Here is a 121,896-nt window from a genome sequence, read left to right on the forward strand (position 1 = left end):
GTGTATTCCTCTCTCTCCTCCTGCAGTGCTGTTAGCTGGGCTGTGTGTTCCTCTCCTCCTGCAGTCCTGTTAACTGGGCTGTGTGTCCCTCTCTTTCCTCCTTCAGGTCTCTCACCTCAGACCGGAGTGCGGCCAGCTCTACCAGTAAGCCTTCTATCTCCACCTTCAGCCCTTCAGGTCCTGTTGGAGGGTGTTGTTGTGGTGGTCTCTACTGACTAGAGTATGTGGACTAACTTTCCGAGCTCCACCATCTCTCTCTCCAGCTCTGTGAATGTAGCTCTTTCAATGATGGAGGAGCAGTGCAGTTGTTGGACCTGGTTCTGTTCAGACTGTCCTCGTCTGCAGGGTAGTTTGAAGAGGTGTGATCAGATTCGCTCACGGTGAGGGAGTCATCACCAAGAGAAAGCTACTTCTGCTGTGCTCTCTCTGTGATAGTCCTGTTGGAAGTGTTTGAATTGACCTTTTTTCTAGTTGTTGGTTTGTCTGAAAGTTTTTGCTGGATAGTCCTCTGTAGTTAGAATCCTTCCGGAATCCTTCTCGGTCATTTTGTCCAAAATCAGGTTGTAGGTTTGGAGCACTGATTTGGAGTGAAGGTTGTGTTGTGGAGGGTAGTATCCTGTATATGTCCTTTATATATATATATAATATATATATATATATATATATATATATATATATATATATATATATATATATATTTATCCAACTCTAAATCTATCTTTTTGTAGAAAAATATTGAAAGATTCAGGAGCTCATCTGCTCATGACCTCTCTCTCTCTCTCTCTCCTTCTCCTCGGCTCAACTCAGTTGGAATGTGCTGGTTGCCATCTACACATGCTCACTCGAGCGACTCGAATACATTAGAATCCAATTAAGTGAAGTGAAGAGAGCTGCTCAGGCTTGTTGTGCTCAGCCACGGACTTGACAAGGGTGTGTGTGTGTGTGTGTGTGTGTGTGTGTGTGTGTTTGTGTGTTCTAGGCCTAGCCAGGCTTTTGAGGACTAATTCATTACACTACAGTAGGCTCATTGCCCATCATACAATGCAGAACACTGGTTGACTGACACCAAGCAAATATAAATCAATAAGCCGTTGGGGCAATGACTATGGCCTCCTGCAGACATTGTTCAACTTGGAGGTGGGAGAAACATGCAATCAACAAATCACCAGCTGAACAGAAACATGTGAAGTCTAGAGGCTGAAGGATGGTAGTTAACAAAAGCTGAAATCATGTCTCTTCCTCATTTTGTTGTACTGTAATGAAGGAGTGTTTTAACACAGACAGATGCTGGTGTAATGAAGGAGTGTTTTAACACAGACAGATGCTGGTGTAATGAATGAGTGTTTTAACACAGACAGATGCTGGTGTAATGAATGAGTGTTTTAACACAGACAGATGCTGGTGTAATGAAGGAGTGTTTTAACACAGACAGATGCTGGTTGTGTCTTAGTGGTTAATTAAAACAACACAGGCTTCCAGAATTATGAGTGGCCATGTCGAACCAAATACGACATGTCAACATGACCGGTCAGCCGTCATTTACAAACCGACACAAACTGCCTCAATACTAGTGGCGTCATTCATAATTATTACCCATACATTGCACCTAGTGTATGGGTAATTGCCATGTCAATGTCTCTTCTTGCCATTATGTAATTTCACTAGTACAGATATACGTTGTCACGACTCCGACCGAAGGTGGCTCCCCTTCCTGTTCGGGTGGCGCTCGGCGGTCGTCGTCGCCGGCCTACTAGCTGCCACTAATTCTTTTCTCCTTATGTGTTTATTGAGAACACCTGTTTTGAGTTGGTTATAATTAGTGAGGCTTTATTAGTCAGCCGGCCCACCTGGTTCTTTGTGCGTGATTGATTATTGTAAACCTGGTGTTTGCATTAGATGTACATGTTCGTGCATTTAGTGCTAGACTGTTTTTGTTTCCCTGTGTCTGGGGCATTTGGTTTGAGCACCCGTAAGTGGGGTGACCGTAGTTCACCGTGTGTGTATTAAAAAAAGCACTTTACTGAACTCTGCTTTCGTGCGCCTGATTTCACCCTCACGACACCCAGGACCTTACATACGTGGCTACTAATCCACTATGCTAGAGTTTGGGCTGGATTCAGAACAGGGTCATGTCACCTAGGCTATACCTACTAGAGGAGAGGCTATCATGGGATAGTTAAACACCTGATCCACAGATTCTGCTCTCCTTTAACCTCTAAAAGTCTAAAACAGTTCCATAAACTGACATATGGAATTGTTTTAACATGGTTAGACCATGGATCATTTAGCTGTTTGAGTTAGAATTGTATGTATAAAAATAAAAGATTTGATGAAAATATTGAATTTGGCCTGTTTTAACACAAAGAGATGCTGTCCTCATTCAGGTCGTTCTTCAAGTAATAAGTGTGGTATTTCCCTAGGCTGGAAACTCCGACCTGCTTCAGTGTGATGATGCCCCTGAGATCAGAGTAGTATTTCCCTGGGCTGGAAACTCCGACCTGCTTCAGTGTAATGATGCCCCTGAGATCAGAGTAGTATTTCCCTGGGCTGGAAACTCCGACCTGCTTCAGTGTAATGATGCCCCTGAGATCAGAGTAGTATTTCCCTGGGCTGGAAACTCCGACCTGCTTCAGTGTAATGATGCCCCTGAGATCAGAGTAGTATTTCCCTGGGCTGGAAACTCCGACCTGCTTCAGTGTAATGATGCCCCTGAGATCAGAGTAGTAAACTCCGACCTGCTTCAGTGTAATGATGCCCCTGAGATCAGAGTAGTATTTCCCTGGGCTGGAAACTCCGACCTGCTTCAGTGTAATGATGCCCCTGAGATCAGTTAATGAGAAGAGCCTTTTGATTGAAAAGACCCTCCTCAACAGATGCAATTTACCACTGCGCATAAATCAATGCGGACAAGTGGGGCTAATTTAAACCATTTCATGTCAATTTGGCCTTGACCCCAGCTGCACCTAATGACTAAATCTGTTAGGAGTATATTACATGGAACAGAATAGCAGCGCCGGCACCCATAACTCGTGGCGCTTCCGATACGGTGGCAAGATTTCCATATTGTACCTGTCCGAGGTGGTTTGTTTACTAGGCCCTTCAAATGAAATAATGGCTCCGTGCACTATCAATTACAGAGGGAACGGGGGGAGGAAGAATTCCAGTCCATTAGACCCTTAAACGCAGCACCAGATTTGGGTGCAGGCTCGCCACACCCCAAACAAAGGCTTTTCACTTCCTACAGATAAGACAAGTGTGTGTGTGTGTGTGTGTGTGTGTGTGTGTGTGTGTGTGTGTGTGTGTGTGTGTGTGTGTGTGTGTGTGTGTGTGTGTGTGTGTGTGTGTGTGTGTGTGTGTGTGTGTGTGTGTGTGTGTGTGTGTGTGTGTGTGTGTGTGTGTGTGTGTGTGTGTGTCAGGAAGAGAGGCCCCAGACAAGTTTAAATACATCTCTATATATCGTGTATGTGGTGTCTCTGTCTCTCCTATGAGACACTATCTCACGTAAATTACGTTCGCCACCTGCAACCCTGGGCTCTTTAAACGTCTCATGTCATTGCATACTATTTATGCTGTTGTGGTGGTTTTCTTGCTATTATTGTCTTTTTACTGTTTGGCTACCACAGTCAATATATGATTTTGTAGAAGATCTGAATGTCAACCACAATGTTTGGCAAACAATTTCACTGTAACGGGATTCTTCTGTTGAAGGAGAGGTGGACCAAAATGCAGCGTGGTTATTGTGATACATCTTTAATAAAGATGAAAATGGAACAATATACAAAAAACAAGAAACCGTGAAAAAAATATTTAAAAAAAAAACAGCCCTATCTGGTGTAACAAACACAAAGACAGGAACAATCACCCACACACAAAACAGGCTACCTAAATATGGTTCCGAATCAGAGACAATGACTAACACCTGCCTCTGATTGAGAACCATATCAGGCCCAAACACAGAAACAGACAAACTAGACACACAACATAGAATGCCCACCCAGCTCACGTCCTGACCAACACTAAAACAAGGAAAACACACAAGAACTAAGGTCAGAACGTGACCTTCACTGTGTTTTCATTCAGCATTTTCTTTCACCGTCTGACATGTCGCCCATTGTAAAACTTCATCCTCAGCACTACGTGTCTCAGCAACATGGACAGCAGCCATTTAAAAAGCTAATATGGTTGATGGTTAATGTCAAGAGAGGAAACCTGTGCGTGGTGTGGGGTTTCATTCCCTCCAATGCTATACAGACAGACTTCAGACATCTGCCAATGATGTAGACATCAATCAAGTTTGTCTATCTTCCTAAATGGCATGCTTTTTCCTTTTTAGTGCACTACTTTTGAGAGCTCTGGTCAAACAATGCACGATATAGGGAATAAGGTGCCATTTGGGATGTAACCATAGCCTAATGGAGATATTTGTAGACCTAGTGTTGACAATTTATGGATTGGCTGCCTATGGTTGATTAAGCCTGTGCTATAGTTGCGTTAGCAACTAACTACAGCACAGGCTTAATCAACTAGCTACAGCACAGGCTTAATCAACTAGCTACAGCACCGGCTTAGTCAACTAGCTACAGCACAGGCTTAATCAACTAACTAAAGCACAGGCTTAATCAACTAACTAAAGCACAGGCTTAATCAACTAACGACAGCACAGGCTTAATCAACTAACTACAGCACAGGCTTAATCAACTATAGCACAGGCTGAAGCAACTATAGCACAGGCTTAAGCAACTATAGCACAGGCTGAAGCAACTATAGCACAGGCTTAAGCAACAATAGCCCAGGCTTAAGTAACTATAGCCCAGGCTTAAGCAACTATAGCACAGGCTTAAGCAACTATAGCCCAGGCTTAAGCAACTATAGCCCAGGCTTAAGCAACTATAGCACAGGCTTAAGCAACTATAGCACAGGCTTAAGCAACTATAGCCCAGGCTTAAGCAACTATAGCCCAGGCTTAAGCAACTATAGCCCAGGCTTAAGTAACTATAGCACAGGTTTAAGCAACTATAGCCCAGGCTTAAGCCTGTAGTTCAGTACTAAAGTGAGTTAGTATGGGATCAGTGATATTGGAAATAATTTTATTCTATTTTCCTTCTGTATAATTTCCCTTTATGACACCTGTCATAGTGTCCACTAAATAATGAACTGTTTCTGTGCTGAAACACTCAGGTAGCTTTCTAAATAGCACCCTATTCCCTATGGGCCCTGGTCAATAGTAGTGCACCCTATTCCCTATGGGGCCCTGGTCAATAGTAGTGCACCCTATTCCCTATGAGGCCCTGGTTTCAATAGTAGTGCACACCTATTCCCTATGGGGCCCTGGTCAATAGTAGTGCACTCTATTCCCTATGGGGTCCCTAAATAATGAACTGGTCTGAAACACTAGTAGTGCACCCTATTCCCTATGAGGCCCTGGTCAATAGTAGTGCACCCTATTCCCTATGGGGCCCTGGTCAATAGTAGTGCACTCTATTCCCTATGGGGCCCTGGTCAATAGTAGTGCACCCTATTCCCTATGGGGCCCTGGTCAAAAGCAATGCACTATGAAGAGAATAGGATGCTGTTTGGGAGCTGGGACGCAGCCACACTCACTCCAAGACAGTTCCTGATTCCTGGGGTTTGACCCTCAGGGAACACTGTGCCAATCTTATGGATGAGAAATGCTGAGCAGATGTCATACCTTATCCATTAAAGGGATAGTTGACTCAAAACTATATTTAGTGTTGTGTATCCAAAACGCAACATCCTCCATTTTTCTCTGTACTGCAAGCGCGCAATCTTGAAAACTTGACCGCTGACATGCAAACATGTTGGGATTAACAAAATTGACCAAAATATAAAAATATTGTTTTTGAGTGAACTATCCCTTTAATAATGCTAATAGCTTCCATCTGCAGTGCAGACCACAATAAGACAGTTAGACCAGGTGAGATGTGCTCCCCAAAACCAATTCTCAAATTATAGTTTTTTTTCAAAGTGATTCTGAGTAACATCAAATCTAAACCCCAAATAGTTTTCCAATAATCTGTCGAGTCTTTTCAAAAGTCAGAATTAAAGTTATTTCCGAATTTGGACGGCGAGAGTGCAATGTTTGCCATATAGCTATGAAGGGGTCAAAGTATTCCTGTTGCTCTTCCCCGAGGACCGGCCTATTAATCTGGGAGGAGGAACACAGCTCGCTCCCCCAAAACTGATCAAACAAACATCATAAAATAGAAATAATAACCATCAACAAGGATAATTATGATAATGATAGCTTTCCTCTATTTTGCATGTAGCGGCTGCGGCGGCTACAGTGGCTAAGTGATTCAAACAAACATCCAATTTGTTGGCAAATTACCCAGGGGGCCATTGGTGGCTGTCCCACCTGCGAGGAGAAGGAGGAAATTCATTAGGCCGTTGGTAAATATTAATTGTGATGGGCTCCCACTGTGTGTGAGGGGACTTAATTACACTCACTTCCATGTGATTGTCTCCTTGGGGACCAACCCTCTGACGCAGATCGAGATGCACCGCCGCCTCCACCACCGCCACCACCACCTCCACCACCTCCACCACCACCACCACCTCCACCGCTTCCACCTCCACCTCCACCACCCTCCACCACCACCACCACCTCCACCGCTTCCACAGCTTCCACCACCACCACCACCACCTCCACCACCTCCACCGCTTCCACCACCACCACCTCCACCGCTTCCACCTCCATCACCTCCACCACCACCTCCACCGCTTCCACCTCCACCACCTCCACCAATTCCACCTCCATCACCTCCACCATCTCCACAGCTTCCACCTCCACCACCACCACCACCTCCACCACCTCCACCTCCACCACTGCCACCACCGCCACCTCCACCGCTTCCACCTCCACCACCACCACCGTCACCGCTTCCACCTCCACCACTGCCACCACCGCCACCTCCACTGCTTCTACCTCCGCCACCTCCACCGCTTCCACCTCCACCACCACCACCGTCACCGCTTCCACCTCCACCACCGCCACCTCCACAGCTTCCACCTCCACCACCTCCACCTCCACAGCTTCCACCTCCACCTCCACCGCTTCCACCTCCACCACTCCACCTCCACCTCCACCACCTCCACCTCCACCACCACTTCCACCTCCACCACCTCCACCGCTTCCACCTCCACCTCCACAGCTTCCACCTCCACCACCGCCACCTCCACCGCTTCCACCTCCACCGCTTCCACCTCCACCACCTCCACCACTTCCACCTCCACCACCGCCACCTCCACAGCTTCCACCTCCACCACCTCCACCTCCACAAATGTGGTTTCTACTGACAATTGAGATGTACAAACTACGGCATAAGGGGACAGCGTGCAGATAAGAGGCAATCCGTAATTTGGTTTTAAGATATGGAAGTAGTCAATATAACTTTGTTCAGCGACAGAATTCCAAACATGGGCCATTCTTACAGTATTCTCCCTGTAGACCAAGTCAGAACTGTAGGATAAATTAAGAGGGCAAAAGGGACCAAATTATTAGGGTGAGGCACATGGGCTACTATCAGTTTACTACACAACATACACTTAGTATTATTGTCTTAGCTACAGCATAGCTATTATTGTCTTAGCTACAGTCTCCCTGGCATATTACATTATTTATGCAGCAGCATACAAGACATTTTTGGACTCACCTTGTTGTGCTCACTTGAAAATGAGGTGGCGCTACAGTCCTTCGTGGGCAAATTTTGTCATCAAAGTCTGGCATTCTCTGGGAACTGGAAGCTCTAGAAAGAGGCATGAGTTCCCGACTTGCAATTCCGATGACCGTTCAAAACATATTTTCCCAGGCGGAGCTAGTTTTTTCCCAGTTGTCTTGAACTCACTGAAGTCTGAGATTTCCCAGATGTTTTGAGCGTGGCAGAAGTCATGCAGGATTGACAGCATGATCAATATTGAATGAATGTTTATCCTTTTAAACTTGGAAAAGAGACCCTTTAAAACAGACTTGGACCACACACCGACTCCACTGAATAGCAGTCTAGTAATTGCAGTGCTTGCAGTGAGCCACTGAATAGCAGTCTAGTGATTACAGTGCTTGCAGTGAGCCACTGATTCCTTTCAGACCATTCATTGATGAATTTGCGATTTCAAACTTGTTGTGTAATGTTTATGTCCAATGGCCGATGAGCACTGATACATTTTATCTATGATTTCTCTTCATTATTTCATTTCATATGACAAGGATTGAAAAGGATTTGCCAGTAGATTTTCAACTTGATTCATGTTGATGCTAGCTTGCTAGCTAACATTTTGAAGGTATGATGTTGACATGATCAGTCCAATCAAAGCTGCTGTAGATGTAACGTGATTTGATGTAATTTTATCTGTGGCCAATGACAGAGACTTCTTGGATGGGTACTTCTAATGTAACTATGGCAGCACCCCAGGGATCTTGAATTTTCTAACTCTACCCTTAGACTTGGCGGTGACATAGTGTCCCCATGAGTGACAGAACACTGAGCCAATCACGGTGCAACTAGAGAACATTACCAACCCCTACGCTCGGTATATTCCGCTGGCTGCCCCACCACCACAGAAAGCACTGAGCTAGGCTGAAACACCTGCAACGAGACCATGTTTGTATGCGGCTTTATTAATAATGATTTTTATTTATTTTTTTACATTGTTTGCAAACTGATATGTGACACATATTAATGCAGGTTTTCATCAAGGACCTCTCTGTACTTTGCTCCGTTCATCTTTCCCTCGATCCTGACTAGTCTCCCAGTCCCTCCCACTGAAAAACATCCCCACAGCATGATGCTGCCACCACCATGCTTCACCGTAGGGATGGGGCCAGGTTTTCTCCAGATATGATGCTTGGCATTCAGGCTAAAGAGTTCAATCTTGGTTTCATCAGACCAGAAAATCTTGTTTCTCATGGTCTGAGAGCCTTTAGGTGCCTTTTGGCAATCTCCAAATAGGCTACCATGTGCCTTTTACTGAGGAGTGGCTACCGTCTGGCATCTCTCCCATAAAGGCCTGATTGGTGGAGTGCTGCAGATGTGGTTGTCCTTTAGAAGGTTCTCTCATCTTCACAGAGGAACTCTGGAGCTCTGTCAGAGTAACCATCGGGTTCTTGGTCACCTCCCTAACCAAGGCCCTTCTGCCCCAATTGCTCAGTTTGGCCGGGCGGACAGCTCTAGGAAAAGTCTTGGTGGTTCCAAACTTCTTCCGTTTAAGAATGATGGAGGCCACTGTGTTCTTGGGGACCTTCAATGCTGCAGACATTTTTTGTTACCCTTCCCCAGATCTGTGGCTTGACACAATCCTGTCTCGGAGCTACGAATAATTCCTTCAACCTCAAGACTTGGTTTTCGTGGGACCTTATATAGACAGTTGTCTACCTTTCCAAATCATGTCCAATCAATTGAATTTACCACAGGTGGATTCCAGTCAAGTTGTAGAAACATCTCAAGGATGATCAATGATCAACAGGATGCACCTGAGCTCAATTTCGAGTCTCATAGCAAAGGGTCTTAATACTTAAAATAGTTTTTTTATACTTTTGCATAAATGTCTAAAAACCTGTTTTCGCTTTGTCATTGCGAGGTATTGTGTGTATATTCATGAGTAATTGTTTAATTGAATCCATTTTAAAATAAGGCTGTAATGTAACAACATATGAACAAGTCAAGGTGTCTGAATACTTTCCTGAATGCGCTATACACATGTAGTCATGGTCTCTGGTGTCGATTACCCAGTAGGTACAGTAGGTGAGATTTCCATTGCTAAACTGTTATGCGCCGGCTACAGTAGCATAGGACTAATGTACTTTCAATTTGATGCATTTTAAGTCATCATTGCTGTGGATTGAAAGCCTGTATTGTGTGGCTTTAATATTTCATTTCGTGAAGCTGTTTATGCATTTGAACCTATCCAAAGACCATTTAGTTGAGCTGAGACACTTTTCTTTGTGTAAATGATCAGACTATTTGTTTTACTTGATAAAAACATTGAAATAAATGCAATTAATTTGTGGGCCCAATGTAGACTATAGGCCTATATATCTTAATTAATTGAAAAATTAACAATCAGATGGTGGAACTACTCAAATAAAATAAAATCACATCAAATCTTCACATTCAGTGAATCAAAGTGAAAGGGCAAACTTGAGGTTTAAAAATCCACTGAACTCGACCGCAATCCTCTCCGAACTGGACCGCAATCCTCTCCGAACTGGACCGCAATCCTCTCCGAACTGGACCGCAATCCTCTCCGAACTCGACCGCAATCCTGTCCGAACTCGACCGCAATCCTCTCCGAACTGGACCACAATCCTCTCCGAACTGGACCGCAATCCTCTCCGAACTGGACCGCAATCCTCTCCGAACTGGACCGCAATCCTCTCCGAACTCGACCGCAATCCTCTCCGAACTCGACCGCAATCCTCTCCGAACTGGACCGCAATCCTCTCCGAACTGGACCGCAATCCTCTCCGAACTGGACCGCAATCCTGTCCGAACTGGACCGCAATCCTGTCCGAACTGGACCGCAATCCTCTCCGAACTCGACCGCAATCCTCTACTAACTCTACCGCAATCCTCTCTGATCCTCTCAACACATGCCCTACAGTATACTGTTGTTTATGTATGGCTGTGCCTCAAATGATTTCCTTTATTGTGCACTATGCAAGGAATAGGGTGTAATTTGGGTCACAGGTATACTGGAGGTGAAACAGAATGGCTGCTGGGCTAAACTGTGGCCAACGGTTACAATCCGCACCTCCCCCAGCTTCTACAGGGGAGGTCTATAGAAGAGAGAGACACAATTATACCCTTCTCTGAAAAGTCTTGTTTTCATGTCTTATTTTCACCACCTTCCACTGACGTAAACACAGTTCTGTTGGGCATGCTGAGAATACCAATGTGATATCCTGAGTTAACTCTTAGACACATGTCCCCGGGAGAATTATAGACACACACACACACACACACACACACACACACACACACACACACACACACACACACACAAACAAAAACAAAGCACAAAGGCGGACACACACACACACACACAGGAGTAAGAGATAGGCTGGGGGAGGGTTTGGGGAAAATGAGATGACAACATTTAATGTAGAATTGTGCCCTCTCTCCTCCTCAGTCCTTTCTTTCAGAGCCTTAGACCCATCCCTCAGTTTTCTCTTGATCAGGAAAGCCCCACTTAGGAAGCATCTTGCCAATGAGGTGAAGGCTCTATCTTACAAATCCCTCCTTTCCTTGTTCACTTTCCTTAATCTGCACTGATTGATAGATGGGTAAACACTATGATGGAATCTCGTAAATTAGTCTGTCTTTCACATGGGATTTATTCACACGAAGAAGAAAAACACCTGGGGTGTATTCACACGAAGAAGAAAAACACCTGGGGTGTATTCACACGAAGAAGAAAAACACCTGGGGTGTATTCACACGAAGAAGAAAAACACCTGGGGTGTATTCACACGAAGAAGAAAAACACCTGGGGTGTATTCACACGAAGAAGAAAACACCTGGGGTGTATTCACACGAAGAAGAAAAACACCTGGGGTGTATTCACACGAAGAAGAAAAACACCTGGGGTGTATTCACACGAAGAAGAAAAACACCTGGGGTGTATTCACACGAAGAAGAAAGACACCTGGGGTGTATTCACACGAAGAAGAAAAACTCCTGGGGTGTATTCACACGAAGAAGAAAGACACCTGGGGTGTATTCACACGAAGAAGAAAAACTCCTGGGGTGTATTCACACGAAGAAGAAAAACTCCTGGGGTGTATTCACACGAAGAAGAAAGACATGTGTTTCTTATTGTACAAATAAATGTTGGTGGGTCCCTCTCTGGTCTGGCCTGTCTGTTTCCGTTTGGTTCCTAATGAATACACCCCAGGTCTGGTCTGGCCTGTCTGCTTCCGTTTGGTTCCTAATGAATACACCCCAGGTCTGTTCTGGCCTGTCTGTTTCCGTTTGGTTCCTAGTGAATACACCCCAGGTCTGGTCTGGCCTGTCTGTTTCCGTTTGGTTCCTAGTGAATACACCCCAGGTCAGTTCTGGCCTGTCTGTTTCCGTTTGGTTCCTAGTGAATACACCCCAGGTCTGTTCTGGCCTGTCTGCTTCCGTTTGGTCCCTAATGAATACACCCCAGGTCTGTTCTGGTCTGTATGTTTCCGTTTGGTTCCTAATGAATACACCCCAGGTCTGGTCTGGCCTGTCTGTTTCCGTTTGGTTCCTAGTGAATACACCCCAGGTCAGTTCTGGCCTGTCTGCTTCCGTTTGGTTCCTAGTGAATACACCCCAGGTCAGTTCTGGCCTGTCTGCTTCCGTTTGGTTCCTAGTGAATACACCCCAGGTCTGTTCTGGCCTGTCTGTTTCCGTTTGGTTCCTAGTGAATACACCCCAGGTCAGTTCTGGCCTGTCTGTTTCCGTTTGGTTCCTAGTGAATACACCCCAGGTCTGTTCTGGCCTGTCTGTTTCCGTTTGGTTCCTAGTGAATACACCCCAGGTCTGGTCTGGCCTGTCTGCTTCCGTTTGGTTCCTAATGAATACACCCCAGGTCAGTTCTGGCCTGTCTGTTTCCGTTTGGTTCCTAGTGAATACACCATCAGTGCAGTAAAAGATTGGAGATAAGAGTAAGACAGACTATTTAGACAAAGAGCCCAAGCCTTGGTTCTACTTGGAATGACATGGCCTGTCTCTAATTAGTGAATAAAAGTTCTGGCTCTGTCCACGTTCCTCAGTGACAGTCTGTTCAGCCAGGCCCATTCACACCACTGCTGATATGACTGTCTCAGACCCCAGGTCAGTTCTGGCCAGGCCCATGAATACAACATCAGTGCAGTAAAAGATTGACTGTCTAAGACAGACTATTTAGACAAAGAGCCCAAGCCTTGGTTCTACTTGGAATGACATACCTCTAATTAGAAGAAAAGGGCTCTGTCCACGTCTCAGACAGAGTCAGACAGGCCCATTCACACCACTGCTGATATGACTGTCTCAGACCGAGTGAGACAGGCCCATTCACACCACTGCTGATATGACTGTCTCAGACTGAGTGAGACAGGCCCATTCACAACACTGCTGATATGACTGTCTCAGACCGAGTCGGACAGGCCCATTCACAACACTGCTGATATGACTGTCTCAGACCGAGTCGGACAGGCCCATTCACACCACTGCTGATATGACTGTCTCAGACCGAGTCGGACAGGCCCATTCACAACACTGCTGATATGACTGTCTCAGACCGAGTCAGACAGGCCCATTCACAACACTGCTGATATGACTGTCTCAGACCGAGTCGGACAGGCCCATTCACACCACTGCTGATATGACTGTCTCAGACCGAGTCGAGACAGGCCCATTCACAACACTGCTGATATGACTGTCTCAGACCGAGTGAGACAGGCCCATTCACACCACTGCTGATATGACTGTCTCAGACTGAGTCGGACAGGCCCATTCACAACACTGCTGATATGACTGTCTCAGACTGAGTCAGACAGGCCCATTCACAACACTGCTGATATGACTGTCTCAGACCGAGTCGGACAGGCCCATTCACACCACTGCTGATATGACTGTCTCAGACCGAGTCGGACAGGCCCGTTCACACCACTGTTGATGAGACTAATTATTACTGTGCCTTTCCTGATAGTGACTGGATCTTACATCTGGCTACATTTCAAATAACTGATATCGTTTTCATAAAGCGTCTCAGAGTATAGAAGTGCTGGTCTAAGATCAGTTTAGCCTTTTAGATCATAATGATTAAGTTTAGATGAACAGGGGGGACCTGATCCTAGATCAGCACTGCTACTTTGAGAAGTTTGATACATTTGGCCCCTGATTCACATTGACGTGTTATTTTTTATATTTTTTACAAAGGCCAAGTTAGGGCATAAAGAATTCTATCTCTCAAAAGCAATTTTGTTGAAATGACGAAAGATTGGTTGGCATTGCAGTATGAACGACTGGAGTGGAAATGGTTAGATGTTCTGAACTGCATATTTCAGCAGCACGGATAGCAACCATTCACATAGCCAATCAAAGCAGATGGGACAGTCAGGGGAGCATACGTGAGGCTTGTAAATGTAACAGCGACTGACTCAGGTATGATGAAAACACTGGTGAAAGAGCCAGTTGGGGACCTATCTGAACTGGAGTGCTTTGACAGTAAGCCAAGTGTTTTTCTTGGTATTGGATGGCCAACAAGAGGTAGATAATCAAAATGGAGAGGAGAAATTATTGTGGAAATGAGCTCAAACGAGTGTTTCAGAAAATGTCCAAATGTTTAGACAGATTGCTCTGCTGTGTGCTAATTATTGGCTGAATAGATGACACTGTGTGCACAATAATGGAAAAAACAGCCCTGTTTGCACAGCTACGCCCAGCTACACCCACCCACACACACACACACACACACACACACACACACACACACACACACACACACACACACACACACACACACACACACACACACACACACACACACACACAGCTGCATAAACACAGCCACACACACACCTACATAAACACAGCCACACACACACCTACATAAACACAGCCACACACACAGCTGCATAAACACAGCCACACATACATACACACTCTCTCTCTCTCTCTCTCTGACACTCTTCCACCTTCTGTTTGTGAAAGGTGGGTATCAGGATGCTGGAGATACCTTGTAGTCTCCTTCAATCTGATATTCATAAGGTGGCTCATGCATATACGCACCCTCATTACCTCCTTTATGCGAGAAATAACAGCTGAAAGGTGCTTCGTGTTTGGCAAACCTACAGGGAAAACAAGTGTCACTCTCCTTTCTTAGGCTATTCTCTGAAGAGAGTCTTTGTGTGTGTGTGTGTGTGTGTGTGTCTGTGTGTGTGTGTGTGTGTGTGTGTGCGTGTGTGCGTGTATTAAGGAACACAACCACCTCAATTTGTCTCCCTGAAAACCTGAGAATTAAAAAAAAATGTCTCTCCGTTCTGTCAGCTAAAGAAAATAGTTTCACTCTGTTGAGGACTTTTGGCCAAGGAAGGTTTTGACATGCATTACACACAGACTTAAACACAAAGCCCACAGACCCCAATACCCTGCTACGTGCAGATAGTGTGCATCCCCTTCCCCTCAGGAATGGTCTAGCATATAGCCAGTTATGCAGGGTTAAACCAATCTGTGGCCACCAGTCAGATTTTGACAGCAATGCTAAGAAAATTACAGATTAATTCAAAATGAGTGGCAACAAGGACAAAACTCTTAATGTTGCAATGATGAAAATATCTCAAAAACCAGGAGAGGAATTGTTAAAAACAAAACCAATAAAGAAAAGAAAAGTGTTTTGCACTAATTACACCAAGTGTTCAGAGAAAATGAAAGCAATCCTGAAAAAGCACTGGTATATTCTGCAATCAGACAACAACAAAATAATCACACACCTCTTCAAGGAGCCCCCACTGGTGGTCTATAAGCGTGGTCACAATATTAGAGATATTTTGGTGAGATCTGACCTGCCCCTTGAGCCCACTTGAGACACTCTTGACACCCAATCCAAATGGGAACTACAAATGTGGCTAATGCGCACAGTGTAATAGCTCTATAAAAACATCCTTCTTCAGACACCCACATACAGGTAGATAAATCCCTGTTAGGGGTATCATCTCATGCAAGACCAAGGGAGTAATCCATCTCATCACCTGTTCATGTGGAAAAGCCTACGTAGGACAAACAAAAAGACAATTAAAACAACGCATGGCTGAACACCGCAGCTCAATCAGGTGTAAGAACAATGACTATGCAGTAGCAGCTCACTTTGTTGAATCAAATCAAATCAAATTTATTTATATAGCCCTTCGTACATCAGCTGATATCTCAAAGTGCTGTACAGAAACCCAGCCTAAAACCCCAAACAGCAAGCAATGCAGGTGTAGAAGCACGGTGGCTAGGAAAAACTCCCTAGAAAGGCCAAAACCTAGGAAGAAACCTAGAGAGGAACCAGGCTATGTGGGGTGGCCAGTCCTCTTCTGGCTGTGCCGGGTGGAGATTATAACAGAACATGGCCAAGATGTTCAAATGTTCATAAATGACCAGCATGGTCGAATAATAATAAGGCAGAACAGTTGAAACTGGAGCAGCAGCACAGTCAGGTGGAAGTTGAAACTGGAGCAGCAGCATGGCCAGGTGGACTGGGGACAGCATGGAGTCATCATGTCAGGTAGTCCTGGGGCATGGTCCTAGGGCTCAGGTCAGTTGAAACTGGAACAGCAGCATGGCCAGGTGGACTGGGGACAGCAAGGAGTCATCATGTCAGGTAGTCCTGGAGCTCAGGTCCTAGGGCTCGGGTCCTCCGAGAGAGAGAAAGAAAGAGAGAAGGAGAGAATTAGAGAACGCACACTTAGATTCACACAGGACACCGAATAGGACAGGAGAAGTACTCCAGATATAACAAACTGACCCCAGCCCCCGACACATAAACTACTGCAGCATAAATACTGGAGGCTGAGACAGGAGGGGTCAGGAGACACTGTGGCCCCATCCGAGGTCACCCCGGACAGGGCCAAACAGGAAGGATATAACCCCACCCACTTTGCCAAAGCACAGCCCCCACACCACTAGAGGGATATCTTCAACCACCAACTTACCATCCTGAGACAAGGCTGAGTATAGCCCACAAAGATCTCCGCCACGGCACAACCCAAGGGGGGCGCCAACCCAGACAGGATGACCACAACAGTGAATCAACCCACTCAGGTGACGCACCCCCTCCAGGGACGGCATGAGAGAGCCCCAGTAAGCCAGTGACCCAGCCCCTGTAATAGGGTTAGAGGCAGAGAATCCCAGTGGAAAGAGGGGAACCGGCCAGGCAGAGACAGCAAGGGCGGTTCGTTGCTCCAGAGCCTTTCCGTTCACCTTCCCACTCCTGGGCCAGACTACACTCAATCATATGACCCACTGAAGAGATGAGTCTTCAGTAAAGACTTAAAGGTTGAGACCGAGTTTGCGTCTCTGACATGGGTAGGCAGACCGTTCCATAAAAATGGAGCTCTATAAGAGAAAGCCCTGCCTCCAGCTGTTTGCTTAGAAATTCTAGGGACAATTAGGAGGCCTGCGTCTTGTGACCGTAGCGTACGTGTAGGTATGTACGGCAGGACCAAATCAGAGAGATAGGTAGGAGCAAGCCCATGTAATGCTTTGTAGGTTAGCAGTAAAACCTTGAAATCAGCCCTTGCTTTGACAGGAAGCCAGTGTAGAGAGGCTAGCACTGGAGTAATATGATCACATTTTTTGGTTCTAGTCAGGATTCTAGCAGCCGTATTTAGCACTAACTGAAGTTTATTTAGTGCTTTATCCGGGTAGCCGGAAAATAGAGCATTGCAGTAGTCTAACCTAGAAGTGACAAAAGCATGGATTAATTTTTCTGCATCATTTTTGGACAGAAAGTTTCTGATTTTTGCAATGTTACGTAGATGGAAAAAAGATGTCCTTGAAATGGTCTTGATATGTTCTTCAAAAGAGAGATCAGGGTCCAGAGTAACGCCGAGGTCCTTCACAGTTTTATTTGAGACGACTGTACAACCATTAAGATTAATTGTCAGATTCAACAGAATATCTCTTTGTTTCTTGGGACCTAGAACAAGCATCTCTGTTTTGTCCGAGTTTAATAGTAGAAAGTTTGCAGCCATCCACTTCCTTATGTCTGAAACACATGCTTCTAGCGAGGGCAATTTTGGGGCTTCACCATGTTTCATTGAAATGTACAGCTGTGTGTCATCCGCATAGCAGTGAAAGTTTACATTATGTTTTCGAATAACATCCCCAAGAGGTAAAATATATAGTGAGAACAATAGTGGTCCTAAAACGGAACCTTGAGGAACACCGAAATTTACAGTTGATTTGTCAGAGGACAAACCATTCACAGAGACAAACTGATATCTTTCCGACAGATAAGATCTAAACCAGGCCAGAACTTGTCCGTGTAGACCAATTTGGGTTTCCAATCTCTCCAAAAGAATGTGGTGATCGATGGTATCAAAAGCGGCACTAAGGTCTAGGAGCACGAGGACAGATGCAGAGCCTCGGTCCGATGCCATTAAAATGTCATTTACCACCTTCACAAGTGCCGTCTCAGTGCTATGATGGGGTCTAAAACCAGACTGAAGCATTTCGTATACATTGTTTGTCTTCAGGAAGGCAGTGAGTTGCTGAGCAACAGCCTTCTCTAAAATTTTTGAGAGGAATGGAAGATTCGATATAGGCCGATAGTCTTTTTTTTTTTTTTTTTGAAGCTAACCATCCCATCTCCTCCCTCACATACACAGGTATTGAGCATGTTGCTCTACCAAGGAGAGGAGGAAACACTGAGATCCTGGGCATACTGGCTATCTTATTTAAAAACATTGACCCCTAGTGGTCTGAATATTGACTTTGATCTCAGGCCCTTCTTATGAACAATTATATTTTCTGTGAACAAGTCTTATAAATTAATATATTATTTCTACAGCTTATCAGTGTACACCCAATATGTTCCCCCAGTTGATGATGGTTATTATGGTTGAACCAAAAGATTACATGTAGCAAAAAATTGTAATGAAATTGGAAATATTTAAATGTATAGGTGAATTGAAAGAATAATGTTTGTTGATGCTAATGTTATGCTAATGCTAATGACAACAATGGCACCTTTTAAACATCGCTAATGACCTGAAACGAGAACAGAGAACTGTATGTCACTCATCGAGGCGTCAGGCATCGGCAGAACTTTTTAGGGGCGTCGCCTCGTGTCCCGGCTAGTCAAAGAGGAGAGCTAACGAGACGCCATGCTCCAGATGTTCGGCTGACAGAGGCGGGTTGTTAGAGGAGGAGGGGGAAGAGAGGGAAAGGAAACGTGTGTTTATCAAACACACGGCGGTGCCTAGTGCCACGTGGCCACCTCACCATCTGGTCCCCCCCCACTTGAGCAGTAATTTTAAGGTGTGGGGTGCCAAGGCAAGGGGGGGAGGGGGAGCCAGCATTAGCCGAGCTCTGAGCCCACAGCTGCCTGCTACTATGAGGGTGGACCAGCTCTGGGCCCACAGCTGCCTGCTACTATGAGGGTGGACAATGTCTGAGCCCACAGCTGCCTGCTACTATGAGGGTGGACAATGTCTGAGCCCACAGCTGCCTGCTACTATGAGGGTGGACCAGCTCTGAGCCCACAGCTGCCTGCTACTATGAGGGTGGACCAGCTCTGATCCCACAGCTTCCTGCTACTATGAGGGTGGACCAGCTCTGAGCCCACAGCTGCCTGCTACTATGAGGGTGGACCAGCTCTGAGCCCACAGCTGCCTGCTACTATGAGGGTGGACCAGCTCTGAGCCCACAGCTGCCTGCTACTATGAGGGTGGACCAGCTCTGAGCCCACAGCTGCCTGCTACTATGAGGGTGGACCAGCTCTGAGCCCACAGCTGCCTGCTACTATGAGGGTGGACCAGCTCTGATCCCACAGCTGCCTGCTACTATGAGGGTGGACCAGCTCTGATCCCACAGCTGCCTGCTACTATGAGGGTGGACCAGCTCTGAGCCCACAGCTGCCTGCTACTATGAGGGTGGACAATGTCTGAGCCCACAGCTGCCTGCTACCATGAGGGTGGACCAGCTCTGAGCCCACAGCTGCCTGCTACTATGTGGGTGGACAATGTCTGAGCCCACAGCTGCCTGCTACTATGAGGGTGGACCAGCTCTGAGCCCACAGCTGCCTGCTACTATGAGGGTGGACCAGCTCTGATCCCACAGCTGCCTGCTACTATGAGGGTGGACCAGCTCTGAGCCCACAGCTGCCTGTGAGTGAAAGGGTGGGGTGGGTTATGTATTGTCTGCCAAGCCCACTCTCTCAGGCTGCTTGAGGTGAGCTTGACGTACTGTAGGACTGTGAACTGTTCATTGTATAAAGGCCAAGGCCCCTAAACAGCAGTGCCGATGTGTTAGTTTTTTGTACATATCAGAATATAGACAGTATTGAACATGTCTGTCTCTAGGTCCTGTCTGGTTAGATACCTCCAGTGAATAACCAATAAAGATGAACATTTTAGGCAACAATACTTACAAACCATACATGGGTCTATTATGCCAGTAGTTCCCACCCTCTGGGGGGGATCGACAGGGGTGGCCAACATTTTTTTAAACATTTTTTATAATTAATTAACATTTTTAATGGAACTCAGTCCGGTGTTCAACTTAGTCTTGAAATGTGTAATAGTAGAATGCACAAGGTGCAATTTCAAAATGGGTAATTGCCTTAGAAAGTTATTTATAACATTTCTGAAATGTTTGGGAGCCCCTGTCTTAGGTGATCTCTGAGGTTCCTGTCTTAGGTGACCACCGAGGTTCCTGTCTTAGGTGACCACCGAGGTTCCTGTCTTAGGTGACCACCGAGGTTCCTGTCTTAGGTGACCACCGAGGTTCCTGTCTTAGGTGACCACCGAGGTTCCTGTCTTAGGTGACCACCGAGGTTCCTGTCTTAGGTGACCACCGAGGTTCCTGTCTTAGGTGATCTCTGAGGTTCCTGTCTTAGGTGATCTCTGAGGTTCCTGTCTTAGGTGACCACCGAGGTTCCTGTCTTAGGTGACCACTGAGGTTCCTGTCTTAGGTGACCACCGAGGTTCCTGTCCTAGGTGACCACCGAGGTTCCTGTCTTAGGTGACCACCGAGGTTCCTGTCTTAGGTGACCACCGAGGTTCCTGTCTTAGGTGACCACCGAGGTTCTGACTACACAGAAAGCAGTCACAACCGCAGAGTCCTTGACTGCATCCCGAATCCTTTATACTGTAGTACACTACAGTATAAATAGGGATCTAATAGGGATCTGGTCAATAGGAGTGCACTGTATAGGGAATAGCATGCCATTTGGGACACAAGCCCATGTCATGTAATCATACGTCATCATGAGCAGTAAGACTGTTTGGCAAGTGAACTTTCAAAGTTTTTTGAGGAGCTCATGTTTGTGGGCGGCCGGCACACGTCCACGGTAGAATGGTATTCTTGTCACAGATTGTGGCACTAATCCATCTAATAGCCATTAAACCAGCGCGTCTGTGGGACATTAACCACCGCACAGCACCAAATGTGCCCACCACACTTGGAACGCACGTTTTGCAGCGAACACCCCAATCCCCTCCCCATTCTTATCTTTATCCAATCCCCACTTCGCCCCACCACCGCCTCCATTCTCACCACCCCTACCTACCCCCTACAGCACACTTAGGCAGGTTGTTTGTGTGCGAGTGGATAATGTGTTTATTTATTTATCTTGCATACGGTGGCTGATTCTTGGACGCGGACCAGAGATTCAACAGCTTCTCATGAATATTCAGTGCCAGTGTCAGCTTTGTTTGCGGTGATGGACACCGGATTGGATAATCCGGGTCTACAGAGGCACCCTGAGGGGAAGCCATTTTGGACGGTTAGTCTGTGCGGCTGTATGAAAGCACAGTGTCACCAGTTGAGCCAGGTACTTTAGCCGGCTGTCTGGAGAAAAGGCCGATTTAAACTAATGGGAAGCGATGCCGTCAGTCTCTGCTTTAAATGCGACCCGCTGACTAAAACAGCGATTAAACATGGAATACATACCAGTCCTGTTTGTACATTTCAGAGACCATGAGCACTAATAGTTGTAATTCATGACAAAGTGGTTTCTGCTAGTGTAACATCATGCTCTAATTGGATGCGTATAGATAATAAAGTCGTTTTGTAATTAGCTGATGCAACTCACAATGACTAAAGGGATTAGACAGTACTTTGGCCCAATCAGCATTTCTGCCACGTTCAGAGAATATGTCCCTTTCACATGGATAGCATCCTTATCAGGCAGCGCATCATGAACCTTTGGGGTAATAACTACTGTTATGCCTCGATCACACAGACTGCGTCATTGTGTTATGGAACACCAGAAGCACATTCATTTCCAAATGGAACGCTGTGTTTGCCATGGTACAAGGCATTTGCAGAGGCAGCTGCAGTGCATTCTGTGTGGTGAATACATTGGATTTATCAAACGTAGGCAACAAATGGAATGTGTAGCTTTGCGTAATGAGGCTGTAGGTGTGATCGAGGCATTAGTATAACCGATTGGGCTGTAAGAAATGTATGCAGTCAGTTTTTTTTGTATTGACCATTTCCAGTTTGTTTGTGCGGCTCTGGGAGAATGCGAACTAGGAACCTTCAACAAACATCTCAACACATCCTCTTATTAATCCCATCAGTGAGTGGAGGGAGGGAAGGAGGGAGGGAAGGAGGGAGGCTAGGCCTTGGATTTCTCTTCTCTGCTGCTATTTTCAGGCCAATTAAATGTTTCTTGCACGTTTTGGACAGACGGAAGGCTTTCAAAATAATCCTGGTAGAGGAGGCCTGATTGATACACCTTAGGTTGTGGCGGTGGGAACAGAAATCAGCATTAAAGGTGAGAGGAATTGTAAATATACTTATTAGTGAAGATGAGGTACTGGAATGTTCCCTGAGGTCTTTATGTGGAAAATGATCCCTGCTCCATAGTCTTCCTTTATTATTTTAGATGCTGACTATCGATCTCTAGCTAACTGAGAGGTGAGGAATTCACACCCTTCCCACAGTCTTACAGATGACTCATAGGAGGTACGTTCTCATTCAAAAACATGCTAATTTAGGGGATATCGGCTTTTGGAAAAATACGCAAAAAATGTGCATTGACAGCAACAGTAGCCAGGTAAACCCCAAAAAGCATGGATTTCTGTCCATCTTTATCTAAATATGGTTTATGAATAAGGAAGACCAATATGGAATATTGTAATTTGGGTGAACTAGGCCTTAAAGTGAGAAGAGACTCTCGCACATACCTTTTCATATTCTTTCATACGTCAGCTACTGTCCTGTGTTCTTGCTTTTTGTCCCTGTCTGTTTTAGTAGCCAAATCTGCATTTATTTTTCATTTTTCCTTCAGTAAGGAATCAAGATTTAGGAGTTGGAATGTGAGGCCTCCTGAATGTCATTGCGTCTCCTGTTTCATCCTAGGCTTCTTCAGAAATCGGTGCCTCTGAAAATGCAGGCTATATTTGTTTTGTATTTCCCCATGTTAGACAGCGCTTTTTGTATCATCCTGAGAGGGAATAAAATCATTGTCAAACGGTCAGCGTATTCACTTGCAAAGAACATTTTATCATTGTAATCCAGGCAGGATTAAAGGAACGCTTGATCCACAGCAGGTTTTTGGATTTGCCAGAGAACAAAGGCCCTTTAATACTCTGGTATACATTGAAATCTAGGCGCCAAATTTAACCCGTGTGCAATTGAGGCGGTTCCAGGCCCTTTCGGCTCTATCATCCTGTAAACTGGTACCGGGTATGAGTGATCAGGGGACACACACACACACACACACACACACACACCATTTTGTTCTGTTCACAATTATGGGGAGTTTTTGTCAGTGTGGCACCATGCCCAGTTTCAAACTATAAATCAAAACAAAAAAGTTTGGAGATTTGCGTTATAGATTTTAATAGGTTTATTTTCAAATTAAACAACACAAGCACTAAACACTTTTTGGACAATAATTGTTAAATTATAATGCCATTTAAATTATATTAGAAGTTTTAAGGTACAGGAAAAATCTTAAGCTCCGAGCTCCAACAACGCAGGTGAAAGTGAATTAAAAACAATAACTGTAATAACAAACAAAATAAAATATAAATATGTTATTTATATTTATTTAACACTAACAATGGTAAATGTCCGTTGGGGTGGGGGGGGCAGGGCAAATGTCCATTGGGGTGGGGGGGGCAGGGTTAATATCCGTTGAGGGGGGGGCAGGGTAATGTCAGTTGAGGAGAGGGGGCAGGGTAAATGTCCATTGAGGAGGGGGGCAGGGTTTATGTCCATTGAGGAGGGGGGCAGGGTAAATGTCCGTTGGGGTGGGGGGCAGGGTAAATGTCCATTGAGGAGGGGGGAGCAGGGTTTATGTCCATTGAGGAGGAGGGGGCAGGGTAAATGTCCGTTGGGGTGGGGGGCAGGGTAAATGTCCATTGAGGAGGGGGGCAGGGTAAATGTCCGTTGAGGAGGGGGGGCAGGGTAAATGTCCGTTGAGGAGGGGGGGGCAGGGTAAATGTCCGTTGAGGAGGGGGGAGCAGGGTTTATGTCCATTGAGGAGGGGGGGCAGGGTAAATGTCCGTTGGGGTGGGGGGCAGGGTAAATGTCCATTGAGGAGGGGGGCAGGGTTTATGTCCATTGAGGAGGGGGCAGGGTAAATGTCCGTTGGGGTGGGGGGCAGGGTAAATGTCCATTGAGGAGGGGGGCAGGGTAAATGTCCATTGAGGAGGGGGGCAGGGTTAATGTCCATTGAGGAGGGGGCAGGGTTAATGTTTAATGTCCATTGGGGGGGGGCAGGGTTAATGTCCATTGAGGAGGGGGCAGGGTTAATGTCCATTGGGGAGGGGGCAGGGTTAATGTTTAATGTCCATTGAGGAGGGGGGCAGGGTTAATGTCCATTGGGGTGGGGGCAGGGTAAATGTCCATTGGGGTGGGGGGCAGGGTAAATGTCCATTGAGGAGGGGGGCAGGGTTATCTTAGAACACTGTGGGTTACTGCTAGGAGCCAATAGCACACTGTGGGTTACTGCTAGGAGCCAATAGAACACTGGGTTACTGCTAGGAGCCAATAGAACACTGTGGGTTACTGCTAGGAGCCAATAGCACACTGTGGGTTACTGCTAGGAGCCAATAGAACACTGTGGGTTACTGCTAGGAGCCAATAGAACACTGTGGGTTACTGCTAGGAGCCAATAGAACACTGTGGGTTACTGCTAGGAGCCAATAAGAACACTGTGGGTTACTGCTAGGAGCCAATAAGACACTGGGTTACTGCTAGGAGCCAATAGAACACTGTGGGTTACTGCTAGGAGCCAATAGAACACTGTGGGTTACTGCTGGGAGCCAATAGAACACTGTGGGTTACTGCTAGGGGCCAATAGGACACTGTGGGGTACTGCTAGGAGACAATAGAACACTGTGGGTTACTGCTAGGAGCCAATAGGACACTGTGGTTTACTGCTAGGAGCCAATAGGACACTGTGGGTTACTGCTAGGAGCAAATATATTAGGTAGATGAGAGGAGGGGTAACAGCCCAGGGATAGAGGGGAGGAGAGGGGTAACAGCCCAGGGATAGAGGGGAGGAGAGGGAGGAGAGGGGTCAGCCCCTTTTTGCCTTGATAACTCTGATCTCAGGGCTCTGTTATTGGTCAAAAGAGCAAGGCCTGGCCAGTGGCTATGTCACGAATACACTTTAATTACTGATGTGAGAGAGTGAGAGAGACTGTCTTCATGTGGCTGGAGGGCAGGAGAGAGAGAGCCAGAGCAGGTACATTGAGTCAATATGAGTTATGAGAGTTATCCCTATAATCCCAGAGCCGTGACAGAGGGAGATTGTGTGTCTGCGGTCAAGGATACACTCCCGCTCCCAGTCAATACCAAGATCTGTTAATGAAGCAAAGTCCTGGGAAAATAAATCTGATGCTCAACTGCTCAGTTTGATTACACTGAAGAGTTATGAATGATTTATACTTTTACCGAGTATAATGTTTTACTCCTGGTTTTGACGCTTGTTTAGCAATGGGTATGTACTCCAAGGTGTAAGATGGGTTGTGACTTACTTCCTATAAGGAGTTTCGGACATTGATAAATGTCCTACTCGGTTCGGGGCATGTTTTATCCAGGTCACAGTCACACCAGTAAGTTTCTGTTGAAGAAATGGACAGAAGAAAATACAGTATTTCCTGGTCTGCCCAGTCCTCAAAAGTAGGTATGGCAGATGGCAAATCTATTATTTTAGAGGTCCAAAGTGAATATGTTTCCAAACAGTCTAACTAAGCACTGGTTCAAAAGAACCCAGGGGCCTGTGAAGCAAACACCGCTCCTCCATTTCACGTTAGACTCACACATTCCATTGTTCCAATTAGCGGTAGCCACTGTATTTATTTAACTAGGCAAGACAGTAAAGAACAGATTCGTATTTACAATGGTGGCCTACCCGGGCCAAACCCTATCCCGGGCGACACTGGGCCAATTGTGCGCCGCCCTATGGGACTCCCAATCTCGGCTGGTTGTGGTCCAGCCTGGAAGCTAAATGCTGGTTATAATGCCATGGGCTATTGATTTGTTTGGCGATGATTAAAACATTGTTGCATTGAAATACGCAGAGCCCGGAGCCTTATCAACTCTTACTGTCCAGTCAGGCATGTGCACAGTTAGGGCTCTTCCAGTCTCCAAAAGTTCCCTTTTGGGTGGTGGTATAATTTCCCACAAAATAATTTTTGTATACATTTTTGGTCATTGTTGTTTGGAACCCACTTTCCAAGAGTCATCATGATGTCAAGTTCGCCGCCCCTACCTCATCTGTTGGTTGCGCCTGTATAGCACAAAAACATTACCTCATGTTATCTGGAATGCTCTTTAGGCTTTAATACCCAAAGACATGGTAAATCTCCTCTGTCAGTGTTATCTCATAGAGGCCCATCCTCAGTAGAACACACACACAATAGTTAACAGAATACTCTATTCTGTCGAATAAAACAACCATTATAATGCAATACAAGCATTATAACAATCTTGCAATTTTCCACGACAGCACACAGTGTGAAATAGAATTTGAATTGACGTCTGTGCCCAGTGGGTGGACAAATACATAGGCCTATGCAACAAAAATATATATACATTTCACTACAGAGGCATTTGGTATGTTTAGGAATTTTGAGATTTAAAATTTTCCAACCACCTGCTTGAGCACCTGCCCCCTGAAAGATCTGTGCATGGCCCTGCGTGTGGCATTGTTCATAGTTTTTTTTTGTTTTGTTTGTTCGGTCACAGCCAGTGCTTAATTTGTAAATCGGGAAGTGCCGTAACAAAAAGTGAGTGCTAGAGGGGTGTGACCTGGGGAGATCTGACCTACCGGAACGTATGAGAAAAAAATCCCCTTTCCAATTCGTGGCGACCCGTCATAGACTTCCTAAAGGGCCGCCCCCAGGTGGTAAGGGTAGGTAACAATCAAATTTCAATCAAATTTATTTATAAAGCCAAAGTGCTGTACAGAAACCCACACTAAAACCCCAAACAGCAAGCAATGCAGGTGTAGAAGCACGGTGGCTAGGAAAAACTCGCTAGAAAGGCCAGAACCTAGGAAGAAACCTAGAGAGGAACCAGGCTATGAGGGGTGTCCAGTTCTTTTCTGGCTGTGCAGGATGGGGATTATAACAGTACATGGCCAAGATGTTCAAATGTTCATAGATGACCAGCATGGTCAAGTAATAATAATCACAGTGGTTGTAGAGGGTGCAACAGGTCAGCACCTCAGAAGTAAATGTCAGCTTTTCATAGCTGATCATTCAGAGTATCTCTACCGCTCCCTCTGTCTCTAGAGAGTTGAAAACAGCAGGTCTGGGACAGGTAGCACGTCTGGTGAACAGGTCAGGTGTTTCCATAGCCACAGGCAGAACAGTTGAAACTGGAGAAGCAGCATGACCAGGTGGACTGGGGACAGCAAGGAGTCATCAGGCCAGGTAGTCCTGAGGCATGGTCCTAGGACTCAGGTCCTCCGAAAGAAAGAAAGAATGAAAGAGAATTAGAGAGAGCATACTTAAATTCACACAGGACACCGGATAAGACAGGAGAAATACTCCAGATATAACAGACTGACCCTAGCCCCCCGACACATAAACTACTGCAGCATAAATACTGAAGGCTGAGACAGGAGGGGTCAGGATACACTGTGGCCCTGTCCGACGATTGGGCCAAACAGGCAGGATATAACCCCACCCACTTTGCCAAAGCACAGCCCTCACACCACTAGAGGGATATCTCCAACCACCAACTTACCATCCTGAGACAAGGCCGAGTATAGCCCTTGAAGATCTCCCTCACGGCACAACCCAAGGGGGGGCGCCAACCCGGACAGGAAGATCACGTCATTGACTCAACCCACACAAGTGATGCACCCCTCCTAGGGAAGGTATGGAAGAGCACTAGTAAGCCAGTGACTCAGCCCCTGTAATAGGGTTAGAGGCAGAGAATCCCAGTGGAGAGAGGGGAACCGGCCAGGCAGAGACAGCAAGGGCGGTTCGTTGCTCCAGTGCCTTTCCGTTCACCTTCACACTCCTGGGCCAGACTGCACTCAATCATAGGACCTACTAAAGAGATGAGTCTTCAGTAAAGACTTAAAGGTTGAGACCGAGTCTGCGTCTCTCACATGGATAGGCAGACCACTCCATAAAAATTGAGCTCTACAGGAGAAAGCCCTGCCTCCCGTTGTTTGCTTAGAAATTCTAGGGACAATAAGGAGGCCTGCGTCTTGTGACCATAGTGTACGTGTAGGTATGTACGGCAGGACCAAATCGGAAAGATAGGTAGGAGCAAGCCCATGTAATGCTTTGAAGGTTAGCAGTAAAACCTTGAAATCAGCCCTTGCCTTAACAGGAAGCCAGTGTAGGGAGGCTAGCACTGGAGTAATATGATCAAATTGTTTGGCTCTAGTCAAGATTCTAGCAGCCGTGTTTAGCACTAACTGAAGTTTATTTATTGCTTTATCCGGGTAGTCAGAAAGTAGAGCATTGCAGTAGTCCAACCTAGAAGTGACAAAAGTATGGATACATTTTTCTGCATCATATTTGGACAGAAAGTTTCTGATTTTTGCAATGTTACGTATATGGAAAAAAGATGTCCTTGAAACAGTTTTGATATGTTCGTCAAAAGAGAGATCAGGGTACAGAGTAATGCAGAGGTCCTTCACAGTTTGAGACGACTGTACAACAATCAAGATTAATTGTCAGATTCAACAGAAGATCTCTTTGTTTCTTGGGACCTAGAACTAGCATCTCTGTTTTGTCCGAGTTTAAAAGTAGAAAATGTGCCGCCATCCACTTCCTTGTGTCTGAAACACATGCTTCCAGGTAGGGAAATTTTGGGGCTTCACCATGTTTCATCCAAATGTACAGCTGTGTGTCGTCCGCATAGGAGTGAAAGTTAACATTATGTTTCTGAATGACATCACCAAGAGATAAAATATACAGTGAAAACAATAGTGGTCCTAAAATGGAGCCTTGAGGAACACTGACATTTACAGTTGATTTGTCAGAGGACAAACCATCCACAGAGACAAACTGATATCTTTCCGACAGATAAGATCTAAACCAGGCCAGAACTTGTCCGTGTAGACCAATTTGGGTTTCCAATCTCTCCAAAAGAATGTGGTGATTGATGGTATCAAAAGCAGCTCTAAGGTCTAGGAGCACGAGGACAGATGCAGAGCCTCGGTCTGATGCCATTAAAAGGTAATTTACCACCTTCACAAGTGCAGTCTCAGTGCTATGATGGGGTCTAAAACCAAACTGAAGTGTTTCATATACATTGTTTGTCTTCAGGAAGGCAGTGAGTTGCTTTTTCAAAAAAAATTGAGAGGAATGGGAGATTCGATATAGGCTGATAGTTTTTTTATATTTTCTGGGTCAAGGTTTGGCTTTTTCAAGAGAGGCTTTCTTACTGCAACTTTTAGTGAGGTTGGTACACATCCGGTGGATAGAGAGACGTTTATTATGTTCAACATAGGAGGGCCAAGCACAGGAAGCAGCTCTTTCAGTAGTTTAGTTGGAATAGGGTCCAGTATGCAGCTTGAAGGTTTAAAGGACATGATTATTTTCAAGAGATGTATTATTAAAAAACTTGAGTGTCTCCATTTATCCTAGGTCCTGGCAGAGTTGTGCAGACTCAGGACAACTGAGCTTTGGAGGAATATGCAGATTTAAAGAGGAGTCCGTAATTGCTTTCTAATGATCATGATCATTTCCTCAAAGAAGTTCATGAATTTATCACTGCTGAAGTGAAAGCCATCCTCTCTTTGGGAATGCTGCTTTTTAGTTAGCTTTGGGACAGTATCAAAAATACATTTTGGATTGTTGTTCTTTTCAATAATTAAGTTGGAAAAATAGGATGATCGAGCAGCAGTAAGGGCTCTTCGATACTGCACGGTACTGTCTTTCCAAGCTAGTCGGAAGACTTACAGTTTGGTGTAGCGCCATTTCTGTTCCAATTTTTTGGAAGCTTGCTTCAGAGCTCGGGTATTTTCTGTATACCAGGGACCTAGTTTCTTATGACAAATGTTTTTTGTTTTAGGGGGTGCAACTGCATCTAGGGTATTGCGCAAGGTTAAATTGAGTTCCTCAGTTAGGTGGTTAACTGATTTTTGTACTCTGACTTCCTTGGGTAGGTGGAGGGAGTCTGGAAGGGCATCTAGGAATCTTTGGGTTGTCTGAGAATTTATAGCACGGCTTTTGATGATCCTTGGTTGGGGTCTGAGCAGATTATTTGTTGCGATTGCAAACGTAATAAAATGGTGGTCCAATAGTCCAGGATTATGAGGAAAAACATTAAGATCCACAACATTTATTCCACGGGAAAAAACTAGGTCCAGAGTATGACTGTGGCAGTGAGTAGGTCCGGAGACATGTTGGACAAAACCTACTGAGTCGATGAAGGCTCTGAAAACCTATTGGAGTGGGTCTGTGGACTTTTCCATGTGGATATTAAAGTCACCAAAAAATGTGAATATTATCAGCCATGACTACAGGGTCCGATAGCAATTCAGGGAACTCAGTGAGGAACGCTGTATATGGCCCAGGAGGCCTGTAAATAGTAGCTATAAAAAGTGAGTAGGCTGCATAGATTTCATGACTAGAAGCTCAAAAGATGAAAACGTCAGGTTTTTTTTGTAAATTTAAATTTGCTTTCGTAAATGTTAGCAACACCTCCGCCTTTGCGGGATGTGCGGGGGATATGGTCACTAGTGTAACCAGGAGGTGAGGCCTCATTTATCACAGTAATTTCTTCAGGCTTAAACCATGTTTCAGTCAGGCCAATCACATCAAGATTATGATCAGTGATTAGTTCATTGACTGTAACTGCCTTGGAAGTGAAGGATCTAACATTAAGTAGCCCTATTTTGAGATGTGAGGTATCACGATCTCTTTCATTAATGGCAGGAATGGAGGAGGTCTTTATTTTAGTGAGATTGCTAGAGCGAACACCGTCATGTTTAGTTTTGACCAACCTAGTCGAGGCACAGACACGGTCTCAATGGGGATAGCTGTGCTGACTACACTGACTGTGCTAGTGGCAGACTCCACTAAGCTGGCAGGCTGGCTAACAGCCTGCTGGCTAACAGCCTGCTGCCTGGCCTGCACCATATCTCATTGTGGAGCTAGGGGAGTTAGAGACCTGTCTATGTCCGTAGATAAGATGAGAGCACCCCTCCATCTAGGATGGAGTCCGTCACTCCTCAACAGGCCAGGCTTGGTCCTGTTTGTGGGTGAGTCCCAGAAAGAGTGCCAATTATATACAAATCATTTTCCTCCCCCTTTTGGGAGGGGCGGAAAACAGTTTTCAACCAGCGATTGAGTTGTGAGACTCTGCTGTAGAGCTCATCACTCCCCCTAACTGGGAGGGGGCCAGAGACAGTTACTCGATGCCGACACATCTTTCTAGCTGATTTACACGCAGAAGCTATGTTGCGCTTGGTGACCTCTGACTGTTTCATCCTAACATTGTTGGTGCCGACGTGGATAACAATATCCCTATACTCTCTACACTTGCCAGTTTTAGCTTTAACCAGCACCATTTCAGATAAGCCTTAATTTCGGTAGCCCTGCCCCCTGGTAAACATTGTATGATCTCTGGATGATTCGTTTTAAGTCTAATACAGCGGGTAATGGAGTCGCCAATGACTAGAGTTTTCAATTTGTCAGAGCTAATGGTGGGAGGCTTCAGCGTCTCAGACCCCGTAACAGGAGGAGTAGAGACCAGAGAAGGCTCAGCCTCTGACCCGTTGCTTAATGGGGAGAACCGGTTGAAAGTTTCTGTCGGCTGAATGAGCGACACTGGTTGAGCATTCATACAGCATTTCCTTCCAGAAGCCATGAGAAAATTGTCCAGCTACGGGGACCGTGCGAGGGGATTTAAACTACTATCTGTACTTACTGGTGGCACAGACGTTGTTTCATCCTTTCCTACACTTAAATTACCCTTGCCTAACGATTGCGTCTGAAGCTGGGCTTGCAGCACAGCTATCCTCGCCGTAAGGTGATCGTTCTCCTGTATATTATGAGTACAGCGACTGCAATTAGAAGGCATCATGTTAATGTTACTACTTAGCTTCGGCTGGTGGAGGTCCTGACGAACCACGTCCAGATAAAGCGTCCGGAGTGAAAAAGTTGAATGAAAAAAGTTGAGTGAAGGAAAAACTAAAAATATAAACGGTAATTAAAAAGTAAAAACCTTAAAGTTGTCAGGTAGCAAAGTAAGGTTAGCATCAAACCGCACCTCAGCACGTAAACAAGTCTACAAGTTCTGCCACGCTGATCCTAAACACGGGGGCCCCTCAGGGGTGCGTGCTTAATCCCCTCCTGTACTCCCTGTTCACCCACGACTGCGTGGCCAAGCATGACTCCAACATCATCATTACATTTGCCGACGACACAACAGTGGTAGGCCTGATCACTGACAATGATGAGACAGCCTATAGAGAGGAGGTCAGAGACCTGGCAGTGTGGTGCCAGGATGACAACCTCTCCCTCAACGTGTTCAAGACAAAGGAGATGATTGTGAACTACAGGAAAAGGAGGACCGAGAACGCCCCCATTCTCATCGACGGGGCTGCAGTGGAGCAGGTTGAGAGCTTCAAGTTCCCTGGTGTCCACATCACCAACAAACTAACAAGTTCCAAACACACCAAGACAGTCGTGAAGAGGGCACGACAACGCCTATTCCCCCTCAGGAGACTGAAAAGCATTTGGCATGGGTCCTCAGATCCTCAAAACGTTCTACAGCTGCACCATCGAGAGCATCCTGACTGGTCGCATCACTGCCTGGTATGGCAACTGCTCGGCCTCCGACCGCAAGGCACTACAGAGGGTAGTGCGTACGGCCCAGTACATCACTGGGGCCAAGCTTCCTGCTATCCAGGACCTCTACACCAGACGGTGTCAGAGGAAGGCCCTAAAAATGGTCAAAGACCCCAGCCACCCCAGTCATAGACTGTTCTCTCTACTACCGCATGGCAAACAGTACCGGAGCACCAAGTCTAGGACCAAAAAGGCTTCTCAACAGTTTTTACCCCCAAGCCATAAGACTCCTGAACAGGTAATGACTATATGCACCCCACCCCCTCCCCCATTTTTATGCCGCTACTACACTCTGTTTATTATCCAGTCACTTTACCTTTACCTACATGTACATATTACCTTAATTACCTGGACTAACCTGTGCCCCCGCACATCGACTCTGTACCAGTACTACCTGTATATAGCCTCGTTACTGTTATTAGATTGTTGCTCCTTAATTATTTCTTAATATTATTTTGTATTTTATTTATTTATTTTTTACTTCAGTTTGTTTTAGTTAATACTTTCTTAACACTTATTTTTCTTAAAACTTCATTGTTTCTTAAGGGCTTGTAAGTAAGTATTTCACTGTAAGGTCGACTACACCTGTTGTATTCAGCATTTCACTGTAAGGTCTACTACACCTGTTGTGTTCAGCATTTCACTGTAAGGTCTACCTACACCTGTTGTATTCAGCATTTCACTGTAAGGTCTACCTACACCTGTTGTATTCAGCATTTCACTGTAAGGTCTACTACACCTGTTGTATTCAGCATTTCACTGTGAGGTCTACTATACCTGTTGTATTCAGCATTTCACTGTGAGGTTTACTACACCTGTTGTATTCAGCATTTCACTGTGAGGTCTACTACACCTGTTGTATTCAGCATTTCACTGTAAGGTCTACTACACCTGTTGTATTCAGCATTTCACTGTGAGGTCTACTACACCTGTTGTATTCAGCATTTCACTGTAAGGTCTACTACACCTGTTGTATTCAGCATTTCACTGTAAGGTCTACTACACCTGTTGTATTCAGCATTTCACTGTGAGGTCTACTACACCTGTTGTATTCGGTGCATGTGACAAATAACATTTGATTTAGATTTATTTATTTATTTAGGGACCTCTTCACTAGCTGACCACCACTACCAAGACCTGTGTCAAGATCAGTTACATACCCCACTGGCCCTCCCCATAACCTCTATGTACAAATAAGAGAGCAGGTCTGGAATCAGTGTGGCAGGATAGGATGACAACCTAGAAAGATCACTATAAGCTTTTACGTGATGGTCTTTCTGGGAGGCAACTTGATGTAATTCTGATCGCGTTTATTAGAATGTCTACAGTGCAAACAGTGAACTAATGAATAAATCATACCGCGACAGGTAATGGATCTGGGTAAGTAGGTGTCCAAATCTGAGAGGTGAACAGGATCCGGCTCAAATTAAACATTGCATAGCTAAATTAAAACATTTAACTACACTGAGCCTGAGGAACTCTTTATTTTACTCTTTCAAGCAGATTCATTTACATTGTCTGACATGACCTTCTTGTCTTTTTCATTTATTTTTGCATTTCTCCCCTCATGACCAAGTAGGGAGCAGCCAGAGAGCTGCAGCTATACTATACTATGCGTTATCTTTTTGGATTATAAATGATTTTGCTTTGTAAAACTATCATGCTCAGAATTTCTATTTTGAATAAATAATCTAAAATGGATGTTTAAAAAGTTTAAGAGAATTTAAAAATGCATTCTATGCTTTGGAAATATTCATGTTTGACAGATGTGATTATGTTTTTGTATTTCTGCACCTTACGTGTGGAACAATCTCCAAAACGCTCTAAAAGTTGATGAATTGGTGCTTTTATGGCAGACAGCTGTTAAGAGGACCTTTTGTAACTGAAGAACAATGTTGTTGTTTTTTTATTGTTTTTAGCTTTTTGTGTATAGTTGTGCATATTAGCGTGTATATTAATGTATACATTGGGATGTGAAGTTTGATGTGTATAGTTGTGCATATTAGCGTGTATATTAATGTATACATTGGGATGTGAAGTTTGATGTGTATAGTTGTGCTAAACAGGGCTCCTGAGACCTTGGTCTCAGCTTTGACTTCCTGTCAAAAAAAAGGTTAAAAATATAAAGTTGGGCTGGATTCAATCTGAAGAAGATCTGAGTTCAAATGGATTGAGCTGACATAGGCAGCATTTGCCTTGAATGCAGTCTCTGCATGAATCTATAAACGCAGATCTTCGCCATACTTCAGCAATACGGATTGACTCCATTCCTTAGGCCTACTTACCTGGGTGCCTTTGTTGTCTTCCAGGTATGGGCTAAATAAGAAGCTATCTGTCGTCCTTATGAAGAACTATTGGGGCAGTATGGCTGCATCTAGCCAACAAGCAAAAACCTGCAGTATAAAAAGCCAGAAAGGCAACTTTAGCAGAGAGCGAACATTAAACTGGATTATGTAAAGTAGCTGTTTAGCTTTGCTTTTCGTGAATCAACTTCATTTTTGCTTTTAAAATAAAGATGTTTGGTTTAATTGCTTTTTTGAACCTTTTAAGAGAAGAAGAAAAAACTATGTGGATTCCACCTTTCACTTCACCACCAACTTCTAGGCATCAGTGGCATCCTTTCAAGACTGAGACCCCAGGTCTCTCTTTTACAGGGCTACAGTAGTCATACAGACTGAGACCCCAGGTCTCTCTTTTACAGGGCTGCTTCAGTCATACAGACTGAGACCCCAGGTCTCTCTTTTACAGGGCTACAGCAGTCATACAGACTGAGACCCTAGGTATCTCTTTTACAGGGCTACAGCAGTCATACAGACTGAGACCCCAGGTCTCTCTTTTACAGGGCTACAGCAGTCATACAGACTGAGACCCCAGGTCTCTCTTTTACAGGGCTACAGCAGTCATACAGACTGAGACCCCAGGTCTCTCTTTTACAGGGCTACAGCAGTCATACAGACTGAGACCCCAGGTCTCTCTTTTACAGGGCTGCTTCAGTCATGCAGACTGAGACCCTCGGTCTCTCTTTTACAGGGCAGCAGCAGTCATACAGACTGAGACCCCAGGTTTCTCTTTTACAGGGCTGTAGCAGTCATACAGACTGAGACCCCAGGTCTCTCTTTTACAGGGCTGCTTCAGTCATACAGACTGAGACCCTCGGTCTCTCTTTTACAGGGCAGCAGCAGTCATACAGACTGAGACCCCAGGTCTCTCTTTTACAGGGCTACAGCAGTCATACAGACTGAGACCCCAGGTCTCTCTTTTACAGGGCTGTAGCAGTCATACAGACTGAGACCCCAGGTCTCTCTTTTACAGGGCTGCTTCAGTCATGCAGACTGAGACCCTAGGTCTCTCTTTTACAGGGCTACAGTAGTCATACAGACTGAGACACCATGTCTCTCTTTTACAGAGCTGCTTCCGTCATACAGACGGAGACCCCAGGTCTCTCTTTTACAGGGCTGCTTCAGTCTCTTAGCCATATCAAAGCCCGTGTAAAACGTCATTTCTAGTTAGCTGCCTGCAAACCACTTTCAACATCTCCTTTGTTTCGTTTGTAAAGGGTACATTCACAGCTGAGATGCTCCTGCTGCCTGGCTGGGCACTAACAGTGGTCAGGCGCTGAATGTAATGGTTGGAGCCAGTGTGACACCTTTCACAGCAGCCCCAACTTGTCAATCACTCTTGGAGCTTGTCACAATGGTGTTCTTGGCTTGTCCCACGACTATGCTATTTCCCTGTTATGTCCCAGGCAGCAGTGGTTAAGCTAAGAGTAGTAGATCCGTCGCCGCTACTTCTTATTCATTTAATAAGCTAAAAGGCTGACAGATTATTCGCTGGGGAGACTGTCATGGCCCTTTGTGTAATAAAACTAATGGGGTGTAAAATGGACTTTTGCTACATTTTATGTTCCGTATCTAAATCAGCTGTGACCTCTCTCTCTCTCTCAACCACTTCCTGGTTGTGCATTCACACACACTGACTGGTTTACATGCTGTTGCCTGCACCTTCCAGAGACAGGAAGTTATCATTATTTTTAAAAAAATTAACCAGGCAAGTCAGTTAAGAACACATTCTTATTTACAATGTCGGCCTAGGAACAGTGGGTTAACTGCCTTGTTTAGGGGCAGAACAACAGATTTTTACCTTGTCAGTTCGGGGATTTGATCCAAGCAACCTTTCAGTTACTGACCTAACGCTCTAACCACTAGGCTACCTGCCGCCCCGTTATACTGCATCAGTCAACAAGTTTAATGTGAAATAATGTAATAAACAGCATAAACATTTCCATAGTATACTGAGTATTTCCATAATTTCCATTCAGAACGACACAAGCCCCTGGTGACACATTATTAATAGTATAGTGCCAATAACCATCAACATCAATCTACCTCTTCTGATCTGCATTGCTCGTTCCTGCTACAGTCTTTTCCCCCTCGATATCCATTTAAACATTATACCAGAGAAGACATCCATGTCAACATTATACCAGAGAAGAAGAAGACATCCATGTCAACATTATACCAGAGAAGAAGAAGACATCCATGTCAACATTATACCAGAGAAGACATCCATGTCAACATTATACCAGAGAAGAAGACATCCATGTCAACATTATACCAGAGAAGAAGAAGACATCCATGTAACATTATACCAGAGAAGAAGAAGACATCCATGTCAACATTATACCAGAGAAGAAGAAGACATCCATGTCAACATTATACCAGAGAAGAAGAAGACATCCATGTCAACATTATACCAGAGAAGACATCCATGTCAACATTATACCAGAGAAGAAGAAGACATCCATGTCAACATTATACCAGAGAAGAAGAAGACATCCATGTCAACATTATACCAGAGAAGACATCCATGTCAACATTATACCAGAGAAGAAGAAGACATCCATGTCAACATTATACCAGAGAAGAAGAAGACATCCATGTCAACATTATACCAGAGAAGACATCCATGTCAACATTATACCAGAGAAGAAGAAGACATCCATGTCAACATTATACCAGAGAAGAAGAAGACATCCATGTCAACATTATACCAGAGAAGACATCCATGTCAACATTATACCAGAGAAGACATCCATGTCAACATTATACCAGAGAAGAAGAAGACATCCATGTCAACATTATACCAGAGAAGAAGAAGACATCCATGTCAACATTATACCAGAGAAGAAGAAGACATCCATGTAACATTATACCAGAGAAGAAGAAGACATCCATGTCAACATTATACCAGAGAAGAAGAAGACATCCATGTCAACATTATACCAGAGAAGAAGACATCCATGTCAACATTATACCAGAGAAGAAGAAGACATCCATGTAACATTATACCAGAGAAGAAGAAGACATCCATGTCAACATTATACCAGAGAAGAAGACATCCATGTCAACATTATACCAGAGAAGAAGAAGACATCCATGTAACATTATACCAGAGAAGAAGAAGACATCCATGTCAACATTATACCAGAGAAGAAGAAGACATCCATGTCAACATTATACCAGAGAAGAAGAAGACATCCATGTCAACATTATACCAGAGAAGAAGAAGACATCCATGTCAACATTATACCAGAGAAGAAGAAGACATCCATGTCAACATTATACCAGAGAAGAAGAAGACATCCATGTAACATTGTACCAGAGAAGAAGAAGACATCCATGTCAACATTATACCAGAGAAGAAGAAGACATCCATGTCAACATTATACCAGAGAAGAAGAAGACATCCATGTCAACATTATACCAGAGAAGACATCCATGTCAACATTATACCAGAGAAGAAGACATCCATGTCAACATTATACCAGAGAAGAAGACATCCATGTAACATTATACCAGAGAAGAAGACATCCATGTAACATTATACCAGAGAAGAAGAAGACATCCATGTCAACATTATACCAGAGAAGAAGAAGACATCCATGTCAACATTATACCAGAGAAGAAGAAGACATCCATGTCAACATTATACCAGAGAAGAAGAAGACATCCATGTCAACATTATACCAGAGAAGAAGAAGACATCCATGTCAACATTATACCAGAGAAGAAGACATCCATGTAACATTATACCAGAGAAGAAGAAGACATCCATGTAACATTATACCAGAGAAGAAGACATCCATGTCAACATTATACCAGAGAAGAAGACATCAATGTAAAATGAACAACTTCCCACTGTGCAGAGGCCTAGAACAGAGATTGCATGTTAAGCACGGGCAATTTACAGAAGAGCATGCGTTTAACATTTCAATCAGATTGGGATATTGGCGAGGCGATAGGAAAGCTTGACACACCGTATCTGCCAGTGGGTGACCCACACCCGCCTCCTCTCTTTCTCAATAGGGCACCGAGCTCCAAATGGAACGTGTGTATTTGCCTGTCCTACTGCTACAAATGACAGCATTAACATGGAGAGAGCATCCCCTGATCTTTTGAAGCCGATCCTGTTCATCCTGCCTTTTTGATCACCGTGTCTGTCAGGAGTGAAAAAACACACAAGCGAGAGGGAAAGAGGGGTAGATGAATCATATTTGAGATTGCACAGACAAGATGGGTTGAGCGTCACGATTCCTTCCAATTTATTTCCGGATGTGGTTGTGCTGTCACTGACATCGCCTTGTCGAGACTCATCCTGCACCTTTCAGTTGGAGCTCTGTGGGCGGCTTTCCAACCGCAATCTGAATCTCCTCGTTTCTCAATCTGTCGATTTAGAATTTTAAACAAATAGCGAAGATATCGGATCCCGCTGTGCACACAAAACGCCATTTCAAAAAACAACATGGATACTCATGTGAAATGTGGCTAGTAAAAAGAGTCAGAGGCTTGTAAGAATGAATAGGCCTAAACTAATAGCACAGGATAACATAATACCTTTCAATAATGTAATAACGTATTGTCTGATGTGTGTGTGTGTGTGTGTGTGTGTGTGTGGTGGTGTTTCAGGGGATTGGGTACTGTGACACCAAAACATTCCAGTTGTACAATGGCCAAACAAAGATGTGTTTCTGTGAGGATTTTTAATTAAAAGAAATCTCTTTCCATTGGTATTGAACACATGTGTGAATGATGGTGTGTTATCAATGCTTGTCTATACCTCCTTCAAGTAAAGTGTTACTTGGTGTTTGTTTGGTTTTAGTATCCTTGAGAGGACCAAAAGTTCTCAAATATAGTAAAACAAAGAAAATTAAAGTGGGAACATTTCACCGGTCCCCACAAAGAAAAGGGCTCTTTTAGGGTTAGAATTAAGGTTTGGGGATTAAGGTTTAGGTGTTGGTGGAAAATAGGATCTTCAATGGGATTCAATTGTTTGGTCAGCACTAGGATAGTAAAACAAACATGTGTGTGTGTAAATGTAATTGCATTTCTGTCACCCAAAATCCTCATTACAATTGAGTGGCTATGTCATAATTAGGTAAATTCTAAGACTTACCTTGTTAAATAAAGGTTAAATAAATTAAAATAAATTCTATGAAAATGAACTATTAAAATAATCAAATTCTATGGCATATACTCCTAATGTCATTATATATGAATGTGCATGATTGTGTGTGTGTGTGTGTGTGTGTGTGTGTGTGTGTGTGCATCTGTCTTTGTATTGTAATCAAGTCTGTATGTGTAGGTTTACATTGTGTGTTTCTATGCATTGGGCCCCACTGAACACAGCCCTGGCTGCTCCTGTGGAAAACCTGGACATGTTGAGCTGGCACACAGTCTCCCAGCAGACTGCATCTACAGTCTCCCAGCAGACTGCATCTACAGTCTCCCAGCAGACTGCATCCACAGTCTCCCAGCAGACTGCATCTACAGTCTCCCAGCAGACTGCATCTACAGTCTCCCAGCAGACTGCATCTACAGTCTCCCAGCAGACTGCATCTACAGACTGCATCTACAGACTGCATCTACAGTCTCCCAGCAGACTGCATCTACAGACTGCATCTACAGTCTCCCAGCAGACTGCATCTACAGTCTGCATCTACAGTCTGCATCTACAGTCTCCCAGCAGCCTGCATCTACAGACTGCATCTACAGTCTCCCAGCAGACTGCATCTACAGACTGCATCCACAGACTGCATCTACAGTCTCCCAGCAGACTGCATCCACAGTCTCCCAGCAGACTGCATCCACAGTCTCCCAGCAGACTGCATCCACAGTCTCCCAGCAGACTGCATCCACAGTCTCCCAGCAGACTGCATCTACAGACTGCATCTACAGTCTCCCAGCAGACTGCATCTACAGACTGCATCTACAGTCTCCCATCAGACTGCATCTACAGTCTCCCAGCAGACTGCATCTACAGTCTCCCAGCAGACTGCATCTACAGTCTCCCAGCAGACTGCATCTACAGTCTCCCAGCAGACTGCATCTACAGTCTCCCAGCAGACTGCAGTCTCCCAGCAGAGTCTCCCAGCAGACTGCATCTACAGTCTGCATCTACAGTCTGCATCTACAGTCTCCCAGCAGACTGCATCTAGTCTCCCATCAGACTGCATCTACAGTCTCCCAGCAGACTGCATCTACAGTCTCCCAGCAGACTGCATCTACAGACTGCATCTACAGTCTCCCAGCAGACTGCATCTACAGTCTGCATCTACAGTCTCCCAGCAGCCTGCATCTACAGACTGCATCCACAGACTGCATCTACAGTCTCCCAGCAGACTGCATCTACAGACTGCATCCACAGACTGCATCTAGTCTCCCAGCAGACTGCATCCACAGTCTCCCAGCAGACTGCATCCACAGTCTCCCAGCAGACTGCATCTACAGTCTCCCAGCAGACTGCATCTACAGTCTCCCAGCAGACTGCATCTACAGTCTCCCAGCAGACTGCATCTACAGACTGCATCTACAGTCTCCCAGCAGACTGCATCTACAGTCTCCCATCAGACTGCATCTACAGTCTCCCAGCAGACTGCATCTACAGTCTCCCAGCAGACTGCATCTACAGTCTCCCAGCAGACTGCATCTACAGTCTCCCAGCAGACTGCATCTACAGTCTGCATCTACAGTCTGCATCTACAGTCTCCCATCAGACTGCATCTACAGTCTCCCAGCAGACTGCATCTACAGTCTCCCAGCAGACTGCATCTACAGTCTGCATCTACAGTCTGCATCTACAGTCTCCCAGCAGACTGCACCCACAGACTGCATCTACAGACTGCATCTACAGTCTCCCAGCAGACTGCATCCACAGACTGCATCCACAGACTGCATCCACAGACTGCATCTACAGACTGCATCCACAGACTGCATCCACAGACTCCATCTACAGACTGCATCCACAGACTGCATCCACAGACTGCATCCACAGACTGCATCCAGACTGCATCCACAGACTGCATCTACAGTCTCCCAGCAGACTGCATCCGCAGACTGCATCTACAGACTGCATCCACAGACTGCATCCGCAGACTCCATCCACAGACTGCATCTACAGACTGCATCCACAGACTGCATCTACAGTCTCCCAGCAGACTGCATCCGCAGACTGCATCTACAGACTGCATCCACAGACTGCATCTACAGACTCCATCTACAGACTGCATCTAGTCTCCCAGCAAACTGCATCTACAGACTGCATCTAGTCTCCCAGCAGACTGCATCCACAGACTGCATCTACAGACTGCATCTAGTCTCCCAGCAGACTGCATCTACAGACTGCATCCACAGACTGCATCTACAGACTGCATCTACAGACTGCATCTACAGACTGCATCCACAGACTGCATCTACAGACTGCATCCACAGACTGCATCTACAGACTGCATCAGAATCAAAGTGAACACCGCTTCGTAATCCGTTAAAGATTCAGAACATTTTTGCCTCAGCAAATAATGTACCGCCTCTTTAAATGTGTCCTTCCATGTCAATTCAACAAGCCAGTCCAAATGCTATTTTATTTTGTGTGTGTGTGTGTTCATTTACAATAGAATGGCTCTAGTAGGATATCCATTGGACGGTGGAGGGATCTTGATTTGCAGTCAGGGAAATCCCTGACCTGTGGGGGGTTGTTGTGCATCTGGGGGTTGTATTGTTGACGGATCTTTTCATCACAAAGAATGTATCACGCGTCGCAGCAATCAATCATGGGGTTGGACACAATATATAGATCCTCTGTGTAGCCGTGGCCTTTTCCTGCGCTTCATCCCCCTCTGATATGACACTGATGAAGGACTGAAGCAGGAACAGGGTTGTGGGGGTAACAGCGCTCCTCCACCGACTCTATTGTCATCAGTATGTAAAGCAGTGGTCACCTTTGTCTTTTGATGAATCAACAATTATTTTGTTTGTAAAAATAAATTCTACAAAGATATTTCCCCTTCTGCTATGTGGAGCCCTATAAATAAATTTTCAAAAACCAGCTTTGATTCTTGGTGCCACGTCACCCTACTTCAACCTTCTAGGCCAAGGGGACCGAACCAGCATCAGTCTACAACTCAAGTGTGCTTTAAGTGGCGGCAGGGTAGCCTAGTGGTTAGAGTGTAGAGGCGGGAGGTAGCCTAGTGGTTAGAGTGTAGAGGCGGAAGGGTAGCCTAGTGGTTAGAGTGTAGAGGTGGCAGGTAGCCTAGTGGTTAGAGTGTAGAGGCGGCAGGTAGCCTAGTGGTTAGAGTGTAGGTGGCGGCAGGTAGCCTAGTGGTTAGAGCATTGGACTAGTAACCGGAAGGTTGCAAGTTCAAACCCCTGAGCTGACTAGGTACAAATCTGTCGTTCTGCCCCTGAACAGGCAGTTAACCCACTGTTCCTAGGCCGTCATGGAAAATAAGAATTTGTTCTTAACCGACTTGCCTAGTTAAATAAAGGTCAAATAAAAAGTGCCTGTTCGTTGCGGTAGCCGGTGAATATTTGCATGTCATAATTCATATCGAATTACATGAATTTCCAAAAGGAAAACGATTTTTAAAAAGGATCCCTCATTCAAGGATATCCCATATTGAAATACTGTGTTTCATTTGAGATAACTGAATGAATACGATACGGTTTGTGCAGTTCTGGTGCTAAGACAACATTTTCCAAAAGTGGTGTTTGACAACAGTATTTGAAACAGTCATGACATTTTATTTAAACTTCAGTTAAGAACAAATTTTTATTTACAATGACTGCCTACCCCAGCCAAACCCGGATGCTGCCAATTGTGCGCAGCCCTATGGGACTCCCAATCAATGCCAGTTATGATACAGCCTAGATTCAAACCAGGGTGTTTGTAGTGACGCCTCTAGCAGTGCCTAAGTCTGCTGCGCCACTAGGTAACCCATGCAACGTTGATGAAATTACGAGTTGTTACATTTTATTGGATCACCAACAGGTGTTGTATTGAATAGAATATGCAGCTTTGTCCATTTATTGTTTACAGGGACAATGCAAAGTAGTTCACGGTACAAGAACACATTACATATCTGTATCTATCTATCTCATATATATATATATATATATATATATATATATATAGAGATAGATAATCTCCATATACTGTATCACAGTCAATGACACATTCATCATACATGGACCAATATAATTGTTTACGCAAAAACACATGAAATTTAAAAGAGGCTGTACCTTAAAATATATGAATCAAAAACAGACTAGGAGGAAATTAAACGCATTCAAATAGACATATATGTTTCTTGGAGGAAGGTACAACAGAAGTGAAACCAGATGAAAGAAGACGACAATGGAATATTCTCAGGAATGTGAATCTGACGGAGGGTTCCGTCCCAAATGGCACTCTAAACTCCCGGTCAAATGTAGAGCATTTAGGATGGCATTTGGGACGTAGACAAAGAGAATTAATGTTTTGTGACCTAAGTGCTTAGTTGATTCCCTAAACAGAGAATAAAACCCTGTAGTAAAACCATGAAAGCTCCCCCACCCTAAACACAATTTACGAGGGTTTTAAACCCAACTCAGTCTCCGTGGAGGTCACTTTGGAACGATGTCCATATCAGTAAGTGTCGATGACGTTGTCGAACTTGTGGTGAAAATACGCTGACGAGGGAAAAATGTTTGTTGACGTGTGGCTTGATTGAAACATGCTAAATGTGTGGTGATTGGTTGAAATGGCTGCAGTGATGGGTCAGTTTTATAAGGAAAACAGATGATTTGACTATTTAATGCAGAATTAGTGTAGTGATTGATCAACTGACTACAGCACAACACCACCATCAATAGTGTTTGTTTAACTGAGGTGATTTCATGGCTCACCACAAGAGATAAGTATAGCTGTTTGGAGACATGCATCTAAACACACGTTTTAATCTAAACTGACGACAAAAAAAAAAAAAGACAAAAAAAAAACAGATCAAGGAACATCTCAGTGCCAATGACTAGCGTTCAGTAGTGTCTAAAAATCTATTTTAGAGTTAAACAACAAAGCCTTACTCTATGGGGGGGGAACCCCCATGCAGTACAATACCAGCTCAGCTGTGATCGCCGTAATAACATAAAACCAGGAAGTCTCTAGGGGGCTCGTTAATTGCCTAAAATCTGCTGTGTATTCGTCACAGCCATTTCATTGGTCATTTGGAAAAGAGTGTCTCTCTTCCACCCACTGAGGAGCTGCCATAAATACGGGTGAATAGCCAGAGTAATAATAACCGAGTCCACGCTCTTCTTTGCAACAAACTTAACGACGTTTGTGTGGGTGGGACTAGCAGGTGGGCACGACTACAATGTGTTAAAGAAGTAGGACGGGATGCTATTTTTTTTTTAAACTCTGTTTTGAAGATTGACTGACTGTGTTCACAAAAAAAACAAAAAAAGGTAACAGTAAAGTTAAAATGTGATCAAAATGATCTTTCAACACCACTACTCCCTCATTCCTTTATAGCAATAAAACAAAAAGGCAACGTTCTTTTAAAACACCTGGGTCCCATTGGCAGGTCCATACTTACTCACCTCCATTTTATCATAATAAGTTAGGCCACAACGTTAACACCACAAGCACAGTGAGAAGCACAACTCCAGTCCCGTAAAAAGAGGAATATCTAGAAATGTACACAAGCCAAAGCAAAGGCATTCCCAAAAGGGCAATGGGGGATGTTAGTACGTCGCATTTTTCTGGATTCCTTTTTTATTCTTTTTTTTTTTGGTCAGTCCTGAACCCAGAGGGAGCCAATGGGATGGCCAGGTGAGGTCAGGAGGTCACTGTAGAGTTAGAGGCGGAAGAGAAACCAGAGCCACCATTCAATGGCCTGTACCCAATGACCCAGCTCCTCTCCTCTTCAACTGGACAAGAGTTTCTGGGGGAAACTGTCTTTTTTTTCTCTCCTCGTTTTTCATGTGTACTGTAGAAGTTCTCAGAAGTTCTGGAGCTCTGGCAGGTTCTTGTAGAGGTCAAGGGAGTCCGGGTTGGAGAAGGCCCCTCGCTGGGTCACCTCCCTCCCAGCGATCACCTGCTTCACAGCCACCTCCACCTTCTTCCCACTGAGGGTGTACTGGACAGACAGAGAGAGCATAACAAAGGGTCAGGGGACATATACATGTACCAAGCTTCTCTGAGTAAGAGTGCTGATCTGGCATCAGTTCCCACTTATGTCCATGTAATCTTATTCACTGTGATCTCAAAAGGCCAAACTGATCCTAAATCATCACTCCTACTCTGAGACAGTCTGTGAATACAGCCCCAGGGATGCATAACAGCACTTACGGGCCTGTGTGTGTGTCCATTTGTCCTGATACACACGTGTACAATAATGGAAATGTGTTAGCATTACTCTGTCCATCAACATTAGGTTTCTTCTTTTTTTATTTAAAATCTCTCTTTGGATGTGACTACATAACACATTGAAAATGACGACAGAAGAAAGTCCTCACAGGAATGTCTCTGGTCTCCAGGAACAGCGCTGGTACGTGGCGTGCGGAGAGGGCTTTCCGGATGGCTCCGCGAATTTTGTGTACCAGCTCCGGGCCGAAGGACTGGTTGGGCGTCATCTTCAGGAACAGGATCACTCGCTCCTCACCGTCCCCATTGTACTGTGGAACGCAAAGGCTGTCGGACACTTCCTCAAAGGCCTCCACTGGAGAGAAGATGAGAACAAAAGCGTACACATTTAGAAAATATCTGACAGAGTGGCAGGCACTTCAGGATTAGTAGCAGGCACTTCAGGATTAGTAGCAGGCACTTCAGGATTAGTAGCAGGCACTTCAGGATTAGTAGCAGGCACTTCAGGATTAGTAGCAGGCACTTCAGGATTAGTAGCAGGCACTTCAGGATTAGTAGCAGGCACTTCAGGATTAGTAGCAGGCACTTCAGGATTAGTAGCAGGCACTTCAGGATTAGTAGCAGGCACTTCAGGATTAGTAGCAGGCACTTCAGGATTAGTAGCAGGCACTTCAGGATTAGTAGCAGGCACTTCAGGATTAGTAGCAGGCACTTCAGGATTAGTAGCAGGCACTTCAGGATTAGTAGCAGGCACTTCAGGATTAGTAGCAGGCACTTCAGGATTAGTAGCAGGCACTTCAGGATTAGTAGCAGGCACTTCAGGATTAGTAGCAGGCACTTCAGGATTAGTAGCAGGCACTTCAGGATTAGTAGCAGGCATCGGTAAATTGGTTGCGTCCAAAATGTCAACCTATTCCCATAGGCCTCTGGTCAAAGGTAGTGCACTACACAGGAAACAGGGTGCTATTTGGGATGTAGCCTAGGCCCGTTAGTATTCATAAGGACAACAAGAACACCACCAGAGAAAGAAGAGCGAGGGCTGTTACATTCCATCATATCAATGATGACCAGCTAAATGAGACTAAACTGCCGTTACCACAAACCATTGTAGGGGGGGTAAGGAAAACCCATAGCTCACCAATGTTGTAGATCTCCGAGCTCCCAAAACGCACGCCGTTGGGGTTCAAAGTTCCATCGCTGTGATCGAGACAAGAATGGGTTGAAGGTAACCAAACCAAAAACTATGGTGGCATAGTCACTTATTGTCTCCTGAGGTAATTAGTAAGCCCGATGACTCACCTTCTGCCAAGCATGACAACTCCTCCTGTCTTTGGGTTGATTTTACAGTAGTCACCGTGGGCCCAAACACCTGCAGAGGAGCAGGCCTGTTAGTAAACTGAGACGGATATTGATCATGTACAGACTCCTTTACAATGGAAATAGCCCTCAAATGGTGCTGTACATGCCATCACAGAAGCAGCCATTGCAAAAATCGAGATGTACTAGAGCGCTCATCTCCTATGGAAAGGAAAAGCTGTCTATCCATCTCTAATTTTTTATTTCACCTTTATTTAAACAGGTAGGTTAGTTGAGAACAAGTTCTCATTTACAACTGTGACCTGGCCAAGAAAAAGCAAAGCAGTGCGACACAGAGTTACACATGGAATAAACAGACATAGTCAATAACACAATAGAAAAGTCTATATACAGTGTGTGCAAATGTAGTAAGATTAGGGTGGTAAGGTAATAAATAAGCCAGTGGCGAAATAATTTTAGCATTTAAACATGGACAGGACTGACCAGAGAAGGAGGAGAAGCTCCATCTCTAATGGACTGACCGGAGAAGCTCCATCTCTAATGGACTGACCGGAGAAGCTCCATCTCTAATGGACTGACCGGAGAAGCTCCATCTCTAATGGACTGACCGGAGAAGCTCCATCTCTAATGGACTGACCAGAGAAGGAGGAGAAGCTCCATCTCTAATGGACTGACCGGAGAAGCTCCATCTCTAATGGACTGACCGGAGAAGCTCCATCTCTAATGGACTGACCGGAGAAGGAGGAGAAGCTCCATCTCTAATGGACTGACCAGAGAAGGAGGAGAAGCTCCATCTCTAAATGGACTGACCGGAGAAGCTCCATCTCTAATGGACTGACCGGAGAAGCTCCATCTCTAATGGACTGACCGGAGAAGGAGGAGAAGCTCCATCTCTAATGGACTGACCGGAGAAGGAGGAGAAGCTCCATCTCTAATGGACTGACCGGAGAAGGAGGAGAAGCTCCATCTCTAATGGACTGACCTGGGAAGGAAGAGAAGTAAGCCTTGTGGTATTTGCTCCCATTCTCGTCGTTCCAGAAGTGGGTGGGCTGACAGGGGATTGGCTTCAGACACACCAGCTCTCCACTCTCTCCCCACACTGGCTTTCCTGAGGGAGGGAAACACATGTCATCATGCACATCCTGGAGTGGGGATACCATTTACAAATGACACAAGGTGAATTACCATATAGAGCAGGGATCCCCAACTGGCGGTTTGTGTGCCAAATGTGGCCCGCGGGTGATTTATTTAACCCCTCAAACACCAGCTCCAAGTGATTTTAACTTTGGAAATGTGTTCCAAAGTATTCCCATGCATAATAGAGACGTATAGTACAGTATGTGATCCATACAAATGTACGCAAGGTTTGAAAGTATTATGTTTTTAAATATTATATTCATTTGGGATTCTTGTGGTAATTACTTTCCAGCCCCCTGACCAATCTGCACGATGAATTGAAATGAATGAAATGAATAAATAGGCCTGTGACTGAATTTAGTTGACCAACGACACTCACCGTCACAGCTCCAGGCCTCCACAGCCATGCCCAGGTTCCGGGTCTGAATCTCTCCTCTGTACACGGGGACCGTCACGTTCTGGCCCATAAAGCAGGACACAATATCTGTTCCACCTTTACACAAAAAACACACATTTTATTTATTTCACGTTGGAAGATCAACGTAGTTAATACGTTACGTGAAAAGAACAACGTAGCTAATAAGTTATGTTTGTATTTATTCCAACTTTATTTAACCAGGTAGGTTAGTTGAGAACAATTGGGACCTGGCCAAGATAAAGCAAAGCAGTTCGACACATACAACACCACAGAGTTACACATGGAATAAACAAAGTCAATAAACACACATACAGTCAATAATACAGTAGAAAAGTCTATATACAGTATGTGCAAATGAGGTAGGATAAGAGGTAAGCAATTAATAGGCCATGGTGGCGAAGTAATTACAATTTAGCAATTAAACACTGGAATGGTGGAATGTGCAAGTAGAGATACTGGGGTGCAAACGAGCAAGATGTATAAATAAAGTATGGGGATGAGGTAGTTGGATGGGCTATTTACAGGTGCAGTTATCAGTGAGCTGCTCTGACAGCTGGTGCTTAAAGCTAGGGAGGGAGATAAGTGTTTCCAGCTTCAGTGATTTTTGCAGTTTGTTCCAGTCATTGGCAGCAGAGAACTGGAAGGAAAGGCGGCCAAAGGAGGAATTGGCTTTGGGGGTGACCAGTGAGATATACCTGCTGGAGCACGTGCTACGGGTGGGTGCTGCTAAGGTGACCAGTGAGCTGAGATAAGGTGGAACTTTACCTAGCAGAGACCTGTAGATGACCTGGAGCCAGTGGGTTTGGCGACGAGTATGAAGCGCTGGCCAGCCAACGAGAGCGTACAGCTCGCAGTGGAGGGTAGTATATGGGGCTTTGGTGACAAAACAGATGGCACTGTGATACTCTACTCAGCAAACTGGATGTAGTCTGTTGGAGGCTATTTTGTAAATGACGTCGCCAAAGTCGAGGATCGGTAGTATGGTCAGTTTTACAAGGGTATGTTTTGCAGCATGAATGAAGGATGCTTTGTTGCAAAATAGGAAGCCGATTCTAGATTTAATTTTGGATTGGAGATGCTTAATGCAAGTCTGGAAGGAGAGCTTACAGTCTAACCAGACACCTAGGTATTTGTAGTTGTCCACATATTCTAAGTCAGAACCTTCCAGAGTAGTGATGCTGGACGGGCGGACAGGTGCGGGCAGCGATCGGTTGAAGAGCATGCATTTAGTTTTACTTGCATTTAAGAGCAGTTGGAGGCCACGGAAGGAGAGTTGTATGGCATTGACGCTTGTGCGGAGGTTAGTTAACACAGTGTCCAAAGAAGGGCCAGAGGTATACAGAATGGTGTTGTCTACGTAGAGGTCGATCAGAGAATCACCAGCAGCAAGAGCAACATCATTGATGTATACAGAGAAGAGTCGGTCCGAGAATTGAACCCTGTGGCACCCCCATAGAGACTGCCAGAGGTCCGGACAACAGGCCCTCCGATTTGACACACTGAACTCTATCAGAGAAGTAGTTGGTGAATCAGGCGAGGCAGTCATTTGAGAAACCAAGGCTGTTGAGTCTGCCGATAAGAATGTGCTGATTGACAGAGTTGAAAGCCTTGGCCAGGTCGATGAATACAGCTGCACAGTACTGTCTCTTATCGATGGCGGTTATGATATCGTTTAGGACCTTGAGCGTGGCTGAGGTGCACCCATGACCAGCTCGGAAACCAGATTGAATAGCGGAGAAGGTACGGTGGGATTCGAAATGGTCGGTAATCTGTTTGTTGACTTGGCTTTCGAAGACCTTAGAAAGACAGGGTAGGATAGATATAGGTCTATAGCAGTTTGGGTCTAGAGCGTCTCCCCCTTTGAAGAGGGGGATGAGCGCGGAAGCTTTCCAATCTTTGGGAATCTCAGACGATATGAAAGTGAGGTTGAACAGGCTAGTAATAGGGGTTGCAACAATTTCGGTAGATAATTTTTAGAAAGAGAGGGTCCAGATTGTCTAGCCCGGCTGATTTTTAGGGGTCCAGATTTTGCAGCTCTTTCAGAACATCAGCAGGTGGAAAGCATGGCCAGCCGTATAAAAAACTGCTTATTGAAATTCTCAATTATAGTGGATTTATCGGTGGTGACAGTGTTTCCTAGCCTCAGTGCAATGGGCAGCTGGGAGGAGGTGCTCTTATTCTCCATGGACATTACAGTGTCCCAGAACTTTAGAGTTTATGCTACAGGATGCAAATTTCTGCTTGAAAAAGCTAGCCTTAGCTTTCCTAACTGCCTGTGTATATAGGTTCCTAACTTCCCTGAAAGGTTGCATATCACGGGGGCTATTCGATGCTAAAGCAGAACGCCACAGGATGTTTTTGTGCTGGTCAAGGGCAGACAGGTCTGGAGTGAACCAAGGACTATATCTGTTCCTGGTTCTACATTTTTTGAATGGGGCATGCTTATTTAAGATGGTGAGGAAGGCACTATTAAAAGAATAACCAGGTAACCTCCATAGGCGGAATGAGGTCAATATCCTTCCAGGAATCCCGGGCCACGTCGATTAGAAAGGCCTGCTCGCTGAAGTGTTTTAGGGAGCGTTTGACAGTGATGAGGGGTGTAGTGATCAACGTAGAGAATACGGTCATGGTTAGGTGTAGTGAATTCAGTAAGGTGATGTGCGACGGACATCGTATTGTAAAGTGTGATATGGTGTGGGATAGTGTTGTGGTGCAGGCTTGTTATTCTACAGTAGTACAGTTACGCAACATGGAGCCAACATGGAGCTATTCCCACCCCCTCTATCTGTGGGTGATACCTCTCTATCCACCTCTTAAATCTGCTGTTTCTGACAGATGTTCTATTCATCTCTCCTCCCACCTTTCCATCCATCCATCAAGCCGCCCCTCCACCTATCAGTCACATCGTCGCATCCCCAAATTCTGCCTGGCTCTTTAGTGGAGCTTAATTGGATCCGTGGGGAAAATGCCATGCCTGCCTCAGTTTAGGCACACTTCAGTATCACTACAGCAGCCAGTCACAATTGTTTTGTTCTTCCCCCCCCCACATTCCTGACATCCTTATTGGTTACCTCTTACTCTTATGAATATTCCAATTTTTGCAGAGGAAAACTTTGAACATCCTCTGGTGCTCTTTAAAGTCAGAGGGGTTTGTTCTGTTCCAAAAATAAACTCCCCATTGAGGAGTGGCACCCAGCGAGCGCACACACACAAACTACACAGGAAACCAGGGCAGAGAAATAACAGACACCAGAAACCAGATCTGATCAGGAGAGCAGCAGCAAGAGGTGGGAGACAAAGGAGGAAGAGAACGGGATGGAGACTATGAAAACAGAGAAAGAGAGAAAACAAATTCAAATTTTCTATACTTAAACATCATCCTCTGCTCTGGCATCTTCCCCAATATTTGGAACCAAGGACTGATCACCCCAAGCCACAAAAATTAGAGACAAATTTGACAATAACTACAAGTCAACAGCAACCTTGGGATAATTCTCTGCATCATCATTAACAGCAGACTCGTACATTTCCTCAGCGAAAAACAATGTACTGAGCAAATGTCAAATTGACTTTTTACCAAATTACCGTAAGACAGACCGTGTTCACCCTGCACACCCTAATTGACAAACAAACCAAAACAAAGGCAAAGTCTCCTCAAGCGGTTAATTTCTTTCCACAGGGCTGTGGATAAGACAGGGATGCAGCCTACTAGAATCTAATGTAAAATACTGTTTGCTGATGATCTGGTGCTTCTGTCATCAACCAAGGATGGCCTACCGCAGCACCTATATCTTCTGCACAGATTCTATCAGACCTGGGCCTTGACAGTAAATCTCAGTAAGACAAAAATAATGGCTTCAAAAAATGATCCAGTTGCCAGGACCCACGAATACAAATTCCATCTAGACAGCATTGCCCAAGAGCACACAAAACTATACATACCTGGGCCTAAACATCAGCACCACAGGTAACTATACATACCTTGGCCTAAACATCAGCGCCACAGGTAACTATACATACCTCGGCCTAAACATCAGCGCCACAGGTAACTTCAGGTAACTTCCACAAAGCTCTGAACAATCTGAGAGACAAGGCAAGAAGGGCATTCTATGCTATCAAAAGGAACATACAATTCAACATACCAATTAGGATCTGGCTAAAAATACTTGAATCAGAACCCATTGCCCTTTATGGTTGTGAGGTCTGGGGTCCGCTCACCAACCAAGATTTCACAAAATGGGACAAACACTAAATTGAGAGGCTGCATACAGAATTCTGCAAAAAATATCCTCTGTATACAACTTAAAACACCAAATAATGCATGCAGAGCAGAAGGGCAATATCCGCTAATGGTCAAAATCCTGATTAGAGCTGTTAAATTCTACACAAACACCTAAAAGGAAACGATTCCCAAACCTTCCATAACAAAGAGTAATGAACAGAGAAACTAACCTGGAGAAGTCCCCAAAGCAAGCTGGTGCTCTGTTAACAAGCCCCACAGAGCCCTAGGACACCAACACAATTAGACACAACCAAATCATGAGAAAACAAAAAGATAATTACTTGACACATTGGAAAGAATTTACAAAAAAAAAAAAAAAGCAGAGCAAACTAGAATGCAATTTGGCCATAAACAGACAGTACAGTGGCAGAATACCTGACCACTGTGACTGACCCAAAATTAAGGAAATCTTTGACTATGTACAGACTTGAGAAAGGCCGTTGTAGGCAGACCTGGCTCTCGAGAAGACAGGCTGTCCGCACACTGTCAACATCATCTGGGGGAAACGGAGCTGCACTTCCGAACCTCATGCTTTCCTAACCAAATGTATGACCAGAGAGACACATATTTCCCTCAGATTACACAGTCCAACAAAGAATTCAAAAACAAATCCAATTTTGATTACCTCCCATATCTATTGGGTGAAATACCAGTGTGCCATCACAGCAGCAACATTTGTGACCTGTTGCCACAAGAAAAGGGCAACCACTGAAGAACAAACATCATTGTAAATACAACACACATGTGGGGGGAGCAGTAGAGAAGGGGCCATGTGGCAGTCAGGTGGAAGTATTGAGTTGGGAGTCTTAGCCGTGAATGTGTTAAAGTCTACAGGGATCTGGCTAGCAGGGGGACAGGAGAAGCAGAAGGAAGTGAACACTGCACACATATGCTAAGGCAGACCCCTGTCAGCAGCCTGTAGGGGTGGCTTCCCCGTGGTCCTGGCTGCTAAAAAGGTTGACTGAATCAGGCACTGCTGTCCTATGCTAAGACACACACACACACACACACACACAGTCATGGCCAAAAGTTGAGAATGACAAATATTTCCACAAAGTTTGCTGCTTCAGTGTCTTTAGATATTTTTTGTCAGATGTTACTATGGAATACTGAAGCTTTTGACAATTACATGAAGTTGATGCAGAGAGTCAATATTTGCAGCGTTGGCCCTTCCTTTTCAAGACCTCTGCAATCCGCCCTGGCATGCTGTCAATTAACTTCTGGGCCACGTACTGAAGGCAGCCCATTCTTGCATAAGCATTGCTTGGAGTTTGTCGGTTTTTGTTTGTCCACCCGCCTCTTGAGGATTGACCACAAGTTCTTAAATGGGATTAAGGTCTGGGGAGTTTCCTGGCCATGGATCGATGTTTTGTTCCCCGAGCCACTTAGTTGCCTTATGGCAAGGCGCTCCATCATGCTGGAAAAGAAATTATTCATCACCAAACTGTTCCTGGATGGTTGGGAGACGTTGTTCTTGGAGGATGTGTTGGTACCATTCTTTATTCATGGCTGTGTTCTTAGGCAAAATTGTGAGTGAGCCCACTCCCTTGGCTGAGAAGCAACCCCACACATGAATGGACTCAGGATGCTTTAATGTTGGAATGACACAGGACTGATGGTAGCGCTCAACTTGTCTACTCCGAACAAGCTTTTTTCCGATGCCCCAAACAATCTGAAAATTTGGATTCATCAGAGCAAATGACTTTACCCCAGTCCTCAGCAGTCCAATCCCTGTACCTTTTGCAGAATCAGTGTGTGCCTGATGCTTTTCCTAGAGAGAAGTGGCATCTTTGCTGCCCTTCTTGACACCAGGACATCCTACAAAAGTCTTCGCTTCACTGTGCGTGCAGATGCACTCACACCTGCCATTCCTGAGCAAGCTCTGTACTGGTGTTGCCCAGATCCCGCAGTCGAATCAACTTTAGGAGACGGTCCTGGCGCTTGCTGGACTTTCTTGGGTATCCTGAAGCATTCTTCACAACAATTGAACCACTCACTCTCCTTGAAGTTCTTGATGATCCGATCAATGGTTGATTTAGGTGCAATCTTACTGGCAGCAATATCCTTGCCTGTGAAGCCCTTTTTGTGCAAAGCAATAACGGCACCCGTTTGATTCCAAGCACCACCCTCCTTTTGAAGCTTCCAGTCTGTTATTCAAACTCAATCAGCATGACAGAGTGATCTCCAGCCTTGTCCTCGTCAACTCACACCAGTGTTATCGAGAGAATCACTGACATGTCAGCTGGTCCTTTTGTGGCAGGGCTGAAATGCATTGGAAATGTTTCCTGGGGATTCAGCTCATTTGCATTCCACAGACATGTGACTACCAGAAATTGAATAATGTGTTCCTGAACAAAGGGGTGGGGGTCAAAATCAAAAGTAAGTCCGTATCTGGTGTGGCCACCAGCTGCATTAAGTACTGCAGTGCATCTCCTCCTCATGGACTGCACCAGATTTGCCAGTTCTTGCTTTGAGATGTTCTTCTACCAAGGCATCTGCAAGTTCCCGTTTCTGAGGGGGGGAATGGCCCTAGCCCTAACCCTCCAACCCAACAGGTCCCAGAAGTGCTCAATGGGATTGAGATCCAGGCTCTTCACTGGCAATGGCAGAACACTGACATTCCTGTCTTGCAGGAAATGACACACAGAACGAGCAGTATGGCTGGTAATGTCAGGATGAGCCTGCAGGGAGGGTACCATGAGGGAGGAGGATGTCTTCCCTGTAACGCACAGCATTGAGATTTCCTGCAATGACAACAAGCTCAGTCCGATGATGCTTTGACACACCGCCCCAGACCATGACGGACCCTCCACCTCCAAATTGATCCCGCTCCAGAGTACAGGCTTCGGTGTAACGCTCATTCCTTTCGATGATAAACGCAAATCCAACCATCACCCTTAGTGAGACAAAACTGTGACTCGTCAGTGACGAGCAATTTTTGCCAGTCCTGTCTGGTCCAGCAACGGTGGATTTGTGCCCATAGGAGACGTTGTTGCTGGTGATGTCCGGTGAGGACCTTCCCTACAACAGTCCTACAAGCCCTCAGTTCAGCCTCTTTTAGCCTACTGCTGACAGTCTGAGCATTGGAGGGATTGTGCGTTCCTGGTGTAACTCGGGCAGTTGTTGCTGCCATCCTGTACCTGTCCCGCAGGTGTGATGTTTGGATATAACGATCATGTGCAGGTGTTGTTTCACGTGGTCTGCCACTGCAAGGACGAACAGCTGTCGTCTCCCTGTAGCGCTGTCTTAGGCGTCTCACAGTACAGACATTGCAATTTATTGCCCTGGCCATATCTGCAGTACTCATGCCTCCTTGCAGCTTGCCTAAGGCACATTCACGCAGATGAGGGACCCTGGGCATCTTTCTTCTGGTGTTTTTCAGAGTCAGTAGAAAGGCCTCTTTAGTGTGCTAAGTTTTCATAACTCTCATGTGACATTAGCTGTTAGTGTCTTAACGACCGTTCCACAGGTGCATATTCATTAGTTGTTGATGGTTCAAGCATGGGAAACAGTGAATAAACCCTTTACATTGAAGATCTATTTAGATTTCTACAAATTATTTTTGAAAGACCGGGTCCTGAAAAAGGGACGTTTCTTTTATTGCTGAGTTTACATGCGCAGACAGACCAGCGTAGGTATTTAACCAGGACTTGGGGCAAGAATTTAGCTCAGGTGCATCCTGGTTTTCAAGAACCCCATGGTCACTTTGGCAGAGCACTAGAGTTCCTCTGTGGCGATGGGAGAACCTTCCAGAATGACAACCATCTCTGCAGCACTCCACCAAATCAGGCCTTTATGGTAGAGTGGCCAGACGGAACCCAATCCTTAGTAAAAGGCACATGACAGCCCGCTTGGAGTTTGCGTAAAGGCATCTAAAGGAATCTGACCAGAAACAAGATTCTCTGGTCTGATGAAACCAAGATTGAACTCTTTGGCCTGAATGCCAAGCGTCAAGTCTGGAGGAAACTGGTACCATCAATACGGTGAAGCATGGTGGTGGCAGCATCATGCTGTGGGGATGTTTCTAAGCGGCAGGGACTGGGAGACTAGTCAGGATCGAGGGAAAGATGAACGGAGCAAAGTACAGAGATCCCTGATGAAAACCTGCTCCAGAGCGCTCAGGACCTCGGAAAGGGAACTTTCGCCCCAGTCTAACATGACAAATGACACTAAGCACACAAACAAGACAACGCAGGAGTGACTTTGGGACAAGTTTCTGAATGTCCTTGAGTGGCCCAGCCAGAGTCTGGACTTGAACCTGATCGAACATCTCAAGACCTGAAAATAGCTGTGCCCGCAACATTCCACATCCAACCTGACAGAGCTTGAGAGGATCTGCAGAGAAGAATGGGAGAAACTCCCCAAATACAGGTGTGCCAAACTTGTAGCATCATACCCAAGAAGACTTGAGGCTGTAATCGCTGCCAAAGGTGCTTCAAAAAAGTTCTGAGTAAAGGGTCTGAATATTTACGTAAATGTGATTTCATTTTGTTATTAGCAAAAATTTCTACAATACTGGTTTTTGCTTTGTTATTAATGGAGTATTGTGTGATGAGGGTATGAATTATTATTATTTTTTCAATTTTAGAATAAGCATTTGGAAAAAGTTAAGGGGTCTGAATACTTTCTGAATAAATTGTACGTTCACATTGTAAAAACACAGCCATGCGTTCAGTCACACACAAGATTCCTCAGTCTGCTTTGCTTGTGTGTGTTCCTTTCAGGCAGCAGACACTTGTGCCTGCGGCAGCTGACATTTCGATGAAAGACACATGGCGTCCACTGCCACGAAACGTCGCTCAAATCCATCTTGTAAATGTTAAGTGCCGAGTGGTGCTAAGGGTGTCAGAGACTTCTCTGAAAGCCCGTCTGTCAACCGAGGACGAAGCACTGTAGAAAGCTGAACCTTTCTCTACTGAAGAAATACTCCCACCACCACCAATGACAGGTGTGTCCTAAATGCCACTATTACCTACATAGTGCACTACTTTTCCACCAGAGCCTTATGGCCATGTGATCCTATGGGACCTGGTCTAAAGTAGTGCACTATCTAGGGAATAGGATGTCATTTGGGATGCAGGCAGACTCCTGGAACAGGGCTCACACCCACACTCATTTACAGTAATGTCAAGGCTTAGATGATGGAAGTGTGGTAGGAAAAACTGTACACTTTAACTCACTGGTAGGGTACATGGTAGTGTGTAACAGGCCGGTCGGTCTGCATCGGGACAAACGGACAGTGTGTAACAGGCCAGTCGGTTGTACAGATCCACATCGGGACAAACGGACAATGTGTAACAGTCCAGTCAGTTATACAGATCTGCATAGGTATAAATGCAACCGGAGTGCCAAAATGTGCCACTTGAAGACTGGAGTCTTTGGGTCCTGGCAGCCTTGAGAATAGAAAAAGTTTAAGACAGAACTAATCTTGCAGGAAGTTGTTCCCACTGTCAGATGCACACGGTGGACTTGAGTGGCAGCAGCTTCAAGTGATAATGTTATTTTAGGAGTGCTGTTGAGCAGATCAGACGTGCCCAACGGCATAGCTTACTGTGTTAATTCTCCTTCCTTTGTGCCCGCCGCCCCCGATGGGAAAGTGACACAGACAGCACACATACAGGGACATCACAAGGTGTCGTTTCCTTCAGGAGTGAATGATTGAGTCGTGGACTCCACCTGACCTCAGATACACACCTGCCGCTTTTATAATGGGGTGCAACGGCCAATTAAAAGGTGCAGTTAAAATCGGGACGAACGGACAGGCAACCAGTCGCCTGGCAGTACTGAGAATCTTCTAGATAAAAAGGCTGCATGTTCCTTTAGCCGGCAAACATAATGCCATTACAGTGTATTGAGTAGAGCGTACCCTGTGATTTGTTCAGAGCCGGTTGTCTAGTGGTAAGGATGATCACACACACACACACACACAAACAATACTCCCCAACGGAGACCGGGGGTTCAAGACCCTCAATCCACCCTTCCCACTGTTCCTCCCACTTGACTCTCCCCCCCTCGGTTTCGTACAGTGTCAAATGTAAAACACATATGAGTGTGAGTCGTCAGATGCTTTGTGTTGTACGGTGTCATGCCATGTGGTGTGTCTCACCTGAGATGGAGCCCAGCAGCACGTTGTTCTTGATGCAGCGGTATACGTACTCATAGCTCTGGGGCTTCAGGGGAGAGCCCGTGGACAGGATGGTGTGCAGGGTCTGCAGCGCGTGTGTGTTCGCTGCAACGAAAGAAAGGAGAGAGACATGAGACGACAGACCAGTACTCAGAGGTGAGTCGAGCCTTTTAAATCTCTAGGACGCTTCATGAATATGGGCCCAGATCTCTGAGACATTTAGAACAGCACAGAACTACAACTGCCTGGGATGAACAGGGCAAGAGGGGGACGGCGTACACACAGAAGTTGGGCGATGTGCCAGTGTTCCCCGCTGGGCTGGTTGGGAGGGGTGTACCTCCCAGATCTGAGCCCACCACAGGAGTCGCCACACCCCACCAGGCCACCAGGTGTCAGTCAAAAATGTCAACCCAGGCACAGGACCTCCGGAGGGGCCAGGAAGTATCCCCCCATCCCCTAAAATATCAGCGACTCACCAGGAGCATATGCCAACACACCAACTCCCCACTGAGATAGCCACTAGGCCTACACACACTGAATAAAGATGGGGTTGTGATTATAACAGTGGGTTGGGACTAGTGGAGCCCCTAGAGCCGACTGTAGAATACATCTCCGCTATTAAAGCTCATCTGCATGTTTAAACGAAGGAGGAGGAGAGATGGCCCTCTCCACTAATTTAGTTCATCATCATTCCTCTTCCAACGCACTCACCCAGCGTCTGAAGAGCAGAGAGGGGTTTTTAAATGAATGAATACTTGGGGAGGTGACAAGGAGCGCTTTTAACAAGCATCCCACTGGGCCACTCAGGCTGAGGCCTCTAAGAGCTACAGGTAACTGTCAAAAATAATGGAAGCCTGTAAGTAAACGAGGGATAAAAAGTACAGTATATTGAAAGCAGGTGCATCCACACAGGTGTGGTTCCTGAGTTAATGAAGCAGTTAACATCCCATCATGCTTAGGGTCATGTCGAAAAATGCTGGGCAGGCCATTATTTTGACTACCATGGCTAGGTCCCCATAGGATGACAATGCCTCCATCCACAGGGCACGAGTGGTCACTGAATGGTTTCATGAGCATGAAGAGGATGTAAGCTATACGCCATAATTCTCAGTCTCCGTCCAATGTTCTGGCTTGTGGTGACCCAACGCCCTATTAAGACTCTTTATATGGGCATTTCCTTTATTCTAGCAGTTACCTGGAGACGGTAGGTTCAGATGCGCTGCTATACAGGATGTCATTTAGCAGCAGTTTGGAACTCATGACCCTGGAGTTGTAAGCACCGTGCCTTTAACAACAGAGTCACATAAAACCATTGCTAAACCTGTCCACTAGTCTTGCGGGTCTCTGTCTGTCTACTCACCAGGCTTTAGATCTCTCTCCTCCAGAACAGCCAGCCATTTTGCCCCGGTCCCAAAAATAGTGATGCTAAAGAGAAAAACAAAAAAAGGTGGGGAAAATAAGACAACGGATAATAAGACAAAGGATAAGAGGATAATAAGAACATAAAGGATAAGACAAAGGAGGGCATAAGACAAAGGATAAGAGGATAATAAGAACAAAGGATAAGACAAAGGAGGGCATAAGAAAGGCTAAGACACTCAAAATCAAATTCATTGGTCACATACACATGTTTACCAGATGTTATTGGTCACATACACGTTTACCAGATGTTATTGGTCACATACACATGTTTAGCAGATGTTATTGGTCACATACACATGTTTAGCAGATGTTATTGGTCACATACACATGGTTAGCAGATGTTATTGGTCACATACACATGTTTAGCAGATGTTATTGGCCACATACACATGTTTAGCAGATGTTATTGGCCACATACACATGTTTAGCAGATGTTATTGGCCACATACACATGTTTAGCAGATGTTATTGGCCACATACACATGTTTAGCAGATGTTATTGGTCACATACACATGTTTAGCAGATGTTATTGGTCACATACACATGTTTAGCAGATGTTATTGGCCACATACACATGTTTAGCAGATGTTATTGGTCACATACACATGTTTAGCAGATGTTATTGGCCACATACACATGTTTAGCAGATGTTATTGGCCACATACACATGTTTACCAGATGTTATTGCGAGTGTAGCGAAATGCTTATGTTTCTAGCACCGACAGTGCAGTAACAGCTAACAGTTTCGTAACATACTTCGATTTATGTCTATGTTGGGTGTAAGGAATGGATTAAGAATATATAGAATATATTGGACTAAGAGTGGCATAGTATAGAATACACTATATACACAAGATAGGTGATGCAATATTTACACACAATTAAAAAGAGACTAAGATAGAATAGTATAGAGTTCAGTTTATACATATGAGATGAGTCATGCAAGATAGAGACATTATTAAAAGTGGCTAGTGATCCATTTCTAAGTGGCCAGTGATTCCTAATCTATGTCTATAGGCAGCCGCCTCTGATGTGCTAGTGATGGCTGTTTAACAGTTTGATGGCCTTGAGATAGAAGCTGTTTTTCAGTCTATTGGTCCCATCTTTGATGCACCTGTACTGATCTCACCTTCTGGATGATAGCGGGGTGAACAGGCAGTGCCTCCAGTGGTTAATGTCCTTGATCTTTTTGGCCTTTCTATGGCATTGAGTGCTATAGGTGTCCAGGAGGGTGGGAAGTTCTCCCCAGACCGCACCACCCTCTGGAGAGCTTTGCGGTTGTGGGTGGTGCAGTACCAGGCGGTGATACAGCCTGACAGATGCTCTCAATTGTGCATCTGTAAAAGTCAGAGAGTTTTAGGTGCCAAGACAAATTTCTTCAGCCTCCTGTTGCTCTGTTTAGCCTTCTTCACCACACTGTCTGTGTGGGTGGACCATTTCAGTTTGTCCATGATGTGTACGCTGAGGAACTTGAAGCTTTCCACCTTCTCCACTGCTGTCCCGTGGATGGGGGGGTGATCCCTCTGCGGTTTCCTGAAGTCCACGAGCATCTCCTTTGTTTTGTTGACGTTGAGTGAGAGGTTATTTTCCTGGCACCACACTCCCAGAGCCCTCACCTCCTCCCTGTAGGCTGTCGCATCGTTGTTGGTAATCAAGCCTACCACTGTTGTGTCTGAAAATGTGATGTTTGAGTTAGAGGCGTACACAGCCATGGGTGATAAGGGAGTACAGGAGGGGGCTGAGAACGCACCCTTATGGGGACCCAGTGTTCAGGATCAGCGAAGAGGTGTTGTTTCCTACCTTCACCACCCGGGGGCGACCCATCAGGAAGTCCAGGAACCAGTTGCACAGGGCAGGGTTCAGACCCAGGGCCTCGAGCTTGATGAGCTTGGAGGGTACTATGGTGTTGAATGCTGAGCTGTAGTCAATGAACAGCATTCTTACATAGGTATTCCTCTTGTCCAGATGGGACAGAGCAGTGTGGTGGCGATTGCATCGTCTGTGCATCTATTGGGGCGGTAAGCAAATTGGAGTGGGTCTAGGGTGTCAGGTAGGGTGGGGGTGATATGATCCTTGACTAGTCTCTCAAAGCACTTCATGATGACAGAGGTGAGTGCTACAGTGTGATAGTCAGTTCAATTACCTTTGCTTTCTTAGGTACAGTGACAATGGTGGCCATCTTGAAACATGTGGGGACAACAGACTGGGATAGTGAGAGATTGAATATATATCTGTAACCACACCAGCCAGCTGGTCAGCGCATGCTCTGAGGACGCGGCTAGGGATACCATCTGGGCCGGCAGCCTTGCGAGGGTTAACACGCTTAAACTGTCGTACTCACGTCGGCCACGGAGAAGGAGAGCCCAGAGTCCCTGATAGCGGGCTGCGTCGGTGACGCTGTATTACCCTCAAAGACAAGCGAACAACATGTTAAACATGTCCGGAAGCCAGACGGTGTCCGCCACGTGGTTGGATTTCCCTTTCTAAGCCACGATTCCACTGACATTATAGAATAGTGTGCAGGCCAGTGACAAAATGTAAATGTCATCCATTTTACATTCAGGTTGTTACAACAAAATGTGGAAAAAGTCCAAGGGAGTGAAAACTTTGAGTGCGTAAATAAAATGCTCTGAATCGACAAAACGCCTCAATCTGGACGACAACCACCTGACCAATCAACAAAATGTATGCAGTTTCTATTGTGACAGTCGAGACACAAAATAATATAAAATGGTCCTTGTTCTGTTCAGGTGGACCACATAACGACCCGCAGCAATAAGCAGACATTGATTGGTGACCGTGATTGTCCTGTCTTGATGGCGATCGATAACCCGTAAATGGAAGCCCCCAACCAAGGCTGTGAGAGGGTCACACGATGGGGGGGGGGGGCTCAGATGGAGCCTCTTCATGACAAAGCAATAGCGTAGTATGGATGAGGTGATGTGGTCCCACCCCTGTCCTGTTGCTCCGCCCACCACAGCCCCGATAAAATAAATGAGCAGCTGAGTTGTCCCCCAAATGGCACCCTATTCCCTATATAGTGCACTACTTTAGACCAGGGTCCATAGGGATGCATGCATTGAAAAGGTTGAATGGCCTTAAGACAAGCGACAGCTCGTTACTCATTTCAACCACACATCGTCAAAATCAGAACTGTGCTTTAAAAAAAGGCCCAGTGCAGTGAAAAATGTGATTTTACTGTGTTTTACATATATTTATACTTCCACAATATGGAGGTTGAAACAATACTGTGAAAATTATGAAAATACCCCTTTAGTATAAGAGCTGTTTGAAAAACACCACCTGAATTGTCAGCCTGTTTTTGGTTGGACAGTTTTCCCCTTCCATGGTGACATCACCAGACAGTAAATTAGTCAATAGACCAATAAGGAGTTCCAAACCTTTCGGTCAATAACAGCACCATTTCAGTGGTCCCTCCCCCTCAGACCACTCACTGACAGTCCTAGCTAAATTGATGCTTGAGAAATTGCTCTTTGCTGAGAAGTTGTTCCTTTTTGACCAATTTAATTGAAAACAATCACTATGAATGCCAGTCTCTCTTGGTTAAGTGGAGAGTGACTGCATCACTCCTTTTTATAAGAAATATTGTGTTGCAAATCCGAAATAGTTTGCATAGTCAACTTACACACAGCACTGATAACACACACACACACACACACACACACACGCCACCTGCGATCTTTTCACAGTCCCCAAATCCAGATCAAATTCAAGAAAGCGTACAGTATTATATAGAGCCATTATTGCATGAACTGCATTCCATCTCATATTGCTCAAGTGAACAGAAACCCTGGTTTAAAAAGACAGACAAAGCAACACCTCGTCTCTCCCCTATTTGACCTAGATAGTTTGTGTGTATGTTTTGATATGTAGCCTGGGTACCTTTTGTCACTTTCCAAAATGTACGTAGTTCTGTCCTTGAGCTGTTGTCTATTAAGTGTTCTGTATTATGGTTCATGTTTTGTGTTGGACCCCAGGAAGAGTAACTGCTGCTTTTGCAACAGCTAATGGGGATCCTAATGAAATACCAAATACAGTAAGGTACTTAAATCGTTACCAAGAAACTATTTGATATTGAGATAAAAATGGCTCCATTGGACCTTTAATGCTTTTCCTACAATGTCTCATGTGACTGTTCAATTGTATCATTAGACCAGCCAGTCTGAGCAGCTAACCATAGTCCATCGGTAAATAGCCCACCCAATTTGACCTACCTCATTAGACCAGCCAGTCTCACACATTCAGGGGCCAGAAATGATTGACACTTTTGATAAAGAACAAAAATTAATGTATAAAATACTGAGCTATATTGTATGAAAAAAAGCTTCAGATTATTTTAACTTGTACTAATATAATTGTTTAATGTTTTTGGTTTAACAAGTAATTGTTTTTTTCAACAACAAAATCAAAAAGTTGGGGTAAACATTTGACACCCGTTTTCAATTCCTCTCCTTGCGAGGATAATGGCACAGCCTTTTTCTATAATGTGTTATTAGTTGGAAAACATTGAAGGATCTTAGACCGTTCCTCCATACAGACAGGATTCGGGAGTAACTAACTACATGTAATCTGATAACAAAAAAAATCTAACTAATCAGTTACAATACCAGCAAAAATATTGTAATCAGATTCATCTAGTTTTCCAAAAATATCTGCCCCAATTTTGGTAAAAAGCTGAGGGATGGGGCTGGAGAAAATTTAACCACTCAAACTCATAGACAGAGCTATGGATGCAAGGACTGACCTTCCATGATATCAACAGTATAGGTACCCCTTGACTCATTCCACAATTTATTATGTTACAGCCTGAATTCAAAATGGATGAAACAGATTTTTTTTCCCCCTCAACCATCCACATAATGACAAAATGAAAATGTTACAAAACAAGTCAAGTCACATACGTGTTCAGCAGATATGTAGCAATATGCTTCTAACTCCGACAGTGCAGTAATATCAAACAGTTTCAATAAAAAATATATATAAGGAATGGATTAAGAAATATATGTCAGAGTGGACCTTAAGAGCTGGGGTAGTTATTATAAAAATGTTTAAAATCACTATTATGCGAATGGTTAAGAAAAATGTTTACTGAACTTATTTAGGTTTGCCATAACAAAAAAAGGTGTTGAATACTTAAGACATTTCAGCTTTTCATTTCTTATTAAATTTGTTTAAAAAACAAAAACATAATTCCACTTTGACATTGAGGTATTGTGTGTAGACCAGTGAGAAAACAACACTCTCAAATTCAATTTACTTTACATCAGGCAGGAACAACAAAATGTGGCAAAAGTCAAGGGCTCTGAATACCTCCTGAAGGCGCTGTATATAGTAATATAAGCTTAAAGCAGCCATACATTATCCAACATTTGGATATTTTATGGGCAGAAGAAGGTAGTTCCTTTTTTTTAATGGCAGAATAATGATATAAAGCCAGCTGTGTTTGGGCCTGACCTTTCACCTGTAACCTTTAGATGGCGCTGTTCGCTTCACTAAACACCCAGCTGTACACAATAATAATATTTAAAATGTGTAGAGTGCATTTCGCACACTCACTGCACATCAATGCCCCTGGGAGAGCTATGAGCCATGATGTTTCAACCACAAACCATCATTAGAACAAACTATATTGAGCCCTTAAATATTGGCCAAATAGTTGCCTTAAGCAATAAGACTGAAATGGATTTGTATATTGTGTGTATTTAAATATCATTACTAGCTTACACTTGTTTTAAGACCATGCAGTGTATATGCCAACAATACACCTGTCACCTCATTAGGACATGATACGGTTGTTCCTCCTTTAAAAGTTGAGGCGTAGCTTGAACGGTGCCGCAGAATTCTATGGCATGTTATTTAAGTGTGAACCACCGCTACCATTAATGCTAGTGAGTGCTACTTTGACCACCAGAGGGCGTCTTTGAAAAGTATTTGGTAGCCTTCAATAATAGCTGTAATAGGGATACCGGGGTTCAATTTCCCCCAACGGGGGGGTGGAAGGACTAGACTGTCCTTGTAAATAGGAATTTGTTCTTAACTGATTCCATATGTGTGTTATGTCATAGTTTTGATGTCTTCACTATTATTTCAACAATGTAGAAAATAGTAAAAATAAAGAAAAATCCTGGAATGAGTAGGTGTGTCCAGACGTGACTGGTACTATATATATATATATATTTAATATTATGGTGTTTCTATTCCATGGAAAACAAAAAAATCCTCTGGGTTTCTGTTAGGATGGAATGGAAAAGATAGCACTGTACAACGTGAAGCTTGGGAGGACAGTACTGGTCTATTTAGCTAAAGAATCCAGTGTCCTGCGGGAGACCGGGGTTCAATTCCCCGACAGAGAGGAAGTCTGTCCTTGTAAATAAGAATTTGTTCTGAACTGACCTGCCTAGTTAAATAAATCATATTGCTTGACTTCAATATGATCTTTAATTGAATAACACCTACACCACTTTTAACAGCACATTACTCAGCACGAGAGACTCGTGTCACCTACGGTAGGTAGGTAGCCTACAGTATATCGAAAAATATGCCGTGACTCTCCGCCAATAATTACATAAAGAGGATTGGAGGATATTTCTGTAATTCAGTGATATTTATTCCCATAGTAATTCATTATGGATCCATAACTAAATAAACATTTGCATTTTGAAAGACTATTTTTATCATTATTTTATTAAAGCATAAAGATGCCATTATTAGTTATATTGTTTTAGTTTGAATGTGCAGACTGGCACTAAGAACAGAGGGAATGTTTCCTTAGTCAGCGCCATTATTAATGCAATGCCCCTTAAAGTGTTGCTATTGTGGCGGGGTGGGTCCTTCCCCATGGGCTAGGTACGTCTTCTGTGCACGGCTCTGAGGCCCATCCCGTGCCCCCTGCCCTCGTGCCTTGAACCTTGAGCACTTTCAGTGGATACAGCTGGAGAACTGCAAGGCAATCCATTGTGCGCCACTCGGGAGCCCATGACCAATACGACCAATATATATTGTCCTGCTAATAACAGATCTGTGAGAATATCCATCGGAATTTTATATAATTCTAAATGAATAATAAATCGCTTTGTTTAAAAAAATATATTTTTGGAGATGATTTGGTTTTCAACTAACAACAATACAACGAGTGAGAAAAAGGCCCTTTTTGAACATGGGGTGAGACATTGTTACTAATTTGTAAATAAAGCCCATTTGTTATTTGGAATAATTTATGTTTTTAAAAATCGACAGTCTCATGGGTCTCCCGGTCAAGGCCAGCACGGTATTGAACCAGCATCTGTAGCAGGACATTGTTATGCAGTGTCTTAGACCGTTGGGCCACTCAGGCACTGTACAACATGACTGATCGGGAGTGGGCTACAGTAAAACCAAAATAATCCTAACAAAATTAAAGAATATAAACCTTAGTGTAACAGTTTCAGTAAGTAATACTGAAGTCGTGCACAATTAGCAGTTTCTATTTAGGTGTATGTCGCCCATTCATTGTCAGACACAATAGGACCCAAAATCAGTGATCTAACTCCCCCTTGTGGTGGTCTGGAGCAAAGAAGTGGTGACGCAGGGTACCGTACTAAACCACAAATTACCTCCAAGTCCCGCGGCGTAAGCGCTCAACTTTTAAAAGAGGGAACCACTGTATGCAGCAGACTAACTGGGCGTATGGCATTCACTCCACTGCAAAACTAGGGCCTAGTCTGGTATGGCATTTTATTTTATTACAGCGCTGCACGGGTTTCCATAAGATTACAGAAAGTCATTCCAACGGCGCCTGGTATTGTAGGCCAACAAGTCCTCTGTGTAGGTCGGTATGTGCGCTCCACGCGGACACTGTCCAGTGTTGAATAAGAAACCAGGCTAATTTTGCCCGGGAAATCCATCACACTGAGAGACAAAGGGACTCTGCTGAAGAGGAACAACGCTCTCCTTTGTCCTCAACTACACGCACCCGCCCTTCTGTTCCTCTTCTCATTCAGGTAGAGTACAAGAGGAAGACAATCGCAGGCATCGACCCTGTTTTACCATCTACTTCCACCATTCAATGGGAGAGATATTAAAAAAGTGGATTGTTTTCAGAGTGGGCTGCCTGAATGAGTGCTTCATTGGGATCTTTTTGCACAGCTGAACAGTCTCTGTCCATGTTTCTTCCATGGGAAATCAATGATCAGCCATTTATGTAGTGTGAGCTCCTCCTAGAGGTCTCCTCCTGCTCTCTCAATTCCTCAGACAAGCACCATGTATCAGAGAACCCATTGACAACCTTCAGACAATCCCCAAACAACCTTCTACCAGCAAAAGCGGGATGGGGAGGACAGGGAGTTACAGAGCGAGAGAGCTAACATTTGGGAATCAACTCGAGATCAACTTTGCTCGTGAAGGTAACTCGACGATAAGGTTAGTCAGGAAAACATAACACTCATGAGGAATATAGATGGATGCAGAAGAGGAAGAACAGAGGAAGGTGGGATGAAGAGCAGCCAAAATGTCTGGATTTATCCCCCAGAGTCTAGTGGTCCCTCACTAAAGAGGTCTGGATTATCCCCCAGAGTCTAGTGGTCCCTCACTAAAGAGGTCTGGATTATCCCCCAGAGTCTAGTGGTCCCTCGCTAAAGAGGTCTGGATTTATCCCCCAGAGTCTAGTGGTCCCTCGCTAAAGAGGTCTGGATTTATCCCCCAGAGTCTAGTGGTCCCTCGCTAAAGAAGTCTGGATTTATCCCCAGAGTCTAGTGGTCCCTCACTAAAGAGGTCTGGATTATCCCCCAGAGTCTAGTGGTCCCTCGCTAAAGAAGTCTGGATTTATCCCCCAGAGTCTAGTGGTCCCTCGCTAAAGAGGTCTGGATTATCCCCAGAGTCTAGTGGTCCCTCACTAAAGAGGTCTGGATTATCCCCCAGAGTCTAGTGGTCCCTCACTAAAGAGGTCTGGATTATCCCCCAGAGTCTAGTGGTCCCTCGCTAAAGAGGTCTGGATTATCCCCAGAGTCTAGTGGTCCCTCACTAAAGAGGTCTGGATTATCCCCAGAGTCTAGTGGTCCCTCACTAAAGAGGTCTGGATTATCCCCCAGAGTCTAGTGGTCCCTCACTAAAGAGGTCTGGATTATCCCCCAGAGTCTAGTGGTCCCTTGCTAAAGAGGTCTGGATTATCCCCCAGAGTCTAGTGGTCCCTCGCTAAAGAGGTCTGGATTAACCCCCAGAGTCTAGTGGTCCCTCACTAAAGAGGTCTGGATTAACCCCCAGAGTCTAGTGGTCCCTCACTAAAGAGGTCTGGATTAACCCCCAGAGTCTAGTGGTCCCTCACTAAAGATACAGCAGACTAGGGGCTCATTTGATATGTATAATAATGATGTATAAAACTACAAGTGTGAGGATGTTTCATACAGGCTGCATGTACATCAAATGGGTTGGTGTGCGTAGGCCTGAACGTAGGCCTGAACGTAGGCCTGAACTCAGGCCTGAACGTAGGCCTGAACGTAGGCCTGAACGTAGGCCTGAACGTAGGCCTGAACGTAGGCCTGAACGTCCTGCAGTACGCCAGTGGCTGCTACAACTAGATATTTTTATAACAGTTTTTGGTTGTCGATTACCCCCCTTTGAGGGGGAACAGTGGTGGGAACACAATGAGAAAACAAGGGGCAGCTTCATCCCAGCCAAGACACAGGATTAGGTGTGTACACACACACACACACACACACACACACACACACACGTGTGTTCTGAGGGGAGTCTCAACAGGCGACTACTATTACATATACCTAGACGAGGAATGATTCCCAAGGATGAATCAATAAAACCCAAAATAATCTTGCCTGCAGCCTTGTGGAATCCAAGTTGTTTTCATCCCACTCTCAACATCGTTTAAATAAATGTCACCCACCACACCTCCCATTTGGTTTATAGGCTTGTCAGTCTCCACGGTAACTGCCAGCTAACAGCCCACCTTCCCTCTTCGCTCCAGGGTGAAGTTTGCCCTAGATTGCAGATCATGGTCAGTTGAATCATTTCCCTACTAATGGTTAAAGTTAGGATTGGGGGAAGGGGAAGCTCAACCTAGAGGGTAGTGGTGCAGACACTCTGGGGACCTGAGTGGGCTGCTAAATGCAGTAAGTTGGTGCTTACCAACGTCATCCCCCCCGAGCCATTCCCCCTATGGATCTTTTCAGCACGACCACACCCAATTTATCTAATCAACTAAATCATGAATCAGGTGAGCTTGTGGCAGAATAGAACTAACAGAACAAATATTTGTACATCATTTAAATCTTGTTGAATGTCGGGCAGGCCCTGAGTACTGGGTTGGGAAACACTGGTCGAGGTAATGCCATCCTTAAAACGGTCATCCTTCCTCCCCCAATCGAAGAACGTCTACTGGATTTGGTTCAGGGGGAAGTGTTGAGATGTTTGATATAATGCGCATGGCAAGGCCCTGCTATGTGGATTTTTCATCGTCTCTGCCCTATGGGCCAGATGAACCCGTTCCATAATGTGATAGATGCCACAAATGCCAGGTGCAGACATCCCCGTGAAAAAAAAACAGCTCGTATCCCTTATATTCTCAACAGACGTATTTAGTTAGGGAAGTTGGTAAAGATGACTCACCCCAATTGGTCCACAAGGTCCCAGAGGACGTTGGGTGTGGGCATGAGAGGTGAGCCATCGTACAGAACCACAGAGGCCCCTATGGCCAGCGACGTCACCAGCCAGTTCCACATCATCCAGCCCGTCTGATGGAAACAAGAGGGGAAGGGACCGTCAGGAAACACCCAGGCTTCCCTCTGCATCCCACCCTCATAGGCCCATGGTAGGAATGCAAAAGAGAGCATATTTGTGGAGTGTGTGTGTGTGTGTGACGTACGTGATTGCATCTGTTCTGTAAAAAAAATGTTGCTACCCTTCTGTGTGTAAGGAATGAATTCCACTGTGATTTCTCTGGTACCTCTGTCAGTACGTGGCTGTCAATTACATTGTGGCGAGGTTGCACTTTTCATCAGTCTTGACCTTTCCCCAAAGGTTTTCAACCACTTGACGAATAGGATTCTAACTTTAGCATCCTGTGTGTTTGTGGTCTTTGAAGAAAAAGAAAAAAAAAAAAAAAGTCTGATTGGTTAGTTACTTGTCAACCTGTATTCTGACTGGCAAAACAGGTTGCGAATACCTCTTTTTTTTTTTTGTGGGGGGGTGTCATTGGGACGTTTTGTGTTGACGACTTGATCAGGTTATAATGGGATGTTTTGTCAACTTGTGGTGTTAGCGACGACAGGAAGACTATTTTGATCTGACAAGATGACTCACCGTGGTGTAGTAGATGACGACATCACTGCTGGTCACGTTGCCATGGAGAACGTGCTCTTTTAGATGCTGGATAAGCGTCCCCTACGGGGAAGGAGAGAGACAGAGTTAACATGACGAGCGACAGAGATATATTCCCCCCCCCCCTTCTGGTCATCTTGACCTCTGGCTCCCTCGAGTCATTTGTTTGTCTTAGTTATTTTAATCAAACAGTGAGGTCCTGATTGCTCTGGAGCAGCTTTTCATCAAGGATCTCTCTGTACTTTGCTTCGTTCATCTTACCCTCGATCCTGGTCAAACATCCCCACAGCATGATGCTTCACTGTAGGGATGTGCCTCGGCACAATCCTGTCTCGGAGCTCTACGGACAATTCCTTTGACCTCATGGTTGTGTGCCTTTCCAAATCATGTCCAATCAATGAAATTTAACACAGGTGGATTGAAATCAAGCTAAATAAACATTGAAGATCTGATCAATGTAAACAGGACGCAACTGAGCTCAGGGTCAGAATAGTTAGGTCAAACATTTCTAAAAACCCGTTTTCGCTTGGTCATTATGGGGTATTGGACATATATTGATAAGGACTTTAAAAAATATATTTTAGAATAAGGCTGTAACGTAACAAAATGTGGAAAAAGGGGTCTGAATATTTTAGGAATGCACTGTATGGAAAAATACACATTTGAAAATGGTTCTTTCAACCAATCAATTGGTCAGACGACTGTCAGTCGATTAATATATAGATTTTTAAAGTTAGGGACAGCCCTAAGCTAAATAACAAACTAAAGAAGCTTGACAGCTACCTAACCCTGTTGCCCCAAGCTGACGTTATAAGCAGCTGGCTAGCTTCATCTGACTAGTGTGGCTGGACCGGAACAGGTCCGTCCAGCATCAACCAAAGACGCACACAATTTTAGATGATGACACCTACAGTTGAAGTCAAAAGTTTACATACACTTAGATTGGAGTCATTAAGACTCGTTTTTCAACCACTCCACAAATTTCTTGTTAACAAACTATAGTTTTGGCAAGTCGGTTAGGACATCTACTTTGTGCATGACACAAGTCATTTTTCCAATAATTGTTTACAGACAGATTATTACACTTATAATTCACTGTATCACAATTCCAGTGAGTCAGAAGTTGACTGTGCCTTTAAACAGCTTGGAAATGTCCAGAAAATTACGTCATGGCTTTAGAAGCTTCTGATAGGCTAACTGACATAATTTGAGTCAATTGGAGGTGTACCTGTGGATGTATTTCAAGGCCTACCTTAAAACTCAGTGCCTCTTTGTGTGACATCATGGGAAAATCTAAAGAAATCAGCCAAGACCTCAGAAAAATAAAAATTGTAGACCTCCACAAGTCTGGTTCATCCTTGGGAGCAATTTCCAAACGCCTGAAGGTACCACATTCATCTGTACAAACAATAGTACGCAAGTATAAACACCATGGGACCACACAGCTGTCATGCCGCTCAGGAAGGAGACACGTTGTCTCCTGGAGATGAATGTACTTTGGTGCAAAAAGTGCAAATCAATCCCAGAATAACAAAAAAGGACCCTGAGAAGATGCTGGAGGAAACAGGTACAAAAGTATCAAAAACCACAGTAAAACGAGTCCTATTTCGACATAACCTGAAAGGCCGCTCAGCAAGGAAGAAACCACTGCTCCAAAACTGCCATAACAAAGCCAGACTACATTTTGCAACTGCACATGGGGACAAAGATTGTACTTTTTGGGGAATTGTCCTCTGGTTTGATGAAACAAAAAAAGAACTGTCTGGCCATAATGACCATCATTATGTTTGGAGGAAAAGGGGGAGGCTTGCAAGCCGAAGAACACCATCCCAACTGTTGAGTCTTTGGCTATGCCGGATTAAGTGATACGACATGCTATTCTATAAAATCATTTTGCCGTAATTAATATTACCCGATTGAGCTAATCATGTAAATGTAATTAACGAGAGTCGGGGCACCCCAAAATAATATTTATAGAGCTGTTATCTTCCGAATAAACTCTTAAAGACCTAGTAATATTTTACATCAATAGCAGTCGATATTAATCGTCATCTTAATTCAGTCTCAACTAAGAATTTACAACTTTCAGATATCTGCACGAACCCTGGCTAACAAGTTGAATCAGCAATACAAAATTGGGTTTAATTATTTATTTGCTAAATACCTAACACATACAAATAATTAATCATAACTTGATTACAAATTACGTCATAAAGGAAAACGTCCCTAGCGGGCGGAACAGATATGACAGATTGTTACACAAAAGAAAAGGGGCTGGGTTTGAGTGAAAGAGCGGGAAGACTGAGGAACAAAGGGAAGAAGCTGTGCTATCGTAAATACAGTATCTTATGCATTATAAATTACCGCCCATTTGGAAAAGGAAAATGCAATAAATATTTACTCTGAGCTGCGCTTCAGTAGGTTGGTGGTAGATGGAAGGCCGTATTGCCAAACCGAGTACTTTGTCCTTTGAAGAAAGTCTCTGGTGGTCAATTGGATACGTTGTAGTAACGTTGTTGTGTGATAGATGGGATACTCTTGTCTGTTCCTTCCTAACCCTCAGCTGCTGTTGCTAACTCAACGGCTGGGAGGTATCACTTCTGTAGTGAATAAGAGTTCAAAGTTCATACCATTCGCAACCAAAGCTCACGCTGATGTTGGCTTCATTCTGTAGTTATCATCTGAACCATTCTGACATTGGACCGTCATCCTCGGAGGTTTATTGTCGTCGAGGCTTTATATATGAGAGGGCGTGTTTGAAAAGTTTTATAACCCATGCACTAACCCCTGGTCCAGTAGGAGTGCTGATCTAGAATGAGGTGTCTTGTCCATATCATCTGGTTCATTATGATCTAAAAGGCTAAACTGACCCTACAGTAGATCAGCTCTGTATAGGCCCTGGACTGAGAGGCACCTCTCTCCAAAGTCGCTAGTTCACTTTTCTACTACATAAACGTACCACGTGCGTCCAACCAAGATGGCCTGAGAGTGTCTCGACATGTTGATTTTCCTTTCCTGAACATTCCAATATATTTTGACACAAACACATCAAAGTCTTTCTTTCCTGAAAACAAAGAGATCGTTGGCATCGTTTAAACAGCGTTTAGTCAAATTATGGAAATTTAGATTTTTTTTTCAATTATATTTTTCAGTGTGTGTAGCCTAAATGTCCCAGTCTGGGAAAATAGGCTAGCTAATAATGTCAGTGCAGCCCTCAACGTTCCTACATTGTCCTTATGCTAGCCTGAGGAAGAAAAAAATAAAGTTGACATCCCTGACACAACGGAACCCCTCTGTCTCTTATCTAAGTGTGCATTGGCAGAAGGACTTTTGGCGTTTAAGTGACTGTGTGAGTGCCAGGGCCGTTGGAGCCGGAGGGGGGGTAAGTAATTACAAGATGAGGAGAGCGGGATGAGAAGTGTATGCGGAGAGCGTGCTCCGATGCCTGATTTGTGAGAGAGATGCCATGCCTCTTCTCTTGTTTCCATAGCGGGCGATGTTTGGGTTTGACAGCATTCCTAACAAAGCCTAACAAGGTGCCTCTAGTGCCAGTTTAATTGCCTGTGCTGGCGGGCACCACCAGAGTCGAATGCCGCATAACTATCTAATTATCCGGAGAAGGGGTGGAGAGGGAAAGAGAGCGAGAGAGAACGAAGAGGAAATTGTATAATGCAAGGAAAGAGGACTCAGAGGGAGGGAGACCGAGAGAAGCTAAAAGTGGTGTCGAAACCCTCAAACACACACGGATGTCTGAACTAACAAGTGAACTTAGTGTGTGGGGGGGGGGGCAGGAAATGTCAATTGTTTCCCCCCTTAAAGGCTAAATGATTGTGAATTAGACATACAGTACACTCCAGTGTTTTTAAACAGCTCGCCATAACTAAAAACATCCAGTCATCTGCTCCAGCCTTATTCCATCCATTTAAAATGGTGTTGTCTACAGTTTATTTCCCTGTGTACAGAACTGATCCCTAATAAACATAGATCACACTTATGCTCAGATTAATACACCTCTATAAAAACAGGCCTTTATGTGACAAACAGACCGGGGAAAAAAAAAATGGGAAAAGTTTGTCTGATGGACAGTTGCTGCCATCTGGTGGAAGAAACCAGGGCAGTGTTGTGGCCTATATGGAATTTGTAGCAAGGATGTTGTTTGAATGTTGTTTTAATTTAGGAATAATAACTGTTTTAAAAAGTCACACGGTGATGCACCCAACAATGCAGGATAGTTGCTTTGGTTTGGCATTTCTTCTGGAATGTTATGTATTTTCGGAATCCTACTTTGTGTTCCAATGTCTGCTGGAGTTCAGTGTGATGTGGGTGACAGAAGTGTGTACAGATGAGGTCTGACCCAGCAGCCATATGCGTGCGTGGGTATCAGAGAGACAGCTGTATCTTACCCCTGCCGAGTGCACCATACACTTGGGGGATCCGGTGGTCCCAGAGGAGTACATGATAAACAGGGGGTGAGAGAAGGGCAGCTGCTCAAACTCCAGCTGAGGGGCCTGGTCCCCCTCCTTCCCTGTGGCCAAAAAGTCATCCAGATACACACTGGGAGGGAGAGAAAAAGAAGAGATGTAGACATGGTAAAAGAGTAAAAACAGGAAGGGGAGGTTAAAAAGAGACAACTCAGATAAATGTTTAGCCCAAGTGGGAGAGACTGCAAGACTATTAGTTATATTGAAGAAAATTAACATACCAAACACTTCACATTAGGTAAACGAGGGTAAACGAGAAAACACAGAAAGTACATCCCAAACTGCACCTTATGTCCTATATTAGAGCACTACGTTTGACCAGCACCCATAAAAGGGTCAACCTGACTCAGTCAGAAATACACACCTATTAGGGATCCTGGAAAGATCAGTGTCTTGTTTGCTTCGTACGTAGGGAATGACAACCACCTTCTGGAGATCGGGCAGTCCTTTGAACAGACCGTGGTAGTGACATTATACACCCCAATACTAACTAACCACACACACACACACAAAGGACCCAGAAACAAGGCATTGCACTACCTTTGGCCACACTGTGTAGTTTCTCCATGTGGTCGTGCTGTTTGCCGTTGTACACCACCGCTGCAACTGAGAAGATGAGTTTTGGCTGGATCTGAGAGAACCTGTCCAACACACCCTGAGAGAGAGCGAGCACAGAGACAGAGAGAGCGAGCACAGAGACAGAGAGAGCGAGCACAGAGACAGAGAGAGCGAGCACAGAGACAGAGAGAGCGAGCACAGAGACAGAGAGAGCGAGCACAGAGACAGAGAGAGCGAGCACAGAGACAGAGAGAGCGAGCACAGAGACAGAGAGAGCGAGCACAGAGACAGAGAGAGCGAGCACAGAGACAGAGAGAGCGAGCACAGAGACAGAGAGAGCGAGCACAGAGAGAGAGAGTAATGTGGTCCTCAGTATGGACATTAGTCAGAAGGTTTCTAATGAGCACGGAGCATGCATACAGTACCAACTGGGCCGTAGACACATGAGGAAATAAGTCTGGTTTTCAACTTCCTGTTGACAGTTAGAATAGTAGAATACACAACGTGCACCAGTATCTCCCCACTTGTTATCTGTCACTCAAAGAAAAGTCACCCCAATTAGACCATGTTAGTAAAAAAAAATATATTTTTTAAATGTAGATTGGTCAAATTAGTCTAGCCAGCTATCATGGAAAAATTCAAAACTAGGCACGGGGTGCCCCCTGACCTCCAGGGTGCCCCCACAGATTTTGTTAGTCACTCTCACTCAGCTTATGCCATGTTAATATATTATCTACGGCAAAATGTGCAGAAATATTAGCTGTAGAAATAGAAAAAAGTTTTGTAAAGAAAATGCTTTTTAAAAAAACCTCTGCTAACAGATCCCTGTGAACTTAATCAATTATAGTTTTTAATCCTGGTGCGGAGTTAATGGGTAGCGGCTAATAGCTAATAGGCTGTGTGTTTGTAGATCGCCTGAGGTGAACGAAGCTACAGCAACCAATGTGATAATGACTGGGGCCATTTCTACTGTTCTCCACAAAGCATGGAGAGTTTTTAAATTATAAATTTAAAGTAAATTAGCTTAAACTATTTTGAAGTAAGATTTAAAAATGTTCTCCTCAGAGAAGGCCAACTAGACATTCTCTGCTCCTGTGTGAGATATTGTTCTCCTCAGAGAAGGCCAACTAGACATTCTCTGCTCCTGTGTGAGATATTGTTCTCCTCAGAGAAGGCCAACTAGACATTCTCTGCTCCTGTGTGAGATATTGTTCTCCTCAGAGAAGGCCAACTAGACATTCTCTGCTCCTGTGTGAGATATTGTTCTCCTCAGAGAAGGCCAACTAGACATTCTCTGCTCCTGTGTGGGATATTGTTCTCCTCAGAGAAGGCCAACTAGACATTCTCTGCTCCTGTGTGGGATATTGTTCTCCTCAGAGAAGGCCAACTAGACATTCTCTGCTCCTGTGTGAGATATTGTTCTCCTCAGAGAAGGCCAACTAGACATTCTCTGCTCCTGTGTGAGATATTGTTCTCCTCAGAGAAGGCCAACTAGACATTCTCTGCTCCTGTGTGAGATATTGTTCTCCTCAGAGAAGGCCAACTAGACATTCTCTGCTCCTGTGTGAGATATTGTTCTCCTCAGAGAAGGCCAACTAGACATTCTCTGCTCCTGTGTGAGATATTGTTCTCCTCAGAGAAGGCCAACTAGACATTCTCTGCTCCTGTGTGGGATATTGTTCTCCTCAGAGAAGGCCAACTAGACATTCTCTGCTCCTGTGTGAGATATTGTTCTCCTCAGAGAAGGCCAACTAGACATTCTCTGCTCCTGTGTGAGATATTGTTCTCCCTGTTTGCAAACTAGTAATTTCTTCTTGATATTATCAACAAGTGCTCTTCCTTGTTCACCTGGAAATAACTATTCCACACAGTCAGCTAGGGAACTGTGACCCAAATCATCCGAAACGGCAGTGAAACACTACAATTAGACAAGACTCTCTCTTTAGTTTTACATACAAGCCATACCTAACGTGCATTTTGACGATGCTGATGTGCTACAATGCTTGGTGTTGAAATACTCTTTTCGCCACAAGGGGGCAGTAAAAGATCAGAGACAGTCCCAAAAGTACTGTATATCCAACTAGGGGCCATAACAGAGCTAACACCCCCCCCAGGAGCCATTAGCAAGACAAACAAAGTACTATTCCTAAATTGGAGGAAACCCTCACCTGCCCATTAACCTGGACTGCTGACCTAGACCCTCTTATACCCCCTCCCTCACTTCCCCGTGGTCAAAAGTGGTGGACTGAACGGGGAATAGGGCGTGGTGGTGGACTGGACGGGGAATAGGGCGTGGTGGTAGGGCGTCATAAGATGCAGTCGAGGTCATCCTTACATTGACTCCAAAGTCCACAGATGTGGACGACCAGATGGCCCCGATGCTGGCCGCAGCCAACATGGCCTCCACCGCATGGATCCCATTGGGTAGATAGCCTGAGAGAGCGACAGAGAGAGGAGAGAAAGAAAGGAGAGGAAAAAGAGATGATTTATTGTAGAGGGCATTCAAATGATCAATGTTACAATAACTCATGAATCCTTTCAGTCAGGACGCCATCTCCCTTGTGACTCACCAGGACACAAATCTAATTTCATAGGGTGGAGAGAAACCAGCAGCATATGGAACTGGATTAAGGACAGGTCGTGGGACAGAGAGCAGGATTAAGGACAGGTCGTGGTACAGAGAGCAGGATTAAGGACAGGTCGTGGTACAGAGAACTGGATTAAGGACAGGTCGTGGTAGAGAGAACTGGATAAAGGACAGGTCGTGGTAGAGAGCAGGATAAAGGACTGGTCGTGGTTCAGAGAGCAGGATAAAGGACTGGTCGTGGGACAGAGAGCAGGTCGTGGGACAGCGAGCAGGTCATGGGACAGGTCGTGGGACAGAGAGCAGGATAAAGGACAGCGAGCAGGTCGTGGGACAGAGAGCAGGATAAAGGACAGGTCATGGTAGAGAGCAGGATTAAGGACAGGTCGTGGTTCAGAGAACTGGATTAAGGACAGGTCGTGGTAGAGAGCAGGATAAAGGACAGGTCGTGGGACAGAGAGCAGGATTAAGGACAGGTCGTGGGACAGAGAGCAGGATTAAGGACAGGTCGTGGGACAGAGAGCAGGATAAAGGACAGGTCGTGGTACAGAGAACTGGATAAAGGACAGGTCGTGGTACAGAGAGCAGGATAAAGGACAGGTCGTGGTACAGAGAGCAGGATTAAGGACAGGTCGTGGTACAGAGAACTGGATTAAGGACAGGTCGTGGTACAGAGAACTGGATTAAGGACAGGTCGTGGTACAGAGAACTGGATTAAGGACAGGTCATGGTACAGAGAACTGGATAAAGGACAGGTCGTGGTAGAGAGCAGGATAAAGGACAGGTCGTGGGACAGAGAGCAGGATAAAGGACAGGTCGTGGTACAGAGAGCAGGATTAAGGACAGGTCGTGGTACAGAGAGCAGGATTAAGGACAGGTCGTGGTACAGAGAGCAGGATTAAGGACAGGTCGTGGTACAGAGAACTGGATTAAGGACAGGTCGTGGTACAGAGAACTGGATAAAGGACAGGTCGTGGTAGAGAGCAGGATAAAGGACAGGTCGTGGTACAGAGAGCAGGATAAAGGACAGGTCGTGGTACAGAGTGAACATCAGCTTGCCTCCGGAAAAAAAAAGTGCTCAAACAGCCCCACAAAAAAAAAAAAAACACCTGCCAAACACCAAAACAAACCTAAAATAAAATGCTGTCTGGGAAGCATACGCTAACTTAGGTGAACAGCAGCCTGTTTAGGTGGCAAAACAAGTATGCCGGCAATGTCAAGCATCGGCCTGCAACCATAACCCTGTCACAAATCACACTGTCGCTGGCTATTGTGTGTTCTGCACGTGTCGGTTTTTCATTACTCGGACTGATTTAGCCGATAGCTGCTTTATTGGAAACCAAAAATGGACTTACATGAACCGTGTAGTTTTACCTAGCGCCTTACAGTGTCTGATAAATCAGGTAACCGGTATGAGCGTGTGTCTGAGCTAGGTTAATCCAGGTAGTCAGTGTGGCGAACGGGCTGACCTGATATCCTGGTGATCAGGTAATCCCCTAACTGGTTTAGAGGCACACAGAGGGGGTAGGGAGAAAGGACACAATCCAAGCTTTAAATTTTAAAAAAAAACAAGAAAGTATAAGCCTTCATGACTGTCTGTAGAGTTGTGACACACACACACACCTTGCACTTACTCGGTGGAAACCTTCAACAGCAAGAGCCACACCTATAGGCTGTCAGACTCTCGCAATCCTGTTCCTGGGACGCCAAGAACTCATTGTTGTTTTGGTCCTCGTACTAACACATTAATCAACTCATCACCAACCCTTTGATTATTTGAAATCAGGTGTGAATAAAAAAAATAAAGAACTGTGCACCCCTTTGGGTCCCCAGGACCAGGACCCACTGGGCCAATTAATGTAGCCTACAACACTGGACTCCATTACGACTAGCTGCCGCCACTGGCAATAGCCTATGGTGATCCTAAAAATAAATTTAAAAACTTTAAAAAACACAATATGTAACCTACAACACAATTATATCGAGTAACCTACTTCCTCCATTCACAAACTAGATGTAACTAGTATGGTAGAGAGAAACTGACTATGATACAGTTGTGAGTGTACAACCATGTTAATGAGCCTCGGGTAATAAGGAAGTGCTAAGAGGACAGTATCAGTCTGAACAATGAGGAAGGCCCGGGAGATAGTCAAGCAGAGATTGGTTGGTCCTCAACAGAAAAGCATGTTGTAGGTATTGCTTGGTTGGGGCATTGATCAAACGCTTTAGATATAGGCCTGGTCAAAGTATCAGTGTCTAACTAAACTCAGCAACAAAAAAGTCCCTTTTTCAGAACCCTGTCTTTCAAAGATAATTTGTAAAAAGCCAAATAACTTCACAGATCATTGTAAAGGGTTTAAACACTTTCCCATGCTTGTTCAATGAACTATAAACAACTAATGAACATGTACCTGTGGAACGGTTAAGACACTGACAGCTTACAGATGGTAGGCAATTAAGGTCACAGTTATGAAAACTTAGGACACTAAAAGAGGCCTTTCTACTGAAAAAGACCAAAAGAAAGATGCCCAGGGTCCCTGCTCATCTGCGTGAACGTGCCTTAGGCATGCTGCAAGGAGGCATGAGGACTGCAGATGTGGCCAGGGCAATATATTGCAATGTCTGTACTGTGAGACGCCTAAGACAGCGCTACAGGGAGACAGGACGGACAGCTGATCGTCCTCGGAGTGCCAGACCACGTGTAACACCTGCACAGGATCGGTACATCCGAACACCACACCTGTCGGTCAGGTACAGGATGCCAACAACTGCCCGAGTTACACCAGGAACGCACAATCCCTCCATGAGTGCTCAGACTGTCAGCAGTAGGCTAAGAGAGGCTGAACTGAGGGTTTGTAGGCCTGTTGTAGGGAAGGTCCTCACCAGACATCACCAGCAACGTCGCCTATGGGCATAAACCCACCGTTGCTGGACCAGACAGGACTGGCAAAAAGTGCTCTTCACTGACGAGTCACGGTTTTGTCTCACCAGGGGTGATGGTTGGATTTGCGTTTATCGTTGAAGGAATGAGCGTTACAGCGAGGCCTGTACTCTGAAGCGGGATCAATTTGGAGGTGGAGGGTCCGTCATGGTCTGTGTGTCGCAGCATCAGACTGAGCTTGTTGTCAATGCAGGCAATCGTCTTCTCTGTAACGCACAGCGTTACAAATCTGGCAAATCTGGTACAGTCAATGAGGAGGAGATGCACTGCAGTACATTGCAGCCACACAAGATACTGACTGTTACTTTTGATTTTGACCCCCCCCCCCTCCTCTTTGTTCAGGGACACATTATTCCATTTCTGTTAGTCACATGTCTGTGGAACTTGTCCAGTTTATGTCTCAGTTGGTCAATCTTGTTATGTCCATACAAATATCTACACATGTTAAATTTGATGAAAATAAAACTTAGTTGACAGTGAGAGGACATTTCTTTTTTTTGCTGAGTTTACAAGTCCATCTTCCAAAAGCTTCTGAGAGAAACACATTTAACTGGAACTTACTCAGCAACACATGTATTCATGTTTCTCTTACCAAATTAATTCATCTGCAGTTTACATGTGATATTAATAGACGGACATAGGTCAAGCAGCACACCACAGAACTAGAATGACATTTCTATGTAATACACACAAGGTTAAATGAAGGAGAGAACAGTGAGAACCAGTAGTCTGCAGCTGAAGGGTTAATTTCTAGAAGGATAGATGGAGGTGTGTTTTGACTGCAGCCATAAACCTTGACTGGTTTCATCTGCTGAGTGGTTATATTTCTCTCTCCCCCCACACTGAAAAGGAAGTCCACACTTTATCAAACAGAGTGGGACAAGGACACGTAGCACACAGAGATACACCTAGCATTACAGCACGCACACACCCACAGAGATACACCTAGTATTACAGCACGTAGACGCACACACAGAGATACACCTAGTATTACAGCACGCACACACCCACAGAGATACACCTAGTATTACAGCACGTAGACGCACACACAGAGATACACCTAGTATTACAGAACGCACACATATATCACCAATTATGGTTTACCGTACACTGTGCAGATACAGTGCACCTACAGGTTGAGTAATGTTATGATATTCTGCTTCCGCCATCTTTAGGTTTGCACCGGACAATTTGAAAAGATGATTGAAGACTATTACGCACAAATTGAAAACCCAAAATGACAACAGAACAGCAGGGAGAGTCCATCTCTAAAAATAACAATACAAGTCAGTCGGTCTTTTTCTGTGATTCAAAAGGTTTGTTCAGCTCTCCTACTGAAACTACCATAGAACTAGCAGACTAGCCCATGTCGGTCATCTTGCCTTGTTATGTGGTGAAACTTCCCCTACACTAATTGGTGATATATGTGTGCGTTCTGTAATACTAGGTGTGTGTGTGTGTGTGTGCTGTAATACAAAAGTATCTATATCCACAGTAAAATGAAAGGCCACTCAGCAAGGAAGAAGCCACTGCTCCAAAACCACCATAAAAAAAAGCCAGACTACGTTTTGCAACTGCACCTGGGGACAAAGATCGTACTTTTTGGAGAAATGTCCTCTGGTTTACTGAAACAAAAATTGAACTGTTTGGCCATAATGACCGTCGTTATGTTTGGAGGAAAAGGAGAGGCTTGCAAGCCGAACAACACCATCCCAACCGTGAAGCACAGGGGTGGCAGCATCATGTTGTGGAGTTGCTTTGCTGCAGGAGGGACTGGTGCACTTCACCAAATAGATGGCATCATGAGGAACAAAATATGATGTGGCTATATTGAAGCAACATCTCAAGACATCAGTAAAGCTTGGTCGCAAATGGGTCTTCCAAATGGACAATGACCCCAAGCATACTTCCAAAGTTGTGGCAAAATGGCTTAAGGACAACATAGTCAAGGTATTGGAGTGGCCATCGCAAAGCCCTGACCTGAATCCCATAGGAAATGTGTGGGCAGAACTGAAAAAGCGTGTGCAAGCAAGGAGGCCTACAAACCTCCTTGACTGTAAGGAGGAATGGGCCAAAATTCACCCAACTTATTGTGGGAAGCTTGTGGAATACTACCTGAAACGTTTGACCCAAGGTAAACAATTTAAAGACAATGCTACCAACTACTAATTGCAAGTACGTAAACTTCTGACCCACTGGGAATGTGATGAAAGAAATAAAAGCTGAAATAAATCTCTAAATCACTATTATTCTGACATTTCACATTCTTAAAATAAAGTGATCCTAACTTTTACTAGGATTAAATGTCAGGAACTGTGAAAAACAGATTTTAAATGCATTTGACTAAGGTGTAAACTTCCAACTTCAACTGTATGTATGTATGTATGTATGTATGTATGTATGTATGTATGTATGTATGTATGTATGTATGTATGTATGTATGTATGTATGTATGTATGTATGTATGTATGTATGTATGTATGTATATATATATATATATATATATATATATATATATATATATATATATATATATATATAAAATAAACTGTCCTATATATTTTTTTTTTTTAACCTTTATTTAAGGCAAGTCAGTTAAGGCAAGTCAGTTAAGAACAAATTCTTATTTTCAATAACTGCCTAGGAACAGTGGGTTAACTGCCTGTTCAGGGGCAAAACGACAGATTTGTACCTAGTCAGCTCGCGGGTTTGAACTTGCAACCTTCCGGTTACTAGTCCAACGCTCTAACCACTAGGCTACCCTGCCGCCCCTATGTAACCTACCTGACCCGGCATGATTTGAGTTGTCCTCACGCGCTGTTCCAGAGTGAATAGAAAGTGGTTGTGCATAAAACCCATCTATTAACGCCAAATAATACAGTCAGTGCACCATCAAAACACTGGCTTACTCAGGATGGTTTCATTAGGCGGGGCAGCCTACTATCTATAGATGTATGCAGTATTTAGCTGATATTTATAAACTTGAATAAAAATTACACATCAAAATAGGGGTGGGGGGGGAGTAGTCAGCTTGAGGATAAATGTAGCTTCTATTTACAGTTGAACTCAGCAGGTTGCCTGGCTAAAAGCCAACACAAGTGTGCTGCAATTAAGGTAAACTTGAGAAGTCCTCCTGGCTGTTTCTCTATGGGTCTCTTTTTTTTCCAAATTCTGTCTGTTAAAAAGCTCTCGGTTGGTGGTTATCCCTCTCTTTTTGTCTATGTAGAAGGGCTATTTTGAAGCACACCTCCCTTCCGTACAGTTTCCCCTGATGTTGTTACGGCAACCAAGCTGTTTTTAACCACCCCTGTAACCGTCGCTTCTGTGGAGAGAGAACTTTCTAAACTAAAACTCATAACTACCTAAGAAGCATTAGGCTCTCGGTCTGATATGAGCTTTTGAACACTGGCGCCTTAGTAGCCTTGACCACGGCATTTGTTCACCCATTTCCCTTTACTTTGATCAGTCACATTCCTGAAGCCCCCCAAAAAAAAAAAATAAACTCTTAGTTTTCTGGTACATATGGATATTAAAAAAGGTTTGTGAATGACTTTGAGTGTTGGTGTCAAAAAGATTTATTTAAAAAGAGAGATGTCAATGACAAGTGCATGACAGGCCCCTAGAGCTTGAGCCCCCCCCCCCGCCTTGCAGGGGCGTCCGGTACGCCAGTGGGGGTGTGTGTATTCTTGTGTATGCAGCACAGATTAACTGAATAAAAGTACTACTCCAGGAAGCAGCTTCTTTAATAAATACTAGTGTCTTGTGAAGAGGGAAGATGGTCCGGTCTGCCTCAGTTGGTACAGCATGGGGCTTTCAACACCAGGACACTGGGTTCGAGTCCCATGCCAAAACATATTGCTGCCACGCCAGGACACTGGGTTCGAGTCCCATGCCAAAACATATTGCTGCCACACCAGGATACTGGGTTCGAGTCAAGTACCAAAACATATTGCTTTGGATCAAATCAAAGTAAACCAGCTCTTCAAGTAGGACTAGTCGGGTGAAACATGTTAGACTGCCTGCGTTATATTACAGCGTTCTACTGTGGTGGGGAGTAAGGATGGATGAATAGGGCCATTTAGAATTTGCTGCAGTTACCCCATGGCAACAAAGGCCTCTATATAGACAGAGGCCAGCGGGGGGGAGGGGGGGTTAAAATCTGCACCAATCACAGGTCAGGATGATGCAGGCTGGGGTGTCCCTTGACCAATTGCAGAAGAGAAGGTCTGACAAGCTCCGTGCAGGGGGCCCAGAGTGAGGGAGAAGGGGAGATTATGTTAGGACTCTCCCTATGGACCCTGGTCGGTCAAAAGTGGTGCACTCGGTGTAGGGAGCCATTTCAGATGCAGAGCCTAGTGCTTGACGAAAAGTCGAGGTGATTTGTGGTGTGGTGTGCATGTTTCTAGCTGGACTGTCACACTGTCGTCAGACAGAGAGCCTCTCCTCTTGACCTTTGTGAGTGTAGTGGTTTGGTGGTAATGCTACATGGTGACTCACCTACGACTCTGTCGCCTGTCCCAACACCCATCTTCCTCATGGCGGCGGCGAACAGCGCCACATCACGCCTCAGCTCCCCGAAAGTCACCTTGGTGATCTCGTCATTTTCCTCGGCTTAGAGAGAGAGAGAGAGAGAGAAGAGAGAGACCGTGAGAGAAAATGAGAGGTAGACAGAAACCTATTCGCACTGGATTAGATTTACTGGTGGAGACAATTACATAACCTAGGTGCATGACCACAAATCAGCACATCCGTAAGTTAAATCCCGTCCGAATCGACTAATTCCAAGGTCCTCTGATAATATTAGTCCCGTGCGAATCGACATCCATGTGTTTCGAGAGAAATGTTTGATAGGTGTTTATCGCAGTTTCAGCAAGAAAAAAAAACAGTAACTTGATTTGATAAATGGAGCTTAAAAACAAAGTGCAGTAACACCAGAGACTCTGGGTTTGAGCCCAGGCTCTGTTGCAGCCAGCCATGACCGGGAGGTCCGTGGGGCGACGCACAATCGGCCTAGCGTCGTCCGGGTTAGGGAGGGTTTGGCCGGTAGGGATATCCTTGTCGTCTCATCGCGCACTAGCGACTCCTGTGGCGGGCCGGGCACAGTGCACGCTGACCAGGTCGCTAGGTGTACGGTGTTTCCTCCGACACATTGGTGCGGCTGGCTTCCGGGTTGGACGCGCACTGTGTTAAGAAGCAGTGCGGCTTGTTTGGGTCGTGTTTCGGAGGATGCATGGCTTTCGACCTTTGTCTCTTCCGAGCCCGTACGGAAGTTGTAGAGACGAGACAAGACAGTAACTACTAACAATTGGATACCACGAAATTGGGGAGAAAAAGGGGGTAAAAAAATATAAATAACAAAGTGCTGCGTATAGCCAATATATAAAGAGCGTTTCAGTGTATGCTTGTGCTTATAGGTTGTGCGCCAATGAATTGAACATCGCCAAATGAGTCCGTATAAAAACCATTACGCCCATTTAACGCAACCCTTGGTGTTAATACATCGCAAAGCAGCTAAAATGCATCTACAGGCATGGGGCCATTTAGGAAGTCTTGTACTGCAGAGCACTAAACTATCCTAATGATTAAACTTCCTCAATCCAGACATTGTGGAGACACTATTCCGAGGATGTTTTGGTATGGTTCTAGAACGTTGGGAGCCAAACTGGAGTGATCAGCGTTGCCTGTTAATCACCTAGACATGGTGAAATATCTTCACGTCTAGATTACAAATCTCCAGGCTTCAGTCATAACTGGCAATTTAATGAAAAAATAAATAAATGAATGTGAATTACAGTGGGTCAGTTTGGTAATAACACAAATCCAGGCCGAATCATCCTCTGGAATAATGGACATTCTGGGGTAATAAATGCATAACCAACGTTCTCTTGTAATACTAGTCCTGTGCTTTATCAGACCAAATGACAGAGAATAGGGCTATTGTTGGTGATTGCAAAGCTATCCAAGTAATAACAGATACAGGAACGATACAGGAACCTGCTCTGACCTACAGGGCCGATACAGGAACCTGCTCTGACCTACAGGGCAGATACAGGAACGATACAGGAACCTGCTCTGACCTACAGGGCCGATACAGGAACCTGCTCTGACCTACAGGGCAGATACAGGAACGATACAGGAACCTGCTCTGACGTACAGGGCAGATACAGGAACGATACAGGAACCTGCTCTGACCTACAGGGCAGATACAGGAACGATACAGGAACCTGCTCTGACCTACAGGGCAGATACAGGAACCTGCTCTGACGTACAGGGCCAATACAGGAACCTGCTCTGACCTACAGGGCAGATACAGGAACGATACAGGAACCTGCTCTGACCTACAGGGCCGATACAGGACACATTAAGCAGTAGTGCACTGCCACCTGAGTAATAGCGCTCCTCTCCTAATTAACTTACAGGAGGTGGGCAGTGGGTGGGTGGGGTGGAGACCACATCGAATGATAACAAGAGGATACCCATCAGGATATTAAAAACCCCAGGAGCGAGCAGGAGCCTGAAAACCCTGTGGCTCCTAATCAAATCACACTGCCCTGCATACCGTATCGACCCGTCATCGGCCAAAAACATGTTGAATTAGGAGAACTTATTGGGGGAAATAAAACAGCAGAATTACTTACAGGTACTATTTTGGACGGGGTTGTCAAGACATGCAAGGTGACCTTTGGAATAATCTTCTCAGTGCTTCAGAAAATTATCTATATGTGTAAGATATGCCATTTAGCAGACATTTTTATCCAAAGAAATGTACAGTCTGCGTGGCCCCAGCAGGAATTAAGCTAGAATTATAATGGCCATTAGAATATCATTATGACCCTTTATTTCATAGTTGACACACTAGCTAGAAATATATATTTTTAAAGCACAATAATTATAGTATAAAAACATGTCTGGAAGCACAAGGTGCTGGTGCCGATTTAGGACATTTACTCAACTGCAGATGAATGGGATCTTGGAAACTGACCAATAAAAATGGAGAAAAAAAAGCCTTATAAATTGACTGAATTGCCTCAGCCGTACTTACTAGCAGCATAGAGGGCCACCTTGTCCTGGTCTTTGTGCTTTAGCAGGTTCTCAGCATAGTTCATGCGGCTTCCTTTGAACCACTCTGGGACGTCCGATATCCTCTTGGAGATATCCACCACCTGAGGAAGAGGGGAGGGGAAATGGCTAATGTTCTACATGATTCAAACCCGGGGTAAGGGAATAACGACTACAACGTAATACTGCTCTAAGCACAAGAGTACCGATAAGTAACTGACTGAATAGATAAATCGATTGGACCCCTCAAAGAACTTTATAAACTCTACCTAATCATAATGACACAAATTGTGAGAGATCACATTGTGTTAGGTGTTACTGCACTAGATGGATGAAAAAGCACAATAAAAAAAGGCAATGTCTGTGTCCCAAACAGCTGTCAGAGCCCTATGGACCATGGTCAAAAGAAGTGCACTACTATAGAGATTAGGGTTGGCATTTAGGTGTTATGTACATAAGAGAGCAGGAAACAGTGGGTAGACACACCTCCTCATACATCCTGGAGCTTACTACCCCACAGAAACGCCACACCTCAGCCCAGAACTCAGGGTAGCTCTCCACAGACCACTGGTACAGGTCATTGTAGTTGGCTGCAAGGGGGAATGACATCAGAGAGATCAATCATGAGGTTTGTCCTCCAGCTGCTACACATTTTAGACAAAAATAACTACAGGAACATACCATTTACCCTATTTTGTATATGGTTTGCACCTAGGTAAAGTTAGTTTTATATTTGGATGTTCAGTTCCCTCGTCAATAGCTATTGAACCAATCAAGCAAAACAACATTTTTACAGATTTAAATCTTCTGAAAAATATAAGTCACAATAAAAAAAAAGGTGTTGATTGTTCACCATCCTCCCCTGATTCAGAATATACCATAGTCATGGCATGCTTGTTTCAATAACTATAGAGAACCACAGTATGTTTCATAATACCCATAAAACCTAGCGGTCATACAAGGAAATGGTTCAAATCGATTTTCCACTATTCAATTTTCCCCATAGGGGATTTTAAAAACACTTAAAATAATGTATGTGTTTTGTGTAGGCTTACCCTGGCGTGATGTTTTGATAACTGTCAATCTCTCTAGGACAAGGTGACATCAATATATATATATATTCAATATATATATTGACACAATACCTGTTAGCAAAGGTGTCGGCTAAAGATAGCTTGCAGGGATGTTGTTTTGTATGCCGTCTACTTTGACGCTAAATTAGCATTTTCTCTGAGTCTGAGAGTGAATACAGCTGAGCAGGATATATTGATAAGTCAACTTGTCCGAGAGACATTTACATGGTTATCAAAACAACACGCCACGGTAAAACTACACGAAACAGTGTTTCTAAAATTCCCTATGGGAAAAATGGTGGAAAAACGATTGGAAATTATGACATCTCCATCGTGGGGCAACTACAGTACTTAGGCTAGCATATAGCAATATTATACAATATGCACACAGCTACATTTGCTAATGATGCAGTGTGTTGATTCTCCCGAGCAAAATGAATCGATTGGTACCGAATGTAATAACGTTAAATTAGAGGTGACTAGCATGACTGTCCCCCGTCTGAAAAACTGCTCCCTCGCCGGGTCACTCACCTAGATTAAGCCCAAAGTCTCTGTTCACCTGTGTCCTGAATCTGTCCATCTGTGTGTTCTTCTTTGAGTCTGGGTACCATAATACCTTCGACTCCATTATCTTCTCGCTCATACGTTCGGTGTCTTTTGACATTGTTGTTGCCTTGTTGTCGCCTCCGTTAAAAAAAAATAGTCTGTCGTCCTTTATAGCAAGCTAGCTACTGTAGCTAAAACAGGCAGCACACTTCCAAGAATGAGTATGAGACAGAAGGCCAGATTGGACTGTCATTCCATGCGGACAAGCTGCAAGGATAAAGCCAGTAAAGATCCCTCCCACCGTGAGGTGACGCGGCTGTCACAATAACACAAAGTATCCTTCCGCTTAAAGACGCAATCTATTTCTTCCATAATAAATCAATTTAGTGTTAAACCAGTGTGATATCTAACCAATATCCTCGAATTGTGCATGATTATTACATACAAACTGTAAAAAAAAAAATACGAGTAAATTGCATTACAAAAGTACTTTCCCTCAATCACTGGTGGCAAGGGACGGGTGTACCTGTCGTTTCTCATCAGAATTATTGACCTACTGTTCCAAAGGGATTTTAATGGCAGGCTGTTTTTTGAGAGAGCAAAATGCATGCGTGGCATGTGCACTGAGGCCTCTGCCAATAGGTCTGGACCTTTTTGGCACAGATGGTATTGTGCGGACCCCTGACCATCGGCTTTGGTTCAAGTCCTGTTTAAACTGTCCCACCTCAGCCTCATCTCTTTCACAAAAAACATGCACTTGGGGCATAAACGGGTGTTGTGCATTGTTATGAATATTTTTTGGGGTAAATTTATTTTTAAATACAAACAAGCACACTTTTCTATAAAATCATGACAATACGCTGTTAACTTTGTAGAATGGTTGCAATTGCATAATATGTTCAAGTTACAAAATATGTTTGATCAAAATACATGTAAAAGACTGATCTTTGGGGGTCAGAACGTTCAAGCGGAATAATATCACGCGGGGGCACGCCACCAGTTTGTCTGCAACCTGATTGGTCGAATAAAAACTGGCTCCACATCAGCCGAGACACGTCGTATGCAAAAGAGTGGGTCGACCGTGTTGACTGGCGGCACTGATGTCCAATGAAATATACAATCTTGATCAGTGACAGCTCTCGAATGAGGGGATTCACCAATAAAACTCTCAGAACTAGAGAGCGTTTTAGAGGTGTTCCCAATCAAATTGCTATATGTCATGCCCCTCCTCAGTCACTTTCACTGTCCAGAACCGTGAAAGAGAAGATCAGTTGTTTATTTTCAGAAAATAAACTATATCAAATGCTTACATTCAATAAATCATTTCACTGTTTCTCTTGATACTCTCAGACTGCTACAGCATGAGGTAGACAAATATGCTTTGTTGTTTCACAGTGAAAGAGAAAATAGTTTTGAAAAGCAAAGAGTTTTGAAACACCTAGATAATTATTTCTAAAGCAGCAGTCCAGCTTACCAAAAAAAAAAGAGCTGAGTGGATGGATTTTCATTACTCTTGAATGCCAAATCAAAGTCTGATTATGGATCGGAGCGATGATGCAAGTGAAAAGAGAGCGAGAACTTGTGTTGTGAAAGATCAATGAGAGGGAGCCTGTAGATCAGTGTGTCTAACGCAACATGCCATATTATAGCTCTGGTCCAGGTCATGGTGTGATTACGAGTGGAGGAAAACGCACTACGCCCTGGACTTAGAACTGAGACCTGTGTAGCTAGTTGATGGACCAGCAACATAAAGCCCAGTGCAGGTCAGATAACATCCATTGCCACCTTCTACCCAAGTAAGAAAAACTGTGAAATAGTTCAAACTTTTGTTTATATCAGATTGTGAAACCCACAATAAAAGATCCCAGCACCTTGTACAGTAGATGCTGTACTCGTGCCCTGTTCATCGACTACAGTAAAAGTAGCACTGAACACTTTAATTTAGCACATATCTCATGTTCTTGATTGTTAATATTAGCATACAGTGTTTGATACTATTCCATTTTTAACAGTGAGTGAGTGAACTAGTTAATACACATGAAAAGTGTTATCTCATCACCAGCTTCCTCTAACAGGATGTGTAGATATCACTCATTTGTTACAGTTAAAGACACAATCCTTAATTTGTTTTCCAGTCGTACAGCAACCCCACCACTTGGTTTGATACAAAGCTTAGGGGAATTCCGTCAAATTGACAGAATTATGAACAAGGACTGACAGTCCATGACTTCAATCAACATGACAGTTCCAAACCATGGGCCGAGTGTCTGTGGGTTTTCACACTCCTCCCTTGTACTAGATTGATGAATAAAGGGCACTAATTAGTAAGGAACTCCCCTTACCTGGTTGTCTAGGTCCTAATTGAAAGAAAACCCGCAGAATCTCAGGCCTTCCGGGGAATGAGTTTGACACCCCTGTTGGAAACATACAAAACATTGAACCTATAAATGACTTGTTTTTAAAGGCATTTGCTTGCTTATGACACTTGAGACCGTTGTAAAGCTCATTGGGAATTTATAAATTATATTCTTCAGCAATGTGTATAGATTATGAATTGAAATGACCATTCAAGAGCACTATATATTGCAGATTGCACCTTCTAAGAGAGCAATTCATAAATTGGTATGTTTTTGACTCACTAATACTAGTGTTGGTGAGGCCAGAAAAATGTAAGCCCACTGTCCATCTGTTTGCATGACCATTAGTGTATGGAAGCATTCCTTGGATATGAGAAATCCTAAATAATAGTGCAAATAAAGCAAGAATGAACAACTCAGCCTAATGAAAGAATAGACCTTGATTCACTGATGAGTAAGTAAGTCAAGCCTAATTAGCCTATAGATTTGAATAAATAGGTTGAGGGCATCAATGCCATCTGTACCAACATGCTTATTATACACTGAGTAAGACAAAACATTATGAACACCTGTTCTTTCCATGACATAGACTGACCAGGTGAATCCAGGTGAAAGCTATGATCCCTTATTGATGTCACTTGTTAAATCCACTTCCATCAATGTAAATGAAGGGGAGGAGACAGGTTAAAGAAGGATTTTTAAGCCTTGAGACATGTATTTTGTATGTGTGCCATTCAGAAGGTGAATTTAAGTGCCTTTGAATGGGGTATGGTAGTAGGTGCCAGGCGCACCGTTTTGAGTGTGTCAAGAACTGCAACACTGCTGTGACTAGTAACCGAAAGGTTGCAAGTTCAAATCCCCAAGCTGACAGAGTACAAATCTGTCGTTCTGCACCTGAACAGGCAGTTAACCCACTGTTCCTAGGCCGTCATTGAAAACAAGAATTTGTTCTTAACTGACTTGCCTAGTAAAATAAAGGTAAAATAAAAATAAAAAAATATCATAACTGTTCCTAGACCAGTTAACCCACTGTTCCTAGGCCGTCATTGAAAATAAGAATTTGTTTTTAACTGACTTGCCTGGTTAAATAAAAGTTTTTAAAAAAGGACATCCAGCCAACTTGACACAACTGCGGGAAGCATTGGAGTCCACTCAGCCTATGCAGTGAGAAGACAAACAAGCTGGCTTGAAGTGCAGCAATTGGGAAAGATCTTTGTACATGGCTTGGGAAAGACTTGTTCCACCTGCCAAAAACGCTAGGTTTGGTGGGACTGGCTGAAATATGAACAAAGGGAGAGCCAAAGTAAAAGTTTGGAAAAGGCTCCTGTAACAGTGGCCTTAAGGTCATTGTCAAGGCCACAATTGCCGGGAGTGAGTGAGTGAGTGTACTCCTGTGTCCACATCACAATTACATCACTTGAAACATAGCCACTGCCAATTTTGAGCAATGATGTGATGTGCAAGATGTCTCTTTACTTTTTTTTGTCTGTACTTTACAATCAGCTACACTTGTGTGGAAACCAAACCCTTCTAGTTACTCAGCATTCATTAAGCACAACACAAAGAGGGTGAAGAGAACATGTACTTAGTGGTCACGTCACTCAAATTATGTATTGAATTGCCTATGTTTTTGACTTTGTGCAAAGCAAACAGTCAAGCCTTAATGTGGTGATAAAGTTGATTTATTCAAATCTTGGGACCTCAATTTCACTTCAAAATGACTCCTCTCGAAGACTCATTTCCACACTTTTCAATACATGACACGGTTCAACAGCAGGCAGTAGGGTAGAAGAACATCCCCACAAAGAAAAACAGGAGGTAGAAAAACAAGATATGAACACATAGGGAAATGCTAAAGAACTACAGGGAAATATACTCAAGTTTCACAAGACTAAGTGCTTCAAACAGAAAGAGGAAGAACGCTCATTTTGGCACAGCACATGTGGGGACTACATAGACAGAAAAGAACGGATGTTCAGTTGGAATGAATATGGGTCTTATTGACTCTTATAGTTATTACTCTTCTCAGTGAGAGATTTAAATTTAATCAAGTCTAGACATTCTGCTGCCATTTTACTGTGTCAACATCATCAAGGTGATGGATAATAAAGATCTGACTAAATTTGCTGCAGTGTCAAGGCCAAAGAGGCATGAGAGAGACAGACAGCGTGAGACAGAGAGAGCGAAAGAGAGAGACAGAGAGCGTGAGACAGAGAGCAAAAGAGAGAGACAGAGAGCGCGAGACAGAGAGCAAAAGAGAGAGACAGAGAGCACGAGACAGAGAGCAAAAGAGAGAGACAGAGAGCACAAGACAGACAGAGAGCAAAGAGCAGAGACAGAGAGCAAAAGAGAGAGACAGAGAGCACGAGACAGAGACAGAGAGCAAAAGAGAGAGACAGAGAGCACAGAGACAGAGAGCAGAGAGCGCGAGACAGAAGCAAAAGAGAGAGACAGAGAGCACGAGACAGAGAGCAAAAGAGAGAGACAGAGAGCACGAGACAGAGAGCAAAAGAGAGAGACAGAGAGAGAAAGAGCAAAAGAGAGAGACAGAGAGCGCGAGACAGAGAGCAAAAGAGAGAGACAGAGAGCGCGAGACAGAGAGCAAAAGAGAGAGACAGAGAGCGCGAGACAGAGAGCAAAAGAGAGAGACAGAGAGCGCGAGACAGAGAGCAAAAGAGAGAGAGAGAGAGATGCAGAGAGAGAAAGAGAGCGAAAGAGAGAGAGAGAGAGAGTGAAAGAGAGAGAGAAAGAGAGTGAAAGAGAGAGAGAAAGAGAGAGAGAGAAAGAGAGAGACAGAGAGAGAGACAGAGAGAGAGACAGAGAGAGAGACAGAGAGAGAGACAGAGAGAGAAAGAGACAGTGAGAGAGACAGAGAGACAGAGAATGTATAAGGAGTTGGGACCTCATACACCATCATTCAATATTGGGCCTAGTCCTTTCTCAAACCTGAAATAAAGATCAAATGCTGAGAATTCTATTTTTGAGGATTTGTATGACAACTCAGCAGCAGACTACATCTTACAGTTGTCGCAAATACTCAAGTCTACCCTCTGCTGTGATGAACCTATGGATGACAGCATGATGTGTGTTGGCTGGAAAATACATGGTTGTCTCTACAGTACATGAATCAGTACAAAATGATCCAAGATCGCCTATTTTACAAATCAATACACATTTAATACTCATTAAATTCTTAAATATTTCCAACGTTTACAATGTTAAAATACTGACTTAACAAATACAACATTGTAACATTTTGCTATAGAATAGCACATACGCTATACAGTACATAATCAAAACTACATTTGTGTAGACAAGTTCACTTCTGGAGGGGTGGGGCTGGAGAGATGGTATGGTAGCCAATGACAACATTTGAACTGGCACCAACTAAACCAAACCACTTACTGAACACCCGCCCAACAAAATGGACTTCTATGGGACTATATATATTCTAATGAAAACACAATCAAATGTAGCACAGATTATAGAGATAAATGATAAAATTCCCTTTTAAGAAATTACACACTATGACCCTATAAAAACGTACACTTTGCGATGTACAATGATGCAAAGCAGGAATGACCAAAAAGTGCATCAAATTCACAACAAGTACAGATATAGTCTAGGCATGCATAATGTGCCATCCACTGAAACAGGGAGGACTTGTCACACGGCAAATAGAATTATGTTTTTATGGGAACTACTAATACGCTTCCATTATAACTATACTTTATTATGGTATTTTCTACCATTAACACCCTTATCTCAATGTGGATGATGAGCCCGAGTATAAAGGTAGACCTTCCATCCTTCTGCAGATGGCTGGCCACGATTCAAACACGGCTGTGCAACAAAATCAGTGTCACTGTAACATAGTAGGCCTTTACACTCGCACCTATAATACGGGTTTAAAATGACAGATTTGGGCACTGATAAACGCCTAAATTGGAACGCAGTGGCTGTAGAGTAATATGCTATAAATGACATCATAGCTCAGTGACTGTACAGTAACATGATACAGATGACATCATAGCTCAGTGACTACAGTAACATGCTATAAATGACATCATAGCTGTGTCTATACAGTAACATGCTATAAATGACATCATAGCTCAGTGACTATAGAGTAACATGCTATAAATGACATCATAGCTCAGTGACTGTAGAGTAACATGTTATAAATGACATCATAGCTCAGTGACTGTAGAGTAACGTGCTATAAATGACATCATAGCTTAGTGACCTTACAGTAACATGTTATATATGACATCATAGCTCAGGCTCTGCGCTTCACAGCTCTGAATGGGTTTTGACTGACAGACGTTCTGAACTTGAGCACCTCAAGCGACAAGAAGTGGTCACCATCCCTCCCACTAATTTGGCAACTTCTGCTTTTTCTGTTGTCTGAGGGAAATGCTGTAAATTAAGAGGACTCTATGTATTTTCAAAGATGAGACATTGAGGATCAGAATAAATACCACTGATGTGATACAAGCCAAACACCTGTTAGTCCAAATGTGCACTTCACATTTCCATATCATAAAACTAATAGATACAGTGTCACCGTTTATGATCACTTTGTTTGATGTATAGTTACAAGATGACATGGCGTCATACCTTGGGTTGTTTTGAACAAAATGAGCCTGTTTGTCTATTGTGAAGAAAAATGTCGCTGAAGAACACACACCTGAATACACTCATGACTCTTTTCTATGTGCACCAAAAATATGATCCGTTTCCCTGATCAAAAGACCTATTTTTTTTAAATCCAGGAATATTCTCATCATGTTACTGAATGTATCCAGAGTATTTTCAGATTTCGTTATCAACAAATGGGGTGAAAAGTACAGACAATGTAAAATGCACATACAATCAACAGTGTAATGTTTGGATTCAGTCTTGTGAACTATTGTGTCCTCAACTTGTCTTAATCATTTTCCCCTAATCTCCAAACTGTTCCCTTTCAATTGCTACCAATTTAGCCCTATTCCATATAGGCCAATTCCCATGAGTGTAAAGGGTTAAGTTGATATTGATGTGGGGTATATTCACATTATTGTTCTTGATATTCTTTTTTAAAAATGTCTCCCTGAGATTTTCGTGCCTGCCCAGGTTTCGCCAGTCTTAACTTTTTTCCAGTGCTTTCCCAATGATTCACATGCATGAAACGCACACACACACACACACACACACACACACACACACACACACACACACACACACACACACACACACACACACACACAGTATGTCCATTATATAGAAAGAGAGGTCCTGAAATACGCCAGGAATGACCTACTGCTACAATGGAATGGTGACATTATTTTTGACTATACATCTCAGTGTCAGGACGGAAAAAATGCAATAAGTAAAACTGCCATTGGTCTACTAACTACTGAGCTAACTGGGATGAAATACTTACAGTTGTGTCTGGTCCCGCTATGACACCATCACATACCCAAAACAAACATCCATCCCATTTTTTCATTGAACACAATTTCCAAAAAGAGCAACCATCAGCAGTTGTTAAACAATATAACAAAATATCAACAAGTCAGGATAAAAATACAAATTAAAAAAACACTAAAAAACAAGCTCTTTCTCATAACAGAAAGCCTCGATCTGCTTAGATTTTCCTGCCCTTATACACCCAAACCTCCAGCCACCCTATGGATACAGCCGGTCAGCGGTGGGTGTGTGGGGTCAGCTCTACTTCTCCCCGGCGCGCTCCAGGCTGTCGATGACCCTGCTCAGCCGGATGTTGAGCAAGCGGATCTGGGTGTCCAGGTGATTGATCTTCTCCTCCAGAGAGGCAGTACCCCCACCTCTACGCCAGTACGCCCCCACAGGCCCCGTCATGAAGTACACAGCCATTACGAAGCAGAGAGGGAGCACAGCACGCTCGGGGTCCCCCTCAAACTTCTGCAAGATATACAGGCAAGAGAGGGCAAAGAGTGTAACTCGGGCCAGCCAGAAGAAGCGACCAAATACGATGTGCAGCAGGTAGAAGAATCCCCCCAGAAACAGGGAGAGGAACCAGTAAGCCACCAACACAGCAGCCACTAGGAGCAGGGCACGAGCCGGGGAGTTTGTCAAAGACGTTGGGCTGAAGTAGTGGCTCAGGTTGGAGGCTGGGGAGAGAGGAAAGAATGAGCGACAGTACATGGATAACAGAGGACAAACTTCCCAGGCACACTCATAATTTACAACATATCACAGACATGTCCCGACGTCGAACATACCCACTAAATAAAAATCCACTTACCATCAATGCCCATCACATCCAACAGATCTGTCCACATCTTCCAAACAGTGTCCAGGAAAGAGTCGACGCCATGGACAAAGCGTTCCGTCGTCTTGGAGAAGAACTGTAAACAAAGAGGTAACATTTTGGGGAAATCCATTTGACTTCAATCACTTCTTGACAGCACCCCTTTTGATTTGAACAAAACCTTCCATACGTATGTACCCATTGTAAAAATGTACTTTTTGGAACTGAATGCCAAAACACTGAAGAGGTGCTTAAAGTTGACCCATTTTGCATACCCCACCATAACATGAGACATCCATGTCTTCATCTCTGGAAAATATAAATGGTTGAGATTTATATCATTTGAAAGTTTAAAAACAGGGTTGTCAAAAAAAAATATTATTTCTGGATAATTTTATAGATTTTCTTTTGACCTTTTACATTTAGCAAGTTGTAGTTTAGGCCCTATTTTATATCATTGAAGGTCTCTTTGTTGCGCCCCATCGTTTGAGACACAACATTCTCTTGAACACAGGGTGGGTGTGACACGTGGTCCTCTGTAGCTCGGTTGGTAGAGCATGGCGCTTGTAATGTCAGGGTAGTGGGTTCGATTCCTGGGACCATCCATATGTAAAATGTACGCGCGCGTGACAGTAAGTCGTTTTGGATATTATGTTTTTGCAGATAAATGTACTAAAATAAGGACTAGAGGTTGACCGATTATGATTTTTCAACGCCAATACCGATACAGATTATTAGAGGACCAAAAAAAGCCGATACCGATTAATCGGCCGATTTTCTGTGTTTATTTTATTCGTAATCATGGCAATTACAACAATACTGAATGAACACTTATTTTAACTTAATATAATACATCAATAAAATCTATTTAGCCTCAAATAAATAATGAAACATGTTCAATTTGGTTTAAATAATGAAAAAAACACAGTGTTGGAGAAGAAAGTAAAAGTGCAATATGTGCCATGTAAGAAAGCTAACGTTTAAGTTCCTTGCTCAGAACATGAGAACATATGAAAGCTGGTGGTTCCTTTTAACATGAGTCTTCAATATTCCCACGTAAGTAGTTTTAGGTTGTAGTTATTATAGGAATTATAGGACTATATCTCTCTATACCATTTGTATTTCATATACCTTTGACTATTGGATGTCCTTAGAGGCACTATAGTATTGCCAGCCTAATCTTGGGAGTTGATAGGCTTGAAGTCATAAACAGCCCTGTGCTTCAAGCATTGCGAAGAGCTGCTGGCAAACGCAGGAAAGTGCTGTTTGAATGAATGCTTACGAGCCTGCTGCTGCCTACCACCGCTCAGTCAGACAGCTCTATCAAATCCTAGAATTAATTATAATAAACACACAGAAATATGAGCCTTAGGTCATTAATATAGTCAAATCCTGAAACGATCATTTCGAAAACACAATGTTTATTCTTTCAGTGAAATAAGTAAAACCGTTCTGTATTTTATCGAACGGGTGGCATCCCTAAGTCGAAATATTGCTGTTACATTGCACAACCTTCAATGTAATGTCATAATTATGTATAATTCTGGCAAATTAAATACGGTCTTTGTTAGGAAGAAATGGTCTTCACACAGTTTGCAACGAGCCAGCGGCCCAAACTGCTGCATATACCCTGACTCTGCTTGCTCAGAATGCAAGAGAAGTGACACAATTTACCTAGTTAATATTGCCTGCTAATATGAATTTATTTTAACTAAATATGCAGGTTTAAAAATGTATACTTGTGTATTGATTTTAAGAAAGGTATTGATGTTCATGGTTAGGTGCATTGGTGCAACGACAGTGTTTTTTTCACGAATACACGTGTTAAATCATGACCCGTTTGGCGAAGTAGGATGTGATTCGATGATAAATTAGCAGGCACCACATTGATTATTTGCAACGCAGGACAAGCTAGTTAAACTAGTGATATCATCAACCATGTGAAGTTAACTAGTGATTATGTTCAGATTGATTGTTTTTTTATAAGGTAAGTTTAATGCTAGCTAGCAACTTACCTCACCTCCTTGCTGCTCTCGCATAACAGGTGGTCAGGCTGCCACACAGTCTCCTCATGGAGTGCAATGTAGTCGGCGTCCAAAATTTCTGATTATTATGAAAACTTGGAAATCGGTCCTAAATCAAATCGGCCCTGCCGATTATTCGAGCGACCTCTAATCAAGATGCTTGATAGTGTCGTGGCAATTAAACAAAAATAATTTTACTTCTTTAGGCTGTTTCATTATGTTTTCATCTAGATTCAATTGTATTTATTTCCAAGATATAGCACACATTATTTTGCATACAGCAGGTTTATAAAAGGACCAAAGATTTTGCTTTGTGGTTTCATTTTATCAATGGGGGAAAAAAAATAGTGATACTGATATCTTCACAGCCTGAACTAAAATGAAAATATAAATTTAAATGTAAACTTTGAAATGATACCACAAAGATAGTTGGTGCGCACATCAGAGAATGTTGACCTGAATGGACATATCTGTTTTAAATTATACAGTCAAATCCATAGAAATATAGATGACAGAAAAGACATGGACATTTAAGTTGACATTCGACGGTGGGTGGACCGGCATTCATCTTTGTGGTAGTAATTACAAGTTCAAATGTACGTTCAATTTAAAATGGTGTACCAGTTAAACTGCAGTGGTCTAAAGGGATAGGTCCATTCTATGAATTATATTTCTATGGATTGAAATGACACTCATCCTGTATTCAAGAGCATGTTGTGTCTCAACTGATTGTGGGTGCAACAGATAGATAGATAGATAGATAGATAGATAGATAGATAGATAGATAGATAGATAGATAGATAGATAGATAGATAGATAGATAGATAGATAGATAGATAGATAGATAGATAGATAGATAGATAGATAGATAGATAGATAGATAGATAGATAGATAGATAGATAGATAGATAGATAGATAGATAGATATAGGGATAGGTCCATTCTATGAATTCTATGTATATGATTGAAATGACACCCATCCTGTATTCAAGAGCATGTTGTGTCTCAACTGATTGTGGGTGCAACAGATAGATAGATATAGGGATAGGTCCATTCTATGAATTATATGTCTATGATTGAAATGACACCCACCCTGTATTCAAGAGCATGTTGTGTCTCAACCAATGATGTATATAAACACTGAATTGCTGATGCTATGTATTGGCCAATGAGAGGCTTTCAAGCCACCAGTTGGCACTCCCCAATGAATTCTACAGTATTTCAATTAAATGTTTCAATAATAAAATTATATGTATTAAATAGTTTTTGTTTTTTTGGTGGAGTGGGGACAGTAAACATTAATAATCTCAAAATATATATACTTTAAGGAAATTGTTTACAAAAATTTTAATTTATGTCTAGCTAACATAATGTAATTTTAAAGTATATATTAAAAGGTGTCTGAAATAGAATACAGGAGGCAAAAACGAATGCAGACATAAATAAATGCATTTCTATAGATTCCATCAGTCAACTAGTGTGTGTGTGATATATAGATATAAAATGTGACGTCAACCACCGGTATTCAATTGAGAGGGAGACGCTATGCTAGCCTCATGAATATGCATAAAGTTAGATCGTCTCGAATTTCAACAGGGACAACTCAAATAGGCTTTAATTTTTTTTTTTAAAGATGCGATTCCAAGAAAACACTGAAATGTTGCCAAGGCAGATGAGTCGCCGAAACCGAGACACAGCGTTGGGTCAGTAACCGAAAGGTTGTTGAATCGAATCCCCGAGCTGACAAGGTAAAAAATCTGTCGTTCTGCGCCTGAGCAAGGAAGTGAACCCACGTTTCCCGATCACGTGGATATCGATTAAGGCAGCTCCCCTCACCGCTCCGATTCAGAGGGGTTGGGTTAAATGCGGAAGATGCATTCAGTTGTACAACGGACTAGGTATTCCCCATTCCTCTCTGAGGCTAGGTCAGGTGTATGAAGTCTGTGTCTGGTCAGGATTCAAAGCGTTAGTTGCTTCTACCTATAAATAGTCATGAAAATGTGTCGTGCCACATAAAAATTAGATCTCTAAATATTACTTATTGGCTTGTCCATCTTATCTTGCTAGCTAGACTATTTTCAAAATGGCAACCATTTATGCATTTAATGTCTAGGCGCCCTTGGTTAGCAAGCTCTCTACCTGCCCGTTAGCTACTACCACCATTTCTTTGGACACCTCTTGTCATATAATAACATTAGCTTAAATTGGACGGAACACTTGGTTTGCTGATCAATCATTACTAACCTTGTAAAGACCTCTGATGTTGTCCTCTCCAAAAATATTGCTTAACATTTGGTAGAATCCGTTAGCCGCCCTTCTGAAACTATTCTGGTTGGTGGAATCTTTCCGGCTTCTGGCCGTCTCTGCACAAAGCAAAGACGCGAAGAGCAGCAACAGAATGAGGTGCGGTTTCATACCCTTCATATTTCAGATGTGTAATACTACTCCAGTCGTGAATTGTATTAAATTAGGTCCGTTTAAATACAGATTAACAATTAGCTGCCAGTAAGGACACCTCCGTAGCGGAGTGATGACGGTGATCCCGGAAGAAACACCGTTATGAAGTCAGCAAGAATAATGCCGCATTCACGTGCTAGTCGCAAATAGAAAACTCGGAAATGTCCGACTTGCTGATTTGAACGCAGCACGTGTATAACTACAACCAGTTAGCAAGTCTGACATTTCCAAGTTAAGTAGTTCCGACTAGTACATGAACGCGGCATAGTTAAACCCCTGCCGGGTCACTAAATTGATACCGGTAATTAAATGCGCAAATGATGGAAAATATTCACAATGGCATTACAAGTGGGATGCACAGTTGAGCGCTACATCTCGAGGGGTTCGTGCTGATTGTACGGAGATTGTGACAGCCAGTAAAATCGCGTCCCTTGAGAGGGTAAGAACAAGATGTTTGTCAGAAGTTCAGTATTATCATAATAAGGAGACGTATACTTGGAATATGGAGGAAGAATTTTTTTGGGGAGGGGGCAGTTTTGAATGTATGTACAGTACAAGTGTACTAGTGTACGTAGAATCTAAAAGGTCCAGTAAGACATGGCACGCAGCCCTTGACAAGTGTTGGTGGTTTTCATCCAGGAGGAAAGTGGCTAGAGCTGCTCTCATTTCCCATTTGTCAAGTTAAAGCAGTTCCAATACTGGGAGGAAATTGAGGGAGAGTCCATTTCCGACGAGAAGGCATTTCAAGGGACCATAACTGCATCAAAAGTGTTTTGTACAAGTGTGTTGTACACGTATGTATGTACAGTTGTAGTCGGAAGTTTACATACACTTAGATTGGAGTCATTAAAACTCGTTTTTCAACCACTCCACAAATTTATTGTTAACAAAATATAGTTTTGGAAAGTCAGTTAGGACATCTACTTTGTGCATGACACAAGTCATTTTTCCAACAATTGTTTACAGACAGATTATTTCACTTATAATTCACTATCACATTTCGGGTTCCAAATGGACAATGACCCCATGCATACTTCCAAAGTTATGGCAAAATGGCTTAAGGACAACAAAGTCAAGGTATTGGAGTGGCCATCAATACCTGACCTCAATCCCATAGAAAATTTGTGGGCAGAACAAAAAAGTGTGTGCGAGCAAGGAGGCTTACAAACCTGACTCAGTTATACCAGCTCTGTAAGGAGGAATGGGCCAAAATTAACCCAACTTATTGTGGGAAGCTTGTGGAAAGCTACCTGAAAACCCAAGTTTGACCCAAGTTAAACAATTTAAAGGCAATGCTACTATATACTAATTGAGTGTATGTAAACTTCTGACCCACTGGGAATGTGATGAAAGAAATAAAAGCTGAAATAAATAATTCTCTCTACTATTATTCTGACATTTCACATTCTTAAAATAAATTGGTGATCCCAACTGACCTAAGACAGGGAATATTTACTGGGATTAAATGACAGGAATTGTGGAAAAACGGAGTTTAAATGTATTTGGCTAATGTGTATGTAAACTTCTGACTTAAACTGTATATATATATATATATATATATATTCTTATTTTGGGGGGGGTTGCCTGTTTAGCATGTTATTTTGGCATTAATATGTGTCACATCAGCAAGCAAACAACATACGATATATATATATATATATATATATCATTGAGTTAATAAAGCTGCATATAAAAACATGGTAACGTTTCTGTTTTCTTGAGTAAGGCAGCTCCAAAATGAAGGTGTTTCAGCCTCGCTCAGCTTTCTGTGGTGGTGGGGCAAGCCAGCAGAAAATATGGAGCGATGCGCAGTGATTGGCTCAGTGTTCTGTCAATCATGGGGACACAACATCACTGCCAAGTCTAATGGTAAAGCTATACAATTCTAGCCCGTTGGGTGCTGCTGTAGAGTTACATTAGAAGTGCCCATCCAAGAAGGCTCAAGGTCATTGGCCACAGATAAAAGGATGTCAAATCACATTATATGTACAGTAGCTTTGATTGGACTGATCATGTCAACATCATACATTCAAAATCTTAGCTAGCAGTCATGAATCAAGTGGACAATCTACTGGCAAATTATTTTTAATCCTTGTCATATGAAGAGAAATAATAAAGATACATTTTAGAGAAACGTATCAGTGGTCATCGGCCATTGGACAAACATTACACAACAAGTTGGACATCGCTAATTCAACAATGAGTGGTTTGGAAGTTATCAGTGACAGTGGCTAACTGCAAGCATTGCAAAGCAATCACTAGCCTATTATTCAGTGGAGTTCCTGTGTGGTCCCATATCTGGGATTAAGGAGCTCTTTTCCAAGTTTAAAATGATAAAAATTCAACATTTGAAGCATGATTTGTGCCGCGCACAAAACAACTTAATTCGGAACTGCGAAAACTTGACATAAATACAAGACAACTGGGAAGTTTGGAATAAACGAGCTCCGACTTGGAAAATACGTTTTGAACGGTCATCCAACTCGGAATTGTAAATCCGGCCTCTTTCTAGAGCTACGACCTGAAAAGCAATGACGTCATCACGATTCAACCTTTTTCTCAGAGTTCCCAGTTGTTTTGAAAACACCTTAAATCCAGAGAATGCCAGACTTTGGTGACAAAATTTGCCCACGAAGAACCGCCTCGCCACCTTCCTGTTCAAGTGAGCACAGCACCACAACGTGACATCAAAAATGTATTGTATGCTGCTACACAAATTATATAATTTGCCAGGGAGATATTTATACTGTAGCTAAGAAAGTAATACTATAAATCAAATCAAATCAAATCAAATTTTATTTGTCACATACACATGGTTAGCAGATGTTAATGCGAGTGTAGCGAAATGCTTGTGCTTCTAGTTCCGACAATGCAGTAATAACGAACAAGTAATCTAACTAACAATTCCAAAAAAAAAAACTACTGTCTTATACACAGTGTAAGGGGATAAAGAATATGTACATAAGGATATATGAATGAGTGATGGTACAGAGCAGCATAGGCAAGATACAGTAGATGATATCGAGTACAGTATATATATATGAGATAAGTATGTAAACCAAGTGGCATAGTTAAAGTGGCTAGTGATACATGTATTACATAAGGGTTCTATAGGGTTGTGTAGTAAGCTGTTAGTAGCCCGTATGCCTCACCCTAATAATTTGGTCTATTTACCCCTCTTAATTTCACCTGCTGTTCTGACTTGGTGGTGCACATGTACACTATAGCCTGTTTTAGAGAAATGTTATCATTGAATATTGTAAGAGCTTTCATTGTCTGCTTATATGCCCCCTTTATTTGTCCTACTGTTCTGACTTGTTGTACAGGGTTAGAACACTGTAAGAACGACCCATGTTCCGAATTCTGTCACTGTACATTTCAAAAGTGCTAAACAAATAGCTATGTTTACGTCCGTCCTAGCTCGCTTATTAATTTCTTAATCGAAATTACGCTTATCCGCTTGTCGTCCCCTTATGCCATAGTTTATACAGCTCAATTGTTATTAGAAACCACGTTATTATTTTTTTAAAGGCAGTAAATGAGGCTTAATGAACTGTTTCGCTGCCAGACAAGGCTCCGCTGATAGCCAGGTGTAGCAGTGGTAAGATGTTGGGACTCTGCTGTTGGGACAGCTTTATGTAGGCCCTAACAGTTTGTGGGCACAGTTTGGCACCGTTATAGTGCAATTAATGAATTGTTTAGTGTTGTGTTGTGTAGTGTAGTGGCTTTGCTGGCATGCATTCCACTTTTCTTTTGCACCACCAAGATTTACATGCTAAATTCACCACTTGTGCTGTGGAATCGGAATGGAACCAGAAGTGGTCTTTGTTTTTTTTGCTGGTCAGAAGGAGCAGATACTCCGTGTTAAAGGAATTGGGGCAAGAGATGTGAATTGTTTTGCTCACAAGGAAATTTTGTTGGCATTTCGGTATGTCCCCATTACCAGTAAAACTTAATCAAAACCTCTTTCTTTCACCTACTTGCTGTGCTGTTTCATTGTTAATTTGTTCAGTCTCAACCAGGATTTAATCATACATGTCAAGCAGTGAAGTTTCAGCTCTATCTGTTCGTGGTCTCTCTTCCTCTGTGCTTCACTGTCAATGTGTCCATTTCCATCTTGTCCAGCTGTGTCTAACATTTCACGTAAACCCTGTTTCTTGTCTGCATCGAAGTAGCAGTCCTTGTACCTAGCATCGAGCATGGTGGTGACACAGTAAAGAGGCTCAGAGAGAATGCCACCGAATCGCTTGTTCACAGCCTCTAGTACAGTACTTTTGCAAGTGTTAACCCCATGTTCTGTGTCGGCAGTTTTGTTGAGCAGGCATTTCAATACCATGACAGAGGGTATCACGTCTGCTGCAGGCACAGTTGATGAGCTTATTTCTCCAGTCAGTTGTTCGAATGGAGCTAGTTGTGTGTTCATCTTTCCAAGTTTCAAACATGTTCTCAAATGCCATTGAAATGGCAGCAGTGGTATGAGAACCAGCACATTCTTGAGCATGCAATATGGCTTTCCTCAGTACGAGATCCTCTACGACCCACTGCTGTTAGACTCAGCATGGTCATGGGGCTGACATCGCTGGTCCAAATGTCAGTCGTGAAGCCCATAGCAAGTAGCTCAAATACTGTGTAACTCCGGTAGGGCAACAGCTGAAAAATAGCGCCTACTTGGCATTGTGTGCCAGGGCTCGAGGTGCTCGACCAGTCGGCGAAAGCCAACATCATCCACGACAGAGAATGGTTGATTGTCAAGGGCAATGAATTCCATTATCTTGGCTTTAATGGATTTCGCCTTTTGAGTTGTCTCGCTGAAATGTTCTTACTCTTTCAAATGACTGTTGGACTTGAACTTGTTTATTTGGAAGTGTGCGCTTAGTATTTTTCTGCTTTTGTTCTGTGTAGCGCTGTATTTTCTGTGGCGGCATGACGTCATCTACCTACGTTATATATGCACGTCAGCTTTGACATCAGTTGTGCACATCGGTGTTAAACTAGACATCAGGTCGATGCTGATATGCTCACTGATATATCGTGCATCCACAGTTGTTACAGGTGTCAAGCTTATGGGCATGTGGCAGCAGTGTGTAGGAGGGAGGTTCCTAGGTGTGAGAAGTGTGCAGAAGGGTATGAGACAAAGGAATGTGTAGTACTGGGGAAAGTAGTGGTATGTGTTAATTGTAGGGGTGCCCATGTGGCTGGGAATCAGAAATGTCCTGTGCAAAAAAAAAAAGAGGCAGGTTGAGGTTTACAGGGTTAGAGTCGTGCAGAAGTTGTCATATGCTGAGGCAGTGAAGAAAGTAGAGGAAGATGGGTCAAGGGGGAGGGATCCTGAGAGGAGTGGTGTGAGTAATAGATCTATACCAGTACAGAGGTATAAACCAACAATATGTTTCAGTAAGATTGGATTTATAGCACTTGGTTTATCAACTGTACATCCCTTTTACCCACGAGATTCTTTAAAATAAAAAAGCTGTGCAATATTCAGCATCTTTATGAATATACACTACCGTTCAAGAGTTTGGGGTCACTTGGAAATGTCATTGTTTTTGAAAGAAAAGCTGTTTTTTTGTCCATTAAAATAACAAATTGATCAGAAATACAGTGTAGACATTGTTAATGTTGTAAAGGCCTATTGTAGCTGGAAACAGGTGATTTTTAATGGAATATCTATAGGCCCATTATCAGCAACCATCACACCTGTGTTCCAATGTCACGTTATGTTAGCTTATCCAAGTTTATCATTTTAAAAGGCTAATTGATCATTGGAAAACCCTTTTGCAATTATGTTAGCACATCTAAAGAAAACTGTTGCATTGGTTAAAGAAGCAATAAAACTGGCCTTCTTTAGACTAGTTGAGTATCTGGAGCATCAGCATTTAATGGTTCCATTACAGGCCCAAAATGGCCAGAAACAAAGACCTTTCTTCTGAAACACGTCAGTCTATTCTTGTTCTGAGAAATGAAGGCTATTCCATGTGAGAAATTGCCAAGAAACTGAAGATCTTGTACAACGCTGTGTACTACTACCTTCACAGAACAGCACAAACTGCCTCTAACCAGAATAGAAAGAGGAGTGGGAGGCCCCGGTGCACAACTGAGAAAGAGGACAAGCACATTAGAATCTAGTTTGATAAACAGACACCTCAGAAGTCCTCAACTGGCAGCTTCATTAAATTGTACCCGCAAAACACCAGTCTCAACATCAACATTGAAGAGGCGACTCTGGGATGCTGTACTTCTAGGCAGAGTTACAAAGAAAAAAAGCCATATCTCAGACTGGCCAATAAAATTAAAAGATTAAGATGGGCAAAAGAACACAGACACTGAACAGAGGAAGATTGGAAAAAAGTGTTAATGGACAGACAAATCTAAGTTTGAGGTGTTCGGATCACAAAGAAGAACATTCCTGAGATGCAGAAAAAATGAAAAGATGCTGGAGGACTGCTTGATGCCAACTGTCAAACATGGTGGAGGCAATGTGATGGTCTGGGGGTGCTTTGGTGGTGGTGAAGTGGGAGATTTGTGCAGGGTAAAAGGGATCTTGAAGGGATCTTCACTCCATTTTGCAACGCCATACCATACCCTGTGGATGGCGCTTAATTGGAGCCTACAACAGGACAATGACCCAAAGCACAGCTCCAAACTAGGCAATAACTATTTAGGGAAGAAGCAGTCAACTGGTATTCTGTCTATAATGGAGTGGCCAGCACAGTCACCGGATCTCAACCCTATTGAGCTGTTGTGGGAGCAGCTTGACCGTATGGTACGTAAGAAGTGCCCATCAAGCCTATCCAAATTGTGGGAGGTGCTTCAGGAAGCATGGGGTGAAATCTCTTCAGATTACCTCAACAAATTGACAACTAGAATGCCAAAGGTCTGCAAGGCTATAATTGCCCCCACCAATTGTTTTTCCAACAAAAATGGGGATAGGGAAATGTAACCCTCTTACATTCATAGACAGCACTCTATATACAAAGACTGACAGCCATAACATCCACATGATATTTTAACATTTTGAAGATAGTGGTTGTTTACATTCTTCTTGTTAGTAAACAACATAGTAATATAATATTATATTCTGAGTTTCAGTTGTGCATTACAAAGTTACATATGTCAGAAATGAATAGGGTAGGCTGTATTAATTCAAATTACCATTGAACAGATTCCAAGATTGCAGGCTGTTCTTTTAACCAAGAGCAGTGACCTACCTGATGGGTATGTCCTCTTGATAGTTGTCTCTTCGATCTTCGAACAAACCCATTTTACACAAAAGGCATTGTGACGTGTTCTCAGACATTAACATTAGCAGACGGTCTTCTCCACAGTGACTTACAGTTAGTGCATTCGACTTAAAGCTCAAGTCCTTAGTTGCTACATACATTTTTGGATTGAGAAATTATTTAGAAATACCCATTGATTCTTGAAGAATATAAAACTTTAAATGCGTCATTATAAGGCTCCAGAGTGGTGCAGTGGTCTAAGGCACTGCATCTCAGTACTAGAGGCGTCAGTACAGACCCTGGTTCGATCCCGGGCCTGTATCACAACCGGATGTGATCGGGAGTCCCATAGGGTGGGGCACAATTGGCCCAGCGTCGTCCGGGTTAATAGAGGGTTTGGCCGTCATTGTAAAATACATTTTTTTCTTAACTGACTTGCCCAGTTAAAAAAAAGGTTAAATAAATAAAATAGCTTAGTTCAACTGTCATACCACTTCAGAACCCAAAATATAAGCTTGTTTTACTCCAATGTTTGTAAACAACTTAAATATGAACACTGCATAGACTCAAAACATGGTTAAAACTTGCATCCATAACTCGGTCTATGAATCTGACTGGTTACATTTCTCCAGGCCCTTCCCTCAGTTGTTTACCAAAACAGTGGTAGGGTGACGCTTTGTTAATGTTTCAACTGCTGATTGTAGCTTTAAGACAGCTCAGTGAGACAACCACATATCAGTCTTAGTAAGTACATTTTACCTCAAAGTAGTCAGCAAGGCCAGTGCTAGAAATGACAAGTGCAAATGATTGTTTGTTATTGTTTTTATTTATTTGTGGGGGGGGCTGGGGGCTGTGGGATTTAGTCAAGATATTTAGTGAAGAAGTAGGTTTTCAGTCATTTTCATTTGGGGGAAGCTTGTTCCACCATTTAGGTGCCAGGGAAGAGAAGAGCTTTGACTGGTATGAGCAGGGGCCAGCCCCTCATAGGGATGGGGGGGCCACATAGGGATGGGGGGGCCAAGAGACCAGAGGTGGCAGAATGGAATGCTCGGATTGGGGTGTAGGGTTTGAGCATATCCTGAAGGTAGGGAGGGGCAGTTCCCCTTGCTGCTCCGTAGACAAGCACCAGGGTATTGAAGAGGATGTACGCTTCGACTGGGAACCAGGGGAGAGTGCGTTATTGTTAATATTCCTTCTGTGAGTTTGTAGATGTCTTTTCAGACTTGATGCTAATTTCAAGTGAGTTCCACACATATGACACTGAACCCCCTCCCCTGTGTGGGTCCTCATATGCACTGTCAGGTTTCCCTTCAGACCGAAGCATCTGCCACATTTGTTGCAGCGATGTGGTTTCTCCTCTGTGTGAGTCATCATATGCTTTGTCAGGGTTCCCTTCTCCACGAAGCATCTGCCACATTCTTTGCACCGGAATGGTTTCTCCCCAGTGTGAGTTCTCGTGTGCTTTATCAAGTCTGACTCACGGTAGAAGGCTTTGTCACATTCTTTGCACGGATGTGATTTCTCCCCAGTGTGAATTCGCCGATGCAGTTTCAGACTTGCTTTTGTCGTCACACATTTTCCACAAAAATCACATTTAAAAACTAGCCCTTTATGAGTATCCATGTGATTTTTCAGGCTTTTCTTGTGAAAAAAACGCTTGCCACATTCAGTGCAGCCATGCTGTCTCTCCTCCATGTGAATCTTCATGTGCCTCCTCAGGGAGCAGTTCATGGCAAAACAGTGTCCACATGTGTCACACATGTATGGTCTGTCTTTACTGTGCCGGCTTTGCCGATGCCTTTTCAGACTACGCTCATTCGCCAAGCATTTCCCGCACACGTCACATATCAGATCAGGCAACTCACTGGTTTCTTTTCTCGGCCGTCCTCTTCTTCGCTTTGATTTAAGAGGCTTTAACCCTGACAGAGATATTGTCTTCTCCACTCCATCCCCTTTTCCTTTATGACTTCCACTGTTGTCACTGTCTGCATTTACTTCAGAGGGGGGCTCATAATCACTGGTTAATTCGGACTCACCGTAGCTCTCGCCATCAGATTCTGTTTGGTTCTCTTCAGTTATGATTTTGAAAGAGTCCCATATAGACTCTTCTGCATCAGACTCCACTGGACCCAGACCAGGGTTCCATTCCTGCTGCTCTGGGTTAATCTCCTCTTCAGTGAGACTGAGCTGCTGGAGGACTGGAGGGAACGAGAAAGGATGACATTTGATTAAACCGTAAACACTGAAAAGAGACAAGAAATAGGTCTAGTGACTTCCACTAAAAATGGGGACAGTTACTTCAATTCCTGCTTTACTTCCGGTATCCAGTACCACAGTTTTGAAAATGCTTCAAAATATCATTAAATTCATGAATAACGCGGTCATATGATATACATCTAAAATGTAAATGACGACAATTAGGCTACAATGCATAATGAATGACAAAAAGACACAAACCTGCTAATCTATGCAACTTTATATCTGGTTTAAAAACCAAATCCAGCAGTTTTCGTAGACGTGCATTCGCCCGTTTCAAACGGAAGATTTCTTCTAGGTACTCTGCCATCGTTTTTTGGACTGCCACTGATATCTCCAAAGGAACTGAAGTTAATTTTTCTTTGAGAATCACATTAAGCAGCTGTAGTTTAGACATTTTGAGGGTGAAATGGATTGAAGGTGGAAGAAGTTATAAATACTGGCGATACCGTTGTGAAGACTGATGAATCCAGACTGGATCTCGTCAGTAACACTTAAAAAGTACTTCCGGGTAACGGAATTTCGAATAGTAGAGAAGTATCAGTAACCTGTATTTATTCATGATATGAACAATAATTGTCTAAACATTAAAGGAAAAATACACTCATTCCTATACTTTACAGTGTTACATAACACTATGTGAGAACAATATTTTTTGTGAACAAATGTTTTATTTTGTCGTTATAATAAGGTTGGTAGCAACATGTGAAAGTCGTTGCTGAAATATGTTGCAGCTGAAGTCGACAACAAAACCCAGAATGTAATGTTCTCTCTGTGGGCTGGTTGGCTAGCTTTTTAGGAGTCTACAATCTCATCACGTTCAACTTGCAGGTCGATGTGGCTCAAAGAGTGGAGTCTGACCTTCGCGACGGCACTATGCAATGCACAAATATATGTGTTAGACCCTCTGTTAAATTACACATTTCTAGAGGTAGGAATATCGCAAAAAAATATGACCAATGTCTCATTCGAGAGAAGACAACCTCCCGCTTTATGACATCGACCAGTATTGAAATCTGACATGTTTGACGTTTTCGCGATCTAAAGGTCGTATTCATATTCATGTCCAGTGTACTGAAGACATGACTCTGTCGTTGTGCTGTAGATTTTGTGGATTTTGTCTCTTGTATAATAAATTATATAGATCGGTTTATGATGGATTAAGCGTACCCTTTCAAATGTGTTAGTTAAATTCCAAATCCCTCAAATTTGTGCGAACGGGGCAGTGGCGGCCAATCAGAGCAGTGCCCCATCTTTCTAGCTAGCTATAAAAACAAAAACATGCCTATTTTGCATTTTGGCATTAATACGTGTCACATATCAGTTTGTAAAAAATATATATACAACAATTTAGTTAATAAAGCAGCATACAAACTAAGTTCTCTTTTTTGCTTTCTTGAGTAAGGCAGCTCCAAAATGCAGGTGTTTCAGCCTAGCTCAGTGCTTTCTGTGGTGGTGGGGCAGCCAGTGGAAATACGGAGTGTTTGGGTTGGTAATGTTCTCTAGTAGCTTGGGGACACTACGTCATCACCAAATCTAAGGGTAGAGCTTGAAAATCAAATCAAATTTTATTAGTCACATACACATGGTTAGCAGATGTTAATGCGAGTGTAGCGACATGTCTGTGCTTCTAGTTCCAACAGTGCAGTAATATCTAACAAGTAATCTAACAATTCCTCAACAACTACCTAATACACACAAATCTAAAGCTGTGAATGAGAATATGTACATATATGTATATGGATGAGCGATCGCCGAGCGGCGTAGACAAGGTGCAGTAGATGGTATAAAATACGGTATATACATGTGATATGAGTAATGTAAGATATGTAAACATTTAAGTGGAATTATTAGAAGCGTTGTTTAAAGTGACTAGTGATCCATTTATTAAAGTGTCCAGTGATTGGGTCTCAATGTAGGCAGCAGCCTCTCTGGGCAGTCTGATGGCCTTGAGATGGAAGCTGTTTTTCAATCTCTCGGCCTCAGCTTTGAGGAATTGGTGTTGGTGTTGAGGAATTGGTGTTCAGTGGAGTGGGTGTTTGGTCCCAAGTCTGGGTTTAAGGGTCTCTTTTCCAAGCTTAAAATGATAAACATTCAACATTGGCTATGGTGTCAATCCAGCACGACTTCTGCCGCGCTCAAAACAACTGGAAACTCAGAATTTAGGAAATCTGATTTCAGTGAGTTCAAGACAACTGGAAACTCTGAAAAAAATTTGCTTCGACTGGGAAAATACGTTTTGAACTCGGAATTGCAAGTCGGGAACTCGGGCCTCTTTCTAGAGCTCTGACCTGAAGATTACTGACATCATCACGATTCAACCTTTTTTTTCTGGGTTCCCAGTTGTCTTGAAGCATCATCAATCCAGAGAATGCCAGACTTTGATGACAAAGTTTGATGACAAAATTTAATCACGAAGGACCACCACGCCACCTTCTTGTTCAAGTGATCATAGCACAACAAGGTGAGTCCAAAAATGTTTTGTATGCTGCTTCATGAATGATGTAATATGGGAGATATTTATACTGTAGCTAAGAAGGTAATACTACGTGTTGTTGTGCAGTAACCTGTACGTAGCTCACGTGCCTCATCATAATAGTTTGGTCCCGTTTCCCCTCCTAATTTTGCCTACAGTTCTGGCTTGGTGGTGCACATGTAGCCTTTAGCCTGTTTTAGAGAAATGTAACAATTGAATATTGTAAGAGCTTTCATTGTCTGCTTAAATGCCCCCTTTATTTATCCTACGGTTCTGACTTGGTGTACAGGGAGAATACTGTAAGAATGTTCTGAATTCTGTCGCTGTACACTTCAGGGGCTCCCGAGTGGCACAGTGGTCTAAGGCACTGCATCTCAGTGCTACAGGTGTCACTCCAGACCCTGGTTCGATTCCAGGCTGTATCACAACCAGCCGTGATTGGGAGTCCCATAGGGCGGCGCACAATTGGCCCAGTCATCCAGGGTTTGGCCGGGGTAGGCCGTCATTGTAAATAAGAATTTGTTCTTAACTGACTTGCCTAGTTAAATAAAAAATAAAACATTTCAAAAGTCATGAACAAATTGTTAAATTGACTGTTAATCCTAGCTTGCTCATTAATGTCTTAATTGAAATTACAGATTGCCTCTTATACGCTGGTCGTCCTCGAATGCCATAGTTTGTACATCTCAATTGTCAGTAGAAAAAACATTTGTTTAAGCAAGTCAGCCATATTAGCTGTGTTTTTTTTAAAGGCAGTAAATGAGGCTGAATGAACTGTTTCGCTGCCAGACAAGGCTCCGCTGATAGCCAGGTGTAGCAGTGGTAAGGTGTTGGGACTCTGCTGTTGGGACAGCTTTATGTAGGCCTTACTGTGTGGTCATCGTTTGTCACTGTTATAGTGCCATTAATGTATTGTTTAGTGTTGTGTCGTGGGTTTGCTGGCATGCATCTTAAACCAACAAAACGTTTTGCCCCACAAAGATTTACATGCTAAAATCGCCACTGCAACAGGGGTGCAACTTTGATTTTAGGAGTGTAGTGGGGCATAACTTTACAGTGGGTCCTCCAATTTTGGGGGGCATCTAAAGCTAATATCCTGCATTTCTACACTAATATGTAATATATATGTAATATGTAATACTAATATATTATTTCTAATATGACCCATTTAGCAGTCTCTATTTTAAACAAGACAAAAGTAAGAAAAAAGGCCCACAGTCAGCAAGCTAGGTAAGATATCATTATTAAATATGTTTAAGTGATTGATAATTCAATTATCCTGGCCAAACTGAGCAATCAGTCGAGAAGGGCCTTGGTCAGGGAGATGACCAAGGACCTGATGGTCACTTTGACAGAGCTCCAGAATGACAGGGTTTGCCAAAAGGCACGGAAAGGACTCTCAGGGCATGAGAAACAAGATTATCTGGTCTAATGAATCCAAGATTGAACTTGGATTCATTGAACTTGGCCTGAATGCCAAGCGTCACATCTGGAGGAAACCAGTCACCGCTCATCGCCTGGCCAATACCATCTCTACGGTGAAGCATGGTGGTGGCAGCATCATGCTGTGAGGATGTTTTTCAGCGGCAGGTACTGGGGGACTAGTCAGGATCGAGGGAACGATAAACGGAGCAAAGTACATAGAGATCCTTGATGAAAACCTGCTCCAGAGCACTCAGAACCTCAGATTGGGGCAAAGGTTTACCTTCCAACAGGACAATAACCCTAAGCGCACAGTCAAGACAAAGTAGGAGTGGCTTCAGGACAAGTCTCTGAAGGTCCTTGAGTGGCCCAGCCAAAGGCCGGACTTGAACCTGATCAAACATCTCTGGAAAGACCTGAAAATAGCTGTGCAGCCACACCCCCCATCCAAACTGATAGAGCTTGAGAGGATCTGCAGAGAAGAATGGGAGAAACTCCCCAGATACAGGTGTGCCAAGCTTGTAGCATCATACCCAAGAAGACTCAAGGTTGTAATCGCTGCTAAAGGTGCTTCAACAAAGTACATGGAAACATGGAAAACGTGAAGGGGTGTGAATACTTTCCGAATACACTGTATTTCATAGCATAAGCCTAATAGTACTGTAGAGCTCTTTTAACTTAATAACAGTCTCCAGTATCAACATTTCCAAGCAAACAAAAACAGGGAGAAGGGAGAATCTGTAGACATGCTGAGATAAAAGAACATACTCTTTGCCAGAATTCAGCCAGCCTTCACAAGAGCATAACATACTGTAGGCAATATGTCCCCTTTTGTGTTTTACACCTCCAGCAGCAGAATTACATGATATTCAGTTTAACTGGCATATAGTACATTCTATGGGTGGTCTTAAACTGCAGTAATTTATGTGTGAGATTATATGAACATGACTGGACATTCTAACATATCTGTATCCATTCTTCATCATCTCCCAGGTCTGCAAATGTTGGTGCGCTAGCTAGATAGCTAACTTAAGCAGACTTTTGGCTAGCTCTTGCTAGTGGTACATCATCAAATGTACTTCTGTTGAAATGGGACAAAACAAAGGCTACAAAACATTTTCATATACACAACATCTGTTTGATACTACTAAATCAAATCAAATGTATTTCTATAGCCCTTCTTACATCAGCTGATATCTCAAAGTGCTGTACAGAAACCCAGCCTAAAACCCCAAACAGCAAGCAATGCAGGTAGAGCTGAACTGGGTATGGTAGTTAATTCACTTCAGTTAAGAGGGAATGAAACATTAACTAACGTAACATGTCAGTTACACTACTAGCTCAGCACTGTGAATATGTTTTTATTCTTCTGTCAAACAGCAGTTACCTTGCCAGCTAGATCAGTCAACTAAAGAGTAGCCAGTTTCTGCTCTGCTTTCTTTTACAACTCAAGAGTAAATGCGCAACACAGACAGCAGCTGCCTCTGTTAACCTCTGCTATGCTGGTCCTAAACTCCAGCCTTTTCAGAAGCTTTGCCTTCACACAGCCTGTCTGCATGCTCTGTGGTGTCTGTGTAGTTGCAGGCCTTAATCCAGCCAGCTGAAACTGGAAAACAGCCTACCCAACTGCTCTGCGGCGTCCACATGGTCCTAAAGCACACAGGCGCTGCGTTTTGTATCACAGTGCAATGATAAAATTGGGGGGGGGACAAAAATGCCATTTCAGAGGTGTGAGGTGGTCATGTCCCGCCCGCCCCCAGTGAAAGTTGCGACCCTGTGTGAATATCAGTTATTTTAAAGTCTTGGTTCCAATAGTTTCTATTTTTTCTAAAAAATTGTCAGTTGGATAGGCAAGGTTTTGTGTATCTTAACAATCATATGAATATTCTTTTATGACTCAAATAGGATTCCCTCAAGATTGCTCTGGTGTCCAAAATATTTAAAATCAAGATTTTGTGATAAGAACATTTTTAGTTGCATGTATTGGAAAATACCTGCATTGGTTTGTCAAAAATGGCTTTTTAATTCTGTCATGAAAATGAATCTATTTCCTATTAACAAGTCATTTACGGTTTCTATGCCTTTAGTTTTCCATGTGGGACCATTTATTGGTGCATTCTGAAAAGCTATCCAAGGATTGTTCCATAGGGTTGTGTTTTAGGGAGTGATATTGGTTCTTGTAGAATCCGTTTCATTTTATTCCATATTGTTATAGGGTTCTTAACTATGTTCTAAGCATTATCCTTTCAAATAAACATGTGAAAAGATTTTTGGGGGTGAGCATGTACATCTTCAATAATTACCCATTGTTCCTCTTTAGTGCATTAAACAATATGTCTCAAGTAAAAGCCTTGGGTGGCGAGTCGAGTCAAGTCTGGGAGGCTATAAGGCCTTCCTTTTTATTATATGAATTCTATGTGCCCATATAAAGTCTGTTATGGCCCAGTGAGCTGCGATATTAAGGGAAACGTGTGTTCTTATTCGTCAGGACGTCTACACCTCTGCTGTTACTGTAGGTGGCAGCATAGACCTCACCAACCCAGCTCCTCTTTAAATATTCAATTTCTCCTTTTTTGAAATGTCATTTTTTTTTTGCAGGAAAGCCACATCTGCTGATAATCTCTTGAAGTGTTCAAGAAACTTGTGCTCTTTCTTCTTCTTCTTTTTTTCCCCATCATGGAGCCCGTGCACATTCCATGGAAGGAGTTGGATTTTGTTGCTCTTTACTTGTATAGAATCAAAGTCAACCTCGTCTGTTTTGTCAATCATTGAACAGCCAGATAAAACATTTCAGCAGACATGTCATATGAGGACGGTGAACATTCCATGGAATGGGAGAATCATCATTATAAAACATGACCTATATAGAGCGTGTGAGCAAGCCAATGTGTAATTCATAGGCCTACCGTGTATAGCATTGCAGTGAATGGAGTGGGTGGATGAGAAAGTGTAGCTTCTTCCCCCAAGCTATAAGACTGCTGAACAATTCATCAAATGGCCACCGGACTATTTACATTGACCCACCCCACACACACACACTTTTTTGGGGTTTTAAACTGCTGCTACTCGCTGTTTATTATCTAGGCATAGTCATTTTACCCCTACCTACATGTACAAATTACCTCGACTAACCTGTACCCCCACATATTGACCCCGCATATTGACCCCACATATTGAACCCGCATATTGACCCCGCATTCTTAACTCTATTTCTTGAACTGCATTGTTGGTTAAGGGCTTGTAAGTAAGCATTTCACGGTAAGGTTTACACCTATTGTATTCGGTGCATGTGACAAATACAATTTGATTAGATATATAGATTCTACAGACCCTACTGAGTAATTCTAACCCCACTGTGACATCGACACATAGAATATATGTTTTTCTCTATAAACCAATATGACATTTTAAAGGCCTACAATATAGTGGTGTTCCATTGGGACCAATGGAATGGGTGGAGTAGAAAGGGTTTCTGGGTATTTAGACCACAGTTCCCCATGATATAA

The 121,896-nt window shown here is 43.6% G+C and overlaps 3 protein-coding genes across 3 annotated transcripts; all 3 read right to left on the bottom strand.

Moving 5' to 3' along the window:
* Window positions 1-44,246: 44,246 nt before the first annotated feature.
* aacs (acetoacetyl-CoA synthetase) lies at window positions 44,247-92,195 on the bottom strand. The gene is made up of 18 exons (XM_024415222.2): window positions 91,893-92,195; window positions 90,775-90,878; window positions 90,272-90,392; window positions 87,727-87,840; window positions 80,040-80,137; window positions 77,687-77,801; window positions 77,511-77,592; window positions 77,069-77,219; window positions 72,648-72,728; window positions 71,955-72,079; window positions 61,275-61,339; window positions 59,897-60,019; window positions 49,470-49,583; window positions 48,936-49,061; window positions 47,936-48,005; window positions 47,775-47,833; window positions 46,789-46,991; window positions 44,247-46,409 (listed from the first exon to the last, which is right to left on the bottom strand). The coding sequence occupies exons 1-18, from the start codon at window positions 92,023-92,025 to the stop codon at window positions 46,272-46,274; spliced, it is 2,022 nt and encodes a 673-aa protein (XP_024270990.2). The 5' UTR covers window positions 92,026-92,195; the 3' UTR covers window positions 44,247-46,271.
* Window positions 92,196-97,419: 5,224 nt separating this feature from the next.
* Window positions 97,420-105,137, bottom strand: LOC112246710 (bri3 binding protein). Its single transcript, XM_024415211.2, has 3 exons — window positions 104,804-105,137; window positions 100,530-100,632; window positions 97,420-100,395 (listed from the first exon to the last, which is right to left on the bottom strand). The coding sequence occupies exons 1-3, from the start codon at window positions 104,981-104,983 to the stop codon at window positions 99,974-99,976; spliced, it is 705 nt and encodes a 234-aa protein (XP_024270979.1). The 5' UTR covers window positions 104,984-105,137; the 3' UTR covers window positions 97,420-99,973.
* A 7,601-nt stretch (window positions 105,138-112,738) lies between these two features.
* On the bottom strand, window positions 112,739-115,019 carry LOC112246694 (zinc finger protein with KRAB and SCAN domains 8). Its single transcript, XM_024415186.2, has 2 exons — window positions 114,694-115,019; window positions 112,739-114,434 (listed from the first exon to the last, which is right to left on the bottom strand). The coding sequence occupies exons 1-2, from the start codon at window positions 114,887-114,889 to the stop codon at window positions 113,218-113,220; spliced, it is 1,413 nt and encodes a 470-aa protein (XP_024270954.1). The 5' UTR covers window positions 114,890-115,019; the 3' UTR covers window positions 112,739-113,217.
* Window positions 115,020-121,896: the final 6,877 nt, after the last annotated feature.

The sequence above is a fragment of the Oncorhynchus tshawytscha genome, linkage group LG04, assembly GCF_018296145.1.
Source record: "Oncorhynchus tshawytscha isolate Ot180627B linkage group LG04, Otsh_v2.0, whole genome shotgun sequence".
NCBI lineage: Eukaryota > Metazoa > Chordata > Actinopteri > Salmoniformes > Salmonidae > Oncorhynchus > Oncorhynchus tshawytscha.

What these genes read in the sequence shown, in the direction of transcription:
- aacs (XM_024415222.2), bottom strand. Translation starts at nt 92,025, where the DNA reads ATGTCAAAAGACACCGAACGTATGAGCGAGAAGATAATGGAGTCGAAG. An exon ending in AGACTTTGGGCTTAATCTAG is followed by an intron (nt 90,879 to 91,892) that starts GTGAGTGACCCG and finishes TCCCCCTTGCAG; the next exon opens with CCAACTACAATGACCTGTAC. An exon ending in GCTGCTGGGCTCCATCTCAG is followed by an intron (nt 49,584 to 59,896) that starts GTGAGACACACC and finishes TTTTGTGTAAAG; the next exon opens with GTGGAACAGATATTGTGTCC.
- LOC112246710 (XM_024415211.2), bottom strand. Translation starts at nt 104,983, where the DNA reads ATGAAGGGTATGAAACCGCACCTCATTCTGTTGCTGCTCTTCGCGTCT. An exon ending in ACATCAGAGGTCTTTACAAG is followed by an intron (nt 100,633 to 104,803) that starts GTTAGTAATGAT and finishes CTTTGTTTACAG; the next exon opens with TTCTTCTCCAAGACGACGGA. An exon ending in GGATGTGATGGGCATTGATG is followed by an intron (nt 100,396 to 100,529) that starts GTAAGTGGATTT and finishes CTCTCTCCCCAG; the next exon opens with CCTCCAACCTGAGCCACTAC.
- LOC112246694 (XM_024415186.2), bottom strand. Translation starts at nt 114,889, where the DNA reads ATGTCTAAACTACAGCTGCTTAATGTGATTCTCAAAGAAAAATTAACT. An exon ending in AAAGTTGCATAGATTAGCAG is followed by an intron (nt 114,435 to 114,693) that starts GTTTGTGTCTTT and finishes CGTTCCCTCCAG; the next exon opens with TCCTCCAGCAGCTCAGTCTC.